This window comes from Ascaphus truei, chromosome 3 (assembly GCF_040206685.1).
Source record: "Ascaphus truei isolate aAscTru1 chromosome 3, aAscTru1.hap1, whole genome shotgun sequence".
NCBI classification, from domain to species: Eukaryota; Metazoa; Chordata; class Amphibia; order Anura; family Ascaphidae; genus Ascaphus; species Ascaphus truei.
Window position 1 is genome coordinate 438,912,589 of NC_134485.1, and position 144,179 is coordinate 439,056,767.

The window sequence follows — 144,179 nt, forward strand, 5'->3', positions numbered from 1 at the left end:
ATTGTTCTACCGATTTTGTAATCTATATCCTTCAGTGCCCCTGCGGGTTACAATATGTAGGGAAGACATCAAGACCCATTCGTACCCGCATTATCGAACATCTGAGCAATATCAGAAGGGGTATTTTAACTCACAGCGTTTCCAAACATTACGCTAAGTATCACCAATCAAATCCAGATAGTCTAAGATTTACGGCTATAGAACAGGTTAAACAACACTGGAGAGGGCGTTCAAGAGAGGTGGATTTAAGTAAAAGGGAAATGTTCTGGATTCACAAGCTTGATACATTAATCCCTCATGGCTTGAATTCAGATTTTGAAATTTTACCCTTTTTACATGATTAATAGATATATATAACTTAGTGTCTCTTTTAATATGCCCTTTTATCTGTGTAAATTATTACAGTTTTCTAATTTAGATAATCTTTTTTATATATTTTTTATTATGTTTTTACAAACATTTTATCCAATTAATATCTTAATATTTATTGTAAATCTAATTGTATTTTCTCACTTTAATATATTTTAATGTCTTTTAATGTAAATATTAGCCAAACCTCATTTTGATAATAAACTACAATATAGTGCTCCCATTGGATTAATGCTTTTATTTAAATTGACCTCTTTTGGTATGCAATCCATATTACTCTGAAAACCTCTTTTATATGTTCTTTTGCAGAAAATATCTGATATACTAACATATGTTTTTCCATGTCTCTCTTGTCTTTTTTCCCTCTCCCGTTCTATGAGTTTTCAAATACGCTTTACATATTTTAATGAAGTATATGCAATATTTGAAGTTAGCCATTAAATAGTTACCAATTGTATTATTTGTTTATATGAGCATTTTTCTTTTTTACTTTGGTTTTAAAATTATTAAAGATTGTATCACCTATTTAATATGTAATTCTTAATGTATTGATATAACAGTGATTTTATGTTTTGAACCACAGAGATGATTGTGCCTATGTAAAGGCAACCATGTGGGTTAAATTAAATAATAATGAGTTCAATCAGATAGACAACACACAGTCAATTAGACTCCAATAGTATAAGTATGTGACGCCCACACAACACGTCATGACACTCCTGACAAAGCTGTATGCGACAGCGAAACGCGTAGAGCCATCTCATCAAGCTGCAGCTGCTTTGAAGAGAAGACTCCAGATTCCAGCCGTTTGAATTCACCCGCGATTCCTCTCCCAGCGTGCCACAGCCTACTTCCTTTGGATACGATCAGCCGTTCAGAGGGACGTGACGTCACACGCCATTGCCGGCAGCAGGACTGGGGATAGAGGAGGACGGGGAGAAGCGACAGCGGGCGCACACAGCGCTAAAGATACCTTTATGTGCATTATACACATGTACAGAGTGTGAGTACATGTCTTTTAACTTGCTATCTATAAAATCCTGTTTTACAACCTACACTATCGGTCTATTTCTCTGCTCTTTGTCCACATATACCTTATGGGAATTTGAATCTTACCAACTCTGAGCTTATCCATATGAGTCAAGACCAAGTGGGGATATAAGTACAGCTTAAAGAAACCTCATCATTTCTCCACTACCTGACAGAGTCAGACAAATGCGAATTTTCTTCTATGTTGCTGTAAGTAGGTTTTCCCCAAGAGCCAAGATTCTTGAACAAGCCAAAAAATAATCACAATACTGCACAATTATTGCTTTATATGTTTTTTATTTACATGTTGTATTCCTGACGGGGTCGCTCACTTTCCACAAACAACTACGACTGTACCTGTGGGAAATCAAAGCATATTTCCCTGGAAGGTTTGAGAAGTATCCTGTTGGGTAACATTATTTATTTTCATTATATTTATTGTTTGAATTTGATCACAACACTGTGTATTTGTTAGGGAACTGTGGCGCCTAGGCAAGTCATTTAAGTACATTTTGCTAATCTGCTTCTGATTTGTGGGCTGCCTGTCTGTTTCCTTACTATATTATTACACTGTCAATTAATCAGTAATGGATATTACTTCACCTAATATTTTTGCAAAACGACACTCAAGACAGACACAATTTAATTTCCAGGATGTAGATACGTCACATACACCAGTATCTTATGATCTATTAGAGGAAGAATTTCACAAATTGGATAGGTTATTAGTTAAAGACACAAAAAAATGGCTTGATCTAAGTTTTCTAAATAAATACATCAAATGCAATAGAATACCAAGAGGTTTGAGACTTTCTAAGGATCCCTCCTCAAATTTGGAAGACGAAGAATTTGTAAAGTTATGGTATAATATCATTGACAAATGCTCAGTGGATTTGATGCTGGCATTGGTCAACCAACATAAAAAGAATATTTAAAAAAATAGATGAAGAAGTGACAATTATAGAGGAGAAATTAGCACATTTAGAGGACACTGCAGAATTCAAAATTAAAGACAGAGAATTAAAGAAAAAAATAGATAAATTAGAAAATGAAGTGTATATCAACAAAACTAATAAATTTTTAAGAGATGAGGAAGATTATAAGAGAGGTGAACAAAGGGATTGGAAAAGAAAGAGAAATTCATATCAAACTGAAAGAAAATTTGATAATAGGTATGGTAATACTGCAGCAAGAATAGATAAACCATCTTATGGAAATCCCTCTTATAGGCGAGAGACAAATTATGTCTCTGGTCCAAATAAGCCATTTACTACACATAGTGAATCTAAAGAACAGAGAAACAGAGACCCATATCCGGTAGCAGATAAAAGTGTAATTGCTAAAACAATATTTGAGGAAAGAGAAACACGCAGAGATCCTGAACATCAAAGGGAAAGAGAAAAAGCAAGGGAAAGGGACTCTAGAATGGAGGAAGAAAGACGAAGAGAAAGGGAGAGACAAAGAGAACGGGAAAGTCAGAGAGAAAGGGAACTTAAAATGAAAGAGGAAAGAGATAGAATTAACAGAGACAAAGAAAGAGAGACTAGAAGGTATAGAGAACAGCAAAGAGATAGAGATTTTGCCTATCATCAAGAACAAAGAGAGATAGAACAGAGAGAAAAAGATCAAAAAGATAAGGAATATCAAAAAGAGAAAGAGGCAAAAAGGGAAAAAGAAATGAAAAGAGAAAGGGAAGAAAGGAAAAGAGAAAGAGATAGATACCATATAGACAGACAACAAAAAACAAGTAGATCAAGATCACCCATTGGAGCCACTGGATCAAACACTTTTTTAGATATGGACAAAACATTAAGTGTTTGGGAGATACCCAACACATATACCCCTCCGAAAGAAAGGAGGGACCCAAAGCCATACCAAAAAAGAGACAACATCAGAGAGGGAAACGAGGAAAAAGAAGGAAAAGGGAAAGATTGAATAAGGAAGAAAATACAGACACAAAAAGTATTTTCAACCTAAGTAAATTAGAACTAACAATACCACAACAAAAATTAATTTCAAAGGGACTCTCATTTGCGCCCACTATAGGACCCAATAACTTTAGCCTATTTTTAGATGCTAACCGCTACCTTCGTAAACTAACGGTTAAAAGATTTTTCCAAAGCAAAAATGTAGAGTCCAGACTTCATATGGAGAAACCTAAAAGTGATTTAATGGAGAGTAAATTTAAACATACAGCATTAAAGCAGAAGTCTTTATTTTATCCAACATATTATAAAGGGAAACACCTGGAGGTGTTCTATGATTTGATTGTAAAAGACTTTGAGATTCTAACTAAGAATACTAAATCTTCAATTAGAAACAACCTGACGCTAGAGGAAAGGAAAGCATTAGAAGAAATTACTAAAAATGAGAATATTGTAATTAAACAGGCCGACAAAGGCGGAGGGACAGTCATAATGAACAAAGAGGACTATTTGAAGGAAGCCTACCGCCTTTTAGGCGATGACATTACTTATGGAATTCTAAAGAAAAACCCTACTGAAGAATTTAATAGAGAGCTCAATATCTTATTGGAAGGGGGTAAAAACTTAGGCATTCTAACTGAATCTGAATACAAATTTTTATGCAATAAAACACCTCAGATTCCTATTTTTTACATCTTGCCTAAAATTCATAAGAGCCTTCAAAATCCGCCTGGTAGGCCAATAATTTCAGGCATTAATTCACTTACGTCCAACCTGTCGGCCTACATTGATAGCTTCCTCCAGGGCTATGTTAAAGATATGCAATCATATTTAAAGGATACCTCTGATATTATTAATATACTGGATAAATTTATATGGAAGGAAAATTACCTATTAGCTACTATAGATGTTAGCTCATTATACACATCCATCGCACATCACTTAGGATTACAAGCTGTGGAGCACTTCCTTAAAAATGACCCAGAGCTACATGAATCTCAGATAAAGTTCCTTTTAGATAGTATTTCATTCATTTTACAGAAAAATTTCTTTTTGTTTAATAACACATTTTATGTTCAGAAATGTGGCACCGCCATGGGAACTAAATTTGCCCCCAGCTACGCTAATCTCTTCATGGGATATTGGGAGGACCGTACCATCTGGTCCGAGGGCGAGCTGGGGGAGAATCTCATCCTATGGCGGCGCTACATTGATGACATTATTCTTATTTGGCAGGGAGACAAAGGAGGTTTAGAGCAATTTATTTTGAATCTTAATAAAAACAATTTTAATCTTAAATTTACATATACTATAAGTGAGACTTTTATTGAATATCTAGACTTCAATATATACATAGAGGAAGGCATTATAAAAACTAAGACACATTTTAAAAATGTTGACTGCAATAATTTTATTTTGAGATCCAGCTGTCATCACCATCATTGGATGGACGGAGTCCCCTATAGTCAATATAGAAGACTCCGTAGGAATTGCACCGAAGACAGTATTTTCAAAGATCAGTGCAAAATTTTGGAGACAAGATTTGAGGAGAAAAATTATAGTAAAGACATTTTAGATAAGGCTCTGACAAAGGCTAAAAATTTAGATAGAAAGGAAACTTTACAGCCTAAAAAGAAGAACGAATCTCACAATTCAGTGAATCCTTATGATACAGCATTCCTGACGACTTTCAATAAAGAATCTAAAAATATAGAAAGGATCTTGCGGAAACATTGGCATGTTCTAAAATCTGATAATATATTAAGGGACATTTTACCAGATAATCCAAAAATAATTTTTAAGAAGGCACAGAACATAAAAAATATTATTGCACCGAGCGCTTTAAAAAACACAAGAGAGACCAAACAAGGATGGTTAAAAAACCTGACTGGATTTTATGGCTGTGCAACATGCAAGGCCTGTCAGCATAAACTGAAAGATAAAACTAGTTTTATATGTCATAGAAATAAAGAAGCTTTTAAAATCAAGCAATATATTAATTGTTCTACCGATTTTGTAATCTATATCCTTCAGTGCCCCTGCGGGTTACAATATGTAGGGAAGACATCAAGACCCATTCGTACCCGCATTATCGAACATCTGAGCAATATCAGAAGGGGTATTTTAACTCACAGCGTTTCCAAACATTACGCAAAGTATTATCAATCAAATCCAGATAGTCTAAGATTTACGGCTATAGAACAGGTTAAACAACACTGGAGAGGGCGTTCAAGAGAGGTGGATTTAAGTAAAAGGGAAATGTTCTGGATTCACAAGCTTGATACATTAATCCCTCATGGCTTGAATTCAGATTTTGAAATTTTACCCTTTTTACATGATTAATAGATATATATAACTTAGTGTCTCTTTTAATATGCCCTTTTATCTGTGTAAATTATTACAGTTTTCTAATTTAGATAATCTTTTTTATATATTTTTTATTATGTTTTTACAAACATTTTATCCAATTAATATCTTAATATTTATTGTAAATCTAATTGTATTTTCTCACTTTAATATATTTTAATGTCTTTTAATGTAAATATTAGCCAACCCTCATTTTGATAATAAACTACAATATAGTGCTCCCATTGGATTAATGCTTTTATTTAAATTGACCTCTTTTGGTATGCAATCCATATTACTCTGAAAACCTCTTTTATATGTTCTTTTGCAGAAAATATCTGATATACTAACATATGTTTTTCCATGTCTCTCTTGTCTTTTTTCCCTCTCCCGTTCTATGAGTTTTCAAATACGCTTTACATATTTTAATGAAGTATATGCAATATTTGAAGTTAGCCATTAAATAGTTACCAATTGTATTATTTGTTTATATGAGCATTTTTCTTTTTTACTTTGGTTTTAAAATTATTAAAGATTGTATCACCTATTTAATATGTAATTCTTAATGTATTGATATAACAGTGATTTTATGTTTTGAACCACAGAGATGATTGTGCCTATGTAAAGGCAACCATGTGGGTTAAATTAAATAATAATGAGTTCAATCAGATAGACAACACACAGTCAATTAGACTCCAATAGTATAAGTATGTGACGCCCACACAACACGTCATGACGCTCCTGACGAAGCTGTATGCGACAGCGAAACGCGTAGAGCCATCTCATCAAGCTGCAGCTGCTTTGAAGAGAAGACTCCAGATTCCAGCCGTTTGAATTCACCCGCGATTCCTCTCCCAGCGTGCCACAGCCTACTTCCTTTGGATACGATCAGCCGTTCAGAGGGACGTGACGTCACACGCCATTGCCGGCAGCAGGACTGGGGATAGAGGAGGACGGGGAGAAGCGACAGCGGGCGCACACAGCGCTAAAGATACCTTTATGTGCATTATACACATGTACAGAGTGTGAGTACATGTCTTTTAACTTGCTATCTATAAAATCCTGTTTTACAACCTACACTATCGGTCTATTTCTCTGCTCTTTGTCCACATATACCTTATGGGAATTTGAATCTTACCAACTCTGAGCTTATCCATATGAGTCAAGACCAAGTGGGGATATAAGTACAGCTTAAAGAAACCTCATCATTTCTCCACTACCTGACAGAGTCAGACAAATGCGAATTTTCTTCTATGTTGCTGTAAGTAGGTTTTCCCCAAGAGCCAAGATTCTTGAACAAGCCAAAAAATAATCACAATACTGCACAATTATTGCTTTATATGTTTTTTATTTACATGTTGTATTCCTGACGGGGTCGCTCACTTTCCACAAACAACTACGACTGTACCTGTGGGAAATCAAAGCATATTTCCCTGGAAGGTTTGAGAAGTATCCTGTTGGGTAACATTATTTATTTTCATTATATTTATTGTTTGAATTTGATCACAACACTGTGTATTTGTTAGGGAACTGTGGCGCCTAGGCAAGTCATTTAAGTACATTTTGCTAATCTGCTTCTGATTTGTGGGCTGCCTGTCTGTTTCCTTACTATATTATTACACTGTCAATTAATCAGTAATGGATATTACTTCACCTAATATTTTTGCAAAACGACACTCAAGACAGACACAATTTAATTTCCAGGATGTAGATACGTCACATACACCAGTATCTTATGATCTATTAGAGGAAGAATTTCACAAATTGGATAGGTTATTAGTTAAAGACACAAAAAAATGGCTTGATCTAAGTTTTCTAAATAAATACATCAAATGCAATAGAATACCAAGAGGTTTGAGACTTTCTAAGGATCCCTCCTCAAATTTGGAAGACGAAGAATTTGTAAAGTTATGGTATAATATCATTGACAAATGCTCAGTGGATTTGATGCTGGCATTGGTCAACCAACATAAAAAGAATATTTAAAAAAATAGATGAAAAAGTGACAATTATAGAGGAGAAATTAGCACATTTAGAGGACACTGCAGAATTCAAAATTAAAGACAGAGAATTAAAGAAAAAAATAGATAAATTAGAAAATGAAGTGTATATCAACAAAACTAATAAATTTTTAAGAGATGAGGAAGATTATAAGAGAGGTGAACAAAGGGATTGGAAAAGAAAGAGAAATTCATATCAAACTGAAAGAAAATTTGATAATAGGTATGGTAATACTGCAGCAAGAATAGATAAACCATCTTATGGAAATCCCTCTTATAGGCGAGAGACAAATTATGTCTCTGGTCCAAATAAGCCATTTACTACACATAGTGAATCTAAAGAACAGAGAAACAGAGACCCATATCCGGTAGCAGATAAAAGTGTAATTGCTAAAACAATATTTGAGGAAAGAGAAACACGCAGAGATCCTGAACATCAAAGGGAAAGAGAAAAAGCAAGGGAAAGGGACTCTAGAATGGAGGAAGAAAGACGAAGAGAAAGGGAGAGACAAAGAGAACGGGAAAGACAGAGAGAAAGGGAACTTAAAATGAAAGAGGAAAGAGATGGAATTAACAGAGACAAAGAAAGAGAGACTAGAAGGTATAGAGAACAGCAAAGAGATAGAGATTTTGCCTATCATCAAGAACAAAGAGAGATAGAACAGAGAGAAAAAGATCAAAAAGATAAGGAATATCAAAAAGAGAAAGAGGCAAAAAGGGAAAAAGAAATGAAAAGAGAAAGGGAAGAAAGGAAAAGAGAAAGAGATAGATACCATATAGACAGACAACAAAAAACAAGTAGATCAAGATCACCCATTGGAGCCACTGGATCAAACACTTTTTTAGATATGGACAAAACATTAAGTGTTTGGGAGATACCCAACACATATACCCCTCCGAAAGAAAGGAGGGACCCAAAGCCATACCAAAAAAGAGACAACATCAGAGAGGGAAACGAGGAAAAAGAAGGAAAAGGGAAAGATTGAATAAGGAAGAAAATACAGACACAAAAAGTATTTTCAACCTAAGTAAATTAGAACTAACAATACCACAACAAAAATTAATTTCAAAGGGACTCTCATTTGCGCCCACTATAGGACCCAATAACTTTAGCCTATTTTTAGATGCTAACCGCTACCTTCGTAAACTAACGGTTAAAAGATTTTTCCAAAGCAAAAATGTAGAGTCCAGACTTCATATGGAGAAACCTAAAAGTGATTTAATGGAGAGTAAATTTAAACATACAGCATTAAAGCAGAAGTCTTTATTTTATCCAACATATTATAAAGGGAAACACCTGGAGGTGTTCTCTGATTTGATTGTAAAAGACTTTGAGATTCTAACTAAGAATACTAAATCTTCAATTAGAAACAACCTGACGCTAGAGGAAAGGAAAGCATTAGAAGAAATTACTAAAAATGAGAATATTGTAATTAAACAGGCCGACAAAGGCGGAGGGACAGTCATAATGAACAAAGAGGACTATTTGAAGGAAGCCTACCGCCTTTTAGGCGATGACATTACTTATGGAATTCTAAAGAAAAACCCTACTGAAGAATTTAATAGAGTGCTCAATATCTTATTGGAAGGGGGTAAAAACTTAGGCATTCTAACTGAATCTGAATACAAATTTTTATGCAATAAAACACCTCAGATTCCTATTTTTTACATCTTGCCTAAAATTCATAAGAGCCTTCAAAATCCGCCTGGTAGGCCAATAATTTCAGGCATTAATTCACTTACGTCCAACCTGTCGGCCTACATTGATAGCTTCCTCCAGGGCTATGTTAAAGATATGCAATCATATTTAAAGGATACCTCTGATATTATTAATATACTGGATAAATTTATATGGAAGGAAAATTACCTATTAGCTACTATAGATGTTAGCTCATTATACACATCCATCGCACATCACTTAGGATTACAAGCTGTGGAGCACTTCCTTAAAAATGACCCAGAGCTACATGAATCTCAGATAAAGTTCCTTTTAGATAGTATTTCATTCATTTTACAGAAAAATTTCTTTTTGTTTAATAACACATTTTATGTTCAGAAATGTGGCACCGCCATGGGAACTAAATTTGCCCCCAGCTACGCTAATCTCTTCATGGGATATTGGGAGGACCGTACCATCTGGTCCGAGGGCGAGCTGGGGGAGAATCTCATCCTATGGCGGCGCTACATTGATGACATTATTCTTATTTGGCAGGGAGACAAAGGAGGTTTAGAGCAATTTATTTTGAATCTTAATAAAAACAATTTTAATCTTAAATTTACATATACTATAAGTGAGACTTTTATTGAATATCTAGACTTGAATATATACATAGAGGAAGGCATTATAAAAACTAAGACACATTTTAAAAATGTTGACTGCAATAATTTTATTTTGAGATCCAGCTGTCATCACCATCATTGGATGGACGGAGTCCCCTATAGTCAATATAGAAGACTCCGTAGGAATTGCACCGAAGACAGTATTTTCAAAGATCAGTGCAAAATTTTGGAGACAAGATTTGAGGAGAAAAATTATAGTAAAGACATTTTAGATAAGGCTCTGACAAAGGCTAAAAATTTAGATAGAAAGGAAACTTTACAGCCTAAAAAGAAGAACGAATCTCACAATTCAGTGAATCCTTATGATACAGCATTCCTGACGACTTTCAATAAAGAATCTAAAAATATAGAAAGGATCTTGCGGAAACATTGGCATGTTCTAAAATCTGATAATATATTAAGGGACATTTTACCAGATAATCCAAAAATAATTTTTAAGAAGGCACAGAACATAAAAAATATTATTGCACCGAGCGCTTTAAAAAACACAAGAGAGACCAAACAAGGATGGTTAAAAAACCTGACTGGATTTTATGGCTGTGCAACATGCAAGGCCTGTCAGCATAAACTGAAAGATAAAACTAGTTTTATATGTCATAGAAATAAAGAAGCTTTTAAAATCAAGCAATATATTAATTGTTCTACCGATTTTGTAATCTATATCCTTCAGTGCCCCTGCGGGTTACAATATGTAGGGAAGACATCAAGACCCATTCGTACCCGCATTATCGAACATATGAGCAATATCAGAAGGGGTATTTTAACTCACAGCGTTTCCAAACATTACGCTAAGTATCACCAATCTAATCCAGATAGTCTAAGATTTACGGCTATAGAACAGGTTAAACAACACTGGAGAGGGCGTTCAAGAGAGGTGGATTTAAGTAAAAGGGAAATGTTCTGGATTCACAAGCTTGATACATTAATCCCTCATGGCTTGAATTCAGATTTTGAAATTTTACCCTTTTTACATGATTAATAGATATATATAACTTAGTGTCTCTTTTAATATGCCCTTTTATCTGTGTAAATTATTACAGTTTTCTAATTTAGATAATCTTTTTTATATATTTTTTATTATGTTTTTACAAACATTTTATCCAATTAATATCTTAATATTTATTGTAAATCTAATTGTATTTTCTCACTTTAATATATTTTAATGTCTTTTAATGTAAATATTAGCCAACCCTCATTTTGATAATAAACTACAATATAGTGCTCCCATTGGATTAATGCTTTTATTTAAATTGACCTCTTTTGGTATGCAATCCATATTACTCTGAAAACCTCTTTTATATGTTCTTTTGCAGAAAATATCTGATATACTAACATATGTTTTTCCATGTCTCTCTTGTCTTTTTTCCCTCTCCCGTTCTATGAGTTTTCAAATACGCTTTACATATTTTAATGAAGTATATGCAATATTTGAAGTTAGCCATTAAATAGTTACCAATTGTATTATTTGTTTATATGAGCATTTTTCTTTTTTACTTTGGTTTTAAAATTATTAAAGATTGTATCACCTATTTAATATGTAATTCTTAATGTATTGATATAACAGTGATTTTATGTTTTGAACCACAGAGATGATTGTGCCTATGTAAAGGCAACCATGTGGGTTAAATTAAATAATAATGAGTTCAATCAGATAGACAACACACAGTCAATTAGACTCCAATAGTATAAGTATGTGACGCCCACACAACACGTCATGACACTCCTGACGAAGCTGTATGCGACAGCGAAACGCGTAGAGCCATCTCATCAAGCTGCAGCTGCTTTGAAGAGAAGACTCCAGATTCCAGCCGTTTGAATTCACCCGCGATTCCTCTCCCAGCGTGCCACAGCCTACTTCCTTTGGATACGATCAGCCGTTCAGAGGGACGTGACGTCACACGCCATTGCCGGCAGCAGGACTGGGGATAGAGGAGGACGGGGAGAAGCGACAGCGGGCGCACACAGCGCTAAAGATACCTTTATGTGCATTATACACATGTACAGAGTGTGAGTACATGTCTTTTAACTTGCTATCTATAAAATCCTGTTTTACAACCTACACTATCGGTCTATTTCTCTGCTCTTTGTCCACATATACCTTATGGGAATTTGAATCTTACCAACTCTGAGCTTATCCATATGAGTCAAGACCAAGTGGGGATATAAGTACAGCTTAAAGAAACCTCATCATTTCTCCACTACCTGACAGAGTCAGACAAATGCGAATTTTCTTCTATGTTGCTGTAAGTAGGTTTTCCCCAAGAGCCAAGATTCTTGAACAAGCCAAAAAATAATCACAATACTGCACAATTATTGCTTTATATGTTTTTTATTTACATGTTGTATTCCTGACGGGGTCGCTCACTTTCCACAAACAACTACGACTGTACCTGTGGGAAATCAAAGCATATTTCCCTGGAAGGTTTGAGAAGTATCCTGTTGGGTAACATTATTTATTTTCATTATATTTATTGTTTGAATTTGATCACAACACTGTGTATTTGTTAGGGAACTGTGGCGCCTAGGCAAGTCATTTAAGTACATTTTGCTAATCTGCTTCTGATTTGTGGGCTGCCTGTCTGTTTCCTTACTATATTATTACACTGTCAATTAATCAGTAATGGATATTACTTCACCTAATATTTTTGCAAAACGACACTCAAGACAGACACAATTTAATTTCCAGGATGTAGATACGTCACATACACCAGTATCTTATGATCTATTAGAGGAAGAATTTCACAAATTGGATAGGTTATTAGTTAAAGACACAAAAAAATGGCTTGATCTAAGTTTTCTAAATAAATACATCAAATGCAATAGAATACCAAGAGGTTTGAGACTTTCTAAGGATCCCTCCTCAAATTTGGAAGACGAAGAATTTGTAAAGTTATGGTATAATATCATTGACAAATGCTCAGTGGATTTGATGCTGGCATTGGTCAACCAACATAAAAAGAATATTTAAAAAAATAGATGAAGAAGTGACAATTATAGAGGAGAAATTAGCACATTTAGAGGACACTGCAGAATTCAAAATTAAAGACAGAGAATTAAAGAAAAAAATAGATAAATTAGAAAATGAAGTGTATATCAACAAAACTAATACATTTTTAAGAGATGAGGAAGATTATAAGAGAGGTGAACAAAGGGATTGGAAAAGAAAGAGAAATTCATATCAAACTGAAAGAAAATTTGATAATAGGTATGGTAATACTGCAGCAAGAATAGATAAACCATCTTATGGAAATCCCTCTTATAGGCGAGAGACAAATTATGTCTCTGGTCCAAATAAGCCATTTACTACACATAGTGAATCTAAAGAACAGAGAAACAGAGACCCATATCCGGTAGCAGATAAAAGTGTAATTGCTAAAACAATATTTGAGGAAAGAGAAACACGCAGAGATCCTGAACATCAAAGGGAAAGAGAAAAAGTAAGGGAAAGGGACTCTAGAATGGAGGAAGAAAGACGAAGAGAAAGGGAGAGACAAAGAGAACGGGAAAGACAGAGAGAAAGGGAACTTAAAATGAAAGAGGAAAGAGATAGAATTAACAGAGACAAAGAAAGAGAGACTAGAAGGTATAGAGAACAGCAAAGAGATAGAGATTTTGCCTATCATCAAGAACAAAGAGAGATAGAACAGAGAGAAAAAGATCAAAAAGATAAGGAATATCAAAAAGAGAAAGAGGCAAAAAGGGAAAAAGAAATGAAAAGAGAAAGGGAAGAAAGGAAAAGAGAAAGAGATAGATACCATATAGACAGACAACAAAAAACAAGTAGATCAAGATCACCCATTGGAGCCACTGGATCAAACACTTTTTTAGATATGGACAAAACATTAAGTGTTTGGGAGATACCCAACACATATACCCCTCCGAAAGAAAGGAGGGACCCAAAGCCATACCAAAAAAGAGACAACATCAGAGAGGGAAACGAGGAAAAAGAAGGAAAAGGGAAAGATTGAATAAGGAAGAAAATACAGACACAAAAAGTATTTTCAACCTAAGTAAATTAGAACTAACAATACCACAACAAAAATTAATTTCAAAGGGACTCTCATTTGCGCCCACTATAGGACCCAATAACTTTAGCCTATTTTTAGATGCTAACCGCTACCTTCGTAAACTAACGGTTAAAAGATTTTTCCAAAGCAAAAATGTAGAGTCCAGACTTCATATGGAGAAACCTAAAAGTGATTTAATGGAGAGTAAATTTAAACATACAGCATTAAAGCAGAAGTCTTTATTTTATCCAACATATTATAAAGGGAAACACCTGGAGGTGTTCTATGATTTGATTGTAAAAGACTTTGAGATTCTAACTAAGAATACTAAATCTTCAATTAGAAACAACCTGACGCTAGAGGAAAGGAAAGCATTAGAAGAAATTACTAAAAATGAGAATATTGTAATTAAACAGGCCGACAAAGGCGGAGGGACAGTCATAATGAACAAAGAGGACTATTTGAAGGAAGCCTACCGCCTTTTAGGCGATGACATTACTTATGGAATTCTAAAGAAAAACCCTACTGAAGAATTTAATAGAGAGCTCAATATCTTATTGGAAGGGGGTAAAAACTTAGGCATTCTAACTGAATCTGAATACAAATTTTTATGCAATAAAACACCTCAGATTCCTATTTTTTACATCTTGCCTAAAATTCATAAGAGCCTTCAAAATCCGCCTGGTAGGCCAATAATTTCAGGCATTAATTCACTTACGTCCAACCTGTCGGCCTACATTGATAGCTTCCTCCGGGGCTATGTTAAAGATATGCAATCATATTTAAAGGATACCTCTGATATTATTAATATACTGGATACATTTATATGGAAGGAAAATTACCTATTAGCTACTATAGATGTTAGCTCATTATACACATCCATCGCACATCACTTAGGATTACAAGCTGTGGAGCACTTCCTTAAAAATGACCCAGAGCTACATGAATCTCAGATAAAGTTCCTTTTAGATAGTATTTCATTCATTTTACAGAAAATTTTCTTTTTGTTTAATAACACATTTTATGTTCAGAAATGTGGCACCGCCATGGGAACTAAATTTGCCCCCAGCTACGCTAATCTCTTCATGGGATATTGGGAGGACCGTACCATCTGGTCCGAGGGCGAGCTGGGGGAGAATCTCATCCTATGGCGGCGCTACATTGATGACATTATTCTTATTTGGCAGGGAGACAAAGGAGGTTTAGAGCAATTTATTTTGAATCTTAATAAAAACAATTTTAATCTTAAATTTACATATACTATAAGTGAGACTTTTATTGAATATCTAGACTTGAATATATACATAGAGGAAGGCATTATAAAAACTAAGACACATTTTAAAAATGTTGACTGCAATAATTTTATTTTGAGATCCAGCTGTCATCACCATCATTGGATGGACGGAGTCCCCTATAGTCAATATAGAAGACTCCGTAGGAATTGCACCGAAGACAGTATTTTCAAAGATCAGTGCAAAATTTTGGAGACAAGATTTGAGGAGAAAAATTATAGTAAAGACATTTTAGATAAGGCTCTGACAAAGGCTAAAAATTTAGATAGAAAGGAAACTTTACAGCCTAAAAAGAAGAACGAATCTCACAATTCAGTGAATCCTTATGATACAGCATTCCTGACGACTTTCAATAAAGAATCTAAAAATATAGAAAGGATCTTGCGGAAACATTGGCATGTTCTAAAATCTGATAATATATTAAGGGACATTTTACCAGATAATCCAAAAATAATTTTTAAGAAGGCACAGAACATAAAAAATATTAGTCACCGAGCGCTTTAAAAAACACAAGAGAGACCAAACAAGGATGGTTAAAAAACCTGACTGGATTTTATGGCTGTGCAACATGCAAGGCCTGTCAGCATAAACTGAAAGATAAAACTAGTTTTATATGTCATAGAAATAAAGAAGCTTTTAAAATCAAGCAATATATTAATTGTTCTACCGATTTTGTAATCTATATCCTTCAGTGCCCCTGCGGGTTACAATATGTAGGGAAGACATCAAGACCCATTCGTACCCGCATTATCGAACATCTGAGCAATATCAGAAGGGGTATTTTAACTCACAGCGTTTCCAAACATTACGCTAAGTATCACCAATCAAATCCAGATAGTCTAAGATTTACGGCTATAGAACAGGTTAAACAACACTGGAGAGGGCGTTCAAGAGAGGTGGATTTAAGTAAAAGGGAAATGTTCTGGATTCACAAGCTTGATACATTAATCCCTCATGGCTTGAATTCAGATTTTGAAATTTTACCCTTTTTACATGATTAATAGATATATATAACTTAGTGTCTCTTTTAATATGCCCTTTTATCTGTGTAAATTATTACAGTTTTCTAATTTAGATAATCTTTTTTATATATTTTTTATTATGTTTTTACAAACATTTTATCCAATTAATATCTTAATATTTATTGTAAATCTAATTGTATTTTCTCACTTTAATATATTTTAATGTCTTTTAATGTAAATATTAACAAACCCTCATTTTGATAATAAACTACAATATAGTGCTCCCATTGGATTAATGCTTTTATTTAAATTGACCTCTTTTGGTATGCAATCCATATTACTCTGAAAACCTCTTTTATATGTTCTTTTGCAGAAAATATCTGATATACTAACATATGTTTTTCCATGTCTCTCTTGTCTTTTTTCCCTCTCCCGTTCTATGAGTTTTCAAATACGCTTTACATATTTTAATGAAGTATATGCAATATTTGAAGTTAGCCATTAAATAGTTACCAATTGTATTATTTGTTTATATGAGCATTTTTCTTTTTTACTTTGGTTTTAAAATTATTAAAGATTGTATCACCTATTTAATATGTAATTCTTAATGTATTGATATAACAGTGATTTTATGTTTTGAACCACAGAGATGATTGTGCCTATGTAAAGGCAACCATGTGGGTTAAATTAAATAATAATGAGTTCAATCAGATAGACAACACACAGTCAATTAGACTCCAATAGTATAAGTATGTGACGCCCACACAACACGTCATGACACTCCTGACGAAGCTGTATGCGACAGCGAAACGCGTAGAGCCATCTCATCAAGCTGCAGCTGCTTTGAAGAGAAGACTCCAGATTCCAGCCGTTTGAATTCACCCGCGATTCCTCTCCCAGCGTGCCACAGCCTACTTCCTTTGGATACGATCAGCCGTTCAGAGGGACGTGACATCACACGCCATTGCCGGCAGCAGGACTGGGGATAGAGGAGGACGGGGAGAAGCGACAGCGGGCGCACACAGCGCTAAAGATACCTTTATGTGCATTATACACATGTACAGAGTGTGAGTACATGTCTTTTAACTTGCTATCTATAAAATCCTGTTTTACAACCTACACTATCGGTCTATTTCTCTGCTCTTTGTCCACATATACCTTATGGGAATTTGAATCTTACCAACTCTGAGCTTATCCATATGAGTCAAGACCAAGTGGGGATATACTGTAAGTACAGCTTAAAGAAACCTCATCATTTCTCCACTACCTGACAGAGTCAGACAAATGCGAATTTTCTTCTATGTTGCTGTAAGTAGGTTTTCCCCAAGAGCCAAGATTCTTGAACAAGCCAAAAAATAATCACAATACTGCACAATTATTGCTTTATATGTTTTTTATTTACATGTTGTATTCCTGACGGGGTCGCTCACTTTCCACAAACAACTACGACTGTACCTGTGGGAAATCAAAGCATATTTCCCTGGAAGGTTTGAGAAGTATCCTGTTGGGTAACATTATTTATTTTCATTATATTTATTGTTTGAATTTGATCACAACACTGTGTATTTGTTAGGGAACTGTGGCGCCTAGGCAAGTCATTTAAGTACATTTTGCTAATCTGCTTCTGATTTGTGGGCTGCCTGTCTGTTTCCTTACTATATTATTACACTGTCAATTAATCAGTAATGGATATTACTTCACCTAATATTTTTGCAAAACGACACTCAAGACAGACACAATTTAATTTCCAGGATGTAGATACGTCACATACACCAGTATCTTATGATCTATTAGAGGAAGAATTTCACAAATTGGATAGGTTATTAGTTAAAGACACAAAAAAATGGCTTGATCTAAGTTTTCTAAATAAATACATCAAATGCAATAGAATACCAAGAGGTTTGAGACTTTCTAAGGATCCCTCCTCAAATTTGGAAGACGAAGAATTTGTAAAGTTATGGTATAATATCATTGACAAATGCTCAGTGGATTTGATGCTGGCATTGGTCAACCAACATAAAAAGAATATTTAAAAAAATAGATGAAGAAGTGACAATTATAGAGGAGAAATTAGCACATTTAGAGGACACTGCAGAATTCAAAATTAAAGACAGAGAATTAAAGAAAAAAATAGATAAATTAGAAAATGAAGTGTATATCAACAAAACTAATACATTTTTAAGAGATGAGGAAGATTATAAGAGAGGTGAACAAAGGGATTGGAAAAGAAAGAGAAATTCATATCAAACTGAAAGAAAATTTGATAATAGGTATGGTAATACTGCAGCAAGAATAGATAAACCATCTTATGGAAATCCCTCTTATAGGCGAGAGACAAATTATGTCTCTGGTCCAAATAAGCCATTTACTACACATAGTGAATCTAAAGAACAGAGAAACAGAGACCCATATCCGGTAGCAGATAAAAGTGTAATTGCTAAAACAATATTTGAGGAAAGAGAAACACGCAGAGATCCTGAACATCAAAGGGAAAGAGAAAAAGCAAGGGAAAGGGACTCTAGAATGGAGGAAGAAAGACGAAGAGAAAGGGAGAGACAAAGAGAACGGGAAAGACAGAGAGAAAGGGAACTTAAAATGAAAGAGGAAAGAGATAGAATTAACAGAGACAAAGAAAGAGAGACTAGAAGGTATAGAGAACAGCAAAGAGATAGAGATTTTGCCTATCATCAAGAACAAAGAGAGATAGAACAGAGAGAAAAAGATCAAAAAGATAAGGAATATCAAAAAGAGAAAGAGGCAAAAAGGGAAAAAGAAATGAAAAGAGAAAGGGAAGAAAGGAAAAGAGAAAGAGATAGATACCATATAGACAGACAACAAAAAACAAGTAGATCAAGATCACCCATTGGAGCCACTGGATCAAACACTTTTTTAGATATGGACAAAACATTAAGTGTTTGGGAGATACCCAACACATATACCCCTCCGAAAGAAAGGAGGGACCCAAAGCCATACCAAAAAAGAGACAACATCAGAGAGGGAAACGAGGAAAAAGAAGGAAAAGGGAAAGATTGAATAAGGAAGAAAATACAGACACAAAAAGTATTTTCAACCTAAGTAAATTAGAACTAACAATACCACAACAAAAATTAATTTCAAAGGGACTCTCATTTGCGCCCACTATAGGACCCAATAACTTTAGCCTATTTTTAGATGCTAACCGCTACCTTCGTAAACTAACGGTTAAAAGATTTTTCCAAAGCAAAAATGTAGAGTCCAGACTTCATATGGAGAAACCTAAAAGTGATTTAATGGAGAGTAAATTTAAACATACAGCATTAAAGCAGAAGTCTTTATTTTATCCAACATATTATAAAGGGAAACACCTGGAGGTGTTCTATGATTTGATTGTAAAAGACTTTGAGATTCTAACTAAGAATACTAAATCTTCAATTAGAAACAACCTGACGCTAGAGGAAAGGAAAGCATTAGAAGAAATTACTAAAAATGAGAATATTGTAATTAAACAGGCCGACAAAGGCGGAGGGACAGTCATAATGAACAAAGAGGACTATTTGAAGGAAGCCTACCGCCTTTTAGGCGATGACATTACTTATGGAATTCTAAAGAAAAACCCTACTGAAGAATTTAATAGAGAGCTCAATATCTTATTGGAAGGGGGTAAAAACTTAGGCATTCTAACTGAATCTGAATACAAATTTTTATGCAATAAAACACCTCAGATTCCTATTTTTTACATCTTGCCTAAAATTCATAAGAGCCTTCAAAATCCGCCTGGTAGGCCAATAATTTCAGGCATTAATTCACTTACGTCCAACCTGTCGGCCTACATTGATAGCTTCCTCCGGGGCTATGTTAAAGATATGCAATCATATTTAAAGGATACCTCTGATATTATTAATATACTGGATACATTTATATGGAAGGAAAATTACCTATTAGCTACTATAGATGTTAGCTCATTATACACATCCATCGCACATCACTTAGGATTACAAGCTGTGGAGCACTTCCTTAAAAATGACCCAGAGCTACATGAATCTCAGATAAAGTTCCTTTTAGATAGTATTTAATTCATTTTACAGAAAATTTTCTTTTTGTTTAATAACACATTTTATGTTCAGAAATGTGGCACCGCCATGGGAACTAAATTTGCCCCCAGCTACGCTAATCTCTTCATGGGATATTGGGAGGACCGTACCATCTGGTCCGAGGGCGAGCTGGGGGAGAATCTCATCCTATGGCGGCGCTACATTGATGACATTATTCTTATTTGGCAGGGAGACAAAGGAGGTTTAGAGCAATTTATTTTGAATCTTAATAAAAACAATTTTAATCTTAAATTTACATATACTATAAGTGAGACTTTTATTGAATATCTAGACTTGAATATATACATAGAGGAAGGCATTATAAAAACTAAGACACATTTTAAAAATGTTGACTGCAATAATTTTATTTTGAGATCCAGCTGTCATCACCATCATTGGATGGACGGAGTCCCCTATAGTCAATATAGAAGACTCCGTAGGAATTGCACCGAAGACAGTATTTTCAAAGATCAGTGCAAAATTTTGGAGACAAGATTTGAGGAGAAAAATTATAGTAAAGACATTTTAGATAAGGCTCTGACAAAGGCTAAAAATTTAGATAGAAAGGAAACTTTACAGCCTAAAAAGAAGAACGAATCTCACAATTCAGTGAATCCTTATGATACAGCATTCCTGACGACTTTCAATAAAGAATCTAAAAATATAGAAAGGATCTTGCGGAAACATTGGCATGTTCTAAAATCTGATAATATATTAAGGGACATTTTACCAGATAATCCAAAAATAATTTTTAAGAAGGCACAGAACATAAAAAATATTATTGCACCGAGCGCTTTAAAAAACACAAGAGAGACCAAACAAGGATGGTTAAAAAACCTGACTGGATTTTATGGCTGTGCAACATGCAAGGCCTGTCAGCATAAACTGAAAGATAAAACTAGTTTTATATGTCATAGAAATAAAGAAGCTTTTAAAATCAAGCAATATATTAATTGTTCTACCGATTTTGTAATCTATATCCTTCAGTGCCCCTGCGGGTTACAATATGTAGGGAAGACATCAAGACCCATTCGTACCCGCATTATCGAACATCTGAGCAATATCAGAAGGGGTATTTTAACTCACAGCGTTTCCAAACATTACGCTAAGTATCACCAATCAAATCCAGATAGTCTAAGATTTACGGCTATAGAACAGGTTAAACAACACTGGAGAGGGCGTTCAAGAGAGGTGGATTTAAGTAAAAGGGAAATGTTCTGGATTCACAAGCTTGATACATTAATCCCTCATGGCTTGAATTCAGATTTTGAAATTTTACCCTTTTTACATGATTAATAGATATATATAACTTAGTGTCTCTTTTAATATGCCCTTTTATCTGTGTAAATTATTACAGTTTTCTAATTTAGATAATCTTTTTTATATATTTTTTATTATGTTTTTACAAACATTTTATCCAATTAATATCTTAATATTTATTGTAAATCTAATTGTATTTTCTCACTTTAATATATTTTAATGTCTTTTAATGTAAATATTAGCCAACCCTCATTTTGATAATAAACTACAATATAGTGCTCCCATTGGATTAATGCTTTTATTTAAATTGACCTCTTTTGGTATGCAATCCATATTACTCTGAAAACCTCTTTTATATGTTCTTTTGCAGAAAATATCTGATATACTAACATATGTTTTTCCATGTCTCTCTTGTCTTTTTTCCCTCTCCCGTTCTATGAGTTTTCAAATACGCTTTACATATTTTAATGAAGTATATGCAATATTTGAAGTTAGCCATTAAATAGTTACCAATTGTATTATTTGTTTATATGAGCATTTTTCTTTTTTACTTTGGTTTTAAAATTATTAAAGATTGTATCACCTATTTAATATGTAATTCTTAATGTATTGATATAACAGTGATTTTATGTTTTGAACCACAGAGATGATTGTGCCTATGTAAAGGCAACCATGTGGGTTAAATTAAATAATAATGAGTTCAATCAGATAGACAACACACAGTCAATTAGACTCCAATAGTATAAGTATGTGACGCCCACACAACACGTCATGACGCTCCTGACGAAGCTGTATGCGACAGCGAAACGCGTAGAGCCATCTCATCAAGCTGCAGCTGCTTTGAAGAGAAGACTCCAGATTCCAGCCGTTTGAATTCACCCGCGATTCCTCTCCCAGCGCGCCACAGCCTACTTCCTTTGGATACGATCAGCCGTTCAGAGGGACGTGACGTCACACGCCATTGCCGGCAGCAGGACTGGGGATAGAGGAGGACGGGGAGAAGCGACAGCGGGCGCACACAGCGCTAAAGATACCTTTATGTGCATTATACACATGTACAGAGTGTGAGTACATGTCTTTTAACTTGCTATCTATAAAATCCTGTTTTACAACCTACACTATCGGTCTATTTCTCTGCTCTTTGTCCACATATACCTTATGGGAATTTGAATCTTACCAACTCTGAGCTTATCCATATGAGTCAAGACCAAGTGGGGATATAAGTACAGCTTAAAGAAACCTCATCATTTCTCCACTACCTGACAGAGTCAGACAAATGCGAATTTTCTTCTATGTTGCTGTAAGTAGGTTTTCCCCAAGAGCCAAGATTCTTGAACAAGCCAAAAAATAATCACAATACTGCACAATTATTGCTTTATATGTTTTTTATTTACATGTTGTATTCCTGACGGGGTCGCTCACTTTCCACAAACAACTACGACTGTACCTGTGGGAAATCAAAGCATATTTCCCTGGAAGGTTTGAGAAGTATCCTGTTGGGTAACATTATTTATTTTCATTATATTTATTGTTTGAATTTGATCACAACACTGTGTATTTGTTAGGGAACTGTGGCGCCTAGGCAAGTCATTTAAGTACATTTTGCTAATCTGCTTCTGATTTGTGGGCTGCCTGTCTGTTTCCTTACTATATTATTACACTGTCAATTAATCAGTAATGGATATTACTTCACCTAATATTTTTGCAAAACGACACTCAAGACAGACACAATTTAATTTCCAGGATGTAGATACGTCACATACACCAGTATCTTATGATCTATTAGAGGAAGAATTTCACAAATTGGATAGGTTATTAGTTAAAGACACAAAAAAATGGCTTGATCTAAGTTTTCTAAATAAATACATCAAATGCAATAGAATACCAAGAGGTTTGAGACTTTCTAAGGATCCCTCCTCAAATTTGGAAGACGAAGAATTTGTAAAGTTATGGTATAATATCATTGACAAATGCTCAGTGGATTTGATGCTGGCATTGGTCAACCAACATAAAAAGAATATTTAAAAAAATAGATGAAGAAGTGACAATTATAGAGGAGAAATTAGCACATTTAGAGGACACTGCAGAATTCAAAATTAAAGACAGAGAATTAAAGAAAAAAATAGATAAATTAGAAAATGAAGTGTATATCAACAAAACTAATACATTTTTAAGAGATGAGGAAGATTATAAGAGAGGTGAACAAAGGGATTGGAAAAGAAAGAGAAATTCATATCAAACTGAAAGAAAATTTGATAATAGGTATGGTAATACTGCAGCAAGAATAGATAAACCATCTTATGGAAATCCCTCTTATAGGCGAGAGACAAATTATGTCTCTGGTCCAAATAAGCCATTTACTACACATAGTGAATCTAAAGAACAGAGAAACAGAGACCCATATCCGGTAGCAGATAAAAGTGTAATTGCTAAAACAATATTTGAGGAAAGAGAAACACGCAGAGATCCTGAACATCAAAGGGAAAGAGAAAAAGCAAGGGAAAGGGACTCTAGAATGGAGGAAGAAAGACGAAGAGAAAGGGAGAGACAAAGAGAACGGGAAAGACAGAGAGAAAGGGAACTTAAAATGAAAGAGGAAAGAGATAGAATTAACAGAGACAAAGAAAGAGAGACTAGAAGGTATAGAGAACAGCAAAGAGATAGAGATTTTGCCTATCATCAAGAACAAAGAGAGATAGAACAGAGAGGAAAAGATCAAAAAGATAAGGAATATCAAAAAGAGAAAGAGGCAAAAAGGGAAAAAGAAATGAAAAGAGAAAGGGAAGAAAGGAAAAGAGAAAGAGATAGATACCATATAGACAGACAACAAAAAACAAGTAGATCAAGATCACCCATTGGAGCCACTGGATCAAACACTTTTTTAGATATGGACAAAACATTAAGTGTTTGGGAGATACCCAACACATATACCCCTCCGAAAGAAAGGAGGGACCCAAAGCCATACCAAAAAAGAGACAACATCAGAGAGGGAAACGAGGAAAAAGAAGGAAAAGGGAAAGATTGAATAAGGAAGAAAATACAGACACAAAAAGTATTTTCAACCTAAGTAAATTAGAACTAACAATACCACAACAAAAATTAATTTCAAAGGGACTCTCATTTGCGCCCACTATAGGACCCAATAACTTTAGCCTATTTTTAGATGCTAACCGCTACCTTCGTAAACTAACGGTTAAAAGATTTTTCCAAAGCAAAAATGTAGAGTCCAGACTTCATATGGAGAAACCTAAAAGTGATTTAATGGAGAGTAAATTTAAACATACAGCATTAAAGCAGAAGTCTTTATTTTATCCAACATATTATAAAGGGAAACACCTGGAGGTGTTCTATGATTTGATTGTAAAAGACTTTGAGATTCTAACTAAGAATACTAAATCTTCAATTAGAAACAACCTGACGCTAGAGGAAAGGAAAGCATTAGAAGAAATTACTAAAAATGAGAATATTGTAATTAAACAGGCCGACAAAGGCGGAGGGACAGTCATAATGAACAAAGAGGACTATTTGAAGGAAGCCTACCGCCTTTTAGGCGATGACATTACTTATGGAATTCTAAAGAAAAACCCTACTGAAGAATTTAATAGAGAGCTCAATATCTTATTGGAAGGGGGTAAAAACTTAGGCATTCTAACTGAATCTGAATACAAATTTTTATGCAATAAAACACCTCAGATTCCTATTTTTTACATCTTGCCTAAAATTCATAAGAGCCTTCAAAATCCGCCTGGTAGGCCAATAATTTCAGGCATTAATTCACTTACGTCCAACCTGTCGGCCTACATTGATAGCTTCCTCCAGGGCTATGTTAAAGATATGCAATCATATTTAAAGGATACCTCTGATATTATTAATATACTGGATAAATTTATATGGAAGGAAAATTACCTATTAGCTACTATAGATGTTAGCTCATTATACACATCCATCGCACATCACTTAGGATTACAAGCTGTGGAGCACTTCCTTAAAAATGACCCAGAGCTACATGAATCTCAGATAAAGTTCCTTTTAGATAGTATTTCATTCATTTTACAGAAAAATTTCTTTTTGTTTAATAACACATTTTATGTTCAGAAATGTGGCACCGCCATGGGAACTAAATTTGCCCCCAGCTACGCTAATCTCTTCATGGGATATTGGGAGGACCGTACCATCTGGTCCGAGGGCGAGCTGGGGGAGAATCTCATCCTATGGCGGCGCTACATTGATGACATTATTCTTATTTGGCAGGGAGACAAAGGAGGTTTAGAGCAATTTATTTTGAATCTTAATAAAAACAATTTTAATCTTAAATTTACATATACTATAAGTGAGACTTTTATTGAATATCTAGACTTGAATATATACATAGAGGAAGGCATTATAAAAACTAAGACACATTTTTAAAAATGTTGACTGCAATAATTTTATTTTGAGATCCAGCTGTCATCACCATCATTGGATGGACGGAGTCCCCTATAGTCAATATAGAAGACTCCGTAGGAATTGCACCGAAGACAGTATTTTCAAAGATCAGTGCAAAATTTTGGAGACAAGATTTGAGGAGAAAAATTATAGTAAAGACATTTTAGATAAGGCTCTGACAAAGGCTAAAAATTTAGATAGAAAGGAAACTTTACAGCCTAAAAAGAAGAACGAATCTCACAATTCAGTGAATCCTTATGATACAGCATTCCTGACGACTTTCAATAAAGAATCTAAAAATATAGAAAGGATCTTGCGGAAACATTGGCATGTTCTAAAATCTGATAATATATTAAGGGACATTTTACCAGATAATCCAAAAATAATTTTTAAGAAGGCACAGAACATAAAAAATATTATTGCACCGAGCGCTTTAAAAAACACAAGAGAGACCAAACAAGGATGGTTAAAAAACCTGACTGGATTTTATGGCTGTGCAACATGCAAGGCCTGTCAGCATAAACTGAAAGATAAAACTAGTTTTATATGTCATAGAAATAAAGAAGCTTTTAAAATCAAGCAATATATTAATTGTTCTACCGATTTTGTAATCTATATCCTTCAGTGCCCCTGCGGGTTACAATATGTAGGGAAGACATCAAGACCCATTCGTACCCGCATTATCGAACATCTGAGCAATATCAGAAGGGGTATTTTAACTCACAGCGTTTCCAAACATTACGCTAAGTATCACCAATCAAATCCAGATAGTCTAAGATTTACGGCTATAGAACAGGTTAAACAACACTGGAGAGGGCGTTCAAGAGAGGTGGATTTAAGTAAAAGGGAAATGTTCTGGATTCACAAGCTTGATACATTAATCCCTCATGGCTTGAATTCAGATTTTGAAATTTTACCCTTTTTACATGATTAATAGATATATATAACTTAGTGTCTCTTTTAATATGCCCTTTTATCTGTGTAAATTATTACAGTTTTCTAATTTAGATAATCTTTTTTATATATTTTTTATTATGTTTTTACAAACATTTTATCCAATTAATATCTTAATATTTATTGTAAATCTAATTGTATTTTCTCACTTTAATATATTTTAATGTCTTTTAATGTAAATATTAGCCAACCCTCATTTTGATAATAAACTACAATATAGTGCTCCCATTGGATTAATGCTTTTATTTAAATTGACCTCTTTTGGTATGCAATCCATATTACTCTGAAAACCTCTTTTATATGTTCTTTTGCAGAAAATATCTGATATACTAACATATGTTTTTCCATGTCTCTCTTGTCTTTTTTCCCTCTCCCGTTCTATGAGTTTTCAAATACGCTTTACATATTTTAATGAAGTATATGCAATATTTGAAGTTAGCCATTAAATAGTTACCAATTGTATTATTTGTTTATATGAGCATTTTTCTTTTTTACTTTGGTTTTAAAATTATTAAAGATTGTATCACCTATTTAATATGTAATTCTTAATGTATTGATATAACAGTGATTTTATGTTTTGAACCACAGAGATGATTGTGCCTATGTAAAGGCAACCATGTGGGTTAAATTAAATAATAATGAGTTCAATCAGATAGACAACACACAGTCAATTAGACTCCAATAGTATAAGTATGTGACGCCCACACAACACGTCATGACACTCCTGACGAAGCTGTATGCGACAGCGAAACGCGTAGAGCCATCTCATCAAGCTGCAGCTGCTTTGAAGAGAAGACTCCAGATTCCAGCCGTTTGAATTCACCCGCGATTCCTCTCCCAGCGTGCCACAGCCTACTTCCTTTGGATACGATCAGCCGTTCAGAGGGACGTGACGTCACACGCCATTGCCGGCAGCAGGACTGGGGATAGAGGAGGACGGGGAGAAGCGACAGCGGGCGCACACAGCGCTAAAGATACCTTTATGTGCATTATACACATGTACAGAGTGTGAGTACATGTCTTTTAACTTGCTATCTATAAAATCCTGTTTTACAACCTACACTATCGGTCTATTTCTCTGCTCTTTGTCCACATATACCTTATGGGAATTTGAATCTTACCAACTCTGAGCTTATCCATATGAGTCAAGACCAAGTGGGGATATAAGTACACCTTAAAGAAACCTCATCATTTCTCCACTACCTGACAGAGTCAGACAAATGCGAATTTTCTTCTATGTTGCTGTAAGTAGGTTTTCCCCAAGAGCCAAGATTCTTGAACAAGCCAAAAAATAATCACAATACTGCACAATTATTGCTTTATATGTTTTTTATTTACATGTTGTATTCCTGACGGGGTCGCTCACTTTCCACAAACAACTACGACTGTACCTGTGGGAAATCAAAGCATATTTCCCTGGAAGGTTTGAGAAGTATCCTGTTGGGTAACATTATTTATTTTCATTATATTTATTGTTTGAATTTGATCACAACACTGTGTATTTGTTAGGGAACTGTGGCGCCTAGGCAAGTCATTTAAGTACATTTTGCTAATCTGCTTCTGATTTGTGGGCTGCCTGTCTGTTTCCTTACTATATTATTACACTGTCAATTAATCAGTAATGGATATTACTTCACCTAATATTTTTGCAAAACGACACTCAAGACAGACACAATTTAATTTCCAGGATGTAGATACGTCACATACACCAGTATCTTATGATCTATTAGAGGAAGAATTTCACAAATTGGATAGGTTATTAGTTAAAGACACAAAAAAATGGCTTGATCTAAGTTTTCTAAATAAATACATCAAATGCAATAGAATACGAAGAGGTTTGAGACTTTCTAAGGATCCCTCCTCAAATTTGGAAGACGAAGAATTTGTAAAGTTATGGTATAATATCATTGACAAATGCTCAGTGGATTTGATGCTGGCATTGGTCAACCAACATAAAAAGAATATTTAAAAAAATAGATGAAGAAGTGACAATTATAGAGGAGAAATTAGCACATTTAGAGGACACTGCAGAATTCAAAATTAAAGACAGAGAATTAAAGAAAAAAATAGATAAATTAGAAAATGAAGTGTATATCAACAAAACTAATACATTTTTAAGAGATGAGGAAGATTATAAGAGAGGTGAACAAAGGGATTGGAAAAGAAAGAGAAATTCATATCAAACTGAAAGAAAATTTGATAATAGGTATGGTAATACTGCAGCAAGAATAGATAAACCATCTTATGGAAATCCCTCTTATAGGCGAGAGACAAATTATGTCTCTGGTCCAAATAAGCCATTTACTACACATAGTGAATCTAAAGAACAGAGAAACAGAGACCCATATCCGGTAGCAGATAAAAGTGTAATTGCTAAAACAATATTTGAGGAAAGAGAAACACGCAGAGATCCTGAACATCAAAGGGAAAGAGAAAAAGCAAGGGAAAGGGACTCTAGAATGGAGGAAGAAAGACGAAGAGAAAGGGAGAGACAAAGAGAACGGGAAAGACAGAGAGAAAGGGAACTTAAAATGAAAGAGGAAAGAGATAGAATTAACAGAGACAAAGAAAGAGAGACTAGAAGGTATAGAGAACAGCAAAGAGATAGAGATTTTGCCTATCATCAAGAACAAAGAGAGATAGAACAGAGAGGAAAAGATCAAAAAGATAAGGAATATCAAAAAGAGAAAGAGGCAAAAAGGGAAAAAGAAATGAAAAGAGAAAGGGAAGAAAGGAAAAGAGAAAGAGATAGATACCATATAGACAGACAACAAAAAACAAGTAGATCAAGATCACCCATTGGAGCCACTGGATCAAACACTTTTTTAGATATGGACAAAACATTAAGTGTTTGGGAGATACCCAACACATATACCCCTCCGAAAGAAAGGAGGGACCCAAAGCCATACCAAAAAAGAGACAACATCAGAGAGGGAAACGAGGAAAAAGAAGGAAAAGGGAAAGATTGAATAAGGAAGAAAATACAGACACAAAAAGTATTTTCAACCTAAGTAAATTAGAACTAACAATACCACAACAAAAATTAATTTCAAAGGGACTCTCATTTGCGCCCACTATAGGACCCAATAACTTTAGCCTATTTTTAGATGCTAACCGCTACCTTCGTAAACTAACGGTTAAAAGATTTTTCCAAAGCAAAAATGTAGAGTCCAGACTTCATATGGAGAAACCTAAAAGTGATTTAATGGAGAGTAAATTTAAACATACAGCATTAAAGCAGAAGTCTTTATTTTATCCAACATATTATAAAGGGAAACACCTGGAGGTGTTCTATGATTTGATTGTAAAAGACTTTGAGATTCTAACTAAGAATACTAAATCTTCAATTAGAAACAACCTGACGCTAGAGGAAAGGAAAGCATTAGAAGAAATTACTAAAAATGAGAATATTGTAATTAAACAGGCCGACAAAGGCGGAGGGACAGTCATAATGAACAAAGAGGACTATTTGAAGGAAGCCTACCGCCTTTTAGGCGATGACATTACTTATGGAATTCTAAAGAAAAACCCTACTGAAGAATTTAATAGAGAGCTCAATATCTTATTGGAAGGGGGTAAAAACTTAGGCATTCTAACTGAATCTGAATACAAATTTTTATGCAATAAAACACCTCAGATTCCTATTTTTTACATCTTGCCTAAAATTCATAAGAGCCTTCAAAATCCGCCTGGTAGGCCAATAATTTCAGGCATTAATTCACTTACGTCCAACCTGTCGGCCTACATTGATAGCTTCCTCCAGGGCTATGTTAAAGATATGCAATCATATTTAAAGGATACCTCTGATATTATTAATATACTGGATAAATTTATATGGAAGGAAAATTACCTATTAGCTACTATAGATGTTAGCTCATTATACACATCCATCGCACATCACTTAGGATTACAAGCTGTGGAGCACTTCCTTAAAAATGACCCAGAGCTACATGAATCTCAGATAAAGTTCCTTTTAGATAGTATTTCATTCATTTTACAGAAAAATTTCTTTTTGTTTAATAACACATTTTATGTTCAGAAATGTGGCACCGCCATGGGAACTAAATTTGCCCCCAGCTACGCTAATCTCTTCATGGGATATTGGGAGGACCGTACCATCTGGTCCGAGGGCGAGCTGGGGGAGAATCTCATCCTATGGCGGCGCTACATTGATGACATTATTCTTATTTGGCAGGGAGACAAAGGAGGTTTAGAGCAATTTATTTTGAATCTTAATAAAAACAATTTTAATCTTAAATTTACATATACTATAAGTGAGACTTTTATTGAATATCTAGACTTGAATATATACATAGAGGAAGGCATTATAAAAACTAAGACACATTTTTAAAAATGTTGACTGCAATAATTTTATTTTGAGATCCAGCTGTCATCACCATCATTGGATGGACGGAGTCCCCTATAGTCAATATAGAAGACTCCGTAGGAATTGCACCGAAGACAGTATTTTCAAAGATCAGTGCAAAATTTTGGAGACAAGATTTGAGGAGAAAAATTATAGTAAAGACATTTTAGATAAGGCTCTGACAAAGGCTAAAAATTTAGATAGAAAGGAAACTTTACAGCCTAAAAAGAAGAACGAATCTCACAATTCAGTGAATCCTTATGATACAGCATTCCTGACGACTTTCAATAAAGAATCTAAAAATATAGAAAGGATCTTGCGGAAACATTGGCATGTTCTAAAATCTGATAATATATTAAGGGACATTTTACCAGATAATCCAAAAATAATTTTTAAGAAGGCACAGAACATAAAAAATATTATTGCACCGAGCGCTTTAAAAAACACAAGAGAGACCAAACAAGGATGGTTAAAAAACCTGACTGGATTTTATGGCTGTGCAACATGCAAGGCCTGTCAGCATAAACTGAAAGATAAAACTAGTTTTATATGTCATAGAAATAAAGAAGCTTTTAAAATCAAGCAATATATTAATTGTTCTACCGATTTTGTAATCTATATCCTTCAGTGCCCCTGCGGGTTACAATATGTAGGGAAGACATCAAGACCCATTCGTACCCGCATTATCGAACATCTGAGCAATATCAGAAGGGGTATTTTAACTCACAGCGTTTCCAAACATTACGCTAAGTATCACCAATCAAATCCAGATAGTCTAAGATTTACGGCTATAGAACAGGTTAAACAACACTGGAGAGGGCGTTCAAGAGAGGTGGATTTAAGTAAAAGGGAAATGTTCTGGATTCACAAGCTTGATACATTAATCCCTCATGGCTTGAATTCAGATTTTGAAATTTTACCCTTTTTACATGATTAATAGATATATATAACTTAGTGTCTCTTTTAATATGCCCTTTTATCTGTGTAAATTATTACAGTTTTCTAATTTAGATAATCTTTTTTATATATTTTTTATTATGTTTTTACAAACATTTTATCCAATTAATATCTTAATATTTATTGTAAATCTAATTGTATTTTCTCACTTTAATATATTTTAATGTCTTTTAATGTAAATATTAGCCAACCCTCATTTTGATAATAAACTACAATATAGTGCTCCCATTGGATTAATGCTTTTATTTAAATTGACCTCTTTTGGTATGCAATCCATATTACTCTGAAAACCTCTTTTATATGTTCTTTTGCAGAAAATATCTGATATACTAACATACTGCACCGACACACTTTATTCGAGCAAATACCCAGTATGTACCTGGCAGATAGCTGGAATGCGCCGCTCCTCACCTCTGACAAGCCCCGTTGTGTTTGCCTTCCCAGCCTGGGTTCATGCCTGGCTGACGGGCGGCTGATCTGTTAAATGATAATGATTAGGATTTAATAGGCTGCAATGCTTCGCGTGTCTACCAGATGGCATAAATTCATGAATTGTAATGCAGTATATATATATATACTGTGCAGTATTGCAGCCAGCGGGAATAAAATGCTTCAATCCCTGCCTGGAAAATAACCCAATGCACTCGGGCAGAAAACAGTCACAAACCTCAATACACCCGGGTATACCCGAATTCGTGGGACTAGCCGAGCTCGAATAAAGTGTGTCGCCAGTGTATGTTTTTCCATGTCTCTCTTGTCTTTTTTCCCTCTCCCGTTCTATGAGTTTTCAAATACGCTTTACATATTTTAATGAAGTATATGCAATATTTGAAGTTAGCCATTAAATAGTAACCAATTGTATTATTTGTTTATATGAGCATTTTTCTTTTTTACTTTGGTTTTAAAATTATTAAAGATTGTATCACCTATTTAATATGTAATTCTTAATGTATTGATATAACAGTGATTTTATGTTTTGAACCACAGAGATGATTGTGCCTATGTAAAGGCAACCATGTGGGTTAAATTAAATAATAATGAGTTCAATCAGATAGACAACACACAGTCAATTAGACTCCAATAGTATAAGTATGTGACGCCCACACAACACGTCATGACGCTCCTGACGAAGCTGTATGCGACAGCGAAACGCGTAGAGCCATCTCATCAAGCTGCAGCTGCTTTGAAGAGAAGACTCCAGATTCCAGCCGTTTGAATTCACCCGCGATTCCTCTCCCAGCGTGCCACAGCCTACTTCCTTTGGATACGATCAGCCGTTCAGAGGGACGTGACGTCACACGCCATTGCCGGCAGCAGGACTGGGGATAGAGGAGGACGGGGAGAAGCGACAGCGGGCGCACACAGCGCTAAAGATACCTTTATGTGCATTATACACATGTACAGAGTGTGAGTACATGTCTTTTAACTTGCTATCTATAAAATCCTGTTTTACAACCTACACTATCGGTCTATTTCTCTGCTCTTTGTCCACATATACCTTATGGGAATTTGAATCTTACCAACTCTGAGCTTATCCATATGAGTCAAGACCAAGTGGGGATATAAGTACAGCTTAAAGAAACCTCATCATTTCTCCACTACCTGACAGAGTCAGACAAATGCGAATTTTCTTCTATGTTGCTGTAAGTAGGTTTTCCCCAAGAGCCAAGATTCTTGAACAAGCCAAAAAATAATCACAATACTGCACAATTATTGCTTTATATGTTTTTTATTTACATGTTGTATTCCTGACGGGGTCGCTCACTTTCCACAAACAACTACGACTGTACCTGTGGGAAATCAAAGCATATTTCCCTGGAAGGTTTGAGAAGTATCCTGTTGGGTAACATTATTTATTTTCATTATATTTATTGTTTGAATTTGATCACAACACTGTGTATTTGTTAGGGAACTGTGGCGCCTAGGCAAGTCATTTAAGTACATTTTGCTAATCTGCTTCTGATTTGTGGGCTGCCTGTCTGTTTCCTTACTATATTATTACACTGTCAATTAATCAGTAATGGATATTACTTCACCTAATATTTTTGCAAAACGACACTCAAGACAGACACAATTTAATTTCCAGGATGTAGATACGTCACATACACCAGTATCTTATGATCTATTAGAGGAAGAATTTCACAAATTGGATAGGTTATTAGTTAAAGACACAAAAAAATGGCTTGATCTAAGTTTTCTAAATAAATACATCAAATGCAATAGAATACCAAGAGGTTTGAGACTTTCTAAGGATCCCTCCTCAAATTTGGAAGACGAAGAATTTGTAAAGTTATGGTATAATATCATTGACAAATGCTCAGTGGATTTGATGCTGGCATTGGTCAACCAACATAAAAAGAATATTTAAAAAAATAGATGAAAAAGTGACAATTATAGAGGAGAAATTAGCACATTTAGAGGACACTGCAGAATTCAAAATTAAAGACAGAGAATTAAAGAAAAAAATAGATAAATTAGAAAATGAAGTGTATATCAACAAAACTAATAAATTTTTAAGAGATGAGGAAGATTATAAGAGAGGTGAACAAAGGGATTGGAAAAGAAAGAGAAATTCATATCAAACTGAAAGAAAATTTGATAATAGGTATGGTAATACTGCAGCAAGAATAGATAAACCATCTTATGGAAATCCCTCTTATAGGCGAGAGACAAATTATGTCTCTGGTCCAAATAAGCCATTTACTACACATAGTGAATCTAAAGAACAGAGAAACAGAGACCCATATCCGGTAGCAGATAAAAGTGTAATTGCTAAAACAATATTTGAGGAAAGAGAAACACGCAGAGATCCTGAACATCAAAGGGAAAGAGAAAAAGCAAGGGAAAGGGACTCTAGAATGGAGGAAGAAAGACGAAGAGAAAGGGAGAGACAAAGAGAACGGGAAAGACAGAGAGAAAGGGAACTTAAAATGAAAGAGGAAAGAGATAGAATTAACAGAGACAAAGAAAGAGAGACTAGAAGGTATAGAGAACAGCAAAGAGATAGAGATTTTGCCTATCATCAAGAACAAAGAGAGATAGAACAGAGAGAAAAAGATCAAAAAGATAAGGAATATCAAAAAGAGAAAGAGGCAAAAAGGGAAAAAGAAATGAAAAGAGAAAGGGAAGAAAGGAAAAGAGAAAGAGATAGATACCATATAGACAGACAACAAAAAACAAGTAGATCAAGATCACCCATTGGAGCCACTGGATCAAACACTTTTTTAGATATGGACAAAACATTAAGTGTTTGGGAGATACCCAACACATATACCCCTCCGAAAGAAAGGAGGGACCCAAAGCCATACCAAAAAAGAGACAACATCAGAGAGGGAAACGAGGAAAAAGAAGGAAAAGGGAAAGATTGAATAAGGAAGAAAATACAGACACAAAAAGTATTTTCAACCTAAGTAAATTAGAACTAACAATACCACAACAAAAATTAATTTCAAAGGGACTCTCATTTGCGCCCACTATAGGACCCAATAACTTTAGCCTATTTTTAGATGCTAACCGCTACCTTCGTAAACTAACGGTTAAAAGATTTTTCCAAAGCAAAAATGTAGAGTCCAGACTTCATATGGAGAAACCTAAAAGTGATTAAATGGAGAGTAAATTTAAACATACAGCATTAAAGCAGAAGTCTTTATTTTATCCAACATATTATAAAGGGAAACACCTGGAGGTGTTCTATGATTTGATTGTAAAAGACTTTGAGATTCTAACTAAGAATACTAAATCTTCAATTAGAAACAACCTGACGCTAGAGGAAAGGAAAGCATTAGAAGAAATTACTAAAAATGAGAATATTGTAATTAAACAGGCCGACAAAGGCGGAGGGACAGTCATAATGAACAAAGAGGACTATTTGAAGGAAGCCTACCGCCTTTTAGGCGATGACATTACTTATGGAATTCTAAAGAAAAACCCTACTGAAGAATTTAATAGAGAGCTCAATATCTTATTGGAAGGGGGTAAAAACTTAGGCATTCTAACTGAATCTGAATACAAATTTTTATTTAAAACCAGAGACAGCACATAAAACACAGACAAAGCTCAGTTTTAGCACATCCAGTGAAAATCATACACGGTACAGTGCCTAAATATATATGTATAAATATCTATTAAGTAAAATGGTCTTTTAGTTTGACATTTTTGGCCAAAATTGTTGTAAGCCCCTGAGCCAACGTCACGGCAGACCACAATTCAGGGGTCCCTAACGCTAATATAAATTCTTAATAACCTGTGTAATAACAGGAAGAATGATTTATAGTAAATCTGTCAATATTAGTTGCAAAGTTCTAAGTCTGATTGAAGCCTTTATTAACCTGTACATTACCAGGAAAGGCACTCTGTATTAGAGATGTCACAACCATCCTGCAAGCAAACAAGTTCCCCTGTGTGGAAGATGCTATGGAGTGAGCCCTTAACCATTTAAATGTGGGAGGGGGTGAGCTTAAATTAAGTAGGAGGTTGCCAACCTCCAATCAGCCAGGACTAGCTGAAACACAATTGTAAAATATACTGGGCACCTAACAAGCTCCTATTGAACCCCCAAAATAACCACAACATATATATAAGCATATGAATGTCACAGAGGAGTGCTACTGAGCATGGCAATATATATTTAAAACCAGAGACAGCACATAAAACACAGACAAAGCTCAGTTTTAGCACATCCAGTGAAAATCATACACGGTACAGTGCCTAAATATATATGTATAAATATCTATTAAGTAAAATGGTCTTTTAGTTTGACATTTTTGGCCAAAATTGTTGTAAGCCCCTGAGCCAACGTCACGGCAGACCACAATTCAGGGGTCCCTAACGCTAATATAAATTCTTAATAACCTGTGTAATAACAGGAAGAATGATTTATAGTAAATCTGTCAATATTAGTTGCAAAGTTCTAAGTCTGATTGAAGCCTTTATTAACCTGTACATTACCAGGAAAGGCACTCTGTATTAGAGATGTCACAACCATCCTGCAAGCAAACAAGTTCCCCTGTGTGGAAGATGCTATGGAGTGAGCCCTTAACCATTTAAATGTGGGAGGGGGTGAGCTTAAATTAAGTAGGAGGTTGCCAACCTCCAATCAGCCAGGACTAGCTGAAACACAATTGTAAAATATACTGGGCACCTAACAAGCTCCTATTGAACCCCCAAAATAACCACAACATATATATAAGCATATGAATGTCACAGAGGAGTGCTACTGAGCATGGCAATATATATTTAAAACCAGAGACAGCACATAAAACACAGACAAAGCTCAGTTTTAGCACATCCAGTGAAAATCATACACGGTACAGTGCCTAAATATATATGTATAAATATCTATTAAGTAAAATGGTCTTTTAGTTTGACATTTTTGGCCAAAATTGTTGTAAGTCCCTGAGCCAACGTCACGGCAGACCACAATTCAGGGGTCCCTAACGCTAATATAAATTCTTAATAACCTGTGTAATAACAGGAAGAATGATTTATAGTAAATCTGTCAATATTAGTTGCAAAGTTCTAAGTCTGATTGAAGCCTTTATTAACCTGTACATTACCAGGAAAGGCACTCTGTATTAGAGATGTCACAACCATCCTGCAAGCAAACAAGTTCCCCTGTGTGGAAGATGCTATGGAGTGAGCCCTTAACCATTTAAATGTGGGAGGGGGTGAGCTTAAATTAAGTAGGAGGTTGCCAACCTCCAATCAGCCAGGACTAGCTGAAACACAATTGTAAAATATACTGGGCACCTAACAAGCTCCTATTGAACCCCCAAAATAACCACAACATATATATAAGCATATGAATGTCACAGAGGAGTGCTACTGAGCATGGCAATATATATTTAAAACCAGAGACAGCACATAAAACACAGACAAAGCTCAGTTTTAGCACATCCAGTGAAAATCATACACGGTACAGTGCCTAAATATATATGTATAAATATCTATTAAGTAAAATGGTCTTTTAGTTTGACATTTTTGGCCAAAATTGTTGTAAGCCCCTGAGCCAACGTCACGGCAGACCACAATTCAGGGGTCCCTAACGCTAATATAAATTCTTAATAACCTGTGTAATAACAGGAAGAATGATTTATAGTAAATCTGTCAATATTAGTTGCAAAGTTCTAAGTCTGATTGAAGCCTTTATTAACCTGTACATTACCAGGAAAGGCACTCTGTATTAGAGATGTCACAACCATCCTGCAAGCAAACAAGTTCCCCTGTGTGGAAGATGCTATGGAGTGAGCCCTTAACCATTTAAATGTGGGAGGGGGTGAGCTTAAATTAAGTAGGAGGTTGCCAACCTCCAATCAGCCAGGACTAGCTGAAACACAATTGTAAAATATACTGGGCACCTAACAAGCTCCTATTGAACCCCCAAAATAACCACAACATATATATAAGCATATGAATGTCACAGAGGAGTGCTACTGAGCATGGCAATATATATTTAAAACCAGAGACAGCACATAAAACACAGACAAAGCTCAGTTTTAGCACATCCAGTGAAAATCATACACGGTACAGTGCCTAAATATATATGTATAAATATCTATTAAGTAAAATGGTCTTTTAGTTTGACATTTTTGGCCAAAATTGTTGTAAGCCCCTGAGCCAACGTCACGGCAGACCACAATTCAGGGGTCCCTAACGCTAATATAAATTCTTAATAACCTGTGTAATAACAGGAAGAATGATTTATAGTAAATCTGTCAATATTAGTTGCAAAGTTCTAAGTCTGATTGAAGCCTTTATTAACCTGTACATTACCAGGAAAGGCACTCTGTATTAGAGATGTCACAACCATCCTGCAAGCAAACAAGTTCCCCTGTGTGGAAGATGCTATGGAGTGAGCCCTTAACCATTTAAATGTGGGAGGGGGTGAGCTTAAATTAAGTAGGAGGTTGCCAACCTCCAATCAGCCAGGACTAGCTGAAACACAATTGTAAAATATACTGGGCACCTAACAAGCTCCTATTGAACCCCCAAAATAACCACAACATATATATAAGCATATGAATGTCACAGAGGAGTGCTACTGAGCATGGCAATATATATTTAAAACCAGAGACAGCACATAAAACACAGACAAAGCTCAGTTTTAGCACATCCAGTGAAAATCATACACGGTACAGTGCCTAAATATATATGTATAAATATCTATTAAGTAAAATGGTCTTTTAGTTTGACATTTTTGGCCAAAATTGTTGTAAGCCCCTGAGCCAACGTCACGGCAGACCACAATTCAGGGGTCCCTAACGCTAATATAAATTCTTAATAACCTGTGTAATAACAGGAAGAATGATTTATAGTAAATCTGTCAATATTAGTTGCAAAGTTCTAAGTCTGATTGAAGCCTTTATTAACCTGTACATTACCAGGAAAGGCACTCTGTATTAGAGATGTCACAACCATCCTGCAAGCAAACAAGTTCCCCTGTGTGGAAGATGCTATGGAGTGAGCCCTTAACCATTTAAATGTGGGAGGGGGTGAGCTTAAATTAAGTAGGAGGTTGCCAACCTCCAATCAGCCAGGACTAGCTGAAACACAATTGTAAAATATACTGGGCACCTAACAAGCTCCTATTGAACCCCCAAAATAACCACAACATATATATAAGCATATGAATGTCACAGAGGAGTGCTACTGAGCATGGCAATATATATTTAAAACCAGAGACAGCACATAAAACACAGACAAAGCTCAGTTTTAGCACATCCAGTGAAAATCATACACGGTACAGTGCCTAAATATATATGTATAAATATCTATTAAGTAAAATGGTCTTTTAGTTTGACATTTTTGGCCAAAATTGTTGTAAGCCCCTGAGCCAACGTCACGGCAGACCACAATTCAGGGGTCCCTAACGCTAATATAAATTCTTAATAACCTGTGTAATAACAGGAAGAATGATTTATAGTAAATCTGTCAATATTAGTTGCAAAGTTCTAAGTCTGATTGAAGCCTTTATTAACCTGTACATTACCAGGAAAGGCACTCTGTATTAGAGATGTCACAACCATCCTGCAAGCAAACAAGTTCCCCTGTGTGGAAGATGCTATGGAGTGAGCCCTTAACCATTTAAATGTGGGAGGGGGTGAGCTTAAATTAAGTAGGAGGTTGCCAACCTCCAATCAGCCAGGACTAGCTGAAACACAATTGTAAAATATACTGGGCACCTAACAAGCTCCTATTGAACCCCCAAAATAACCACAACATATATATAAGCATATGAATGTCACAGAGGAGTGCTACTGAGCATGGCAATATATATTTAAAACCAGAGACAGCACATAAAACACAGACAAAGCTCAGTTTTAGCACATCCAGTGAAAATCATACACGGTACAGTGCCTAAATATATATGTATAAATATCTATTAAGTAAAATGGTCTTTTAGTTTGACATTTTTGGCCAAAATTGTTGTAAGCCCCTGAGCCAACGTCACGGCAGACCACAATTCAGGGGTCCCTAACGCTAATATAAATTCTTAATAACCTGTGTAATAACAGGAAGAATGATTTATAGTAAATCTGTCAATATTAGTTGCAAAGTTCTAAGTCTGATTGAAGCCTTTATTAACCTGTACATTACCAGGAAATGCACTCTGTATTAGAGATGTCACAACCATCCTGCAAGCAAACAAGTTCCCCTGTGTGGAAGATGCTATGGAGTGAGCCCTTAACCATTTAAATGTGGGAGGGGGTGAGCTTAAATTAAGTAGGAGGTTGCCAACCTCCAATCAGCCAGGACTAGCTGAAACACAATTGTAAAATATACTGGGCACCTAACAAGCTCCTATTGAACCCCCAAAATAACCACAACATATATATAAGCATATGAATGTCACAGAGGAGTGCTACTGAGCATGGCAATATATATTTAAAACCAGAGACAGCACATAAAACACAGACAAAGCTCAGTTTTAGCACATCCAGTGAAAATCATACACGGTACAGTGCCTAAATATATATGTATAAATATCTATTAAGTAAAATGGTCTTTTAGTTTGACATTTTTGGCCAAAATTGTTGTAAGCCCCTGAGCCAACGTCACGGCAGACCACAATTCAGGGGTCCCTAACGCTAATATAAATTCTTAATAACCTGTGTAATAACAGGAAGAATGATTTATAGTAAATCTGTCAATATTAGTTGCAAAGTTCTAAGTCTGATTGAAGCCTTTATTAACCTGTACATTACCAGGAAAGGCACTCTGTATTAGAGATGTCACAACCATCCTGCAAGCAAACAAGTTCCCCTGTGTGGAAGATGCTATGGAGTGAGCCCTTAACCATTTAAATGTGGGAGGGGGTGAGCTTAAATTAAGTAGGAGGTTGCCAACCTCCAATCAGCCAGGACTAGCTGAAACACAATTGTAAAATATACTGGGCACCTAACAAGCTCCTATTGAACCCCCAAAATAACCACAACATATATATAAGCATATGAATGTCACAGAGGAGTGCTACTGAGCATGGCAATATATATTTAAAACCAGAGACAGCACATAAAACACAGACAAAGCTCAGTTTTAGCACATCCAGTGAAAATCATACACGGTACAGTGCCTAAATATATATGTATAAATATCTATTAAGTAAAATGGTCTTTTAGTTTGACATTTTTGGCCAAAATTGTTGTAAGCCCCTGAGCCAACGTCACGGCAGACCACAATTCAGGGGTCCCTAACGCTAATATAAATTCTTAATAACCTGTGTAATAACAGGAAGAATGATTTATAGTAAATCTGTCAATATTAGTTGCAAAGTTCTAAGTCTGATTGAAGCCTTTATTAACCTGTACATTACCAGGAAATGCACTCTGTATTAGAGATGTCACAACCATCCTGCAAGCAAACAAGTTCCCCTGTGTGGAAGATGCTATGGAGTGAGCCCTTAACCATTTAAATGTGGGAGGGGGTGAGCTTAAATTAAGTAGGAGGTTGCCAACCTCCAATCAGCCAGGACTAGCTGAAACACAATTGTAAAATATACTGGGCACCTAACAAGCTCCTATTGAACCCCCAAAATAACCACAACATATATATAAGCATATGAATGTCACAGAGGAGTGCTACTGAGCATGGCAATATATATTTAAAACCAGAGACAGCACATAAAACACAGACAAAGCTCAGTTTTAGCACATCCAGTGAAAATCATACACGGTACAGTGCCTAAATATATATGTATAAATATCTATTAAGTAAAATGGTCTTTTAGTTTGACATTTTTGGCCAAAATTGTTGTAAGCCCCTGAGCCAACGTCACGGCAGACCACAATTCAGGGGTCCCTAACGCTAATATAAATTCTTAATAACCTGTGTTATTACACAGGTTATTAAGAATTTATATTAGCGTTAGGGACCCCTGAATTGTGGTCTGCCGTGACGTTGGCTCAGGGGCTTACAACAATTTTGGCCAAAAATGTCAAACTAAAAGACCATTTTACTTAATAGATATTTATACATATATATTTAGGCACTGTACCGTGTATGATTTTCACTGGATGTGCTAAAACTGAGCTTTGTCTGTGTTTTATGTACAAATTTTTATGCAATAAAACACCTCAGATTCCTATTTTTTACATCTTGCCTAAAATTCATAAGAGCCTTCAAAATCCGCCTGGTAGGCCAATAATTTCAGGCATTAATTCACTTACGTCCAACCTGTCGGCCTACATTGATAGCTTCCTCCAGGGCTATGTTAAAGATATGCAATCATATTTAAAGGATACCTCTGATATTATTAATATACTGGATAAATTTATATGGAAGGAAAATTACCTATTAGCTACTATAGATGTTAGCTCATTATACACATCCATCGCACATCACTTAGGATTACAAGCTGTGGAGCACTTCCTTAAAAATGACCCAGAGCTACATGAATCTCAGATAAAGTTCCTTTTAGATAGTATTTAATTCATTTTACAGAAAAATTTCTTTTTGTTTAATAACACATTTTATGTTCAGAAATGTGGCACCGCCATGGGAACTAAATTTGCCCCCAGCTACGCTAATCTCTTCATGGGATATTGGGAGGACCGTACCATCTGGTCCGAGGGCGAGCTGGGGGAGAATCTCATCCTATGGCGGCGCTACATTGATGACATTATTCTTATTTGGCAGGGAGACAAAGGAGGTTTAGAGCAATTTATTTTGAATCTTAATAAAAACAATTTTAATCTTAAATTTACATATACTATAAGTGAGACTTTTATTGAATATCTAGACTTGAATATATACATAGAGGAAGGCATTATAAAAACTAAGACACATTTTAAAAATGTTGACTGCAATAATTTTATTTTGAGATCCAGCTGTCATCACCATCATTGGATGGACGGAGTCCCCTATAGTCAATATAGAAGACTCCGTAGGAATTGCACCGAAGACAGTATTTTCAAAGATCAGTGCAAAATTTTGGAGACAAGATTTGAGGAGAAAAATTATAGTAAAGACATTTTAGATAAGGCTCTGACAAAGGCTAAAAATTTAGATAGAAAGGAAACTTTACAGCCTAAAAAGAAGAACGAATCTCACAATTCAGTGAATCCTTATGATACAGCATTCCTGACGACTTTCAATAAAGAATCTAAAAATATAGAAAGGATCTTGCGGAAACATTGGCATGTTCTAAAATCTGATAATATATTAAGGGACATTTTACCAGATAATCCAAAAATAATTTTTAAGAAGGCACAGAACATAAAAAATATTATTGCACCGAGCGCTTTAAAAAACACAAGAGAGACCAAACAAGGGTGGTTAAAAAACCTGACTGGATTTTATGGCTGTGCAACATGCAAGGCCTGTCAGCATAAACTGAAAGATAAAACTAGTTTTATATGTCATAGAAATAAAGAAGCTTTTAAAATCAAGCAATATATTAATTGTTCTACCGATTTTGTAATCTATATCCTTCAGTGCCCCTGCGGGTTACAATATGTAGGGAAGACATCAAGACCCATTCGTACCCGCATTATCGAACATCTGAGCAATATCAGAAGGGGTATTTTAACTCACAGCGTTTCCAAACATTACGCTAAGTATCACCAATCAAATCCAGATAGTCTAAGATTTACGGCTATAGAACAGGTTAAACAACACTGGAGAGGGCGTTCAAGAGAGGTGGATTTAAGTAAAAGGGAAATGTTCTGGATTCACAAGCTTGATACATTAATCCCTCATGGCTTGAATTCAGATTTTGAAATTTTACCCTTTTTACATGATTAATAGATATATATAACTTAGTGTCTCTTTTAATATGCCCTTTTATCTGTGTAAATTATTACAGTTTTCTAATTTAGATAATCTTTTTTATATATTTTTTATTATGTTTTTACAAACATTTTATCCAATTAATATCTTAATATTTATTGTAAATCTAATTGTATTTTCTCACTTTAATATATTTTAATGTCTTTTAATGTAAATATTAGCCAACCCTCATTTTGATAATAAACTACAATATAGTGCTCCCATTGGATTAATGCTTTTATTTAAATTGACCTCTTTTGGTATGCAATCCATATTACTCTGAAAACCTCTTTTATATGTTCTTTTGCAGAAAATATCTGATATACTAACATATGTTTTTCCATGTCTCTCTTGTCTTTTTTCCCTCTCCCGTTCTATGAGTTTTCAAATACGCTTTACATATTTTAATGAAGTATATGCAATATTTGAAGTTAGCCATTAAATAGTTACCAATTGTATTATTTGTTTATATGAGCATTTTTCTTTTTTACTTTGGTTTTAAAATTATTAAAGATTGTATCACCTATTTAATATGTAATTCTTAATGTATTGATATAACAGTGATTTTATGTTTTGAACCACAGAGATGATTGTGCCTATGTAAAGGCAACCATGTGGGTTAAATTAAATAATAATGAGTTCAATCAGATAGACAACACACAGTCAATTAGACTCCAATAGTATAAGTATGTGACGCCCACACAACACGTCATGACACTCCTGACGAAGCTGTATGCGACAGCGAAACGCGTAGAGCCATCTCATCAAGCTGCAGCTGCTTTGAAGAGAAGACTCCAGATTCCAGCCGTTTGAATTCACCCGCGATTCCTCTCCCAGCGTGCCACAGCCTACTTCCTTTGGATACGATCAGCCGTTCAGAGGGACGTGACGTCACACGCCATTGCCGGCAGCAGGACTGGGGATAGAGGAGGACGGGGAGAAGCGACAGCGGGCGCACACAGCGCTAAAGATACCTTTATGTGCATTATACACATGTACAGAGTGTGAGTACATGTCTTTTAACTTGCTATCTATAAAATCCTGTTTTACAACCTACACCATCGATCTGTTTCTCTGCTCTTTGTCCACATATACCTTATGGGAATTTGAATCTTACCAACTCTGAGCTTATCCATATGAGTCAAGACCAAGTGGGGATATAAGTACAGCTTAAAGAAACCTCATCATTTCTCCACTACCTGACAGAGTCAGACAAATGCGAATTTTCTTCTATGTTGCTGTAAGTAGGTTTTCCCCAAGAGCCAAGATTCTTGAACAAGCCAAAAAATAATCACAATACTGCACAATTATTGCTTTATATGTTTTTTATTTACATGTTGTATTCCTGACGGGGTCGCTCACTTTCCACAAACAACTACGACTGTACCTGTGGGAAATCAAAGCATATTTCCCTGGAAGGTTTGAGAAGTATCCTGTTGGGTAACATTATTTATTTTCATTATATTTATTGTTTGAATTTGATCACAACACTGTGTATTTGTTAGGGAACTGTGGCGCCTAGGCAAGTCATTTAAGTACATTTTGCTAATCTGCTTCTGATTTGTGGGCTGCCTGTCTGTTTCCTTACTATATTATTACACTGTCAATTAATCAGTAATGGATATTACTTCACCTAATATTTTTGCAAAACGACACTCAAGACAGACACAATTTAATTTCCAGGATGTAGATACGTCACATACACCAGTATCTTATGATCTATTAGAGGAAGAATTTCACAAATTGGATAGGTTATTAGTTAAAGACACAAAAAAATGGCTTGATCTAAGTTTTCTAAATAAATACATCAAATGCAATAGAATACCAAGAGGTTTGAGACTTTCTAAGGATCCCTCCTCAAATTTGGAAGACGAAGAATTTGTAAAGTTATGGTATAATATCATTGACAAATGCTCAGTGGATTTGATGCTGGCATTGGTCAACCAACATAAAAAGAATATTTAAAAAAATAGATGAAAAAGTGACAATTATAGAGGAGAAATTAGCACATTTAGAGGACACTGCAGAATTCAAAATTAAAGACAGAGAATTAAAGAAAAAAATAGATAAATTAGAAAATGAAGTGTATATCAACAAAACTAATAAATTTTTAAGAGATGAGGAAGATTATAAGAGAGGTGAACAAAGGGATTGGAAAAGAAAGAGAAATTCATATCAAACTGAAAGAAAATTTGATAATAGGTATGGTAATACTGCAGCAAGAATAGATAAACCATCTTATGGAAATCCCTCTTATAGGCGAGAGACAAATTATGTCTCTGGTCCAAATAAGCCATTTACTACACATAGTGAATCTAAAGAACAGAGAAACAGAGACCCATATCCGGTAGCAGATAAAAGTGTAATTGCTAAAACAATATTTGAGGAAAGAGAAACACGCAGAGATCCTGAACATCAAAGGGAAAGAGAAAAAGCAAGGGAAAGGGACTCTAGAATGGAGGAAGAAAGACGAAGAGAAAGGGAGAGACAAAGAGAACGGGAAAGACAGAGAGAAAGGGAACTTAAAATGAAAGAGGAAAGAGATGGAATTAACAGAGACAAAGAAAGAGAGACTAGAAGGTATAGAGAACAGCAAAGAGATAGAGATTTTGCCTATCATCAAGAACAAAGAGAGATAGAACAGAGAGAAAAAGATCAAAAAGATAAGGAATATCAAAAAGAGAAAGAGGCAAAAAGGGAAAAAGAAATGAAAAGAGAAAGGGAAGAAAGGAAAAGAGAAAGAGATAGATACCATATAGACAGACAACAAAAAACAAGTAGATCAAGATCACCCATTGGAGCCACTGGATCAAACACTTTTTTAGATATGGACAAAACATTAAGTGTTTGGGAGATACCCAACACATATACCCCTCCGAAAGAAAGGAGGGACCCAAAGCCATACCAAAAAAGAGACAACATCAGAGAGGGAAACGAGGAAAAAGAAGGAAAAGGGAAAGATTGAATAAGGAAGAAAATACAGACACAAAAAGTATTTTCAACCTAAGTAAATTAGAACTAACAATACCACAACAAAAATTAATTTCAAAGGGACTCTCATTTGCGCCCACTATAGGACCCAATAACTTTAGCCTATTTTTAGATGCTAACCGCTACCTTCGTAAACTAACGGTTAAAAGATTTTTCCAAAGCAAAAATGTAGAGTCCAGACTTCATATGGAGAAACCTAAAAGTGATTTAATGGAGAGTAAATTTAAACATACAGCATTAAAGCAGAAGTCTTTATTTTATCCAACATATTATAAAGGGAAACACCTGGAGGTGTTCTCTGATTTGATTGTAAAAGACTTTGAGATTCTAACTAAGAATACTAAATCTTCAATTAGAAACAACCTGACGCTAGAGGAAAGGAAAGCATTAGAAGAAATTACTAAAAATGAGAATATTGTAATTAAACAGGCCGACAAAGGCGGAGGGACAGTCATAATGAACAAAGAGGACTATTTGAAGGAAGCCTACCGCCTTTTAGGCGATGACATTACTTATGGAATTCTAAAGAAAAACCCTACTGAAGAATTTAATAGAGAGCTCAATATCTTATTGGAAGGGGGTAAAAACTTAGGCATTCTAACTGAATCTGAATACAAATTTTTATGCAATAAAACACCTCAGATTCCTATTTTTTACATCTTGCCTAAAATTCATAAGAGCCTTCAAAATCCGCCTGGTAGGCCAATAATTTCAGGCATTAATTCACTTACGTCCAACCTGTCGGCCTACATTGATAGCTTCCTCCAGTGCTATGTTAAAGATATGCAATCATATTTAAAGGATACCTCTGATATTATTAATATACTGGATAAATTTATATGGAAGGAAAATTACCTATTAGCTACTATAGATGTTAGCTCATTATACACATCCATCGCACATCACTTAGGATTACAAGCTGTGGAGCACTTCCTTAAAAATGACCCAGAGCTACATGAATCTCAGATAAAGTTCCTTTTAGATAGTATTTAATTCATTTTACAGAAAAATTTCTTTTTGTTTAATAACACATTTTATGTTCAGAAATGTGGCACCGCCATGGGAACTAAATTTGCCCCCAGCTACGCTAATCTCTTCATGGGATATTGGGAGGACCGTACCATCTGGTCCGAGGGCGAGCTGGGGGAGAATCTCATCCTATGGCGGCGCTACATTGATGACATTATTCTTATTTGGCAGGGAGACAAAGGAGGTTTAGAGCAATTTATTTTGAATCTTAATAAAAACAATTTTAATCTTAAATTTACATATACTATAAGTGAGACTTTTATTGAATATCTAGACTTGAATATATACATAGAGGAAGGCATTATAAAAACTAAGACACATTTTAAAAATGTTGACTGCAATAATTTTATTTTGAGATCCAGCTGTCATCACCATCATTGGATGGACGGAGTCCCCTATAGTCAATATAGAAGACTCCGTAGGAATTGCACCGAAGACAGTATTTTCAAAGATCAGTGCAAAATTTTGGAGACAAGATTTGAGGAGAAAAATTATAGTAAAGACATTTTAGATAAGGCTCTGACAAAGGCTAAAAATTTAGATAGAAAGGAAACTTTACAGCCTAAAAAGAAGAACGAATCTCACAATTCAGTGAATCCTTATGATACAGCATTCCTGACGACTTTCAATAAAGAATCTAAAAATATAGAAAGGATCTTGCGGAAACATTGGCATGTTCTAAAATCTGATAATATATTAAGGGACATTTTACCAGATAATCCAAAAATAATTTTTAAGAAGGCACAGAACATAAAAAATATTATTGCACCGAGCGCTTTAAAAAACACAAGAGAGACCAAACAAGGATGGTTAAAAAACCTGACTGGATTTTATGGCTGTGCAACATGCAAGGCCTGTCAGCATAAACTGAAAGATAAAACTAGTTTTATATGTCATAGAAATAAAGAAGCTTTTAAAATCAAGCAATATATTAATTGTTCTACCGATTTTGTAATCTATATCCTTCAGTGCCCCTGCGGGTTACAATATGTAGGGAAGACATCAAGACCCATTCGTACCCGCATTATCGAACATCTGAGCAATATCAGAAGGGGTATTTTAACTCACAGCGTTTCCAAACATTACGCAAAGTATCACCAATCAAATCCAGATAGTCTAAGATTTACGGCTATAGAACAGGTTAAACAACACTGGAGAGGGCGTTCAAGAGAGGTGGATTTAAGTAAAAGGGAAATGTTCTGGATTCACAAGCTTGATACATTAATCCCTCATGGCTTGAATTCAGATTTTGAAATTTTACCCTTTTTACATGATTAATAGATATATATAACTTAGTGTCTCTTTTAATATGCCCTTTTATCTGTGTAAATTATTACAGTTTTCTAATTTAGATAATCTTTTTTATATATTTTTTATTATGTTTTTACAAACATTTTATCCAATTAATATCTTAATATTTATTGTAAATCTAATTGTATTTTCTCACTTTAATATATTTTAATGTCTTTTAATGTAAATATTAGCCAAACCTCATTTTGATAATAAACTACAATATAGTGCTCCCATTGGATTAATGCTTTTATTTAAATTGACCTCTTTTGGTATGCAATCCATATTACTCTGAAAACCTCTTTTATATGTTCTTTTGCAGAAAATATCTGATATACTAACATATGTTTTTCCATGTCTCTCTTGTCTTTTTTCCCTCTCCCGTTCTATGAGTTTTCAAATACGCTTTACATATTTTAATGAAGTATATGCAATATTTGAAGTTAGCCATTAAATAGTTACCAATTGTATTATTTGTTTATATGAGCATTTTTCTTTTTTACTTTGGTTTTAAAATTATTAAAGATTGTATCACCTATTTAATATGTAATTCTTAATGTATTGATATAACAGTGATTTTATGTTTTGAACCACAGAGATGATTGTGCCTATGTAAAGGCAACCATGTGGGTTAAATTAAATAATAATGAGTTCAATCAGATAGACAACACACAGTCAATTAGACTCCAATAGTATAAGTATGTGACGCCCACACAACACGTCATGACACTCCTGACGAAGCTGTATGCGACAGCGAAACGCGTAGAGCCATCTCATCAAGCTGCAGCTGCTTTGAAGAGAAGACTCCAGATTCCAGCCGTTTGAATTCACCCGCGATTCCTCTCCCAGCGTGCCACAGCCTACTTCCTTTGGATACGATCAGCCGTTCAGAGGGACGTGACGTCACACGCCATTGCCGGCAGCAGGACTGGGGATAGAGGAGGACGGGGAGAAGCGACAGCGGGCGCACACAGCGCTAAAGATACCTTTATGTGCATTATACACATGTACAGAGTGTGAGTACATGTCTTTTAACTTGCTATCTATAAAATCCTGTTTTACAACCTACACTATCGGTCTATTTCTCTGCTCTTTGTCCACATATACCTTATGGGAATTTGAATCTTACCAACTCTGAGCTTATCCATATGAGTCAAGACCAAGTGGGGATATAAGTACAGCTTAAAGAAACCTCATCATTTCTCCACTACCTGACAGAGTCAGACAAATGCGAATTTTCTTCTATGTTGCTGTAAGTAGGTTTTCCCCAAGAGCCAAGATTCTTGAACAAGCCAAAAAATAATCACAATACTGCACAATTATTGCTTTATATGTTTTTTATTTACATGTTGTATTCCTGACGGGGTCGCTCACTTTCCACAAACAACTACGACTGTACCTGTGGGAAATCAAAGCATATTTCCCTGGAAGGTTTGAGAAGTATCCTGTTGGGTAACATTATTTATTTTCATTATATTTATTGTTTGAATTTGATCACAACACTGTGTATTTGTTAGGGAACTGTGGCGCCTAGGCAAGTCATTTAAGTACATTTTGCTAATCTGCTTCTGATTTGTGGGCTGCCTGTCTGTTTCCTTACTATATTATTACACTGTCAATTAATCAGTAATGGATATTACTTCACCTAATATTTTTGCAAAACGACACTCAAGACAGACACAATTTAATTTCCAGGATGTAGATACGTCACATACACCAGTATCTTATGATCTATTAGAGGAAGAATTTCACAAATTGGATAGGTTATTAGTTAAAGACACAAAAAAATGGCTTGATCTAAGTTTTCTAAATAAATACATCAAATGCAATAGAATACCAAGAGGTTTGAGACTTTCTAAGGATCCCTCCTCAAATTTGGAAGACGAAGAATTTGTAAAGTTATGGTATAATATCATTGACAAATGCTCAGTGGATTTGATGCTGGCATTGGTCAACCAACATAAAAAGAATATTTAAAAAAATAGATGAAGAAGTGACAATTATAGAGGAGAAATTAGCACATTTAGAGGACACTGCAGAATTCAAAATTAAAGACAGAGAATTAAAGAAAAAAATAGATAAATTAGAAAATGAAGTGTATATCAACAAAACTAATAAATTTTTAAGAGATGAGGAAGATTATAAGAGAGGTGAACAAAGGGATTGGAAAAGAAAGAGAAATTCATATCAAACTGAAAGAAAATTTGATAATAGGTATGGTAATACTGCAGCAAGAATAGATAAACCATCTTATGGAAATCCCTCTTATAGGCGAGAGACAAATTATGTCTCTGGTCCAAATAAGCCATTTACTACACATAGTGAATCTAAAGAACAGAGAAACAGAGACCCATATCCGGTAGCAGATAAAAGTGTAATTGCTAAAACAATATTTGAGGAAAGAGAAACACGCAGAGATCCTGAACATCAAAGGGAAAGAGAAAAAGCAAGGGAAAGGGACTCTAGAATGGAGGAAGAAAGACGAAGAGAAAGGGAGAGACAAAGAGAACGGGAAAGACAGAGAGAAAGGGAACTTAAAATGAAAGAGGAAAGAGATAGAATTAACAGAGACAAAGAAAGAGAGACTAGAAGGTATAGAGAACAGCAAAGAGATAGAGATTTTGCCTATCATCAAGAACAAAGAGAGATAGAACAGAGAGAAAAAGATCAAAAAGATAAGGAATATCAAAAAGAGAAAGAGGCAAAAAGGGAAAAAGAAATGAAAAGAGAAAGGGAAGAAAGGAAAAGAGAAAGAGATAGATACCATATAGACAGACAACAAAAAACAAGTAGATCAAGATCACCCATTGGAGCCACTGGATCAAACACTTTTTTAGATATGGACAAAACATTAAGTGTTTGGGAGATACCCAACACATATACCCCTCCGAAAGAAAGGAGGGACCCAAAGCCATACCAAAAAAGAGACAACATCAGAGAGGGAAACGAGGAAAAAGAAGGAAAAGGGAAAGATTGAATAAGGAAGAAAATACAGACACAAAAAGTATTTTCAACCTAAGTAAATTAGAACTAACAATACCACAACAAAAATTAATTTCAAAGGGACTCTCATTTGCGCCCACTATAGGACCCAATAACTTTAGCCTATTTTTAGATGCTAACCGCTACCTTCGTAAACTAACGGTTAAAAGATTTTTCCAAAGCAAAAATGTAGAGTCCAGACTTCATATGGAGAAACCTAAAAGTGATTTAATGGAGAGTAAATTTAAACATACAGCATTAAAGCAGAAGTCTTTATTTTATCCAACATATTATAAAGGGAAACACCTGGAGGTGTTCTCTGATTTGATTGTAAAAGACTTTGAGATTCTAACTAAGAATACTAAATCTTCAATTAGAAACAACCTGACGCTAGAGGAAAGGAAAGCATTAGAAGAAATTACTAAAAATGAGAATATTGTAATTAAACAGGCCGACAAAGGCGGAGGGACAGTCATAATGAACAAAGAGGACTATTTGAAGGAAGCCTACCGCCTTTTAGGCGATGACATTACTTATGGAATTCTAAAGAAAAACCCTACTGAAGAATTTAATAGAGAGCTCAATATCTTATTGGAAGGGGGTAAAAACTTAGGCATTCTAACTGAATCTGAATACAAATTTTTATGCAATAAAACACCTCAGATTCCTATTTTTTACATCTTGCCTAAAATTCATAAGAGCCTTCAAAATCCGCCTGGTAGGCCAATAATTTCAGGCATTAATTCACTTACGTCCAACCTGTCGGCCTACATTGATAGCTTCCTCCAGGGATATGTTAAAGATATGCAATCATATTTAAAGGATACCTCTGATATTATTAATATACTGGATAAATTTATATGGAAGGAAAATTACCTATTAGCTACTATAGATGTTAGCTCATTATACACATCCATCGCACATCACTTAGGATTACAAGCTGTGGAGCACTTCCTTAAAAATGACCCAGAGCTACATGAATCTCAGATAAAGTTCCTTTTAGATAGTATTTCATTCATTTTACAGAAAAATTTCTTTTTGTTTAATAACACATTTTATGTTCAGAAATGTGGCACCGCCATGGGAACTAAATTTGCCCCCAGCTACGCTAATCTCTTCATGGGATATTGGGAGGACCGTACCATCTGGTCCGAGGGCGAGCTGGGGGAGAATCTCATCCTATGGCGGCGCTACATTGATGACATTATTCTTATTTGGCAGGGAGACAAAGGAGGTTTAGAGCAATTTATTTTGAATCTTAATAAAAACAATTTTAATCTTAAATTTACATATACTATAAGTGAGACTTTTATTGAATATCTAGACTTGAATATATACATAGAGGAAGGCATTATAAAAACTAAGACACATTTTAAAAATGTTGACTGCAATAATTTTATTTTGAGATCCAGCTGTCATCACCATCATTGGATGGACGGAGTCCCCTATAGTCAATATAGAAGACTCCGTAGGAATTGCACCGAAGACAGTATTTTCAAAGATCAGTGCAAAATTTTGGAGACAAGATTTGAGGAGAAAAATTATAGTAAAGACATTTTAGATAAGGCTCTGACAAAGGCTAAAAATTTAGATAGAAAGGAAACTTTACAGCCTAAAAAGAAGAACGAATCTCACAATTCAGTGAATCCTTATGATACAGCATTCCTGACGACTTTCAATAAAGAATCTAAAAATATAGAAAGGATCTTGCGGAAACATTGGCATGTTCTAAAATCTGATAATATATTAAGGGACATTTTACCAGATAATCCAAAAATAATTTTTAAGAAGGCACAGAACATAAAAAATATTATTGCACCGAGCGCTTTAAAAAACACAAGAGAGACCAAACAAGGATGGTTAAAAAACCTGACTGGATTTTATGGCTGTGCAACATGCAAGGCCTGTCAGCATAAACTGAAAGATAAAACTAGTTTTATATGTCATAGAAATAAAGAAGCTTTTAAAATCAAGCAATATATTAATTGTTCTACCGATTTTGTAATCTATATCCTTCAGTGCCCCTGCGGGTTACAATATGTAGGGAAGACATCAAGACCCATTCGTACCCGCATTATCGAACATCTGAGCAATATCAGAAGGGGTATTTTAACTCACAGCGTTTCCAAACATTACGCTAAGTATCACCAATCAAATCCAGATAGTCTAAGATTTACGGCTATAGAACAGGTTAAACAACACTGGAGAGGGCGTTCAAGAGAGGTGGATTTAAGTAAAAGGGAAATGTTCTGGATTCACAAGCTTGATACATTAATCCCTCATGGCTTGAATTCAGATTTTGAAATTTTACCCTTTTTACATGATTAATAGATATATATAACTTAGTGTCTCTTTTAATATGCCCTTTTATCTGTGTAAATTATTACAGTTTTCTAATTTAGATAATCTTTTTTATATATTTTTTATTATGTTTTTACAAACATTTTATCCAATTAATATCTTAATATTTATTGTAAATCTAATTGTATTTTCTCACTTTAATATATTTTAATGTCTTTTAATGTAAATATTAGCCAACCCTCATTTTGATAATAAACTACAATATAGTGCTCCCATTGGATTAATGCTTTTATTTAAATTGACCTCTTTTGGTATGCAATCCATATTACTCTGAAAACCTCTTTTATATGTTCTTTTGCAGAAAATATCTGATATACTAACATATGTTTTTCCATGTCTCTCTTGTCTTTTTTCCCTCTCCCGTTCTATGAGTTTTCAAATACGCTTTACATATTTTAATGAAGTATATGCAATATTTGAAGTTAGCCATTAAATAGTTACCAATTGTATTATTTGTTTATATGAGCATTTTTCTTTTTTACTTTGGTTTTAAAATTATTAAAGATTGTATCACCTATTTAATATGTAATTCTTAATGTATTGATATAACAGTGATTTTATGTTTTGAACCACAGAGATGATTGTGCCTATGTAAAGGCAACCATGTGGGTTAAATTAAATAATAATGAGTTCAATCAGATAGACAACACACAGTCAATTAGACTCCAATAGTATAAGTATGTGACGCCCACACAACACGTCATGACGCTCCTGACGAAGCTGTATGCGACAGCGAAACGCGTAGAGCCATCTCATCAAGCTGCAGCTGCTTTGAAGAGAAGACTCCAGATTCCAGCCGTTTGAATTCACCCGCGATTCCTCTCCCAGCGTGCCACAGCCTACTTCCTTTGGATACGATCAGCCGTTCAGAGGGACGTGACGTCACACGCCATTGCCGGCAGCAGGACTGGGGATAGAGGAGGACGGGGAGAAGCGACAGCGGGCGCACACAGCGCTAAAGATACCTTTATGTGCATTATACACATGTACAGAGTGTGAGTACATGTCTTTTAACTTGCTATCTATAAAATCCTGTTTTACAACCTACACTATCGGTCTATTTCTCTGCTCTTTGTCCACATATACCTTATGGGAATTTGAATCTTACCAACTCTGAGCTTATCCATATGAGTCAAGACCAAGTGGGGATATAAGTACAGCTTAAAGAAACCTCATCATTTCTCCACTACCTGACAGAGTCAGACAAATGCGAATTTTCTTCTATGTTGCTGTAAGTAGGTTTTCCCCAAGAGCCAAGATTCTTGAACAAGCCAAAAAATAATCACAATACTGCACAATTATTGCTTTATATGTTTTTTATTTACATGTTGTATTCCTGACGGGGTCGCTCACTTTCCACAAACAACTACGACTGTACCTGTGGGAAATCAAAGCATATTTCCCTGGAAGGTTTGAGAAGTATCCTGTTGGGTAACATTATTTATTTTCATTATATTTATTGTTTGAATTTGATCACAACACTGTGTATTTGTTAGGGAACTGTGGCACCTAGGCAAGTCATTTAAGTACATTTTGCTAATCTGCTTCTGATTTGTGGGCTGCCTGTCTGTTTCCTTACTATATTATTACACTGTCAATTAATCAGTAATGGATATTACTTCACCTAATATTTTTGCAAAACGACACTCAAGACAGACACAATTTAATTTCCAGGATGTAGATACGTCACATACACCAGTATCTTATGATCTATTAGAGGAAGAATTTCACAAATTGGATAGGTTATTAGTTAAAGACACAAAAAAATGGCTTGATCTAAGTTTTCTAAATAAATACATCAAATGCAATAGAATACCAAGAGGTTTGAGACTTTCTAAGGATCCCTCCTCAAATTTGGAAGACGAAGAATTTGTAAAGTTATGGTATAATATCATTGACAAATGCTCAGTGGATTTGATGCTGGCATTGGTCAACCAACATAAAAAGAATATTTAAAAAAATAGATGAAGAAGTGACAATTATAGAGGAGAAATTAGCACATTTAGAGGACACTGCAGAATTCAAAATTAAAGACAGAGAATTAAAGAAAAAAATAGATAAATTAGAAAATGAAGTGTATATCAACAAAACTAATAAATTTTTAAGAGATGAGGAAGATTATAAGAGAGGTGAACAAAGGGATTGGAAAAGAAAGAGAAATTCATATCAAACTGAAAGAAAATTTGATAATAGGTATGGTAATACTGCAGCAAGAATAGATAAACCATCTTATGGAAATCCCTCTTATAGGCGAGAGACAAATTATGTCTCTGGTCCAAATAAGCCATTTACTACACATAGTGAATCTAAAGAACAGAGAAACAGAGACCCATATCCGGTAGCAGATAAAAGTGTAATTGCTAAAACAATATTTGAGGAAAGAGAAACACGCAGAGATCCTGAACATCAAAGGGAAAGAGAAAAAGCAAGGGAAAGGGACTCTAGAATGGAGGAAGAAAGACGAAGAGAAAGGGAGAGACAAAGAGAACGGGAAAGTCAGAGAGAAAGGGAACTTAAAATGAAAGAGGAAAGAGATAGAATTAACAGAGACAAAGAAAGAGAGACTAGAAGGTATAGAGAACAGCAAAGAGATAGAGATTTTGCCTATCATCAAGAACAAAGAGAGATAGAACAGAGAGAAAAAGATCAAAAAGATAAGGAATATCAAAAAGAGAAAGAGGCAAAAAGGGAAAAAGAAATGAAAAGAGAAAGGGAAGAAAGGAAAAGAGAAAGAGATAGATACCATATAGACAGACAACAAAAAACAAGTAGATCAAGATCACCCATTGGAGCCACTGGATCAAACACTTTTTTAGATATGGACAAAACATTAAGTGTTTGGGAGATACCCAACACATATACCCCTCCGAAAGAAAGGAGGGACCCAAAGCCATACCAAAAAAGAGACAACATCAGAGAGGGAAACGAGGAAAAAGAAGGAAAAGGGAAAGATTGAATAAGGAAGAAAATACAGACACAAAAAGTATTTTCAACCTAAGTAAATTAGAACTAACAATACCACAACAAAAATTAATTTCAAAGGGACTCTCATTTGCGCCCACTATAGGACCCAATAACTTTAGCCTATTTTTAGATGCTAACCGCTACCTTCGTAAACTAACGGTTAAAAGATTTTTCCAAAGCAAAAATGTAGAGTCCAGACTTCATATGGAGAAACCTAAAAGTGATTTAATGGAGAGTAAATTTAAACATACAGCATTAAAGCAGAAGTCTTTATTTTATCCAACATATTATAAAGGGAAACACCTGGAGGTGTTCTATGATTTGATTGTAAAAGACTTTGAGATTCTAACTAAGAATACTAAATCGTCAATTAGAAACAACCTGACGCTAGAGGAAAGGAAAGCATTAGAAGAAATTACTAAAAATGAGAATATTGTAATTAAACAGGCCGACAAAGGCGGAGGGACAGTCATAATGAACAAAGAGGACTATTTGAAGGAAGCCTACCGCCTTTTAGGCGATGACATTACTTATGGAATTCTAAAGAAAAACCCTACTGAAGAATTTAATAGAGAGCTCAATATCTTATTGGAAGGGGGTAAAAACTTAGGCATTCTAACTGAATCTGAATACAAATTTTTATGCAATAAAACACCTCAGATTCCTATTTTTTACATCTTGCCTAAAATTCATAAGAGCCTTCAAAATCCGCCTGGTAGGCCAATAATTTCAGGCATTAATTCACTTACGTCCAACCTGTCGGCCTACATTGATAGCTTCCTCCAGGGCTATGTTAAAGATATGCAATCATATTTAAAGGATACCTCTGATATTATTAATATACTGGATAAATTTATATGGAAGGAAAATTACCTATTAGCTACTATAGATGTTAGCTCATTATACACATCCATCGCACATCACTTAGGATTACAAGCTGTGGAGCACTTCCTTAAAAATGACCCAGAGCTACATGAATCTCAGATAAAGTTCCTTTTAGATAGTATTTCATTCATTTTACAGAAAAATTTCTTTTTGTTTAATAACACATTTTATGTTCAGAAATGTGGCACCGCCATGGGAACTAAATTTGCCCCCAGCTACGCTAATCTCTTCATGGGATATTGGGAGGACCGTACCATCTGGTCCGAGGGCGAGCTGGGGGAGAATCTCATCCTATGGCGGCGCTACATTGATGACATTATTCTTATTTGGCAGGGAGACAAAGGAGGTTTAGAGCAATTTATTTTGAATCTTAATAAAAACAATTTTAATCTTAAATTTACATATACTATAAGTGAGACTTTTATTGAATATCTAGACTTGAATATATACATAGAGGAAGGCATTATAAAAACTAAGACACATTTTAAAAATGTTGACTGCAATAATTTTATTTTGAGATCCAGCTGTCATCACCATCATTGGATGGACGGAGTCCCCTATAGTCAATATAGAAGACTCCGTAGGAATTGCACCGAAGACAGTATTTTCAAAGATCAGTGCAAAATTTTGGAGACAAGATTTGAGGAGAAAAATTATAGTAAAGACATTTTAGATAAGGCTCTGACAAAGGCTAAAAATTTAGATAGAAAGGAAACTTTACAGCCTAAAAAGAAGAACGAATCTCACAATTCAGTGAATCCTTATGATACAGCATTCCTGACGACTTTCAATAAAGAATCTAAAAATATAGAAAGGATCTTGCGGAAACATTGGCATGTTCTAAAATCTGATAATATATTAAGGGACATTTTACCAGATAATCCAAAAATAATTTTTAAGAAGGCACAGAACATAAAAAATATTATTGCACCGAGCGCTTTAAAAAACACAAGAGAGACCAAACAAGGGTGGTTAAAAAACCTGACTGGATTTTATGGCTGTGCAACATGCAAGGCCTGTCAGCATAAACTGAAAGATAAAACTAGTTTTATATGTCATAGAAATAAAGAAGCTTTTAAAATCAAGCAATATATTAATTGTTCTACCGATTTTGTAATCTATATCCTTCAGTGCCCCTGCGGGTTACAATATGTAGGGAAGACATCAAGACCCATTCGTACCCGCATTATCGAACATCTGAGCAATATCAGAAGGGGTATTTTAACTCACAGCGTTTCCAAACATTACGCTAAGTATCACCAATCAAATCCAGATAGTCTAAGATTTACGGCTATAGAACAGGTTAAACAACACTGGAGAGGGCGTTCAAGAGAGGTGGATTTAAGTAAAAGGGAAATGTTCTGGATTCACAAGCTTGATACATTAATCCCTCATGGCTTGAATTCAGATTTTGAAATTTTACCCTTTTTACATGATTAAAAGATATATATAACTTAGTGTCTCTTTTAATATGCCCTTTTATCTGTGTAAATTATTACAGTTTTCTAATTTAGATAATCTTTTTTATATATTTTTTATTATGTTTTTACAAACATTTTATCCAATTAATATCTTAATATTTATTGTAAATCTAATTGTATTTTCTCACTTTAATATATTTTAATGTCTTTTAATGTAAATATTAGCCAACCCTCATTTTGATAATAAACTACAATATAGTGCTCCCATTGGATTAATGCTTTTATTTAAATTGACCTCTTTTGGTATGCAATCCATATTACTCTGAAAACCTCTTTTACAGTATATGTTCTTTTGCAGAAAATATCTGATATACTAACATATGTTTTTCCATGTCTCTCTTGTCTTTTTTCCCTCTCCCGTTCTATGAGTTTTCAAATACGCTTTACATATTTTAATGAAGTATATGCAATATTTGAAGTTAGCCATTAAATAGTTACCAATTGTATTATTTGTTTATATGAGCATTTTTCTTTTTTACTTTGGTTTTAAAATTATTAAAGATTGTATCACCTATTTAATATGTAATTCTTAATGTATTGATATAACAGTGATTTTATGTTTTGAACCACAGAGATGATTGTGCCTATGTAAAGGCAACCATGTGGGTTAAATTAAATAATAATGAGTTCAATCAGATAGACAACACACAGTCAATTAGACTCCAATAGTATAAGTATGTGACGCCCACACAACACGTCATGACACTCCTGACGAAGCTGTATGCGACAGCGAAACGCGTAGAGCCATCTCATCAAGCTGCAGCTGCTTTGAAGAGAAGACTCCAGATTCCAGCCGTTTGAATTCACCCGCGATTCCTCTCCCAGCGTGCCACAGCCTACTTCCTTTGGATACGATCAGCCGTTCAGAGGGACGTGACGTCACACGCCATTGCCGGCAGCAGGACTGGGGATAGAGGAGGACGGGGAGAAGCGACAGCGGGCGCACACAGCGCTAAAGATACCTTTATGTGCATTATACACATGTACAGAGTGTGAGTACATGTCTTTTAACTTGCTATCTATAAAATCCTGTTTTACAACCTACACTATCGGTCTATTTCTCTGCTCTTTGTCCACATATACCTTATGGGAATTTGAATCTTACCAACTCTGAGCTTATCCATATGAGTCAAGACCAAGTGGGGATATAAGTACAGCTTAAAGAAACCTCATCATTTCTCCACTACCTGACAGAGTCAGACAAATGCGAATTTTCTTCTATGTTGCTGTAAGTAGGTTTTCCCCAAGAGCCAAGATTCTTGAACAAGCCAAAAAATAATCACAATACTGCACAATTATTGCTTTATATGTTTTTTATTTACATGTTGTATTCCTGACGGGGTCGCTCACTTTCCACAAACAACTACGACTGTACCTGTGGGAAATCAAAGCATATTTCCCTGGAAGGTTTGAGAAGTATCCTGTTGGGTAACATTATTTATTTTCATTATATTTATTGTTTGAATTTGATCACAACACTGTGTATTTGTTAGGGAACTGTGGCGCCTAGGCAAGTCATTTAAGTACATTTTGCTAATCTGCTTCTGATTTGTGGGCTGCCTGTCTGTTTCCTTACTATATTATTACACTGTCAATTAATCAGTAATGGATATTACTTCACCTAATATTTTTGCAAAACGACACTCAAGACAGACACAATTTAATTTCCAGGATGTAGATACGTCACATACACCAGTATCTTATGATCTATTAGAGGAAGAATTTCACAAATTGGATAGGTTATTAGTTAAAGACACAAAAAAATGGCTTGATCTAAGTTTTCTAAATAAATACATCAAATGCAATAGAATACCAAGAGGTTTGAGACTTTCTAAGGATCCCTCCTCAAATTTGGAAGACGAAGAATTTGTAAAGTTATGGTATAATATCATTGACAAATGCTCAGTGGATTTGATGCTGGCATTGGTCAACCAACATAAAAAGAATATTTAAAAAAATAGATGAAGAAGTGACAATTATAGAGGAGAAATTAGCACATTTAGAGGACACTGCAGAATTCAAAATTAAAGACAGAGAATTAAAGAAAAAAATAGATAAATTAGAAAATGAAGTGTATATCAACAAAACTAATAAATTTTTAAGAGATGAGGAAGATTATAAGAGAGGTGAACAAAGGGATTGGAAAAGAAAGAGAAATTCATATCAAACTGAAAGAAAATTTGATAATAGGTATGGTAATACTGCAGCAAGAATAGATAAACCATCTTATGGAAATCCCTCTTATAGGCGAGAGACAAATTATGTCTCTGGTCCAAATAAGCCATTTACTACACATAGTGAATCTAAAGAACAGAGAAACAGAGACCCATATCCGGTAGCAGATAAAAGTGTAATTGCTAAAACAATATTTGAGGAAAGAGAAACACGCAGAGATCCTGAACATCAAAGGGAAAGAGAAAAAGCAAGGGAAAGGGACTCTAGAATGGAGGAAGAAAGATGAAGAGAAAGGGAGAGACAAAGAGAACGGGAAAGACAGAGAGAAAGGGAACTTAAAATGAAAGAGGAAAGAGATAGAATTAACAGAGACAAAGAAAGAGAGACTAGAAGGTATAGAGAACAGCAAAGAGATAGAGATTTTGCCTATCATCAAGAACAAAGAGAGATAGAACAGAGAGAAAAAGATCAAAAAGATAAGGAATATCAAAAAGAGAAAGAGGCAAAAAGGGAAAAAGAAATGAAAAGAGAAAGGGAAGAAAGGAAAAGAGAAAGAGATAGATACCATATAGACAGACAACAAAAAACAAGTAGATCAAGATCACCCATTGGAGCCACTGGATCAAACACTTTTTTAGATATGGACAAAACATTAAGTGTTTGGGAGATACCCAACACATATACCCCTCCGAAAGAAAGGAGGGACCCAAAGCCATACCAAAAAAGAGACAACATCAGAGAGGGAAACGAGGAAAAAGAAGGAAAAGGGAAAGATTGAATAAGGAAGAAAATACAGACACAAAAAGTATTTTCAACCTAAGTAAATTAGAACTAACAATACCACAACAAAAATTAATTTCAAAGGGACTCTCATTTGCGCCCACTATAGGACCCAATAACTTTAGCCTATTTTTAGATGCTAACCGCTACCTTCGTAAACTAACGGTTAAAAGATTTTTCCAAAGCAAAAATGTAGAGTCCAGACTTCATATGGAGAAACCTAAAAGTGATTTAATGGAGAGTAAATTTAAACATACAGCATTAAAGCAGAAGTCTTTATTTTATCCAACATATTATAAAGGGAAACACCTGGAGGTGTTCTATGATTTGATTGTAAAAGACTTTGAGATTCTAACTAAGAATACTAAATCTTCAATTAGAAACAACCTGACGCTAGAGGAAAGGAAAGCATTAGAAGAAATTACTAAAAATGAGAATATTGTAATTAAACAGGCCGACAAAGGCGGAGGGACAGTCATAATGAACAAAGAGGACTATTTGAAGGAAGCCTACCGCCTTTTAGGCGATGACATTACTTATGGAATTCTAAAGAAAAACCCTACTGAAGAATTTAATAGAGAGCTCAATATCTTATTGGAAGGGGGTAAAAACTTAGGCATTCTAACTGAATCTGAATACAAATTTTTATGCAATAAAACACCTCAGATTCCTATTTTTTACATCTTGCCTAAAATTCATAAGAGCCTTCAAAATCCGCCTGGTAGGCCAATAATTTCAGGCATTAATTCACTTACGTCCAACCTGTCGGCCTACATTGATAGCTTCCTCCAGGGCTATGTTAAAGATATGCAATCATATTTAAAGGATACCTCTGATATTATTAATATACTGGATAAATTTATATGGAAGGAAAATTACCTATTAGCTACTATAGATGTTAGCTCATTATACACATCCATCGCACATCACTTAGGATTACAAGCTGTGGAGCACTTCCTTAAAAATGACCCAGAGCTACATGAATCTCAGATAAAGTTCCTTTTAGATAGTATTTCATTCATTTTACAGAAAAATTTCTTTTTGTTTAATAACACATTTTATGTTCAGAAATGTGGCACCGCCATGGGAACTAAATTTGCCCCCAGCTACGCTAATCTCTTCATGGGATATTGGGAGGACCGTACCATCTGGTCCGAGGGCGAGCTGGGGGAGAATCTCATCCTATGGCGGCGCTACATTGATGACATTATTCTTATTTGGCAGGGAGACAAAGGAGGTTTAGAGCAATTTATTTTGAATCTTAATAAAAACAATTTTAATCTTAAATTTACATATACTATAAGTGAGACTTTTATTGAATATCTAGACTTGAATATATACATAGAGGAAGGCATTATAAAAACTAAGACACATTTTAAAAATGTTGACTGCAATAATTTTATTTTGAGATCCAGCTGTCATCACCATCATTGGATGGACGGAGTCCCCTATAGTCAATATAGAAGACTCCGTAGGAATTGCACCGAAGACAGTATTTTCAAAGATCAGTGCAAAATTTTGGAGACAAGATTTGAGGAGAAAAATTATAGTAAAGACATTTTAGATAAGGCTCTGACAAAGGCTAAAAATTTAGATAGAAAGGAAACTTTACAGCCTAAAAAGAAGAACGAATCTCACAATTCAGTGAATCCTTATGATACAGCATTCCTGACGACTTTCAATAAAGAATCTAAAAATATAGAAAGGATCTTGCGGAAACATTGGCATGTTCTAAAATCTGATAATATATTAAGGGACATTTTACCAGATAATCCAAAAATAATTTTTAAGAAGGCACAGAAAATAAAAAATATTATTGCACCGAGCGCTTTAAAAAACACAAGAGAGACCAAACAAGGATGGTTAAAAAACCTGACTGGATTTTATGGCTGTGCAACATGCAAGGCCTGTCAGCATAAACTGAAAGATAAAACTAGTTTTATATGTCATAGAAATAAAGAAGCTTTTAAAATCAAGCAATATATTAATTGTTCTACCGATTTTGTAATCTATATCCTTCAGTGCCCCTGCGGGTTACAATATGTAGGGAAGACATCAAGACCCATTCGTACCCGCATTATCGAACATCTGAGCAATATCAGAAGGGGTATTTTAACTCACAGCGTTTCCAAACATTACGCTAAGTATCACCAATCAAATCCAGATAGTCTAAGATTTACGGCTATAGAACAGGTTAAACAACACTGGAGAGGCCGTTCAAGAGAGGTGGATTTAAGTAAAAGGGAAATGTTCTGGATTCACAAGCTTGATACATTAATCCCTCATGGCTTGAATTCAGATTTTGAAATTTTACCCTTTTTACATGATTAATAGATATATATAACTTAGTGTCTCTTTTAATATGCCCTTTTATCTGTGTAAATTATTACAGTTTTCTAATTTAGATAATCTTTTTTATATATTTTTTATTATGTTTTTACAAACATTTTATCCAATTAATATCTTAATATTTATTGTAAATCTAATTGTATTTTCTCACTTTAATATATTTTAATGTCTTTTAATGTAAATATTAGCCAACCCTCATTTTGATAATAAACTACAATATAGTGCTCCCATTGGATTAATGCTTTTATTTAAATTGACCTCTTTTGGTATGCAATCCATATTACTCTGAAAACCTCTTTTATATGTTCTTTTGCAGAAAATATCTGATATACTAACATATGTTTTTCCATGTCTCTCTTGTCTTTTTTCCCTCTCCCGTTCTATGAGTTTTCAAATACGCTTTACATATTTTAATGAAGTATATGCAATATTTGAAGTTAGCCATTAAATAGTTACCAATTGTATTATTTGTTTATATGAGCATTTTTCTTTTTTACTTTGGTTTTAAAATTATTAAAGATTGTATCACCTATTTAATATGTAATTCTTAATGTATTGATATAACAGTGATTTTATGTTTTGAACCACAGAGATGATTGTGCCTATGTAAAGGCAACCATGTGGGTTAAATTAAATAATAATGAGTTCAATCAGATAGACAACACACAGTCAATTAGACTCCAATAGTATAAGTATGTGACGCCCACACAACACGTCATGACACTCCTGACGAAGCTGTATGCGACAGCGAAACGCGTAGAGCCATCTCATCAAGCTGCAGCTGCTTTGAAGAGAAGACTCCAGATTCCAGCCGTTTGAATTCACCCGCGATTCCTCTCCCAGCGTGCCACAGCCTACTTCCTTTGGATACGATCAGCCGTTCAGAGGGACGTGACGTCACACGCCATTGCCGGCAGCAGGACTGGGGATAGAGGAGGACGGGGAGAAGCGACAGCGGGCGCACACAGCGCTAAAGATACCTTTATGTGCATTATACACATGTACAGAGTGTGAGTACATGTCTTTTAACTTGCTATCTATAAAATCCTGTTTTACAACCTACACTATCGGTCTATTTCTCTGCTCTTTGTCCACATATACCTTATGGGAATTTGAATCTTACCAACTCTGAGCTTATCCATATGAGTCAAGACCAAGTGGGGATATAAGTACACCTTAAAGAAACCTCATCATTTCTCCACTACCTGACAGAGTCAGACAAATGCGAATTTTCTTCTATGTTGCTGTAAGTAGGTTTTCCCCAAGAGCCAAGATTCTTGAACAAGCCAAAAAATAATCACAATACTGCACAATTATTGCTTTATATGTTTTTTATTTACATGTTGTATTCCTGACGGGGTCGCTCACTTTCCACAAACAACTACGACTGTACCTGTGGGAAATCAAAGCATATTTCCCTGGAAGGTTTGAGAAGTATCCTGTTGGGTAACATTATTTATTTTCATTATATTTATTGTTTGAATTTGATCACAACACTGTGTATTTGTTAGGGAACTGTGGCGCCTAGGCAAGTCATTTAAGTACATTTTGCTAATCTGCTTCTGATTTGTGGGCTGCCTGTCTGTTTCCTTACTATATTATTACACTGTCAATTAATCAGTAATGGATATTACTTCACCTAATATTTTTGCAAAACGACACTCAAGACAGACACAATTTAATTTCCAGGATGTAGATACGTCACATACACCAGTATCTTATGATCTATTAGAGGAAGAATTTCACAAATTGGATAGGTTATTAGTTAAAGACACAAAAAAATGGCTTGATCTAAGTTTTCTAAATAAATACATCAAATGCAATAGAATACGAAGAGGTTTGAGACTTTCTAAGGATCCCTCCTCAAATTTGGAAGACGAAGAATTTGTAAAGTTATGGTATAATATCATTGACAAATGCTCAGTGGATTTGATGCTGGCATTGGTCAACCAACATAAAAAGAATATTTAAAAAAATAGATGAAAAAGTGACAATTATAGAGGAGAAATTAGCACATTTAGAGGACACTGCAGAATTCAAAATTAAAGACAGAGAATTAAAGAAAAAAATAGATAAATTAGAAAATGAAGTGTATATCAACAAAACTAATACATTTTTAAGAGATGAGGAAGATTATAAGAGAGGTGAACAAAGGGATTGGAAAAGAAAGAGAAATTCATATCAAACTGAAAGAAAATTTGATAATAGGTATGGTAATACTGCAGCAAGAATAGATAAACCATCTTATGGAAATCCCTCTTATAGGCGAGAGACAAATTATGTCTCTGGTCCAAATAAGCCATTTACTACACATAGTGAATCTAAAGAACAGAGAAACAGAGACCCATATCCGGTAGCAGATAAAAGTGTAATTGCTAAAACAATATTTGAGGAAAGAGAAACACGCAGAGATCCTGAACATCAAAGGGAAAGAGAAAAAGCAAGGGAAAGGGACTCTAGAATGGAGGAAGAAAGACGAAGAGAAAGGGAGAGACAAAGAGAACGGGAAAGACAGAGAGAAAGGGAACTTAAAATGAAAGAGGAAAGAGATAGAATTAACAGAGACAAAGAAAGAGAGACTAGAAGGTATAGAGAACAGCAAAGAGATAGAGATTTTGCCTATCATCAAGAACAAAGAGAGATAGAACAGAGAGAAAAAGATCAAAAAGATAAGGAATATCAAAAAGAGAAAGAGGCAAAAAGGGAAAAAGAAATGAAAAGAGAAAGGGAAGAAAGGAAAAGAGAAAGAGATAGATACCATATAGACAGACAACAAAAAACAAGTAGATCAAGATCACCCATTGGAGCCACTGGATCAAACACTTTTTTAGATATGGACAAAACATTAAGTGTTTGGGAGATACCCAACACATATACCCCTCCGAAAGAAAGGAGGGACCCAAAGCCATACCAAAAAAGAGACAACATCAGAGAGGGAAACGAGGAAAAAGAAGGAAAAGGGAAAGATTGAATAAGGAAGAAAATACAGACACAAAAAGTATTTTCAACCTAAGTAAATTAGAACTAACAATACCACAACAAAAATTAATTTCAAAGGGACTCTCATTTGCGCCCACTATAGGACCCAATAACTTTAGCCTATTTTTAGATGCTAACCGCTACCTTCGTAAACTAACGGTTAAAAGATTTTTCCAAAGCAAAAATGTAGAGTCCAGACTTCATATGGAGAAACCTAAAAGTGATTTAATGGAGAGTAAATTTAAACATACAGCATTAAAGCAGAAGTCTTTATTTTATCCAACATATTATAAAGGGAAACACCTGGAGGTGTTCTCTGATTTGATTGTAAAAGACTTTGAGATTCTAACTAAGAATACTAAATCTTCAATTAGAAACAACCTGACGCTAGAGGAAAGGAAAGCATTAGAAGAAATTACTAAAAATGAGAATATTGTAATTAAACAGGCCGACAAAGGCGGAGGGACAGTCATAATGAACAAAGAGGACTATTTGAAGGAAGCCTACCGCCTTTTAGGCGATGACATTACTTATGGAATTCTAAAGAAAAACCCTACTGAAGAATTTAATAGAGAGCTCAATATCTTATTGGAAGGGGGTAAAAACTTAGGCATTCTAACTGAATCTGAATACAAATTTTTATGCAATAAAACACCTCAGATTCCTATTTTTTACATCTTGCCTAAAATTCATAAGAGCCTTCAAAATCCGCCTGGTAGGCCAATAATTTCAGGCATTAATTCACTTACGTCCAACCTGTCGGCCTACATTGATAGCTTCCTCCAGGGATATGTTAAAGATATGCAATCATATTTAAAGGATACCTCTGATATTATTAATATACTGGATACATTTATATGGAAGGAAAATTACCTATTAGCTACTATAGATGTTAGCTCATTATACACATCCATCGCACATCACTTAGGATTACAAGCTGTGGAGCACTTCCTTAAAAATGACCCAGAGCTACATGAATCTCAGATAAAGTTCCTTTTAGATAGTATTTCATTCATTTTACAGAAAAATTTCTTTTTGTTTAATAACACATTTTATGTTCAGAAATGTGGCACCGCCATGGGAACTAAATTTGCCCCCAGCTACGCTAATCTCTTCATGGGATATTGGGAGGACCGTACCATCTGGTCCGAGGGCGAGCTGGGGGAGAATCTCATCCTATGGCGGCGCTACATTGATGACATTATTCTTATTTGGCAGGGAGACAAAGGAGGTTTAGAGCAATTTATTTTGAATCTTAATAAAAACAATTTTAATCTTAAATTTACATATACTATAAGTGAGACTTTTATTGAATATCTAGACTTGAATATATACATAGAGGAAGGCATTATAAAAACTAAGACACATTTTAAAAATGTTGACTGCAATAATTTTATTTTGAGATCCAGCTGTCATCACCATCATTGGATGGACGGAGTCCCCTATAGTCAATATAGAAGACTCCGTAGGAATTGCACCGAAGACAGTATTTTCAAAGATCAGTGCAAAATTTTGGAGACAAGATTTGAGGAGAAAAATTATAGTAAAGACATTTTAGATAAGGCTCTGACAAAGGCTAAAAATTTAGATAGAAAGGAAACTTTACAGCCTAAAAAGAAGAACGAATCTCACAATTCAGTGAATCCTTATGATACAGCATTCCTGACGACTTTCAATAAAGAATCTAAAAATATAGAAAGGATCTTGCGGAAACATTGGCATGTTCTAAAATCTGATAATATATTAAGGGACATTTTACCAGATAATCCAAAAATAATTTTTAAGAAGGCACAGAACATAAAAAATATTATTGCACCGAGCGCTTTAAAAAACACAAGAGAGACCAAACAAGGATGGTTAAAAAACCTGACTGGATTTTATGGCTGTGCAACATGCAAGGCCTGTCAGCATAAACTGAAAGATAAAACTAGTTTTATATGTCATAGAAATAAAGAAGCTTTTAAAATCAAGCAATATATTAATTGTTCTACCGATTTTGTAATCTATATCCTTCAGTGCCCCTGCGGGTTACAATATGTAGGGAAGACATCAAGACCCATTCGTACCCGCATTATCGAACATCTGAGCAATATCAGAAGGGGTATTTTAACTCACAGCGTTTCCAAACATTACGCTAAGTATCACCAATCAAATCCAGATAGTCTAAGATTTACGGCTATAGAACAGGTTAAACAACACTGGAGAGGGCGTTCAAGAGAGGTGGATTTAAGTAAAAGGGAAATGTTCTGGATTCACAAGCTTGATACATTAATCCCTCATGGCTTGAATTCAGATTTTGAAATTTTACCCTTTTTACATGATTAATAGATATATATAACTTAGTGTCTCTTTTAATATGCCCTTTTATCTGTGTAAATTATTACAGTTTTCTAATTTAGATAATCTTTTTTATATATTTTTTATTATGTTTTTACAAACATTTTATCCAATTAATATCTTAATATTTATTGTAAATCTAATTGTATTTTCTCACTTTAATATATTTTAATGTCTTTTAATGTAAATATTAGCCAACCCTCATTTTGATAATAAACTACAATATAGTGCTCCCATTGGATTAATGCTTTTATTTAAATTGACCTCTTTTGGTATGCAATCCATATTACTCTGAAAACCTCTTTTATATGTTCTTTTGCAGAAAATATCTGATATACTAACATATGTTTTTCCATGTCTCTCTTGTCTTTTTTCCCTCTCCCGTTCTATGAGTTTTCAAATACGCTTTACATATTTTAATGAAGTATATGCAATATTTGAAGTTAGCCATTAAATAGTTACCAATTGTATTATTTGTTTATATGAGCATTTTTCTTTTTTACTTTGGTTTTAAAATTATTAAAGATTGTATCACCTATTTAATATGTAATTCTTAATGTATTGATATAACAGTGATTTTATGTTTTGAACCACAGAGATGATTGTGCCTATGTAAAGGCAACCATGTGGGTTAAATTAAATAATAATGAGTTCAATCAGATAGACAACACACAGTCAATTAGACTCCAATAGTATAAGTATGTGACGCCCACACAACACGTCATGACACTCCTGACGAAGCTGTATGCGACAGCGAAACGCGTAGAGCCATCTCATCAAGCTGCAGCTGCTTTGAAGAGAAGACTCCAGATTCCAGCCGTTTGAATTCACCCGCGATTCCTCTCCCAGCGTGCCACAGCCTACTTCCTTTGGATACGATCAGCCGTTCAGAGGGACGTGACGTCACACGCCATTGCCGGCAGCAGGACTGGGGATAGAGGAGGACGGGGAGAAGCGACAGCGGGCGCACACAGCGCTAAAGATACCTTTATGTGCATTATACACATGTACAGAGTGTGAGTACGTGTCTTTTAACTTGCTATCTATAAAATCCTGTTTTACAACCTACACTATCGGTCTATTTCTCTGCTCTTTGTCCACATATACCTTATGGGAATTTGAATCTTACCAACTCTGAGCTTATCCATATGAGTCAAGACCAAGTGGGGATATAAGTACACCTTAAAGAAACCTCATCATTTCTCCACTACCTGACAGAGTCAGACAAATGCGAATTTTCTTCTATGTTGCTGTAAGTAGGTTTTCCCCAAGAGCCAAGATTCTTGAACAAGCCAAAAAATAATCACAATACTGCACAATTATTGCTTTATATGTTTTTTATTTACATGTTGTATTCCTGACGGGGTCGCTCACTTTCCACAAACAACTACGACTGTACCTGTGGGAAATCAAAGCATATTTCCCTGGAAGGTTTGAGAAGTATCCTGTTGGGTAACATTATTTATTTTCATTATATTTATTGTTTGAATTTGATCACAACACTGTGTATTTGTTAGGGAACTGTGGCGCCTAGGCAAGTCATTTAAGTACATTTTGCTAATCTGCTTCTGATTTGTGGGCTGCCTGTCTGTTTCCTTACTATATTATTACACTGTCAATTAATCAGTAATGGATATTACTTCACCTAATATTTTTGCAAAACGACACTCAAGACAGACACAATTTAATTTCCAGGATGTAGATACGTCACATACACCAGTATCTTATGATCTATTAGAGGAAGAATTTCACAAATTGGATAGGTTATTAGTTAAAGACACAAAAAAATGGCTTGATCTAAGTTTTCTAAATAAATACATCAAATGCAATAGAATACCAAGAGGTTTGAGACTTTCTAAGGATCCCTCCTCAAATTTGGAAGACGAAGAATTTGTAAAGTTATGGTATAATATCATTGACAAATGCTCAGTGGATTTGATGCTGGCATTGGTCAACCAACATAAAAAGAATATTTAAAAAAATAGATGAAAAAGTGACAATTATAGAGGAGAAATTAGCACATTTAGAGGACACTGCAGAATTCAAAATTAAAGACAGAGAATTAAAGAAAAAAATAGATAAATTAGAAAATGAAGTGTATATCAACAAAACTAATACATTTTTAAGAGATGAGGAAGATTATAAGAGAGGTGAACAAAGGGATTGGAAAAGAAAGAGAAATTCATATCAAACTGAAAGAAAATTTGATAATAGGTATGGTAATACTGCAGCAAGAATAGATAAACCATCTTATGGAAATCCCTCTTATAGGCGAGAGACAAATTATGTCTCTGGTCCAAATAAGCCATTTACTACACATAGTGAATCTAAAGAACAGAGAAACAGAGACCCATATCCGGTAGCAGATAAAAGTGTAATTGCTAAAACAATATTTGAGGAAAGAGAAACACGCAGAGATCCTGAACATCAAAGGGAAAGAGAAAAAGCAAGGGAAAGGGACTCTAGAATGGAGGAAGAAAGACGAAGAGAAAGGGAGAGACAAAGAGAACGGGAAAGACAGAGAGAAAGGGAACTTAAAATGAAAGAGGAAAGAGATAGAATTAACAGAGACAAAGAAAGAGAGACTAGAAGGTATAGAGAACAGCAAAGAGATAGAGATTTTGCCTATCATCAAGAACAAAGAGAGATAGAACAGAGAGAAAAAGATCAAAAAGATAAGGAATATCAAAAAGAGAAAGAGGCAAAAAGGGAAAAAGAAATGAAAAGAGAAAGGGAAGAAAGGAAAAGAGAAAGAGATAGATACCATATAGACAGACAACAAAAAACAAGTAGATCAAGATCACCCATTGGAGCCACTGGATCAAACACTTTTTTAGATATGGACAAAACATTAAGTGTTTGGGAGATACCCAACACATATACCCCTCCGAAAGAAAGGAGGGACCCAAAGCCATACCAAAAAAGAGACAACATCAGAGAGGGAAACGAGGAAAAAGAAGGAAAAGGGAAAGATTGAATAAGGAAGAAAATACAGACACAAAAAGTATTTTCAACCTAAGTAAATTAGAACTAACAATACCACAACAAAAATTAATTTCAAAGGGACTCTCATTTGCGCCCACTATAGGACCCAATAACTTTAGCCTATTTTTAGATGCTAACCGCTACCTTCGTAAACTAACGGTTAAAAGATTTTTCCAAAGCAAAAATGTAGAGTCCAGACTTCATATGGAGAAACCTAAAAGTGATTTAATGGAGAGTAAATTTAAACATACAGCATTAAAGCAGAAGTCTTTATTTTATCCAACATATTATAAAGGGAAACACCTGGAGGTGTTCTATGATTTGATTGTAAAAGACTTTGAGATTCTAACTAAGAATACTAAATCTTCAATTAGAAACAACCTGACGCTAGAGGAAAGGAAAGCATTAGAAGAAATTACTAAAAATGAGAATATTGTAATTAAACAGGCCGACAAAGGCGGAGGGACAGTCATAATGAACAAAGAGGACTATTTGAAGGAAGCCTACCGCCTTTTAGGCGATGACATTACTTATGGAATTCTAAAGAAAAACCCTACTGAAGAATTTAATAGAGAGCTCAATATCTTATTGGAAGGGGGTAAAAACTTAGGCATTCTAACTGAATCTGAATACAAATTTTTATGCAATAAAACACCTCAGATTCCTATTTTTTACATCTTGCCTAAAATTCATAAGAGCCTTCAAAATCCGCCTGGTAGGCCAATAATTTCAGGCATTAATTCACTTACGTCCAACCTGTCGGCCTACATTGATAGCTTCCTCCGGGGATATGTTAAAGATATGCAATCATATTTAAAGGATACCTCTGATATTATTAATATACTGGATACATTTATATGGAAGGAAAATTACCTATTAGCTACTATAGATGTTAGCTCATTATACACATCCATCGCACATCACTTAGGATTACAAGCTGTGGAGCACTTCCTTAAAAATGACCCAGAGCTACATGAATCTCAGATAAAGTTCCTTTTAGATAGTATTTCATTCATTTTACAGAAAAATTTCTTTTTGTTTAATAACACATTTTATGTTCAGAAATGTGGCACCGCCATGGGAACTAAATTTGCCCCCAGCTACGCTAATCTCTTCATGGGATATTGGGAGGACCGTACCATCTGGTCCGAGGGCGAGCTGGGGGAGAATCTCATCCTTTGGCGGCGCTACATTGATGACATTATTCTTATTTGGCAGGGAGACAAAGGAGGTTTAGAGCAATTTATTTTGAATCTTAATAAAAACAATTTTAATCTTAAATTTACATATACTATAAGTGAGACTTTTATTGAATATCTAGACTTGAATATATACATAGAGGAAGGCATTATAAAAACTAAGACACATTTTAAAAATGTTGACTGCAATAATTTTATTTTGAGATCCAGCTGTCATCACCATCATTGGATGGACGGAGTCCCCTATAGTCAATATAGAAGACTCCGTAGGAATTGCACCGAAGACAGTATTTTCAAAGATCAGTGCAAAATTTTGGAGACAAGATTTGAGGAGAAAAATTATAGTAAAGACATTTTAGATAAGGCTCTGACAAAGGCTAAAAATTTAGATAGAAAGGAAACTTTACAGCCTAAAAAGAAGAACGAATCTCACAATTCAGTGAATCCTTATGATACAGCATTCCTGACGACTTTCAATAAAGAATCTAAAAATATAGAAAGGATCTTGCGGAAACATTGGCATGTTCTAAAATCTGATAATATATTAAGGGACATTTTACCAGATAATCCAAAAATAATTTTTAAGAAGGCACAGAACATAAAAAATATTATTGCACCGAGCGCTTTAAAAAACACAAGAGAGACCAAACAAGGATGGTTAAAAAACCTGACTGGATTTTATGGCTGTGCAACATGCAAGGCCTGTCAGCATAAACTGAAAGATAAAACTAGTTTTATATGTCATAGAAATAAAGAAGCTTTTAAAATCAAGCAATATATTAATTGTTCTACCGATTTTGTAATCTATATCCTTCAGTGCCCCTGCGGGTTACAATATGTAGGGAAGACATCAAGACCCATTCGTACCCGCATTATCGAACATCTGAGCAATATCAGAAGGGGTGTTTTAACTCACAGCGTTTCCAAACATTACGCTAAGTATCACCAATCAAATCCAGATAGTCTAAGATTTACGGCTATAGAACAGGTTAAACAACACTGGAGAGGGCGTTCAAGAGAGGTGGATTTAAGTAAAAGGGAAATGTTCTGGATTCACAAGCTTGATACATTAATCCCTCATGGCTTGAATTCAGATTTTGAAATTTTACCCTTTTTACATGATTAATAGATATATATAACTTAGTGTCTCTTTTAATATGCCCTTTTATCTGTGTAAATTATTACAGTTTTCTAATTTAGATAATCTTTTTTATATATTTTTTATTATGTTTTTACAAACATTTTATCCAATTAATATCTTAATATTTATTGTAAATCTAATTGTATTTTCTCACTTTAATATATTTTAATGTCTTTTAATGTAAATATTAGCCAACCCTCATTTTGATAATAAACTACAATATAGTGCTCCCATTGGATTAATGCTTTTATTTAAATTGACCTCTTTTGGTATGCAATCCATATTACTCTGAAAACCTCTTTTATATGTTCTTTTGCAGAAAATATCTGATATACTAACATATGTTTTTCCATGTCTCTCTTGTCTTTTTTCCCTCTCCCGTTCTATGAGTTTTCAAATACGCTTTACATATTTTAATGAAGTATATGCAATATTTGAAGTTAGCCATTAAATAGTTACCAATTGTATTATTTGTTTATATGAGCATTTTTCTTTTTTACTTTGGTTTTAAAATTATTAAAGATTGTATCACCTATTTAATATGTAATTCTTAATGTATTGATATAACAGTGATTTTATGTTTTGAACCACAGAGATGATTGTGCCTATGTAAAGGCAACCATGTGGGTTAAATTAAATAATAATGAGTTCAATCAGATAGACAACACACAGTCAATTAGACTCCAATAGTATAAGTATGTGACGCCCACACAACACGTCATGACACTCCTGACGAAGCTGTATGCGACAGCGAAACGCGTAGAGCCATCTCATCAAGCTGCAGCTGCTTTGAAGAGAAGACTCCAGATTCCAGCCGTTTGAATTCACCCGCGATTCCTCTCCCAGCGTGCCACAGCCTACTTCCTTTGGATACGATCAGCCGTTCAGAGGGACGTGACGTCACACGCCATTGCCGGCAGCAGGACTGGGGATAGAGGAGGACGGGGAGAAGCGACAGCGGGCGCACACAGCGCTAAAGATACCTTTATGTGCATTATACACATGTACAGAGTGTGAGTACGTGTCTTTTAACTTGCTATCTATAAAATCCTGTTTTACAACCTACACTATCGGTCTATTTCTCTGCTCTTTGTCCACATATACCTTATGGGAATTTGAATCTTACCAACTCTGAGCTTATCCATATGAGTCAAGACCAAGTGGGGATATAAGTACACCTTAAAGAAACCTCATCATTTCTCCACTACCTGACAGAGTCAGACAAATGCGAATTTTCTTCTATGTTGCTGTAAGTAGGTTTTCCCCAAGAGCCAAGATTCTTGAACAAGCCAAAAAATAATCACAATACTGCACAATTATTGCTTTATATGTTTTTTATTTACATGTTGTATTCCTGACGGGGTCGCTCACTTTCCACAAACAACTACGACTGTACCTGTGGGAAATCAAAGCATATTTCCCTGGAAGGTTTGAGAAGTATCCTGTTGGGTAACATTATTTATTTTCATTATATTTATTGTTTGAATTTGATCACAACACTGTGTATTTGTTAGGGAACTGTGGCGCCTAGGCAAGTCATTTAAGTACATTTTGCTAATCTGCTTCTGATTTGTGGGCTGCCTGTCTGTTTCCTTACTATATTATTACACTGTCAATTAATCAGTAATGGATATTACTTCACCTAATATTTTTGCAAAACGACACTCAAGACAGACACAATTTAATTTCCAGGATGTAGATACGTCACATACACCAGTATCTTATGATCTATTAGAGGAAGAATTTCACAAATTGGATAGGTTATTAGTTAAAGACACAAAAAAATGGCTTGATCTAAGTTTTCTAAATAAATACATCAAATGCAATAGAATACCAAGAGGTTTGAGACTTTCTAAGGATCCCTCCTCAAATTTGGAAGACGAAGAATTTGTAAAGTTATGGTATAATATCATTGACAAATGCTCAGTGGATTTGATGCTGGCATTGGTCAACCAACATAAAAAGAATATTTAAAAAAATAGATGAAAAAGTGACAATTATAGAGGAGAAATTAGCACATTTAGAGGACACTGCAGAATTCAAAATTAAAGACAGAGAATTAAAGAAAAAAATAGATAAATTAGAAAATGAAGTGTATATCAACAAAACTAATACATTTTTAAGAGATGAGGAAGATTATAAGAGAGGTGAACAAAGGGATTGGAAAAGAAAGAGAAATTCATATCAAACTGAAAGAAAATTTGATAATAGGTATGGTAATACTGCAGCAAGAATAGATAAACCATCTTATGGAAATCCCTCTTATAGGCGAGAGACAAATTATGTCTCTGGTCCAAATAAGCCATTTACTACACATAGTGAATCTAAAGAACAGAGAAACAGAGACCCATATCCGGTAGCAGATAAAAGTGTAATTGCTAAAACAATATTTGAGGAAAGAGAAACACGCAGAGATCCTGAACATCAAAGGGAAAGAGAAAAAGCAAGGGAAAGGGACTCTAGAATGGAGGAAGAAAGACGAAGAGAAAGGGAGAGACAAAGAGAACGGGAAAGACAGAGAGAAAGGGAACTTAAAATGAAAGAGGAAAGAGATAGAATTAACAGAGACAAAGAAAGAGAGACTAGAAGGTATAGAGAACAGCAAAGAGATAGAGATTTTGCCTATCATCAAGAACAAAGAGAGATAGAACAGAGAGAAAAAGATCAAAAAGATAAGGAATATCAAAAAGAGAAAGAGGCAAAAAGGGAAAAAGAAATGAAAAGAGAAAGGGAAGAAAGGAAAAGAGAAAGAGATAGATACCATATAGACAGACAACAAAAAACAAGTAGATCAAGATCACCCATTGGAGCCACTGGATCAAACACTTTTTTAGATATGGACAAAACATTAAGTGTTTGGGAGATACCCAACACATATACCCCTCCGAAAGAAAGGAGGGACCCAAAGCCATACCAAAAAAGAGACAACATCAGAGAGGGAAACGAGGAAAAAGAAGGAAAAGGGAAAGATTGAATAAGGAAGAAAATACAGACACAAAAAGTATTTTCAACCTAAGTAAATTAGAACTAACAATACCACAACAAAAATTAATTTCAAAGGGACTCTCATTTGCGCCCACTATAGGACCCAATAACTTTAGCCTATTTTTAGATGCTAACCGCTACCTTCGTAAACTAACGGTTAAAAGATTTTTCCAAAGCAAAAATGTAGAGTCCAGACTTCATATGGAGAAACCTAAAAGTGATTTAATGGAGAGTAAATTTAAACATACAGCATTAAAGCAGAAGTCTTTATTTTATCCAACATATTATAAAGGGAAACACCTGGAGGTGTTCTATGATTTGATTGTAAAAGACTTTGAGATTCTAACTAAGAATACTAAATCTTCAATTAGAAACAACCTGACGCTAGAGGAAAGGAAAGCATTAGAAGAAATTACTAAAAATGAGAATATTGTAATTAAACAGGCCGACAAAGGCGGAGGGACAGTCATAATGAACAAAGAGGACTATTTGAAGGAAGCCTACCGCCTTTTAGGCGATGACATTACTTATGGAATTCTAAAGAAAAACCCTACTGAAGAATTTAATAGAGAGCTCAATATCTTATTGGAAGGGGGTAAAAACTTAGGCATTCTAACTGAATCTGAATACAAATTTTTATGCAATAAAACACCTCAGATTCCTATTTTTTACATCTTGCCTAAAATTCATAAGAGCCTTCAAAATCCGCCTGGTAGGCCAATAATTTCAGGCATTAATTCACTTACGTCCAACCTGTCGGCCTACATTGATAGCTTCCTCCGGGGATATGTTAAAGATATGCAATCATATTTAAAGGATACCTCTGATATTATTAATATACTGGATACATTTATATGGAAGGAAAATTACCTATTAGCTACTATAGATGTTAGCTCATTATACACATCCATCGCACATCACTTAGGATTACAAGCTGTGGAGCACTTCCTTAAAAATGACCCAGAGCTACATGAATCTCAGATAAAGTTCCTTTTAGATAGTATTTCATTCATTTTACAGAAAAATTTCTTTTTGTTTAATAACACATTTTATGTTCAGAAATGTGGCACCGCCATGGGAACTAAATTTGCCCCCAGCTACGCTAATCTCTTCATGGGATATTGGGAGGACCGTACCATCTGGTCCGAGGGCGAGCTGGGGGAGAATCTCATCCTTTGGCGGCGCTACATTGATGACATTATTCTTATTTGGCAGGGAGACAAAGGAGGTTTAGAGCAATTTATTTTGAATCTTAATAAAAACAATTTTAATCTTAAATTTACATATACTATAAGTGAGACTTTTATTGAATATCTAGACTTGAATATATACATAGAGGAAGGCATTATAAAAACTAAGACACATTTTAAAAATGTTGACTGCAATAATTTTATTTTGAGATCCAGCTGTCATCACCATCATTGGATGGACGGAGTCCCCTATAGTCAATATAGAAGACTCCGTAGGAATTGCACCGAAGACAGTATTTTCAAAGATCAGTGCAAAATTTTGGAGACAAGATTTGAGGAGAAAAATTATAGTAAAGACATTTTAGATAAGGCTCTGACAAAGGCTAAAAATTTAGATAGAAAGGAAACTTTACAGCCTAAAAAGAAGAACGAATCTCACAATTCAGTGAATCCTTATGATACAGCATTCCTGACGACTTTCAATAAAGAATCTAAAAATATAGAAAGGATCTTGCGGAAACATTGGCATGTTCTAAAATCTGATAATATATTAAGGGACATTTTACCAGATAATCCAAAAATAATTTTTAAGAAGGCACAGAACATAAAAAATATTATTGCACCGAGCGCTTTAAAAAACACAAGAGAGACCAAACAAGGATGGTTAAAAAACCTGACTGGATTTTATGGCTGTGCAACATGCAAGGCCTGTCAGCATAAACTGAAAGATAAAACTAGTTTTATATGTCATAGAAATAAAGAAGCTTTTAAAATCAAGCAATATATTAATTGTTCTACCGATTTTGTAATCTATATCCTTCAGTGCCCCTGCGGGTTACAATATGTAGGGAAGACATCAAGACCCATTCGTACCCGCATTATCGAACATCTGAGCAATATCAGAAGGGGTATTTTAACTCACAGCGTTTCCAAACATTACGCTAAGTATCACCAATCAAATCCAGATAGTCTAAGATTTACGGCTATAGAACAGGTTAAACAACACTGGAGAGGGCGTTCAAGAGAGGTGGATTTAAGTAAAAGGGAAATGTTCTGGATTCACAAGCTTGATACATTAATCCCTCATGGCTTGAATTCAGATTTTGAAATTTTACCCTTTTTACATGATTAATAGATATATATAACTTAGTGTCTCTTTTAATATGCCCTTTTATCTGTGTAAATTATTACAGTTTTCTAATTTAGATAATCTTTTTTATATATTTTTTATTATGTTTTTACAAACATTTTATCCAATTAATATCTTAATATTTATTGTAAATCTAATTGTATTTTCTCACTTTAATATATTTTAATGTCTTTTAATGTAAATATTAGCCAACCCTCATTTTGATAATAAACTACAATATAGTGCTCCCATTGGATTAATGCTTTTATTTAAATTGACCTCTTTTGGTATGCAATCCATATTACTCTGAAAACCTCTTTTATATGTTCTTTTGCAGAAAATATCTGATATACTAACATATGTTTTTCCATGTCTCTCTTGTCTTTTTTCCCTCTCCCGTTCTATGAGTTTTCAAATACGCTTTACATATTTTAATGAAGTATATGCAATATTTGAAGTTAGCCATTAAATAGTTACCAATTGTATTATTTGTTTATATGAGCATTTTTCTTTTTTACTTTGGTTTTAAAATTATTAAAGATTGTATCACCTATTTAATATGTAATTCTTAATGTATTGATATAACAGTGATTTTATGTTTTGAACCACAGAGATGATTGTGCCTATGTAAAGGCAACCATGTGGGTTAAATTAAATAATAATGAGTTCAATCAGATAGACAACACACAGTCAATTAGACTCCAATAGTATAAGTATGTGACGCCCACACAACACGTCATGACACTCCTGACGAAGCTGTATGCGACAGCGAAACGCGTAGAGCCATCTCATCAAGCTGCAGCTGCTTTGAAGAGAAGACTCCAGATTCCAGCCGTTTGAATTCACCCGCGATTCCTCTCCCAGCGTGCCACAGCCTACTTCCTTTGGATACGATCAGCCGTTCAGAGGGACGTGACGTCACACGCCATTGCCGGCAGCAGGACTGGGGATAGAGGAGGACGGGGAGAAGCGACAGCGGGCGCACACAGCGCTAAAGATACCTTTATGTGCATTATACACATGTACAGAGTGTGAGTACATGTCTTTTAACTTGCTATCTATAAAATCCTGTTTTACAACCTACACTATCGGTCTATTTCTCTGCTCTTTGTCCACATATACCTTATGGGAATTTGAATCTTACCAACTCTGAGCTTATCCATATGAGTCAAGACCAAGTGGGGATATAAGTACAGCTTAAAGAAACCTCATCATTTCTCCACTACCTGACAGAGTCAGACAAATGCGAATTTTCTTCTATGTTGCTGTAAGTAGGTTTTCCCCAAGAGCCAAGATTCTTGAACAAGCCAAAAAATAATCACAATACTGCACAATTATTGCTTTATATGTTTTTTATTTACATGTTGTATTCCTGACGGGGTCGCTCACTTTCCACAAACAACTACGACTGTACCTGTGGGAAATCAAAGCATATTTCCCTGGAAGGTTTGAGAAGTATCCTGTTGGGTAACATTATTTATTTTCATTATATTTATTGTTTGAATTTGATCACAACACTGTGTATTTGTTAGGGAACTGTGGCGCCTAGGCAAGTCATTTAAGTACATTTTGCTAATCTGCTTCTGATTTGTGGGCTGCCTGTCTGTTTCCTTACTATATTATTACACTGTCAATTAATCAGTAATGGATATTACTTCACCTAATATTTTTGCAAAACGACACTCAAGACAGACACAATTTAATTTCCAGGATGTAGATACGTCACATACACCAGTATCTTATGATCTATTAGAGGAAGAATTTCACAAATTGGATAGGTTATTAGTTAAAGACACAAAAAAATGGCTTGATCTAAGTTTTCTAAATAAATACATCAAATGCAATAGAATACCAAGAGGTTTGAGACTTTCTAAGGATCCCTCCTCAAATTTGGAAGACGAAGAATTTGTAAAGTTATGGTATAATATCATTGACAAATGCTCAGTGGATTTGATGCTGGCATTGGTCAACCAACATAAAAAGAATATTTAAAAAAATAGATGAAGAAGTGACAATTATAGAGGAGAAATTAGCACATTTAGAGGACACTGCAGAATTCAAAATTAAAGACAGAGAATTAAAGAAAAAAATAGATAAATTAGAAAATGAAGTGTATATCAACAAAACTAATACATTTTTAAGAGATGAGGAAGATTATAAGAGAGGTGAACAAAGGGATTGGAAAAGAAAGAGAAATTCATATCAAACTGAAAGAAAATTTGATAATAGGTATGGTAATACTGCAGCAAGAATAGATAAACCATCTTATGGAAATCCCTCTTATAGGCGAGAGACAAATTATGTCTCTGGTCCAAATAAGCCATTTACTACACATAGTGAATCTAAAGAACAGAGAAACAGAGACCCATATCCGGTAGCAGATAAAAGTGTAATTGCTAAAACAATATTTGAGGAAAGAGAAACACGCAGAGATCCTGAACATCAAAGGGAAAGAGAAAAAGTAAGGGAAAGGGACTCTAGAATGGAGGAAGAAAGACGAAGAGAAAGGGAGAGACAAAGAGAACGGGAAAGACAGAGAGAAAGGGAACTTAAAATGAAAGAGGAAAGAGATAGAATTAACAGAGACAAAGAAAGAGAGACTAGAAGGTATAGAGAACAGCAAAGAGATAGAGATTTTGCCTATCATCAAGAACAAAGAGAGATAGAACAGAGAGAAAAAGATCAAAAAGATAAGGAATATCAAAAAGAGAAAGAGGCAAAAAGGGAAAAAGAAATGAAAAGAGAAAGGGAAGAAAGGAAAAGAGAAAGAGATAGATACCATATAGACAGACAACAAAAAACAAGTAGATCAAGATCACCCATTGGAGCCACTGGATCAAACACTTTTTTAGATATGGACAAAACATTAAGTGTTTGGGAGATACCCAACACATATACCCCTCCGAAAGAAAGGAGGGACCCAAAGCCATACCAAAAAAGAGACAACATCAGAGAGGGAAACGAGGAAAAAGAAGGAAAAGGGAAAGATTGAATAAGGAAGAAAATACAGACACAAAAAGTATTTTCAACCTAAGTAAATTAGAACTAACAATACCACAACAAAAATTAATTTCAAAGGGACTCTCATTTGCGCCCACTATAGGACCCAATAACTTTAGCCTATTTTTAGATGCTAACCGCTACCTTCGTAAACTAACGGTTAAAAGATTTTTCCAAAGCAAAAATGTAGAGTCCAGACTTCATATGGAGAAACCTAAAAGTGATTTAATGGAGAGTAAATTTAAACATACAGCATTAAAGCAGAAGTCTTTATTTTATCCAACATATTATAAAGGGAAACACCTGGAGGTGTTCTATGATTTGATTGTAAAAGACTTTGAGATTCTAACTAAGAATACTAAATCTTCAATTACAAACAACCTGACGCTAGAGGAAAGGAAAGCATTAGAAGAAATTACTAAAAATGAGAATATTGTAATTAAACAGGCCGACAAAGGCGGAGGGACAGTCATAATGAACAAAGAGGACTATTTGAAGGAAGCCTACCGCCTTTTAGGCGATGACATTACTTATGGAATTCTAAAGAAAAACCCTACTGAAGAATTTAATAGAGAGCTCAATATCTTATTGGAAGGGGGTAAAAACTTAGGCATTCTAACTCAATCTGAATACAAATTTTTATGCAATAAAACACCTCAGATTCCTATTTTTTACATCTTGCCTAAAATTCATAAGAGCCTTCAAAATCCGCCTGGTAGGCCAATAATTTCAGGCATTAATTCACTTACGTCCAACCTGTCGGCCTACATTGATAGCTTCCTCCGGGGCTATGTTAAAGATATGCAATCATATTTAAAGGATACCTCTGATATTATTAATATACTGGATACATTTATATGGAAGGAAAATTACCTATTAGCTACTATAGATGTTAGCTCATTATACACATCCATCGCACATCACTTAGGATTACAAGCTGTGGAGCACTTCCTTAAAAATGACCCAGAGCTACATGAATCTCAGATAAAGTTCCTTTTAGATAGTATTTAATTCATTTTACAGAAAATTTTCTTTTTGTTTAATAACACATTTTATGTTCAGAAATGTGGCACCGCCATGGGAACTAAATTTGCCCCCAGCTACGCTAATCTCTTCATGGGATATTGGGAGGACCGTACCATCTGGTCCGAGGGCGAGCTGGGGGAGAATCTCATCCTATGGCGGCGCTACATTGATGACATTATTCTTATTTGGCAGGGAGACAAAGGAGGTTTAGAGCAATTTATTTTGAATCTTAATAAAAACAATTTTAATCTTAAATTTACATATACTATAAGTGAGACTTTTATTGAATATCTAGACTTGAATATATACATAGAGGAAGGCATTATAAAAACTAAGACACATTTTAAAAATGTTGACTGCAATAATTTTATTTTGAGATCCAGCTGTCATCACCATCATTGGATGGACGGAGTCCCCTATAGTCAATATAGAAGACTCCGTAGGAATTGCACCGAAGACAGTATTTTCAAAGATCAGTGCAAAATTTTGGAGACAAGATTTGAGGAGAAAAATTATAGTAAAGACATTTTAGATAAGGCTCTGACAAAGGCTAAAAATTTAGATAGAAAGGAAACTTTACAGCCTAAAAAGAAGAACGAATCTCACAATTCAGTGAATCCTTATGATACAGCATTCCTGACGACTTTCAATAAAGAATCTAAAAATATAGAAAGGATCTTGCGGAAACATTGGCATGTTCTAAAATCTGATAATATATTAAGGGACATTTTACCAGATAATCCAAAAATAATTTTTAAGAAGGCACAGAACATAAAAAATATTAGTCACCGAGCGCTTTAAAAAACACAAGAGAGACCAAACAAGGATGGTTAAAAAACCTGACTGGATTTTATGGCTGTGCAACATGCAAGGCCTGTCAGCATAAACTGAAAGATAAAACTAGTTTTATATGTCATAGAAATAAAGAAGCTTTTAAAATCAAGCAATATATTAATTGTTCTACCGATTTTGTAATCTATATCCTTCAGTGCCCCTGCGGGTTACAATATGTAGGGAAGACATCAAGACCCATTCGTACCCGCATTATCGAACATCTGAGCAATATCAGAAGGGGTATTTTAACTCACAGCGTTTCCAAACATTACGCTAAGTATCACCAATCAAATCCAGATAGTCTAAGATTTACGGCTATAGAACAGGTTAAACAACACTGGAGAGGGCGTTCAAGAGAGGTGGATTTAAGTAAAAGGGAAATGTTCTGGATTCACAAGCTTGATACATTAATCCCTCATGGCTTGAATTCAGATTTTGAAATTTTACCCTTTTTACATGATTAATAGATATATATAACTTAGTGTCTCTTTTAATATGCCCTTTTATCTGTGTAAATTATTACAGTTTTCTAATTTAGATAATCTTTTTTATATATTTTTTATTATGTTTTTACAAACATTTTATCCAATTAATATCTTAATATTTATTGTAAATCTAATTGTATTTTCTCACTTTAATATATTTTAATGTCTTTTAATGTAAATATTAGCCAAACCTCATTTTGATAATAAACTACAATATAGTGCTCCCATTGGATTAATGCTTTTATTTAAATTGACCTCTTTTGGTATGCAATCCATATTACTCTGAAAACCTCTTTTATATGTTCTTTTGCAGAAAATATCTGATATACTAACATATGTTTTTCCATTTCTCTCTTGTCTTTTTTCCCTCTCCCGTTCTATGAGTTTTCAAATACGCTTTACATATTTTAATGAAGTATATGCAATATTTGAAGTTAACCATTAAATAGTTACCAATTGTATTATTTGTTTATATGAGCATTTTTCTTTTTTACTTTGGTTTTAAAATTATTAAAGATTTTATCACCTATTTAATATGTAATTCTTAATGTATTGATATAACAGTGATTTTATGTTTTGAACCACAGAGATGATTGTGCCTATGTAAAGGCAACCATGTGGGTTAAATTAAATAATAATGAGTTCAATCAGATAGACAACACACAGTCAATTAGATTCCAATAGTATAAGTATGTGACGCCCACACAACACGTCATGACGCTCCTGACGAAGCTGTATGCGACAGCGAAACGCGTAGAGCCATCTCATCAAGCTGCAGCTGCTTTGAAGAGAAGACTCCAGATTCCAGCCGTTTGAATTCACCCGCGATTCCTCTCCCAGCGTGCCACAGCCTACTTCCTTTGGATACGATCAGCCGTTCAGAGGGACGTGACGTCACACGCCATTGCCGGCAGCAGGACTGGGGATAGAGGAGGACGGGGAGAAGCGACAGCGGGCGCACACAGCGCTAAAGATACCTTTATGTGCATTATACACATGTACAGAGTGTGAGTACATGTCTTTTAACTTGCTATCTATAAAATCCTGTTTTACAACCTACACTATCGGTCTATTTCTCTGCTCTTTGTCCACATATACCTTATGGGAATTTGAATCTTACCAACTCTGAGCTTATCCATATGAGTCAAGACCAAGTGGGGATATAAGTACAGCTTAAAGAAACCTCATCATTTCTCCACTACCTGACAGAGTCAGACAAATGCGAATTTTCTTCTATGTTGCTGTAAGTAGGTTTTCCCCAAGAGCCAAGATTCTTGAACAAGCCAAAAAATAATCACAATACTGCACAATTATTGCTTTATATGTTTTTTATTTACATGTTGTATTCCTGACGGGGTCGCTCACTTTCCACAAACAACTACGACTGTACCTGTGGGAAATCAAAGCATATTTCCCTGGAAGGTTTGAGAAGTATCCTGTTGGGTAACATTATTTATTTTCATTATATTTATTGTTTGAATTTGATCACAACACTGTGTATTTGTTAGGGAACTGTGGCGCCTAGGCAAGTCATTTAAGTACATTTTGCTAATCTGCTTCTGATTTGTGGGCTGCCTGTCTGTTTCCTTACTATATTATTACACTGTCAATTAATCAGTAATGGATATTACTTCACCTAATATTTTTGCAAAACGACACTCAAGACAGACACAATTTAATTTCCAGGATGTAGATACACTGGCGACACACTTTATTCGAGCTCGGCTAGTCCCACGAATTCGGGTATACCCGGGTGTATTGAGGTTTGTGACTGTTTTCTGCCCGAGTGCATTGAGTTATTTTCCGGCAGGGATTGAAGCATTTTATTCCCGTTGGCTGCAATACTGCACAGTACATATATATATACTGCATTACAATTCATGAATTTATGCCATCTGGTAGACACGCGAAGCATTGCAGCCTATTAAATCCTAATCATTATCATTTAACAGATCAGCCGCCCGTCAGCCAGGCATGAACCCAGGCTGGGAAGGCAAATGCAACGGGGCTTGTCAGAGGTGAGGAGCGGCGCATTCCAGGTATCTGCCAGGTACATACCGGGTATTTGCTCGAATAAAGTGTGTCGGTGCAGTACGTCACATACACCAGTATCTTATGATCTATTAGAGGAAGAATTTCACAAATTGGATAGGTTATTAGTTAAAGACACAAAAAAATGGCTTGATCTAAGTTTTCTAAATAAATACATCAAATGCAATAGAATACCAAGAGGTTTGAGACTTTCTAAGGATCCCTCCTCAAATTTGGAAGACGAAGAATTTGTAAAGTTATGGTATAATATCATTGACAAATGCTCAGTGGATTTGATGCTGGCATTGGTCAACCAACATAAAAAGAATATTTAAAAAAATAGATGAAGAAGTGACAATTATAGAGGAGAAATTAGCACATTTAGAGGACACTGCAGAATTCAAAATTAAAGACAGAGAATTAAAGAAAAAAATAGATAAATTAGAAAATGAAGTGTATATCAACAAAACTAATACATTTTTAAGAGATGAGGAAGATTATAAGAGAGGTGAACAAAGGGATTGGAAAAGAAAGAGAAATTCATATCAAACTGAAAGAAAATTTGATAATAGGTATGGTAATACTGCAGCAAGAATAGATAAACCATCTTATGGAAATCCCTCTTATAGGCGAGAGACAAATTATGTCTCTGGTCCAAATAAGCCATTTACTACACATAGTGAATCTAAAGAACAGAGAAACAGAGACCCATATCCGGTAGCAGATAAAAGTGTAATTGCTAAAACAATATTTGAGGAAAGAGAAACACGCAGAGATCCTGAACATCAAAGGGAAAGAGAAAAAGCAAGGGAAAGGGACTCTAGAATGGAGGAAGAAAGACGAAGAGAAAGGGAGAGACAAAGAGAACGGGAAAGACAGAGAGAAAGGGAACTTAAAATGAAAGAGGAAAGAGATAGAATTAACAGAGACAAAGAAAGAGAGACTAGAAGGTATAGAGAACAGCAAAGAGATAGAGATTTTGCCTATCATCAAGAACAAAGAGAGATAGAACAGAGAGAAAAAGATCAAAAAGATAAGGAATATCAAAAAGAGAAAGAGGCAAAAAGGGAAAAAGAAATGAAAAGAGAAAGGGAAGAAAGGAAAAGAGAAAGAGATAGATACCATATAGACAGACAACAAAAAACAAGTAGATCAAGATCACCCATTGGAGCCACTGGATCAAACACTTTTTTAGATATGGACAAAACATTAAGTGTTTGGGAGATACCCAACACATATACCCCTCCGAAAGAAAGGAGGGACCCAAAGCCATACCAAAAAAGAGACAACATCAGAGAGGGAAACGAGGAAAAAGAAGGAAAAGGGAAAGATTGAATAAGGAAGAAAATACAGACACAAAAAGTATTTTCAACCTAAGTAAATTAGAACTAACAATACCACAACAAAAATTAATTTCAAAGGGACTCTCATTTGCGCCCACTATAGGACCCAATAACTTTAGCCTATTTTTAGATGCTAACCGCTACCTTCGTAAACTAACGGTTAAAAGATTTTTCCAAAGCAAAAATGTAGAGTCCAGACTTCATATGGAGAAACCTAAAAGTGATTTAATGGAGAGTAAATTTAAACATACAGCATTAAAGCAGAAGTCTTTATTTTATCCAACATATTATAAAGGGAAACACCTGGAGGTGTTCTCTGATTTGATTGTAAAAGACTTTGAGATTCTAACTAAGAATACTAAATCTTCAATTAGAAACAACCTGACGCTAGAGGAAAGGAAAGCATTAGAAGAAATTACTAAAAATGAGAATATTGTAATTAAACAGGCCGACAAAGGCGGAGGGACAGTCATAATGAACAAAGAGGACTATTTGAAGGAAGCCTACCGCCTTTTAGGCGATGACATTACTTATGGAATTCTAAAGAAAAACCCTACTGAAGAATTTAATAGAGTGCTCAATATCTTATTGGAAGGGGGTAAAAACTTAGGCATTCTAACTGAATCTGAATACAAATTTTTATGCAATAAAACACCTCAGATTCCTATTTTTTACATCTTGCCTAAAATTCATAAGAGCCTTCAAAATCCGCCTGGTAGGCCAATAATTTCAGGCATTAATTCACTTACGTCCAACCTGTCGGCCTACATTGATAGCTTCCTCCAGGGCTATGTTAAAGATATGCAATCATATTTAAAGGATACCTCTGATATTATTAATATACTGGATAAATTTATATGGAAGGAAAATTACCTATTAGCTACTATAGATGTTAGCTCATTATACACATCCATCGCACATCACTTAGGATTACAAGCTGTGGAGCACTTCCTTAAAAATGACCCAGAGCTACATGAATCTCAGATAAAGTTCCTTTTAGATAGTATTTCATTCATTTTACAGAAAAATTTCTTTTTGTTTAATAACACATTTTATGTTCAGAAATGTGGCACCGCCATGGGAACTAAATTTGCCCCCAGCTACGCTAATCTCTTCATGGGATATTGGGAGGACCGTACCATCTGGTCCGAGGGCGAGCTGGGGGAGAATCTCATCCTATGGCGGCGCTACATTGATGACATTATTCTTATTTGGCAGGGAGACAAAGGAGGTTTAGAGCAATTTATTTTGAATCTTAATAAAAACAATTTTAATCTTAAATTTACATATACTATAAGTGAGACTTTTATTGAATATCTAGACTTCAATATATACATAGAGGAAGGCATTATAAAAACTAAGACACATTTTAAAAATGTTGACTGCAATAATTTTATTTTGAGATCCAGCTGTCATCACCATCATTGGATGGACGGAGTCCCCTATAGTCAATATAGAAGACTCCGTAGGAATTGCACCGAAGACAGTATTTTCAAAGATCAGTGCAAAATTTTGGAGACAAGATTTGAGGAGAAAAATTATAGTAAAGACATTTTAGATAAGGCTCTGACAAAGGCTAAAAATTTAGATAGAAAGGAAACTTTACAGCCTAAAAAGAAGAACGAATCTCACAATTCAGTGAATCCTTATGATACAGCATTCCTGACGACTTTCAATAAAGAATCTAAAAATATAGAAAGGATCTTGCGGAAACATTGGCATGTTCTAAAATCTGATAATATATTAAGGGACATTTTACCAGATAATCCAAAAATAATTTTTAAGAAGGCACAGAACATAAAAAATATTATTGCACCGAGCGCTTTAAAAAACACAAGAGAGACCAAACAAGGATGGTTAAAAAACCTGACTGGATTTTATGGCTGTGCAACATGCAAGGCCTGTCAGCATAAACTGAAAGATAAAACTAGTTTTATATGTCATAGAAATAAAGAAGCTTTTAAAATCAAGCAATATATTAATTATTCTACCGATTTTGTAATCTATATCCTTCAGTGCCCCTGCGGGTTACAATATGTAGGGAAGACATCAAGACCCATTTGTACCCGCATTATCGAACATCTGAGCAATATCAGAAGGGGTATTTTAACTCACAGCGTTTCCAAACATTACGCTAAGTATCACCAATCAAATCCAGATAGTCTAAGATTTACGGCTATAGAACAGGTTAAACAACACTGGAGAGGGCGTTCAAGAGAGGTGGATTTAAGTAAAAGGGAAATGTTCTGGATTCACAAGCTTGATACATTAATCCCTCATGGCTTGAATTCAGATTTTGAAATTTTACCCTTTTTACATGATTAATAGATATATATAACTTAGTGTCTCTTTTAATATGCCCTTTTATCTGTGTAAATTATTACAGTTTTCTAATTTAGATAATCTTTTTTATATATTTTTTATTATGTTTTTACAAACATTTTATCCAATTAATATCTTAATATTTATTGTAAATCTAATTGTATTTTCTCACTTTAATATATTTTAATGTCTTTTAATGTAAATATTAGCCAAACCTCATTTTGATAATAAACTACAATATAGTGCTCCCATTGGATTAATGCTTTTATTTAAATTGACCTCTTTTGGTATGCAATCCATATTACTCTGAAAACCTCTTTTATATGTTCTTTTGCAGAAAATATCTGATATACTAACATATGTTTTTCCATTTCTCTCTTGTCTTTTTTCCCTCTCCCGTTCTATGAGTTTTCAAATACGCTTTACATATTTTAATGAAGTATATGCAATATTTGAAGTTAGCCATTAAATAGTTACCAATTGTATTATTTGTTTATATGAGCATTTTTCTTTTTTACTTTGGTTTTAAAATTATTAAAGATTTTATCACCTATTTAATATGTAATTCTTAATGTATTGATATAACAGTGATTTTATGTTTTGAACCACAGAGATGATTGTGCCTATGTAAAGGCAACCATGTGGGTTAAATTAAATAATAATGAGTTCAATCAGATAGACAACACACAGTCAATTAGACTCCAATAGTATAAGTATGTGACGCCCACACAACACGTCATGACGCTCCTGACGAAGCTGTATGCGACAGCGAAACGCGTAGAGCCATCTCATCAAGCTGCAGCTGCTTTGAAGAGAAGACTCCAGATTCCAGCCGTTTGAATTCACCCGCGATTCCTCTCCCAGCGTGCCACAGCCTACTTCCTTTGGATACGATCAGCCGTTCAGAGGGACGTGACGTCACACGCCATTGCCGGCAGCAGGACTGGGGATAGAGGAGGACGGGGAGAAGCGACAGCGGGCGCACACAGCGCTAAAGATACCTATATGTGCATTATACACATGTACAGAGTGTGAGTACATGTCTTTTAACTTGCTATCTATAAAATCCTGTTTTACAACCTACACTATCGGTCTATTTCTCTGCTCTTTGTCCACATATACCTTATGGGAATTTGAATCTTACCAACTCTGAGCTTATCCATATGAGTCAAGACCAAGTGGGGATATAAGTACAGCTTAAAGAAACCTCATCATTTCTCCACTACCTGACAGAGTCAGACAAATGCGAATTTTCTTCTATGTTGCTGTAAGTAGGTTTTCCCCAAGAGCCAAGATTCTTGAACAAGCCAAAAAATAATCACAATACTGCACAATTATTGCTTTATATGTTTTTTATTTACATGTTGTATTCCTGACGGGGTCGCTCACTTTCCACAAACAACTACGACTGTACCTGTGGGAAATCAAAGCATATTTCCCTGGAAGGTTTGAGAAGTATCCTGTTGGGTAACATTATTTATTTTCATTATATTTATTGTTTGAATTTGATCACAACACTGTGTATTTGTTAGGGAACTGTGGCGCCTAGGCAAGTCATTTAAGTACATTTTGCTAATCTGCTTCTGATTTGTGGGCTGCCTGTCTGTTTCCTTACTATATTATTACACTGTCAATTAATCAGTAATGGATATTACTTCACCTAATATTTTTGCAAAACGACACTCAAGACAGACACAATTTAATTTCCAGGATGTAGATACGTCACATACACCAGTATCTTATGATCTATTAGAGGAAGAATTTCACAAATTGGATAGGTTATTAGTTAAAGACACAAAAAAATGGCTTGATCTAAGTTTTCTAAATAAATACATCAAATGCAATAGAATACCAAGAGGTTTGAGACTTTCTAAGGATCCCTCCTCAAATTTGGAAGACGAAGAATTTGTAAAGTTATGGTATCATATCATTGACAAATGCTCAGTGGATTTGATGCTGGCATTGGTCAACCAACATAAAAAGAATATTTAAAAAAATAGATGAAGAAGTGACAATTATAGAGGAGAAATTAGCACATTTAGAGGACACTGCAGAATTCAAAATTAAAGACAGAGAATTAAAGAAAAAAATAGATAAATTAGAAAATGAAGTGTATATCAACAAAACTAATAAATTTTTAAGAGATGAGGAAGATTATAAGAGAGGTGAACAAAGGGATTGGAAAAGAAAGAGAAATTCATATCAAACTGAAAGAAAATTTGATAATAGGTATGGTAATACTGCAGCAAGAATAGATAAACCATCTTATGGAAATCCCTCTTATAGGCGAGAGACAAATTATGTCTCTGGTCCAAATAAGCCATTTACTACACATAGTGAATCTAAAGAACAGAGAAACAGAGACCCATATCCGGTAGCAGATAAAAGTGTAATTGCTAAAACAATATTTGAGGAAAGAGAAACACGCAGAGATCCTGAACATCAAAGGGAAAGAGAAAAAGCAAGGGAAAGGGACTCTAGAATGGAGGAAGAAAGACGAAGAGAAAGGGAGAGACAAAGAGAACGGGAAAGACAGAGAGAAAGGGAACTTAAAATGAAAGAGGAAAGAGATGGAATTAACAGAGACAAAGAAAGAGAGACTAGAAGGTATAGAGAACAGCAAAGAGATAGAGATTTTGCCTATCATCAAGAACAAAGAGAGATAGAACAGAGAGAAAAAGATCAAAAAGATAAGGAATATCAAAAAGAGAAAGAGGCAAAAAGGGAAAAAGAAATGAAAAGAGAAAGGGAAGAAAGGAAAAGAGAAAGAGATAGATACCATATAGACAGACAACAAAAAACAAGTAGATCAAGATCACCCATTGGAGCCACTGGATCAAACACTTTTTTAGATATGGACAAAACATTAAGTGTTTGGGAGATACCCAACACATATACCCCTCCGAAAGAAAGGAGGGACCCAAAGCCATACCAAAAAAGAGACAACATCAGAGAGGGAAACGAGGAAAAAGAAGGAAAAGGGAAAGATTGAATAAGGAAGAAAATACAGACACAAAAAGTATTTTCAACCTAAGTAAATTAGAACTAACAATACCACAACAAAAATTAATTTCAAAGGGACTCTCATTTGCGTCCACTATAGGACCCAATAACTTTAGCCTATTTTTAGATGCTAACCGCTACCTTCGTAAACTAACGGTTAAAAGATTTTTCCAAAGCAAAAATGTAGAGTCCAGACTTCATATGGAGAAACCTAAAAGTGATTTAATGGAGAGTAAATTTAAACATACAGCATTAAAGCAGAAGTCTTTATTTTATCCAACATATTATAAAGGGAAACACCTGGAGGTGTTCTCTGATTTGATTGTAAAAGACTTTGAGATTCTAACTAAGAATACTAAATCTTCAATTAGAAACAACCTGACGCTAGAGGAAAGGAAAGCATTAGAAGAAATTACTAAAAATGAGAATATTGTAATTAAACAGGCCGACAAAGGCGGAGGGACAGTCATAATGAACAAAGAGGACTATTTGAAGGAAGCCTACCGCCTTTTAGGCGATGACATTACTTATGGAATTCTAAAGAAAAACCCTACTGAAGAATTTAATAGAGTGCTCAATATCTTATTGGAAGGGGGTAAAAACTTAGGCATTCTAACTGAATCTGAATACAAATTTTTATGCAATAAAACACCTCAGATTCCTATTTTTTACATCTTGCCTAAAATTCATAAGAGCCTTCAAAATCCGCCTGGTAGGCCAATAATTTCAGGCATTAATTCACTTACGTCCAACCTGTCGGCCTACATTGATAGCTTCCTCCAGGGCTATGTTAAAGATATGCAATCATATTTAAAGGATACCTCTGATATTATTAATATACTGGATAAATTTATATGGAAGGAAAATTACCTATTAGCTACTATAGATGTTAGCTCATTATACACATCCATCGCACATCACTTAGGATTACAAGCTGTGGAGCACTTCCTTAAAAATGACCCAGAGCTACATGAATCTCAGATAAAGTTCCTTTTAGATAGTATTTCATTCATTTTACAGAAAAATTTCTTTTTGTTTAATAACACATTTTATGTTCAGAAATGTGGCACCGCCATGGGAACTAAATTTGCCCCCAGCTACGCTAATCTCTTCATGGGATATTGGGAGGACCGTACCATCTGGTCCGAGGGCGAGCTGGGGGAGAATCTCATCCTATGGCGGCGCTACATTGATGACATTATTCTTATTTGGCAGGGAGACAAAGGAGGTTTAGAGCAATTTATTTTGAATCTTAATAAAAACAATTTTAATCTTAAATTTACATATACTATAAGTGAGACTTTTATTGAATATCTAGACTTCAATATATACATAGAGGAAGGCATTATAAAAACTAAGACACATTTTAAAAATGTTGACTGCAATAATTTTATTTTGAGATCCAGCTGTCATCACCATCATTGGATGGACGGAGTCCCCTATAGTCAATATAGAAGACTCCGTAGGAATTGCACCGAAGACAGTATTTTCAAAGATCAGTGCAAAATTTTGGAGACAAGATTTGAGGAGAAAAATTATAGTAAAGACATTTTAGATAAGGCTCTGACAAAGGCTAAAAATTTAGATAGAAAGGAAACTTTACAGCCTAAAAAGAAGAACGAATCTCACAATTCAGTGAATCCTTATGATACAGCATTCCTGACGACTTTCAATAAAGAATCTAAAAATATAGAAAGGATCTTGCGGAAACATTGGCATGTTCTAAAATCTGATAATATATTAAGGGACATTTTACCAGATAATCCAAAAATAATTTTTAAGAAGGCACAGAACATAAAAAATATTATTGCACCGAGCGCTTTAAAAAACACAAGAGAGACCAAACAAGGATGGTTAAAAAACCTGACTGGATTTTATGGCTGTGCAACATGCAAGGCCTGTCAGCATAAACTGAAAGATAAAACTAGTTTTATATGTCATAGAAATAAAGAAGCTTTTAAAATCAAGCAATATATTAATTGTTCTACCGATTTTGTAATCTATATCCTTCAGTGCCCCTGCGGGTTACAATATGTAGGGAAGACATCAAGACCCATTCGTACCCGCATTATCGAACATCTGAGCAATATCAGAAGGGGTATTTTAACTCACAGCGTTTCCAAACATTACGCTAAGTATCACCAATCAAATCCAGATAGTCTAAGATTTACGGCTATAGAACAGGTTAAACAACACTGGAGAGGGCGTTCAAGAGAGGTGGATTTAAGTAAAAGGGAAATGTTCTGGATTCACAAGCTTGATACATTAATCCCTCATGGCTTGAATTCAGATTTTGAAATTTTACCCTTTTTACATGATTAATAGATATATATAACTTAGTGTCTCTTTTAATATGCCCTTTTATCTGTGTAAATTATTACAGTTTTCTAATTTAGATAATCTTTTTTATATATTTTTTATTATGTTTTTACAAACATTTTATCCAATTAATATCTTAATATTTATTGTAAATCTAATTGTATTTTCTCACTTTAATATATTTTAATGTCTTTTAATGTAAATATTAGCCAAACCTCATTTTGATAATAAACTACAATATAGTGCTCCCATTGGATTAATGCTTTTATTTAAATTGACCTCTTTTGGTATGCAATCCATATTACTCTGAAAACCTCTTTTATATGTTCTTTTGCAGAAAATATCTGATATACTAACATATGTTTTTCCATTTCTCTCTTGTCTTTTTTCCCTCTCCCGTTCTATGAGTTTTCAAATACGCTTTACATATTTTAATGAAGTATATGCAATATTTGAAGTTAACCATTAAATAGTTACCAATTGTATTATTTGTTTATATGAGCATTTTTCTTTTTTACTTTGGTTTTAAAATTATTAAAGATTTTATCACCTATTTAATATGTAATTCTTAATGTATTGATATAACAGTGATTTTATGTTTTGAACCACAGAGATGATTGTGCCTATGTAAAGGCAACCATGTGGGTTAAATTAAATAATAATGAGTTCAATCAGATAGACAACACACAGTCAATTAGATTCCAATAGTATAAGTATGTGACGCCCACACAACACGTCATGACGCTCCTGACGAAGCTGTATGCGACAGCGAAACGCGTAGAGCCATCTCATCAAGCTGCAGCTGCTTTGAAGAGAAGACTCCAGATTCCAGCCGTTTGAATTCACCCGCGATTCCTCTCCCAGCGTGCCACAGCCTACTTCCTTTGGATACGATCAGCCGTTCAGAGGGACGTGACGTCACACGCCATTGCCGGCAGCAGGACTGGGGATAGAGGAGGACGGGGAGAAGCGACAGCGGGCGCACACAGCGCTAAAGATACCTTTATGTGCATTATACACATGTACAGAGTGTGAGTACATGTCTTTTAACTTGCTATCTATAAAATCCTGTTTTACAACCTACACTATCGGTCTATTTCTCTGCTCTTTGTCCACATATACCTTATGGGAATTTGAATCTTACCAACTCTGAGCTTATCCATATGAGTCAAGACCAAGTGGGGATATAAGTACAGCTTAAAGAAACCTCATCATTTCTCCACTACCTGACAGAGTCAGACAAATGCGAATTTTCTTCTATGTTGCTGTAAGTAGGTTTTCCCCAAGAGCCAAGATTCTTGAACAAGCCAAAAAATAATCACAATACTGCACAATTATTGCTTTATATGTTTTTTATTTACATGTTGTATTCCTGACGGGGTCGCTCACTTTCCACAAACAACTACGACTGTACCTGTGGGAAATCAAAGCATATTTCCCTGGAAGGTTTGAGAAGTATCCTGTTGGGTAACATTATTTATTTTCATTATATTTATTGTTTGAATTTGATCACAACACTGTGTATTTGTTAGGGAACTGTGGCGCCTAGGCAAGTCATTTAAGTACATTTTGCTAATCTGCTTCTGATTTGTGGGCTGCCTGTCTGTTTCCTTACTATATTATTACACTGTCAATTAATCAGTAATGGATATTACTTCACCTAATATTTTTGCAAAACGACACTCAAGACAGACACAATTTAATTTCCAGGATGTAGATACGTCACATACACCAGTATCTTATGATCTATTAGAGGAAGAATTTCACAAATTGGATAGGTTATTAGTTAAAGACACAAAAAAATGGCTTGATCTAAGTTTTCTAAATAAATACATCAAATGCAATAGAATACCAAGAGGTTTGAGACTTTCTAAGGATCCCTCCTCAAATTTGGAAGACGAAGAATTTGTAAAGTTATGGTATAATATCATTGACAAATGCTCAGTGGATTTGATGCTGGCATTGGTCAACCAACATAAAAAGAATATTTAAAAAAATAGATGAAGAAGTGACAATTATAGAGGAGAAATTAGCACATTTAGAGGACACTGCAGAATTCAAAATTAAAGACAGAGAATTAAAGAAAAAAATAGATAAATTAGAAAATGAAGTGTATATCAACAAAACTAATACATTTTTAAGAGATGAGGAAGATTATAAGAGAGGTGAACAAAGGGATTGGAAAAGAAAGAGAAATTCATATCAAACTGAAAGAAAATTTGATAATAGGTATGGTAATACTGCAGCAAGAATAGATAAACCATCTTATGGAAATCCCTCTTATAGGCGAGAGACAAATTATGTCTCTGGTCCAAATAAGCCATTTACTACACATAGTGAATCTAAAGAACAGAGAAACAGAGACCCATATCCGGTAGCAGATAAAAGTGTAATTGCTAAAACAATATTTGAGGAAAGAGAAACACGCAGAGATCCTGAACATCAAAGGGAAAGAGAAAAAGCAAGGGAAAGGGACTCTAGAATGGAGGAAGAAAGACGAAGAGAAAGGGAGAGACAAAGAGAACGGGAAAGACAGAGAGAAAGGGAACTTAAAATGAAAGAGGAAAGAGATAGAATTAACAGAGACAAAGAAAGAGAGACTAGAAGGTATAGAGAACAGCAAAGAGATAGAGATTTTGCCTATCATCAAGAACAAAGAGAGATAGAACAGAGAGAAAAAGATCAAAAAGATAAGGAATATCAAAAAGAGAAAGAGGCAAAAAGGGAAAAAGAAATGAAAAGAGAAAGGGAAGAAAGGAAAAGAGAAAGAGATAGATACCATATAGACAGACAACAAAAAACAAGTAGATCAAGATCACCCATTGGAGCCACTGGATCAAACACTTTTTTAGATATGGACAAAACATTAAGTGTTTGGGAGATACCCAACACATATACCCCTCCGAAAGAAAGGAGGGACCCAAAGCCATACCAAAAAAGAGACAACATCAGAGAGGGAAACGAGGAAAAAGAAGGAAAAGGGAAAGATTGAATAAGGAAGAAAATACAGACACAAAAAGTATTTTCAACCTAAGTAAATTAGAACTAACAATACCACAACAAAAATTAATTTCAAAGGGACTCTCATTTGCGCCCACTATAGGACCCAATAACTTTAGCCTATTTTTAGATGCTAACCGCTACCTTCGTAAACTAACGGTTAAAAGATTTTTCCAAAGCAAAAATGTAGAGTCCAGACTTCATATGGAGAAACCTAAAAGTGATTTAATGGAGAGTAAATTTAAACATACAGCATTAAAGCAGAAGTCTTTATTTTATCCAACATATTATAAAGGGAAACACCTGGAGGTGTTCTCTGATTTGATTGTAAAAGACTTTGAGATTCTAACTAAGAATACTAAATCTTCAATTAGAAACAACCTGACGCTAGAGGAAAGGAAAGCATTAGAAGAAATTACTAAAAATGAGAATATTGTAATTAAACAGGCCGACAAAGGCGGAGGGACAGTCATAATGAACAAAGAGGACTATTTGAAGGAAGCCTACCGCCTTTTAGGCGATGACATTACTTATGGAATTCTAAAGAAAAACCCTACTGAAGAATTTAATAGAGTGCTCAATATCTTATTGGAAGGGGGTAAAAACTTAGGCATTCTAACTGAATCTGAATACAAATTTTTATGCAATAAAACACCTCAGATTCCTATTTTTTACATCTTGCCTAAAATTCATAAGAGCCTTCAAAATCCGCCTGGTAGGCCAATAATTTCAGGCATTAATTCACTTACGTCCAACCTGTCGGCCTACATTGATAGCTTCCTCCAGGGCTATGTTAAAGATATGCAATCATATTTAAAGGATACCTCTGATATTATTAATATACTGGATAAATTTATATGGAAGGAAAATTACCTATTAGCTACTATAGATGTTAGCTCATTATACACATCCATCGCACATCACTTAGGATTACAAGCTGTGGAGCACTTCCTTAAAAATGACCCAGAGCTACATGAATCTCAGATAAAGTTCCTTTTAGATAGTATTTCATTCATTTTACAGAAAAATTTCTTTTTGTTTAATAACACATTTTATGTTCAGAAATGTGGCACCGCCATGGGAACTAAATTTGCCCCCAGCTACGCTAATCTCTTCATGGGATATTGGGAGGACCGTACCATCTGGTCCGAGGGCGAGCTGGGGGAGAATCTCATCCTATGGCGGCGCTACATTGATGACATTATTCTTATTTGGCAGGGAGACAAAGGAGGTTTAGAGCAATTTATTTTGAATCTTAATAAAAACAATTTTAATCTTAAATTTACATATACTATAAGTGAGACTTTTATTGAATATCTAGACTTCAATATATACATAGAGGAAGGCATTATAAAAACTAAGACACATTTTAAAAATGTTGACTGCAATAATTTTATTTTGAGATCCAGCTGTCATCACCATCATTGGATGGACGGAGTCCCCTATAGTCAATATAGAAGACTCCGTAGGAATTGCACCGAAGACAGTATTTTCAAAGATCAGTGCAAAATTTTGGAGACAAGATTTGAGGAGAAAAATTATAGTAAAGACATTTTAGATAAGGCTCTGACAAAGGCTAAAAATTTAGATAGAAAGGAAACTTTACAGCCTAAAAAGAAGAACGAATCTCACAATTCAGTGAATCCTTATGATACAGCATTCCTGACGACTTTCAATAAAGAATCTAAAAATATAGAAAGGATCTTGCGGAAACATTGGCATGTTCTAAAATCTGATAATATATTAAGGGACATTTTACCAGATAATCCAAAAATAATTTTTAAGAAGGCACAGAACATAAAAAATATTATTGCACCGAGCGCTTTAAAAAACACAAGAGAGACCAAACAAGGATGGTTAAAAAACCTGACTGGATTTTATGGCTGTGCAACATGCAAGGCCTGTCAGCATAAACTGAAAGATAAAACTAGTTTTATATGTCATAGAAATAAAGAAGCTTTTAAAATCAAGCAATATATTAATTATTCTACCGATTTTGTAATCTATATCCTTCAGTGCCCCTGCGGGTTACAATATGTAGGGAAGACATCAAGACCCATTCGTACCCGCATTATCGAACATCTGAGCAATATCAGAAGGGGTATTTTAACTCACAGCGTTTCCAAACATTACGCTAAGTATCACCAATCAAATCCAGATAGTCTAAGATTTACGGCTATAGAACAGGTTAAACAACACTGGAGAGGCCGTTCCAGAGAGGTGGATTTAAGTAAAAGGGAAATGTTCTGGATTCACAAGCTTGATACATTAATCCCTCATGGCTTGAATTCAGATTTTGAAATTTTACCCTTTTTACATGATTAATAGATATATATAACTTAGTGTCTCTTTTAATATGCCCTTTTATCTGTGTAAATTATTACAGTTTTCTAATTTAGATAATCTTTTTTATATATTTTTTATTATGTTTTTACAAACATTTTATCCAATTAATATCTTAATATTTATTGTAAATCTAATTGTATTTTCTCACTTTAATATATTTTAATGTCTTTTAATGTAAATATTAGCCAAACCTCATTTTGATAATAAACTACAATATAGTGCTCCCATTGGATTAATGCTTTTATTTAAATTGACCTCTTTTGGTATGCAATCCATATTACTCTGAAAACCTCTTTTATATGTTCTTTTGCAGAAAATATCTGATATACTAACATATGTTTTTCCATTTCTCTCTTGTCTTTTTTCCCTCTCCCGTTCTATGAGTTTTCAAATACGCTTTACATATTTTAATGAAGTATATGCAATATTTGAAGTTAGCCATTAAATAGTTACCAATTGTATTATTTGTTTATATGAGCATTTTTCTTTTTTACTTTGGTTTTAAAATTATTAAAGATTGTATCACCTATTTAATATGTAATTCTTAATGTATTGATATAACAGTGATTTTATGTTTTGAACCACAGAGATGATTGTGCCTATGTAAAGGCAACCATGTGGGTTAAATTAAATAATAATGAGTTCAATCAGATAGACAACACACAGTCAATTAGACTCCAATAGTATAAGTATGTGACGCCCACACAACACGTCATGACGCTCCTGACGAAGCTGTATGCGACAGCGAAACGCGTAGAGCCATCTCATCAAGCTGCAGCTGCTTTGAAGAGAAGACTCCAGATTCCAGCCGTTTGAATTCACCCGCGATTCCTCTCCCAGCGTGCCACAGCCTACTTCCTTTGGATACGATCAGCCGTTCAGAGGGACGTGACGTCACACGCCATTGCCGGCAGCAGGACTGGGGATAGAGGAGGACGGGGAGAAGCGACAGCGGGCGCACACAGCGCTAAAGATACCTATATGTGCATTATACACATGTACAGAGTGTGAGTACATGTCTTTTAACTTGCTATCTATAAAATCCTGTTTTACAACCTACACTATCGGTCTATTTCTCTGCTCTTTGTCCACATATACCTTATGGGAATTTGAATCTTACCAACTCTGAGCTTATCCATATGAGTCAAGACCAAGTGGGGATATAAGTACAGCTTAAAGAAACCTCATCATTTCTCCACTACCTGACAGAGTCAGACAAATGCGAATTTTCTTCTATGTTGCTGTAAGTAGGTTTTCCCCAAGAGCCAAGATTCTTGAACAAGCCAAAAAATAATCACAATACTGCACAATTATTGCTTTATATGTTTTTTATTTACATGTTGTATTCCTGACGGGGTCGCTCACTTTCCACAAACAACTACGACTGTACCTGTGGGAAATCAAAGCATATTTCCCTGGAAGGTTTGAGAAGTATCCTGTTGGGTAACATTATTTATTTTCATTATATTTATTGTTTGAATTTGATCACAACACTGTGTATTTGTTAGGGAACTGTGGCGCCTAGGCAAGTCATTTAAGTACATTTTGCTAATCTGCTTCTGATTTGTGGGCTGCCTGTCTGTTTCCTTACTATATTATTACACTGTCAATTAATCAGTAATGGATATTACTTCACCTAATATTTTTGCAAAACGACACTCAAGACAGACACAATTTAATTTCCAGGATGTAGATACGTCACATACACCAGTATCTTATGATCTATTAGAGGAAGAATTTCACAAATTGGATAGGTTATTAGTTAAAGACACAAAAAAATGGCTTGATCTAAGTTTTCTAAATAAATACATCAAATGCAATAGAATACCAAGAGGTTTGAGACTTTCTAAGGATCCCTCCTCAAATTTGGAAGACGAAGAATTTGTAAAGTTATGGTATAATATCATTGACAAATGCTCAGTGGATTTGATGCTGGCATTGGTCAACCAACATAAAAAGAATATTTAAAAAAATAGATGAAGAAGTGACAATTATAGAGGAGAAATTAGCACATTTAGAGGACACTGCAGAATTCAAAATTAAAGACAGAGAATTAAAGAAAAAAATAGATAAATTAGAAAATGAAGTGTATATCAACAAAACTAATAAATTTTTAAGAGATGAGGAAGATTATAAGAGAGGTGAACAAAGGGATTGGAAAAGAAAGAGAAATTCATATCAAACTGAAAGAAAATTTGATAATAGGTATGGTAATACTGCAGCAAGAATAGATAAACCATCTTATGGAAATCCCTTTTATAGGCGAGAGACAAATTATGTCTCTGGTCCAAATAAGCCATTTACTACACATAGTGAATCTAAAGAACAGAGAAACAGAGACCCATATCCGGTAGCAGATAAAAGTGTAATTGCTAAAACAATATTTGAGGAAAGAGAAACACGCAGAGATCCTGAACATCAAAGGGAAAGAGAAAAAGCAAGGGAAAGGGACTCTAGAATGGAGGAAGAAAGACGAAGAGAAAGGGAGAGACAAAGAGAACGGGAAAGACAGAGAGAAAGGGAACTTAAAATGAAAGAGGAAAGAGATGGAATTAACAGAGACAAAGAAAGAGAGACTAGAAGGTATAGAGAACAGCAAAGAGATAGAGATTTTGCCTATCATCAAGAACAAAGAGAGATAGAACAGAGAGAAAAAGATCAAAAAGATAAGGAATATCAAAAAGAGAAAGAGGCAAAAAGGGAAAAAGAAATGAAAAGAGAAAGGGAAGAAAGGAAAAGAGAAAGAGATAGATACCATATAGACAGACAACAAAAAACAAGTAGATCAAGATCACCCATTGGAGCCACTGGATCAAACACTTTTTTAGATATGGACAAAACATTAAGTGTTTGGGAGATACCCAACACATATACCCCTCCGAAAGAAAGGAGGGACCCAAAGCCATACCAAAAAAGAGACAACATCAGAGAGGGAAACGAGGAAAAAGAAGGAAAAGGGAAAGATTGAATAAGGAAGAAAATACAGACACAAAAAGTATTTTCAACCTAAGTAAATTAGAACTAACAATACCACAACAAAAATTAATTTCAAAGGGACTCTCATTTGCGCCCACTATAGGACCCAATAACTTTAGCCTATTTTTAGATGCTAACCGCTACCTTCGTAAACTAACGGTTAAAAGATTTTTCCAAAGCAAAAATGTAGAGTCCAGACTTCATATGGAGAAACCTAAAAGTGATTTAATGGAGAGTAAATTTAAACATACAGCATTAAAGCAGAAGTCTTTATTTTATCCAACATATTATAAAGGGAAACACCTGGAGGTGTTCTCTGATTTGATTGTAAAAGACTTTGAGATTCTAACTAAGAATACTAAATCTTCAATTAGAAACAACCTGACGCTAGAGGAAAGGAAAGCATTAGAAGAAATTACTAAAAATGAGAATATTGTAATTAAACAGGCCGACAAAGGCGGAGGGACAGTCATAATGAACAAAGAGGACTATTTGAAGGAAGCCTACCGCCTTTTAGGCGATGACATTACTTATGGAATTCTAAAGAAAAACCCTACTGAAGAATTTAATAGAGTGCTCAATATCTTATTGGAAGGGGGTAAAAACTTAGGCATTCTAACTGAATCTGAATACAAATTTTTATGCAATAAAACACCTCAGATTCCTATTTTTTACATCTTGCCTAAAATTCATAAGAGCCTTCAAAATCCGCCTGGTAGGCCAATAATTTCAGGCATTAATTCACTTACGTCCAACCTGTCGGCCTACATTGATAGCTTCCTCCAGGGCTATGTTAAAGATATGCAATCATATTTAAAGGATACCTCTGATATTATTAATATACTGGATAAATTTATATGGAAGGAAAATTACCTATTAGCTACTATAGATGTTAGCTCATTATACACATCCATCGCACATCACTTAGGATTACAAGCTGTGGAGCACTTCCTTAAAAATGACCCAGAGCTACATGAATCTCAGATAAAGTTCCTTTTAGATAGTATTTCATTCATTTTACAGAAAAATTTCTTTTTGTTTAATAACACATTTTATGTTCAGAAATGTGGCACCGCCATGGGAACTAAATTTGCCCCCAGCTACGCTAATCTCTTCATGGGATATTGGGAGGACCGTACCATCTGGTCCGAGGGCGAGCTGGGGGAGAATCTCATCCTATGGCGGCGCTACATTGATGATATTATTCTTATTTGGCAGGGAGACAAAGGAGGTTTAGAGCAATTTATTTTGAATCTTAATAAAAACAATTTTAATCTTAAATTTACATATACTATAAGTGAGACTTTTATTGAATATCTAGACTTCAATATATACATAGAGGAAGGCATTATAAAAACTAAGACACATTTTAAAAATGTTGACTGCAATAATTTTATTTTGAGATCCAGCTGTCATCACCATCATTGGATGGACGGAGTCCCCTATAGTCAATATAGAAGACTCCGTAGGAATTGCACCGAAGACAGTATTTTCAAAGATCAGTGCAAAATTTTGGAGACAAGATTTGAGGAGAAAAATTATAGTAAAGACATTTTAGATAAGGCTCTGACAAAGGCTAAAAATTTAGATAGAAAGGAAACTTTACAGCCTAAAAAGAAGAACGAATCTCACAATTCAGTGAATCCTTATGATACAGCATTCCTGACGACTTTCAATAAAGAATCTAAAAATATAGAAAGGATCTTGCGGAAACATTGGCATGTTCTAAAATCTGATAATATATTAAGGGACATTTTACCAGATAATCCAAAAATAATTTTTAAGAAGGCACAGAACATAAAAAATATTATTGCACCGAGCGCTTTAAAAAACACAAGAGAGACCAAACAAGGATGGTTAAAAAACCTGACTGGATTTTATGGCTGTGCAACATGCAAGGCCTGTCAGCATAAACTGAAAGATAAAACTAGTTTTATATGTCATAGAAATAAAGAAGCTTTTAAAATCAAGCAATATATTAATTGTTCTACCGATTTTGTAATCTATATCCTTCAGTGCCCCTGCGGGTTACAATATGTAGGGAAGACATCAAGACCCATTCGTACCCGCATTATCGAACATCTGAGCAATATCAGAAGGGGTATTTTAACTCACAGCGTTTCCAAACATTACGCTAAGTATCACCAATCAAATCCAGATAGTCTAAGATTTACGGCTATAGAACAGGTTAAACAACACTGGAGAGGGCGTTCAAGAGAGGTGGATTTAAGTAAAAGGGAAATGTTCTGGATTCACAAGCTTGATACATTAATCCCTCATGGCTTGAATTCAGATTTTGAAATTTTACCCTTTTTACATGATTAATAGATATATATAACTTAGTGTCTCTTTTAATATGCCCTTTTATCTGTGTAAATTATTACAGTTTTCTAATTTAGATAATCTTTTTTATATATTTTTTATTATGTTTTTACAAACATTTTATCCAATTAATATCTTAATATTTATTGTAAATCTAATTGTATTTTCTCACTTTAATATATTTTAATGTCTTTTAATGTAAATATTAGCCAAACCTCATTTTGATAATAAACTACAATATAGTGCTCCCATTGGATTAATGCTTTTATTTAAATTGACCTCTTTTGGTATGCAATCCATATTACTCTGAAAACCTCTTTTATATGTTCTTTTGCAGAAAATATCTGATATACTAACATATGTTTTTCCATTTCTCTCTTGTCTTTTTTCCCTCTCCCGTTCTATGAGTTTTCAAATACGCTTTACATATTTTAATGAAGTATATGCAATATTTGAAGTTAACCATTAAATAGTTACCAATTGTATTATTTGTTTATATGAGCATTTTTCTTTTTTACTTTGGTTTTAAAATTATTAAAGATTTTATCACCTATTTAATATGTAATTCTTAATGTATTGATATAACAGTGATTTTATGTTTTGAACCACAGAGATGATTGTGCCTATGTAAAGGCAACCATGTGGGTTAAATTAAATAATAATGAGTTCAATCAGATAGACAACACACAGTCAATTAGATTCCAATAGTATAAGTATGTGACGCCCACACAACACGTCATGACGCTCCTGACGAAGCTGTATGCGACAGCGAAACGCGTAGAGCCATCTCATCAAGCTGCAGCTGCTTTGAAGAGAAGACTCCAGATTCCAGCCGTTTGAATTCACCCGCGATTCCTCTCCCAGCGTGCCACAGCCTACTTCCTTTGGATACGATCAGCCGTTCAGAGGGACGTGACGTCACACGCCATTGCCGGCAGCAGGACTGGGGATAGAGGAGGACGGGGAGAAGCGACAGCGGGCGCACACAGCGCTAAAGATACCTTTATGTGCATTATACACATGTACAGAGTGTGAGTACATGTCTTTTAACTTGCTATCTATAAAATCCTGTTTTACAACCTACACTATCGGTCTATTTCTCTGCTCTTTGTCCACATATACCTTATGGGAATTTGAATCTTACCAACTCTGAGCTTATCCATATGAGTCAAGACCAAGTGGGGATATAAGTACAGCTTAAAGAAACCTCATCATTTCTCCACTACCTGACAGAGTCAGACAAATGCGAATTTTCTTCTATGTTGCTGTAAGTAGGTTTTCCCCAAGAGCCAAGATTCTTGAACAAGCCAAAAAATAATCACAATACTGCACAATTATTGCTTTATATGTTTTTTATTTACATGTTGTATTCCTGACGGGGTCGCTCACTTTCCACAAACAACTACGACTGTACCTGTGGGAAATCAAAGCATATTTCCCTGGAAGGTTTGAGAAGTATCCTGTTGGGTAACATTATTTATTTTCATTATATTTATTGTTTGAATTTGATCACAACACTGTGTATTTGTTAGGGAACTGTGGCGCCTAGGCAAGTCATTTAAGTACATTTTGCTAATCTGCTTCTGATTTGTGGGCTGCCTGTCTGTTTCCTTACTATATTATTACACTGTCAATTAATCAGTAATGGATATTACTTCACCTAATATTTTTGCAAAACGACACTCAAGACAGACACAATTTAATTTCCAGGATGTAGATACGTCACATACACCAGTATCTTATGATCTATTAGAGGAAGAATTTCACAAATTGGATAGGTTATTAGTTAAAGACACAAAAAAATGGCTTGATCTAAGTTTTCTAAATAAATACATCAAATGCAATAGAATACCAAGAGGTTTGAGACTTTCTAAGGATCCCTCCTCAAATTTGGAAGACGAAGAATTTGTAAAGTTATGGTATAATATCATTGACAAATGCTCAGTGGATTTGATGCTGGCATTGGTCAACCAACATAAAAAGAATATTTAAAAAAATAGATGAAGAAGTGACAATTATAGAGGAGAAATTAGCACATTTAGAGGACACTGCAGAATTCAAAATTAAAGACAGAGAATTAAAGAAAAAAATAGATAAATTAGAAAATGAAGTGTATATCAACAAAACTAATACATTTTTAAGAGATGAGGAAGATTATAAGAGAGGTGAACAAAGGGATTGGAAAAGAAAGAGAAATTCATATCAAACTGAAAGAAAATTTGATAATAGGTATGGTAATACTGCAGCAAGAATAGATAAACCATCTTATGGAAATCCCTCTTATAGGCGAGAGACAAATTATGTCTCTGGTCCAAATAAGCCATTTACTACACATAGTGAATCTAAAGAACAGAGAAACAGAGACCCATATCCGGTAGCAGATAAAAGTGTAATTGCTAAAACAATATTTGAGGAAAGAGAAACACGCAGAGATCCTGAACATCAAAGGGAAAGAGAAAAAGCAAGGGAAAGGGACTCTAGAATGGAGGAAGAAAGACGAAGAGAAAGGGAGAGACAAAGAGAACGGGAAAGACAGAGAGAAAGGGAACTTAAAATGAAAGAGGAAAGAGATAGAATTAACAGAGACAAAGAAAGAGAGACTAGAAGGTATAGAGAACAGCAAAGAGATAGAGATTTTGCCTATCATCAAGAACAAAGAGAGATAGAACAGAGAGAAAAAGATCAAAAAGATAAGGAATATCAAAAAGAGAAAGAGGCAAAAAGGGAAAAAGAAATGAAAAGAGAAAGGGAAGAAAGGAAAAGAGAAAGAGATAGATACCATATAGACAGACAACAAAAAACAAGTAGATCAAGATCACCCATTGGAGCCACTGGATCAAACACTTTTTTAGATATGGACAAAACATTAAGTGTTTGGGAGATACCCAACACATATACCCCTCCGAAAGAAAGGAGGGACCCAAAGCCATACCAAAAAAGAGACAACATCAGAGAGGGAAACGAGGAAAAAGAAGGAAAAGGGAAAGATTGAATAAGGAAGAAAATACAGACACAAAAAGTATTTTCAACCTAAGTAAATTAGAACTAACAATACCACAACAAAAATTAATTTCAAAGGGACTCTCATTTGCGCCCACTATAGGACCCAATAACTTTAGCCTATTTTTAGATGCTAACCGCTACCTTCGTAAACTAACGGTGAAAAGATTTTTCCAAAGCAAAAATGTAGAGTCCAGACTTCATATGGAGAAACCTAAAAGTGATTTAATGGAGAGTAAATTTAAACATACAGCATTAAAGCAGAAGTCTTTATTTTATCCAACATATTATAAAGGGAAACACCTGGAGGTGTTCTCTGATTTGATTGTAAAAGACTTTGAGATTCTAACTAAGAATACTAAATCTTCAATTAGAAACAACCTGACGCTAGAGGAAAGGAAAGCATTAGAAGAAATTACTAAAAATGAGAATATTGTAATTAAACAGGCCGACAAAGGCGGAGGGACAGTCATAATGAACAAAGAGGACTATTTGAAGGAAGCCTACCGCCTTTTAGGCGATGACATTACTTATGGAATTCTAAAGAAAAACCCTACTGAAGAATTTAATAGAGTGCTCAATATCTTATTGGAAGGGGGTAAAAACTTAGGCATTCTAACTGAATCTGAATACAAATTTTTATGCAATAAAACACCTCAGATTCCTATTTTTTACATCTTGCCTAAAATTCATAAGAGCCTTCAAAATCCGCCTGGTAGGCCAATAATTTCAGGCATTAATTCACTTACGTCCAACCTGTCGGCCTACATTGATAGCTTCCTCCAGGGCTATGTTAAAGATATGCAATCATATTTAAAGGATACCTCTGATATTATTAATATACTGGATAAATTTATATGGAAGGAAAATTACCTATTAGCTACTATAGATGTTAGCTCATTATACACATCCATCGCACATCACTTAGGATTACAAGCTGTGGAGCACTTCCTTAAAAATGACCCAGAGCTACATGAATCTCAGATAAAGTTCCTTTTAGATAGTATTTCATTCATTTTACAGAAAAATTTCTTTTTGTTTAATAACACATTTTATGTTCAGAAATGTGGCACCGCCATGGGAACTAAATTTGCCCCCAGCTACGCTAATCTCTTCATGGGATATTGGGAGGACCGTACCATCTGGTCCGAGGGCGAGCTGGGGGAGAATCTCATCCTATGGCGGCGCTACATTGATGACATTATTCTTATTTGGCAGGGAGACAAAGGAGGTTTAGAGCAATTTATTTTGAATCTTAATAAAAACAATTTTAATCTTAAATTTACATATACTATAAGTGAGACTTTTATTGAATATCTAGACTTCAATATATACATAGAGGAAGGCATTATAAAAACTAAGACACATTTTAAAAATGTTGACTGCAATAATTTTATTTTGAGATCCAGCTGTCATCACCATCATTGGATGGACGGAGTCCCCTATAGTCAATATAGAAGACTCCGTAGGAATTGCACCGAAGACAGTATTTTCAAAGATCAGTGCAAAATTTTGGAGACAAGATTTGAGGAGAAAAATTATAGTAAAGACATTTTAGATAAGGCTCTGACAAAGGCTAAAAATTTAGATAGAAAGGAAACTTTACAGCCTAAAAAGAAGAACGAATCTCACAATTCAGTGAATCCTTATGATACAGCATTCCTGACGACTTTCAATAAAGAATCTAAAAATATAGAAAGGATCTTGCGGAAACATTGGCATGTTCTAAAATCTGATAATATATTAAGGGACATTTTACCAGATAATCCAAAAATAATTTTTAAGAAGGCACAGAACATAAAAAATATTATTGCACCGAGCGCTTTAAAAAACACAAGAGAGACCAAACAAGGATGGTTAAAAAACCTGACTGGATTTTATGGCTGTGCAACATGCAAGGCCTGTCAGCATAAACTGAAAGATAAAACTAGTTTTATATGTCATAGAAATAAAGAAGCTTTTAAAATCAAGCAATATATTAATTGTTCTACCGATTTTGTAATCTATATCCTTCAGTGCCCCTGCGGGTTACAATATGTAGGGAAGACATCAAGACCCATTCGTACCCGCATTATCGAACATCTGAGCAATATCAGAAGGGGTATTTTAACTCACAGCGTTTCCAAGCATTACGCTAAGTATCACCAATCAAATCCAGATAGTCTAAGATTTACGGCTATAGAACAGGTTAAACAACACTGGAGAGGGCGTTCAAGAGAGGTGGATTTAAGTAAAAGGGAAATGTTCTGGATTCACAAGCTTGATACATTAATCCCTCATGGCTTGAATTCAGATTTTGAAATTTTACCCTTTTTACATGATTAATAGATATATATAACTTAGTGTCTCTTTTAATATGCCCTTTTATCTGTGTAAATTATTACAGTTTTCTAATTTAGATAATCTTTTTTATATATTTTTTATTATGTTTTTACAAACATTTTATCCAATTAATATCTTAATATTTATTGTAAATCTAATTGTATTTTCTCACTTTAATATATTTTAATGTCTTTTAATGTAAATATTAGCCAACCCTCATTTTGATAATAAACTACAATATAGTGCTCCCATTGGATTAATGCTTTTATTTAAATTGACCTCTTTTGGTATGCAATCCATATTACTCTGAAAACCTCTTTTATATGTTCTTTTGCAGAAAATATCTGATATACTAACATATGTTTTTCCATGTCTCTCTTGTCTTTTTTCCCTCTCCCGTTCTATGAGTTTTCAAATACGCTTTACATATTTTAATGAAGTATATGCAATATTTGAAGTTAGCCATTAAATAGTTACCAATTGTATTATTTGTTTATATGAGCATTTTTCTTTTTTACTTTGGTTTTAAAATTATTAAAGATTGTATCACCTATTTAATATGTAATTCTTAATGTATTGATATAACAGTGATTTTATGTTTTGAACCACAGAGATGATTGTGCCTATGTAAAGGCAACCATGTGGGTTAAACTAAATAATAATGAGTTCAATCAGATAGACAACACACAGTCAATTAGACTCCAATAGTATAAGTATGTGACGCCCACACAACACGTCATGACACTCCTGACGAAGCTGTATGCGACAGCGAAACGCGCAGAGCCATCTCATCAAGCTGCAGCTGCTTTGAAGAGAAGACTCCAGATTCCAGCCGTTTGAATTCACCCGCGATTCCTCTCCCAGCGCGCCACAGCCTACTTCCTTTGGATACGATCAGCCGTTCAGAGGGACGTGACGTCACACGCCATTGCCGTCAGCAGGACTGGGGATAGAGGAGGACGGGGAGAAGCGACAGCGGGCGCACACAGCGCTAAAGATACCTTTATGTGCATTATACACATGTACAGAGTGTGAGTACATGTCTTTTAACTTGCTATCTATAAAATCCTGTTTTACAACCTACACTATCGGTCTATTTCTCTGCTCTTTGTCCACATATACCTTATGGGAATTTGAATCTTACCAACTCTGAGCTTATCCATATGAGTCAAGACCAAGTGGGGATATAAGTACAGCTTAAAGAAACCTCATCATTTCTCCACTACCTGACAGAGTCAGACAAATGCGAATTTTCTTCTATGTTGCTGTAAGTAGGTTTTCCCCAAGAGCCAAGATTCTTGAACAAGCCAAAAAATAATCACAATACTGCACAATTATTGCTTTATATGTTTTTTATTTACATGTTGTATTCCTGACGGGGTCGCTCACTTTCCACAAACAACTACGACTGTACCTGTGGGAAATCAAAGCATATTTCCCTGGAAGGTTTGAGAAGTATCCTGTTGGGTAACATTATTTATTTTCATTATATTTATTGTTTGAATTTGATCACAACACTGTGTATTTGTTAGGGAACTGTGGCGCCTAGGCAAGTCATTTAAGTACATTTTGCTAATCTGCTTCTGATTTGTGGGCTGCCTGTCTGTTTCCTTACTATATTATTACACTGTCAATTAATCAGTAATGGATATTACTTCACCTAATATTTTTGCAAAACGACACTCAAGACAGACACAATTTAATTTCCAGGATGTAGATACGTCACATACACCAGTATCTTATGATCTATTAGAGGAAGAATTTCACAAATTGGATAGGTTATTAGTTAAAGACACAAAAAAATGGCTTGATCTAAGTTTTCTAAATAAATACATCAAATGCAATAGAATACCAAGAGGTTTGAGACTTTCTAAGGATCCCTCCTCAAATTTGGAAGACGAAGAATTTGTAAAGTTATGGTATAATATCATTGACAAATGCTCAGTGGATTTGATGCTGGCATTGGTCAACCAACATAAAAAGAATATTTAAAAAAATAGATGAAGAAGTGACAATTATAGAGGAGAAATTAGCACATTTAGAGGACACTGCAGAATTCAAAATTAAAGACAGAGAATTAAAGAAAAAAATAGATAAATTAGAAAATGAAGTGTATATCAACAAAACTAATACATTTTTAAGAGATGAGGAAGATTATAAGAGAGGTGAACAAAGGGATTGGAAAAGAAAGAGAAATTCATATCAAACTGAAAGAAAATTTGATAATAGGTATGGTAATACTGCAGCAAGAATAGATAAACCATCTTATGGAAATCCCTCTTATAGGCGAGAGACAAATTATGTCTCTGGTCCAAATAAGCCATTTACTACACATAGTGAATCTAAAGAACAGAGAAACAGAGACCCATATCCGGTAGCAGATAAAAGTGTAATTGCTAAAACAATATTTGAGGAAAGAGAAACACGCAGAGATCCTGAACATCAAAGGGAAAGAGAAAAAGCAAGGGAAAGGGACTCTAGAATGGAGGAAGAAAGACGAAGAGAAAGGGAGAGACAAAGAGAACGGGAAAGTCAGAGAGAAAGGGAACTTAAAATGAAAGAGGAAAGAGATAGAATTAACAGAGACAAAGAAAGAGAGACTAGAAGGTATAGAGAACAGCAAAGAGATAGAGATTTTGCCTATCATCAAGAACAAAGAGAGATAGAACAGAGAGAAAAAGATCAAAAAGATAAGGAATATCAAAAAGAGAAAGAGGCAAAAAGGGAAAAAGAAATGAAAAGAGAAAGGGAAGAAAGGAAAAGAGAAAGAGATAGATACCATATAGACAGACAACAAAAAACAAGTAGATCAAGATCACCCATTGGAGCCACTGGATCAAACACTTTTTTAGATATGGACAAAACATTAAGTGTTTGGGAGATACCCAACACATATACCCCTCCGAAAGAAAGGAGGGACCCAAAGCCATACCAAAAAAGAGACAACATCAGAGAGGGAAACGAGGAAAAAGAAGGAAAAGGGAAAGATTGAATAAGGAAGAAAATACAGACACAAAAAGTATTTTCAACCTAAGTAAATTAGAACTAACAATACCACAACAAAAATTAATTTCAAAGGGACTCTCATTTGCGCCCACTATAGGACCCAATAACTTTAGCCTATTTTTAGATGCTAACCGCTACCTTCGTAAACTAACGGTTAAAAGATTTTTCCAAAGCAAAAATGTAGAGTCCAGACTTCATATGGAGAAACCTAAAAGTGATTTAATGGAGAGTAAATTTAAACATACAGCATTAAAGCAGAAGTCTTTATTTTATCCAACATATTATAAAGGGAAACACCTGGAGGTGTTCTATGATTTGATTGTAAAAGACTTTGAGATTCTAACTAAGAATACTAAATCTTCAATTAGAAACAACCTGACGCTAGAGGAAAGGAAAGCATTAGAAGAAATTACTAAAAATGAGAATATTGTAATTAAACAGGCCGACAAAGGCGGAGGGACAGTCATAATGAACAAAGAGGACTATTTGAAGGAAGCCTACCGCCTTTTAGGCGATGACATTACTTATGGAATTCTAAAGAAAAACCCTACTGAAGAATTTAATAGAGAGCTCAATATCTTATTGGAAGGGGGTAAAAACTTAGGCATTCTAACTGAATCTGAATACAAATTTTTATGCAATAAAACACCTCAGATTCCTATTTTTTACATCTTGCCTAAAATTCATAAGAGCCTTCAAAATCCGCCTGGTAGGCCAATAATTTCAGGCATTAATTCACTTACGTCCAACCTGTCGGCCTACATTGATAGCTTCCTCCAGGGCTATGTTAAAGATATGCAATCATATTTAAAGGATACCTCTGATATTATTAATATACTGGATAAATTTATATGGAAGGAAAATTACCTATTAGCTACTATAGATGTTAGCTCATTATACACATCCATCGCACATCACTTAGGATTACAAGCTGTGGAGCACTTCCTTAAAAATGACCCAGAGCTACATGAATCTCAGATAAAGTTCCTTTTAGATAGTATTTCATTCATTTTACAGAAAAATTTCTTTTTGTTTAATAACACATTTTATGTTCAGAAATGTGGCACCGCCATGGGAACTAAATTTGCCCCCAGCTACGCTAATCTCTTCATGGGATATTGGGAGGACCGTACCATCTGGTCCGAGGGCGAGCTGGGGGAGAATCTCATCCTATGGCGGCGCTACATTGATGACATTATTCTTATTTGGCAGGGAGACAAAGGAGGTTTAGAGCAATTTATTTTGAATCTTAATAAAAACAATTTTAATCTTAAATTTACATATACTATAAGTGAGACTTTTATTGAATATCTAGACTTGAATATATACATAGAGGAAGGCATTATAAAAACTAAGACACATTTTTAAAAATGTTGACTGCAATAATTTTATTTTGAGATCCAGCTGTCATCACCATCATTGGATGGACGGAGTCCCCTATAGTCAATATAGAAGACTCCGTAGGAATTGCACCGAAGACAGTATTTTCAAAGATCAGTGCAAAATTTTGGAGACAAGATTTGAGGAGAAAAATTATAGTAAAGACATTTTAGATAAGGCTCTGACAAAGGCTAAAAATTTAGATAGAAAGGAAACTTTACAGCCTAAAAAGAAGAACGAATCTCACAATTCAGTGAATCCTTATGATACAGCATTCCTGACGACTTTCAATAAAGAATCTAAAAATATAGAAAGGATCTTGCGGAAACATTGGCATGTTCTAAAATCTGATAATATATTAAGGGACATTTTACCAGATAATCCAAAAATAATTTTTAAGAAGGCACAGAACATAAAAAATATTATTGCACCGAGCGCTTTAAAAAACACAAGAGAGACCAAACAAGGATGGTTAAAAAACCTGACTGGATTTTATGGCTGTGCAACATGCAAGGCCTGTCAGCATAAACTGAAAGATAAAACTAGTTTTATATGTCATAGAAATAAAGAAGCTTTTAAAATCAAGCAATATATTAATTATTCTACCGATTTTGTAATCTATATCCTTCAGTGCCCCTGCGGGTTACAATATGTAGGGAAGACATCAAGACCCATTCGTACCCGCATTATCGAACATCTGAGCAATATCAGAAGGGGTATTTTAACTCACAGCGTTTCCAAACATTACGCAAAGTATCACCAATCAAATCCAGATAGTCTAAGATTTACGGCTATAGAACAGGTTAAACAACACTGGAGAGGGCGTTCAAGAGAGGTGGATTTAAGTAAAAGGGAAATGTTCTGGATTCACAAGCTTGATACATTAATCCCTCATGGCTTGAATTCAGATTTTGAAATTTTACCCTTTTTACATGATTAATAGATATATATAACTTAGTGTCTCTTTTAATATGCCCTTTTATCTGTGTAAATTATTACAGTTTTCTAATTTAGATAATCTTTTTTATATATTTTTTATTATGTTTTTACAAACATTTTATCCAATTAATATCTTAATATTTATTGTAAATCTAATTGTATTTTCTCACTTTAATATATTTTAATGTCTTTTAATGTAAATATTAGCCAACCCTCATTTTGATAATAAACTACAATATAGTGCTCCCATTGGATTAATGCTTTTATTTAAATTGACCTCTTTTGGTATGCAATCCATATTACTCTGAAAACCTCTTTTATATGTTCTTTTGCAGAAAATATCTGATATACTAACATATGTTTTTCCATGTCTCTCTTGTCTTTTTTCCCTCTCCCGTTCTATGAGTTTTCAAATACGCTTTACATATTTTAATGAAGTATATGCAATATTTGAAGTTAGCCATTAAATAGTTACCAATTGTATTATTTGTTTATATGAGCATTTTTCTTTTTTACTTTGGTTTTAAAATTATTAAAGATTGTATCACCTATTTAATATGTAATTCTTAATGTATTGATATAACAGTGATTTTATGTTTTGAACCACAGAGATGATTGTGCCTATGTAAAGGCAACCATGTGGGTTAAATTAAATAATAATGAGTTCAATCAGATAGACAACACACAGTCAATTAGACTCCAATAGTATAAGTATGTGACGCCCACACAACACGTCATGACACTCCTGACGAAGCTGTATGCGACAGCGAAACGCGTAGAGCCATCTCATCAAGCTGCAGCTGCTTTGAAGAGAAGACTCCAGATTCCAGCCGTTTGAATTCACCCGCGATTCCTCTCCCAGCGTGCCACAGCCTACTTCCTTTGGATACGATCAGCCGTTCAGAGGGACGTGACGTCACACGCCATTGCCGGCAGCAGGACTGGGGATAGAGGAGGACGGGGAGAAGCGACAGCGGGCGCACACAGCGCTAAAGATACCTTTATGTGCATTATACACATGTACAGAGTGTGAGTACATGTCTTTTAACTTGCTATCTATAAAATCCTGTTTTACAACCTACACTATCGGTCTATTTCTCTGCTCTTTGTCCACATATACCTTATGGGAATTTGAATCTTACCAACTCTGAGCTTATCCATATGAGTCAAGACCAAGTGGGGATATAAGTACACCTTAAAGAAACCTCATCATTTCTCCACTACCTGACAGAGTCAGACAAATGCGAATTTTCTTCTATGTTGCTGTAAGTAGGTTTTCCCCAAGAGCCAAGATTCTTGAACAAGCCAAAAAATAATCACAATACTGCACAATTATTGCTTTATATGTTTTTTATTTACATGTTGTATTCCTGACGGGGTCGCTCACTTTCCACAAACAACTACGACTGTACCTGTGGGAAATCAAAGCATATTTCCCTGGAAGGTTTGAGAAGTATCCTGTTGGGTAACATTATTTATTTTCATTATATTTATTGTTTGAATTTGATCACAACACTGTGTATTTGTTAGGGAACTGTGGCGCCTAGGCAAGTCATTTAAGTACATTTTGCTAATCTGCTTCTGATTTGTGGGCTGCCTGTCTGTTTCCTTACTATATTATTACACTGTCAATTAATCAGTAATGGATATTACTTCACCTAATATTTTTGCAAAACGACACTCAAGACAGACACAATTTAATTTCCAGGATGTAGATACGTCACATACACCAGTATCTTATGATCTATTAGAGGAAGAATTTCACAAATTGGATAGGTTATTAGTTAAAGACACAAAAAAATGGCTTGATCTAAGTTTTCTAAATAAATACATCAAATGCAATAGAATACGAAGAGGTTTGAGACTTTCTAAGGATCCCTCCTCAAATTTGGAAGACGAAGAATTTGTAAAGTTATGGTATAATATCATTGACAAATGCTCAGTGGATTTGATGCTGGCATTGGTCAACCAACATAAAAAGAATATTTAAAAAAATAGATGAAAAAGTGACAATTATAGAGGAGAAATTAGCACATTTAGAGGACACTGCAGAATTCAAAATTAAAGACAGAGAATTAAAGAAAAAAATAGATAAATTAGAAAATGAAGTGTATATCAACAAAACTAATACATTTTTAAGAGATGAGGAAGATTATAAGAGAGGTGAACAAAGGGATTGGAAAAGAAAGAGAAATTCATATCAAACTGAAAGAAAATTTGATAATAGGTATGGTAATACTGCAGCAAGAATAGATAAACCATCTTATGGAAATCCCTCTTATAGGCGAGAGACAAATTATGTCTCTGGTCCAAATAAGCCATTTACTACACATAGTGAATCTAAAGAACAGAGAAACAGAGACCCATATCCGGTAGCAGATAAAAGTGTAATTGCTAAAACAATATTTGAGGAAAGAGAAACACGCAGAGATCCTGAACATCAAAGGGAAAGAGAAAAAGCAAGGGAAAGGGACTCTAGAATGGAGGAAGAAAGACGAAGAGAAAGGGAGAGACAAAGAGAACGGGAAAGACAGAGAGAAAGGGAACTTAAAATGAAAGAGGAAAGAGATAGAATTAACAGAGACAAAGAAAGAGAGACTAGAAGGTATAGAGAACAGCAAAGAGATAGAGATTTTGCCTATCATCAAGAACAAAGAGAGATAGAACAGAGAGAAAAAGATCAAAAAGATAAGGAATATCAAAAAGAGAAAGAGGCAAAAAGGGAAAAAGAAATGAAAAGAGAAAGGGAAGAAAGGAAAAGAGAAAGAGATAGATACCATATAGACAGACAACAAAAAACAAGTAGATCAAGATCACCCATTGGAGCCACTGGATCAAACACTTTTTTAGATATGGACAAAACATTAAGTGTTTGGGAGATACCCAACACATATACCCCTCCGAAAGAAAGGAGGGACCCAAAGCCATACCAAAAAAGAGACAACATCAGAGAGGGAAACGAGGAAAAAGAAGGAAAAGGGAAAGATTGAATAAGGAAGAAAATACAGACACAAAAAGTATTTTCAACCTAAGTAAATTAGAACTAACAATACCACAACAAAAATTAATTTCAAAGGGACTCTCATTTGCGCCCACTATAGGACCCAATAACTTTAGCCTATTTTTAGATGCTAACCGCTACCTTCGTAAACTAACGGTTAAAAGATTTTTCCAAAGCAAAAATGTAGAGTCCAGACTTCATATGGAGAAACCTAAAAGTGATTTAATGGAGAGTAAATTTAAACATACAGCATTAAAGCAGAAGTCTTTATTTTATCCAACATATTATAAAGGGAAACACCTGGAGGTGTTCTCTGATTTGATTGTAAAAGACTTTGAGATTCTAACTAAGAATACTAAATCTTCAATTAGAAACAACCTGACGCTAGAGGAAAGGAAAGCATTAGAAGAAATTACTAAAAATGAGAATATTGTAATTAAACAGGCCGACAAAGGCGGAGGGACAGTCATAATGAACAAAGAGGACTATTTGAAGGAAGCCTACCGCCTTTTAGGCGATGACATTACTTATGGAATTCTAAAGAAAAACCCTACTGAAGAATTTAATAGAGAGCTCAATATCTTATTGGAAGGGGGTAAAAACTTAGGCATTCTAACTGAATCTGAATACAAATTTTTATGCAATAAAACACCTCAGATTCCTATTTTTTACATCTTGCCTAAAATTCATAAGAGCCTTCAAAATCCGCCTGGTAGGCCAATAATTTCAGGCATTAATTCACTTACGTCCAACCTGTCGGCCTACATTGATAGCTTCCTCCAGGGATATGTTAAAGATATGCAATCATATTTAAAGGATACCTCTGATATTATTAATATACTGGATACATTTATATGGAAGGAAAATTACCTATTAGCTACTATAGATGTTAGCTCATTATACACATCCATCGCACATCACTTAGGATTACAAGCTGTGGAGCACTTCCTTAAAAATGACCCAGAGCTACATGAATCTCAGATAAAGTTCCTTTTAGATAGTATTTCATTCATTTTACAGAAAAATTTATTTTTGTTTAATAACACATTTTATGTTCAGAAATGTGGCACCGCCATGGGAACTAAATTTGCCCCCAGCTACGCTAATCTCTTCATGGGATATTGGGAGGACCGTACCATCTGGTCCGAGGGCGAGCTGGGGGAGAATCTCATCCTATGGCGGCGCTACATTGATGACATTATTCTTATTTGGCAGGGAGACAAAGGAGGTTTAGAGCAATTTATTTTGAATCTTAATAAAAACAATTTTAATCTTAAATTTACATATACTATAAGTGAGACTTTTATTGAATATCTAGACTTGAATATATACATAGAGGAAGGCATTATAAAAACTAAGACACATTTTAAAAATGTTGACTGCAATAATTTTATTTTGAGATCCAGCTGTCATCACCATCATTGGATGGACGGAGTCCCCTATAGTCAATATAGAAGACTCCGTAGGAATTGCACCGAAGACAGTATTTTCAAAGATCAGTGCAAAATTTTGGAGACAAGATTTGAGGAGAAAAATTATAGTAAAGACATTTTAGATAAGGCTCTGACAAAGGCTAAAAATTTAGATAGAAAGGAAACTTTACAGCCTAAAAAGAAGAACGAATCTCACAATTCAGTGAATCCTTATGATACAGCATTCCTGACGACTTTCAATAAAGAATCTAAAAATATAGAAAGGATCTTGCGGAAACATTGGCATGTTCTAAAATCTGATAATATATTAAGGGACATTTTACCAGATAATCCAAAAATAATTTTTAAGAAGGCACAGAACATAAAAAATATTATTGCACCGAGCGCTTTAAAAAACACAAGAGAGACCAAACAAGGATGGTTAAAAAACCTGACTGGATTTTATGGCTGTGCAACATGCAAGGCCTGTCAGCATAAACTGAAAGATAAAACTAGTTTTATATGTCATAGAAATAAAGAAGCTTTTAAAATCAAGCAATATATTAATTGTTCTACCGATTTTGTAATCTATATCCTTCAGTGCCCCTGCGGGTTACAATATGTAGGGAAGACATCAAGACCCATTCGTACCCGCATTATCGAACATCTGAGCAATATCAGAAGGGGTATTTTAACTCACAGCGTTTCCAAACATTACGCTAAGTATCACCAATCAAATCCAGATAGTCTAAGATTTACGGCTATAGAACAGGTTAAACAACACTGGAGAGGGCGTTCAAGAGAGGTGGATTTAAGTAAAAGGGAAATGTTCTGGATTCACAAGCTTGATACATTAATCCCTCATGGCTTGAATTCAGATTTTGAAATTTTACCCTTTTTACATGATTAATAGATATATATAACTTAGTGTCTCTTTTAATATGCCCTTTTATCTGTGTAAATTATTACAGTTTTCTAATTTAGATAATCTTTTTTATATATTTTTTATTATGTTTTTACAAACATTTTATCCAATTAATATCTTAATATTTATTGTAAATCTAATTGTATTTTCTCACTTTAATATATTTTAATGTCTTTTAATGTAAATATTAGCCAACCCTCATTTTGATAATAAACTACAATATAGTGCTCCCATTGGATTAATGCTTTTATTTAAATTGACCTCTTTTGGTATGCAATCCATATTACTCTGAAAACCTCTTTTATATGTTCTTTTGCAGAAAATATCTGATATACTAACATATGTTTTTCCATGTCTCTCTTGTCTTTTTTCCCTCTCCCGTTCTATGAGTTTTCAAATACGCTTTACATATTTTAATGAAGTATATGCAATATTTGAAGTTAGCCATTAAATAGTTACCAATTGTATTATTTGTTTATATGAGCATTTTTCTTTTTTACTTTGGTTTTAAAATTATTAAAGATTGTATCACCTATTTAATATGTAATTCTTAATGTATTGATATAACAGTGATTTTATGTTTTGAACCACAGAGATGATTGTGCCTATGTAAAGGCAACCATGTGGGTTAAATTAAATAATAATGAGTTCAATCAGATAGACAACACACAGTCAATTAGACTCCAATAGTATAAGTATGTGACGCCCACACAACACGTCATGACACTCCTGACGAAGCTGTATGCGACAGCGAAACGCGTAGAGCCATCTCATCAAGCTGCAGCTGCTTTGAAGAGAAGACTCCAGATTCCAGCCGTTTGAATTCACCCGCGATTCCTCTCCCAGCGTGCCACAGCCTACTTCCTTTGGATACGATCAGCCGTTCAGAGGGACGTGACGTCACACGCCATTGCCGGCAGCAGGACTGGGGATAGAGGAGGACGGGGAGAAGCGACAGCGGGCGCACACAGCGCTAAAGATACCTTTATGTGCATTATACACATGTACAGAGTGTGAGTACATGTCTTTTAACTTGCTATCTATAAAATCCTGTTTTACAACCTACACTATCGGTCTATTTCTCTGCTCTTTGTCCACATATACCTTATGGGAATTTGAATCTTACCAACTCTGAGCTTATCCATATGAGTCAAGACCAAGTGGGGATATAAGTACAGCTTAAAGAAACCTCATCATTTCTCCACTACCTGACAGAGTCAGACAAATGCGAATTTTCTTCTATGTTGCTGTAAGTAGGTTTTCCCCAAGAGCCAAGATTCTTGAACAAGCCAAAAAATAATCACAATACTGCACAATTATTGCTTTATATGTTTTTTATTTACATGTTGTATTCCTGACGGGGTCGCTCACTTTCCACAAACAACTACGACTGTACCTGTGGGAAATCAAAGCATATTTCCCTGGAAGGTTTGAGAAGTATCCTGTTGGGTAACATTATTTATTTTCATTATATTTATTGTTTGAATTTGATCACAACACTGTGTATTTGTTAGGGAACTGTGGCGCCTAGGCAAGTCATTTAAGTACATTTTGCTAATCTGCTTCTGATTTGTGGGCTGCCTGTCTGTTTCCTTACTATATTATTACACTGTCAATTAATCAGTAATGGATATTACTTCACCTAATATTTTTGCAAAACGACACTCAAGACAGACACAATTTAATTTCCAGGATGTAGATACGTCACATACACCAGTATCTTATGATCTATTAGAGGAAGAATTTCACAAATTGGATAGGTTATTAGTTAAAGACACAAAAAAATGGCTTGATCTAAGTTTTCTAAATAAATACATCAAATGCAATAGAATACCAAGAGGTTTGAGACTTTCTAAGGATCCCTCCTCAAATTTGGAAGACGAAGAATTTGTAAAGTTATGGTATAATATCATTGACAAATGCTCAGTGGATTTGATGCTGGCATTGGTCAACCAACATAAAAAGAATATTTAAAAAAATAGATGAAGAAGTGACAATTATAGAGGAGAAATTAGCACATTTAGAGGACACTGCAGAATTCAAAATTAAAGACAGAGAATTAAAGAAAAAAATAGATAAATTAGAAAATGAAGTGTATATCAACAAAACTAATAAATTTTTAAGAGATGAGGAAGATTATAAGAGAGGTGAACAAAGGGATTGGAAAAGAAAGAGAAATTCATATCAAACTGAAAGAAAATTTGATAATAGGTATGGTAATACTGCAGCAAGAATAGATAAACCATCTTATGGAAATCCCTCTTATAGGCGAGAGACAAATTATGTCTCTGGTCCAAATAAGCCATTTACTACACATAGTGAATCTAAAGAACAGAGAAACAGAGACCCATATCCGGTAGCAGATAAAAGTGTAATTGCTAAAACAATATTTGAGGAAAGAGAAACACGCAGAGATCCTGAACATCAAAGGGAAAGAGAAAAAGTAAGGGAAAGGGACTCTAGAATGGAGGAAGAAAGACGAAGAGAAAGGGAGAGACAAAGAGAACGGGAAAGACAGAGAGAAAGGGAACTTAAAATGAAAGAGGAAAGAGATAGAATTAACAGAGACAAAGAAAGAGAGACTAGAAGGTATAGAGAACAGCAAAGAGATAGAGATTTTGCCTATCATCAAGAACAAAGAGAGATAGAACAGAGAGAAAAAGATCAAAAAGATATGGAATATCAAAAAGAGAAAGAGGCAAAAAGGGAAAAAGAAATGAAAAGAGAAAGGGAAGAAAGGAAAAGAGAAAGAGATAGATACCATATAGACAGACAACAAAAAACAAGTAGATCAAGATCACCCATTGGAGCCACTGGATCAAACACTTTTTTAGATATGGACAAAACATTAAGTGTTTGGGAGATACCCAACACATATACCCCTCCGAAAGAAAGGAGGGACCCAAAGCCATACCAAAAAAGAGACAACATCAGAGAGGGAAACGAGGAAAAAGAAGGAAAAGGGAAAGATTGAATAAGGAAGAAAATACAGACACAAAAAGTATTTTCAACCTAAGTAAATTAGAACTAACAATACCACAACAAAAATTAATTTCAAAGGGACTCTCATTTGCGCCCACTATAGGACCCAATAACTTTAGCCTATTTTTAGATGCTAACCGCTACCTTCGTAAACTAACGGTTAAAAGATTTTTCCAAAGCAAAAATGTAGAGTCCAGACTTCATATGGAGAAACCTAAAAGTGATTTAATGGAGAGTAAATTTAAACATACAGCATTAAAGCAGAAGTCTTTATTTTATCCAACATATTATAAAGGGAAACACCTGGAGGTGTTCTATGATTTGATTGTAAAAGACTTTGAGATTCTAACTAAGAATACTAAATCTTCAATTAGAAACAACCTGACGCTAGAGGAAAGGAAAGCATTAGAAGAAATTACTAAAAATGAGAATATTGTAATTAAACAGGCCGACAAAGGCGGAGGGACAGTCATAATGAACAAAGAGGACTATTTGAAGGAAGCCTACCGCCTTTTAGGCGATGACATTACTTATGGAATTCTAAAGAAAAACCCTACTGAAGAATTTAATAGAGAGCTCAATATCTTATTGGAAGGGGGTAAAAACTTAGGCATTCTAACTCAATCTGAATACAAATTTTTATGCAATAAAACACCTCAGATTCCTATTTTTTACATCTTGCCTAAAATTCATAAGAGCCTTCAAAATCCGCCTGGTAGGCCAATAATTTCAGGCATTAATTCACTTACGTCCAACCTGTCGGCCTACATTGATAGCTTCCTCCGGGGCTATGTTAAAGATATGCAATCATATTTAAAGGATACCTCTGATATTATTAATATACTGGATACATTTATATGGAAGGAAAATTACCTATTAGCTACTATAGATGTTAGCTCATTATACACATCCATCGCACATCACTTAGGATTACAAGCTGTGGAGCACTTCCTTAAAAATGACCCAGAGCTACATGAATCTCAGATAAAGTTCCTTTTAGATAGTATTTAATTCATTTTACAGAAAATTTTCTTTTTGTTTAATAACACATTTTATGTTCAGAAATGTGGCACCGCCATGGGAACTAAATTTGCCCCCAGCTACGCTAATCTCTTCATGGGATATTGGGAGGACCGTACCATCTGGTCCGAGGGCGAGCTGGGGGAGAATCTCATCCTATGGCGGCGCTACATTGATGACATTATTCTTATTTGGCAGGGAGACAAAGGAGGTTTAGAGCAATTTATTTTGAATCTTAATAAAAACAATTTTAATCTTAAATTTACATATACTATAAGTGAGACTTTTATTGAATATCTAGACTTGAATATATACATAGAGGAAGGCATTATAAAAACTAAGACACATTTTAAAAATGTTGACTGCAATAATTTTATTTTGAGATCCAGCTGTCATCACCATCATTGGATGGACGGAGTCCCCTATAGTCAATATAGAAGACTCCGTAGGAATTGCACCGAAGACAGTATTTTCAAAGATCAGTGCAAAATTTTGGAGACAAGATTTGAGGAGAAAAATTATAGTAAAGACATTTTAGATAAGGCTCTGACAAAGGCTAAAAATTTAGATAGAAAGGAAACTTTACAGCCTAAAAAGAAGAACGAATCTCACAATTCAGTGAATCCTTATGATACAGCATTCCTGACGACTTTCAATAAAGAATCTAAAAATATAGAAAGGATCTTGCGGAAACATTGGCATGTTCTAAAATCTGATAATATATTAAGGGACATTTTACCAGATAATCCAAAAATAATTTTTAAGAAGGCACAGAACATAAAAAATATTATTGCACCGAGCGCTTTAAAAAACACAAGAGAGACCAAACAAGGATGGTTAAAAAACCTGACTGGATTTTATGGCTGTGCAACATGCAAGGCCTGTCAGCATAAACTGAAAGATAAAACTAGTTTTATATGTCATAGAAATAAAGAAGCTTTTAAAATCAAGCAATATATTAATTGTTCTACCGATTTTGTAATCTATATCCTTCAGTGCCCCTGCGGGTTACAATATGTAGGGAAGACATCAAGACCCATTCGTACCCGCATTATCGAACATCTGAGCAATATCAGAAGGGGTGTTTTAACTCACAGCGTTTCCAAACATTACGCTAAGTATCACCAATCAAATCCAGATAGTCTAAGATTTACGGCTATAGAACAGGTTAAACAACACTGGAGAGGGCGTTCAAGAGAGGTGGACTTAAGTAAAAGGGAAATGTTCTGGATTCACAAGCTTGATACATTAATCCCTCATGGCTTGAATTCAGATTTTGAAATTTTACCCTTTTTACATGATTAATAGATATATATAACTTAGTGTCTCTTTTAATATGCCCTTTTATCTGTGTAAATTATTACAGTTTTCTAATTTAGATAATCTTTTTTATATATTTTTTATTATGTTTTTACAAACATTTTATCCAATTAATATCTTAATATTTATTGTAAATCTAATTGTATTTTCTCACTTTAATATATTTTAATGTCTTTTAATGTAAATATTAGCCAAACCTCATTTTGATAATAAACTACAATATAGTGCTCCCATTGGATTAATGCTTTTATTTAAATTGACCTCTTTTGGTATGCAATCCATATTACTCTGAAAACCTCTTTTATATGTTCTTTTGCAGAAAATATCTGATATACTAACATATGTTTTTCCATGTCTCTCTTGTCTTTTTTCCCTCTCCCGTTCTATGAGTTTTCAAATACGCTTTACATATTTTAATGAAGTATATGCAATATTTGAAGTTAGCCATTAAATAGTTACCAATTGTATTATTTGTTTATATGAGCATTTTTCTTTTTTACTTTGGTTTTAAAATTATTAAAGATTGTATCACCTATTTAATATGTAATTCTTAATGTATTGATATAACAGTGATTTTATGTTTTGAACCACAGAGATGATTGTGCCTATGTAAAGGCAACCATGTGGGTTAAATTAAATAATAATGAGTTCAATCAGATAGACAACACACAGTCAATTAGACTCCAATAGTATAAGTATGTGACGCCCACACAACACGTCATGACACTCCTGACGAAGCTGTATGCGACAGCGAAACGCGTAGAGCCATCTCATCAAGCTGCAGCTGCTTTGAAGAGAAGACTCCAGATTCCAGCCGTTTGAATTCACCCGCGATTCCTCTCCCAGCGTGCCACAGCCTACTTCCTTTGGATACGATCAGCCGTTCAGAGGGACGTGACGTCACACGCCATTGCCGGCAGCAGGACTGGGGATAGAGGAGGACGGGGAGAAGCGACAGCGGGCGCACACAGCGCTAAAGATACCTTTATGTGCATTATACACATGTACAGAGTGTGAGTACATGTCTTTTAACTTGCTATCTATAAAATCCTGTTTTACAACCTACACTATCGGTCTATTTCTCTGCTCTTTGTCCACATATACCTTATGGGAATTTGAATCTTACCAACTCTGAGCTTATCCATATGAGTCAAGACCAAGTGGGGATATAAGTACAGCTTAAAGAAACCTCATCATTTCTCCACTACCTGACAGAGTCAGACAAATGCGAATTTTCTTCTATGTTGCTGTAAGTAGGTTTTCCCCAAGAGCCAAGATTCTTGAACAAGCCAAAAAATAATCACAATACTGCACAATTATTGCTTTATATGTTTTTTATTTACATGTTGTATTCCTGACGGGGTCGCTCACTTTCCACAAACAACTACGACTGTACCTGTGGGAAATCAAAGCATATTTCCCTGGAAGGTTTGAGAAGTATCCTGTTGGGTAACATTATTTATTTTCATTATATTTATTGTTTGAATTTGATCACAACACTGTGTATTTGTTAGGGAACTGTGGCGCCTAGGCAAGTCATTTAAGTACATTTTGCTAATCTGCTTCTGATTTGTGGGCTGCCTGTCTGTTTCCTTACTATATTATTACACTGTCAATTAATCAGTAATGGATATTACTTCACCTAATATTTTTGCAAAACGACACTCAAGACAGACACAATTTAATTTCCAGGATGTAGATACGTCACATACACCAGTATCTTATGATCTATTAGAGGAAGAATTTCACAAATTGGATAGGTTATTAGTTAAAGACACAAAAAAATGGCTTGATCTAAGTTTTCTAAATAAATACATCAAATGCAATAGAATACCAAGAGGTTTGAGACTTTCTAAGGATCCCTCCTCAAATTTGGAAGACGAAGAATTTGTAAAGTTATGGTATAATATCATTGACAAATGCTCAGTGGATTTGATGCTGGCATTGGTCAACCAACATAAAAAGAATATTTAAAAAAATAGATGAAGAAGTGACAATTATAGAGGAGAAATTAGCACATTTAGAGGACACTGCAGAATTCAAAATTAAAGACAGAGAATTAAAGAAAAAAATAGATAAATTAGAAAATGAAGTGTATATCAACAAAACTAATACATTTTTAAGAGATGAGGAAGATTATAAGAGAGGTGAACAAAGGGATTGGAAAAGAAAGAGAAATTCATATCAAACTGAAAGAAAATTTGATAATAGGTATGGTAATACTGCAGCAAGAATAGATAAACCATCTTATGGAAATCCCTCTTATAGGCGAGAGACAAATTATGTCTCTGGTCCAAATAAGCCATTTACTACACATAGTGAATCTAAAGAACAGAGAAACAGAGACCCATATCCGGTAGCAGATAAAAGTGTAATTGCTAAAACAATATTTGAGGAAAGAGAAACACGCAGAGATCCTGAACATCAAAGGGAAAGAGAAAAAGCAAGGGAAAGGGACTCTAGAATGGAGGAAGAAAGACGAAGAGAAAGGGAGAGACAAAGAGAACGGGAAAGACAGAGAGAAAGGGAACTTAAAATGAAAGAGGAAAGAGATGGAATTAACAGAGACAAAGAAAGAGAGACTAGAAGGTATAGAGAACAGCAAAGAGATAGAGATTTTGCCTATCATCAAGAACAAAGAGAGATAGAACAGAGAGAAAAAGATCAAAAAGATAAGGAATATCAAAAAGAGAAAGAGGCAAAAAGGGAAAAAGAAATGAAAAGAGAAAGGGAAGAAAGGAAAAGAGAAAGAGATAGATACCATATAGACAGACAACAAAAAACAAGTAGATCAAGATCACCCATTGGAGCCACTGGATCAAACACTTTTTTAGATATGGACAAAACATTAAGTGTTTGGGAGATACCCAACACATATACCCCTCCGAAAGAAAGGAGGGACCCAAAGCCATACCAAAAAAGAGACAACATCAGAGAGGGAAACGAGGAAAAAGAAGGAAAAGGGAAAGATTGAATAAGGAAGAAAATACAGACACAAAAAGTATTTTCAACCTAAGTAAATTAGAACTAACAATACCACAACAAAAATTAATTTCAAAGGGACTCTCATTTGCGCCCACTATAGGACCCAATAACTTTAGCCTATTTTTAGATGCTAACCGCTACCTTCGTAAACTAACGGTTAAAAGATTTTTCCAAAGCAAAAATGTAGAGTCCAGACTTCATATGGAGAAACCTAAAAGTGATTTAATGGAGAGTAAATTTAAACATACAGCATTAAAGCAGAAGTCTTTATTTTATCCAACATATTATAAAGGGAAACACCTGGAGGTGTTCTCTGATTTGATTGTAAAAGACTTTGAGATTCTAACTAAGAATACTAAATCTTCAATTAGAAACAACCTGACGCTAGAGGAAAGGAAAGCATTAGAAGAAATTACTAAAAATGAGAATATTGTAATTAAACAGGCCGACAAAGGCGGAGGGACAGTCATAATGAACAAAGAGGACTATTTGAAGGAAGCCTACCGCCTTTTAGGCGATGACATTACTTATGGAATTCTAAAGAAAAACCCTACTGAAGAATTTAATAGAGTGCTCAATATCTTATTGGAAGGGGGTAAAAACTTAGGCATTCTAACTGAATCTGAATACAAATTTTTATGCAATAAAACACCTCAGATTCCTATTTTTTACATCTTGCCTAAAATTCATAAGAGCCTTCAAAATCCGCCTGGTAGGCCAATAATTTCAGGCATTAATTCACTTACGTCCAACCTGTCGGCCTACATTGATAGCTTCCTCCAGGGCTATGTTAAAGATATGCAATCATATTTAAAGGATACCTCTGATATTATTAATATACTGGATAAATTTATATGGAAGGAAAATTACCTATTAGCTACTATAGATGTTAGCTCATTATACACATCCATCGCACATCACTTAGGATTACAAGCTGTGGAGCACTTCCTTAAAAATGACCCAGAGCTACATGAATCTCAGATAAAGTTCCTTTTAGATAGTATTTCATTCATTTTACAGAAAAATTTCTTTTTGTTTAATAACACATTTTATGTTCAGAAATGTGGCACCGCCATGGGAACTAAATTTGCCCCCAGCTACGCTAATCTCTTCATGGGATATTGGGAGGACCGTACCATCTGGTCCGAGGGCGAGCTGGGGGAGAATCTCATCCTATGGCGGCGCTACATTGATGACATTATTCTTATTTGGCAGGGAGACAAAGGAGGTTTAGAGCAATTTATTTTGAATCTTAATAAAAACAATTTTAATCTTAAATTTACATATACTATAAGTGAGACTTTTATTGAATATCTAGACTTGAATATATACATAGAGGAAGGCATTATAAAAACTAAGACACATTTTAAAAATGTTGACTGCAATAATTTTATTTTGAGATCCAGCTGTCATCACCATCATTGGATGGACGGAGTCCCCTATAGTCAATATAGAAGACTCCGTAGGAATTGCACCGAAGACAGTATTTTCAAAGATCAGTGCAAAATTTTGGAGACAAGATTTGAGGAGAAAAATTATAGTAAAGACATTTTAGATAAGGCTCTGACAAAGGCTAAAAATTTAGATAGAAAGGAAACTTTACAGCCTAAAAAGAAGAACGAATCTCACAATTCAGTGAATCCTTATGATACAGCATTCCTGACGACTTTCAATAAAGAATCTAAAAATATAGAAAGGATCTTGCGGAAACATTGGCATGTTCTAAAATCTGATAATATATTAAGGGACATTTTACCAGATAATCCAAAAATAATTTTTAAGAAGGCACAGAACATAAAAAATATTATTGCACCGAGCGCTTTAAAAAACACAAGAGAGACCAAACAAGGATGGTTAAAAAACCTGACTGGATTTTATGGCTGTGCAACATGCAAGGCCTGTCAGCATAAACTGAAAGATAAAACTAGTTTTATATGTCATAGAAATAAAGAAGCTTTTAAAATCAAGCAATATATTAATTGTTCTACCGATTTTGTAATCTATATCCTTCAGTGCCCCTGCGGGTTACAATATGTAGGGAAGACATCAAGACCCATTCGTACCCGCATTATCGAACATCTGAGCAATATCAGAAGGGGTATTTTAACTCACAGCGTTTCCAAACATTACGCTAAGTATCACCAATCAAATCCAGATAGTCTAAGATTTACGGCTATAGAACAGGTTAAACAACACTGGAGAGGGCGTTCAAGAGAGGTGGATTTAAGTAAAAGGGAAATGTTCTGGATTCACAAGCTTGATACATTAATCCCTCATGGCTTGAATTCAGATTTTGAAATTTTACCCTTTTTACATGATTAATAGATATATATAACTTAGTGTCTCTTTTAATATGCCCTTTTATCTGTGTAAATTATTACAGTTTTCTAATTTAGATAATCTTTTTTATACATTTTTTATTATGTTTTTACAAACATTTTATCCAATTAATATCTTAATATTTATTGTAAATCTAATTGTATTTTCTCACTTTAATATATTTTAATGTCTTTTAATGTAAATATTAGCCAACCCTCATTTTGATAATAAACTACAATATAGTGCTCCCATTGGATTAATGCTTTTATTTAAATTGACCTCTTTTGGTATGCAATCCATATTACTCTGAAAACCTCTTTTATATGTTCTTTTGCAGAAAATATCTGATATACTAACATATGTTTTTCCATGTCTCTCTTGTCTTTTTTCCCTCTCCCGTTCTATGAGTTTTCAAATACGCTTTACATATTTTAATGAAGTATATGCAATATTTGAAGTTAGCCATTAAATAGTTACCAATTGTATTATTTGTTTATATGAGCATTTTTCTTTTTTACTTTGGTTTTAAAATTATTAAAGATTGTATCACCTATTTAATATGTAATTCTTAATGTATTGATATAACAGTGATTTTATGTTTTGAACCACAGAGATGATTGTGCCTATGTAAAGGCAACCATGTGGGTTAAATTAAATAATAATGAGTTCAATCAGATAGACAACACACAGTCAATTAGACTCCAATAGTATAAGTATGTGACGCCCACACAACACGTCATGACGCTCCTGACGAAGCTGTATGCGACAGCGAAACGCGTAGAGCCATCTCATCAAGCTGCAGCTGCTTTGAAGAGAAGACTCCAGATTCCAGCCGTTTGAATTCACCCGCGATTCCTCTCCCAGCGTGCCACAGCCTACTTCCTTTGGATACGATCAGCCGTTCAGAGGGACGTGACGTCACACGCCATTGCCGGCAGCAGGACTGGGGATAGAGGAGGACGGGGAGAAGCGACAGCGGGCGCACACAGCGCTAAAGATACCTTTATGTGCATTATACACATGTACAGAGTGTGAGTACATGTCTTTTAACTTGCTATCTATAAAATCCTGTTTTACAACCTACACTATCGGTCTATTTCTCTGCTCTTTGTCCACATATACCTTATGGGAATTTGAATCTTACCAACTCTGAGCTTATCCATATGAGTCAAGACCAAGTGGGGATATAAGTACAGCTTAAAGAAACCTCATCATTTCTCCACTACCTGACAGAGTCAGACAAATGCGAATTTTCTTCTATGTTGCTGTAAGTAGGTTTTCCCCAAGAGCCAAGATTCTTGAACAAGCCAAAAAATAATCACAATACTGCACAATTATTGCTTTATATGTTTTTTATTTACATGTTGTATTCCTGACGGGGTCGCTCACTTTCCACAAACAACTACGACAGGTGTGTGTGCAGCAGAGAGACGTATGACACAGGTATGTATGTGCAGCAGGGAGACGTATGACACAGGTGTGTGTGCAGCAGGGAGATGTATGACACAGGTGTTTGTGCAGCAGGGAGACGTATGACACAGGTGTGTGTGCAGCAGAGAGACATATGACACAGGTGTTTGTGCAGCAGGGAGACATATGACACAGGTGTTTGTGTAGCAGGGAGACATATGACACAGGTGTTTGTGCAGCAGGGAGACGTAGGACACAGGTATGTATGTGCAGCAGGGAGGCGCATGACACAGGTGGGTGTGTGTGTGCAGCAGGGAGATGTATGACACAGGTGTTTGTGCAGCAGGGAGACGTATGACACAGGTGGGTGTGTGTGTGCAGCAGGGAGATGTATGACACAGGTGTTTGTGCAGCAGGGAGACGTATGACACAGGTGTTTGTGCAGCAGGAAGACACATGACACAGGTGCCTGTGCAGAAGGGAGACGTATGACACAGGTGTGTGTGTGTGTGTGCAGCAGGGAGACGTATGACACAGGTGTCTGTGCAGCAGGGAGACGTATGACACAGGTGTGTATATGCAGCAGGGAGACATATGACACAAGTATGTATGTGCAGCAGGGAGACGTATGACACAGGTGTGTATGTGCCGCAGGGAGACGTATGACACAGGTGTCTGTGCAGCAGTGAGACATATGACACAAGTATGTATGTGCAGCAGGGAGACGTATGGCACAGATGTGTGTGTGCAGCAAGGAGACTTATGACACAGGTGTGTGTATGCAGCAGGGAGACATAATACACAATTGTGTATGTGCAGCAGGGAGACGTATGACACAAGTGTGTGTGCAGCAGGGAGACGTATGGCACAGGTGTGTGTGTGTGCAGCAGGGAGACGTATGATCCAGTTGTGTGTGCAGCAGGGAGACGTATGATACAAGTGTGTGTGCAGCAGGGAGACGTATGACACAGGTGTGTGCAGCAAGCAGACGTATATCACAGATGCTTATGTGCATTAGGGAGACATATGACAAGTATGACACTTATGACACAGGTGTGTGTGCAGCAAGGTAGACGTATGACACGTATGACACAAGTGTGTGTGCAGCAGGGAGACGTATGACACGTATGACACAGGTGTGTGTGCAGCAGGGAAATGTATGACACAGGTGTGTATGTGCAGCAGGGAGACGTATGACACAGGTGTGTGCAGCAGGGAGACGTTTGACACAGGTGTGTGTGTGTGTGCAGCAGGGAGTCGTATGACCTAGGTGTCTGTGCAGCAGGGAGACGTATGACACAGGTGTGTATGTGCAGCAGTGAGGCATGACACAAGTATGTATGTGCAGCAGGGAGACGTATTACACAGGTGGGTGTGTGCAGCAGGGAGACATATGACACAGGTGTTTGTGCAGCAGGGAGACATATGACACAGGTGTTTGTGCAGCAGGGAGACGTAGGACACAGGTATGTATGTGCAGCAGGGAGGCGCATGACACAGGTGGGTGTGTGTGTGCAGCAGGGAGATGTATGACACAGGTGTTTGTGCAGCAGGGAGACGTATGACACAGGTGTTTGTGCAGCAGGAAGACGCATGACACAGGTGCCTGTGCAGAAGGGAGACGTATGACACAGGTGTGTGTGTGTGTGTGTGTGCAGCAGGGAGACGTATGACACAGGTGTCTGTGCAGCAGGGAGACATATGACACAGGTGTGTATGTGCAGCAGGGAGACATATGACACAAGTATGTATGTGCAGCAGGGAGACGTATGACACAGGTGTGTATGTGCCGCAGGGAGACGTATGACACAGGTGTCTGTGCAGCAGTGAGACATATGACACAAGTATGTATGTGCAGCAGGGAGACGTATGGCACAGATTTGTGTGTGCAGCAAGGAGACTTATGACACAGGTGTGTGTATGCAGCAGGGAGACATAATACACAATTGTGTATGTGCAGCAGGGAGACGTATGACACAAGTGTGTGTGCAGCAGGGAGACGTATGGCACAGGTGTGTGTGTGTGCAGCAGGGAGACGTATGATCCAGTTGTGTGTGCAGCAGGGAGACGTATGATACAAGTGTGTGTGCAGCAGGGAGACGTATGACACAGGTGTGTGCAGCAAGCAGACGTATATCACAGATGCGTATGTGCATTAGGGAGACATATGACAAGTATGACACTTATGACACAGGTGTGTGTGCAGCAAGGTAGACGTATGACACGTATGACACAAGTGTGTGTGCAGCAGGGAGACGTATGACACGTATGACACAGGTGTGTGTGCAGCAGGGAAATGTATGACACAGGTGTGTATGTGCAGCAGGGAGACGTATGACACAGGTGTGTGCAGCAGGGAGACGTTTGACACAGGTGTGTGTGTCTGTGCAGCAGGGAGACGTATGACACAGGTGTGTGTGCAGCAGGGAGATGTATGACACAGGTGTTTGTGCAGCAGGGAAACGTATGACACAGGTGTGTGTGCAGCAGGGAGACATATGACACAGGTGTGTGTGCAGCAGGGAGATGTATGACAAAGGTGGGTGTGCAGCAGGGAGACATATGACACAGGTATCTGTGCAGCAGGGAGACGTAGGACACAGGTATGTATGTGCAGCAGGGAGACGTATACAGTTGTCTGTGCAGTAGGGAAACATATGACACAGGTGTGTATGTGCAGCAGGGAGACGTATGACACAGGTGTGTATGTGCAGCAGGGAGACGTATGACAGAAGTGTGTATGTGCAGCAGGGACACGTATGACACAGGTGCGTATATGTAAAGCAGGGAGACGTATAACACGTATGACACAGGTGTGTGTGTGCAGGAAGGGAGACATATGACACAGGTGTGTGTGCAGCAGGGAGACATATGACACGTATGACACAGGTGTGTGTGCAGCAGGGAGACGTATGACACAGGTGCCTGCGCAGAAGGGAGGCGTATGACACAGGTGTTTGTGCAGCAGGGAGACGTATGACACAGGTGTGTGTGCAGCAGGGAGACGTATGACACAGGTGTGTGTGCAGCAGAGAGACGTATGACACAGGTATGTATGTGCAGCAGGGAGACGTATGACACAGGTGTGTGTGCAGCAGGGAGATGTATGACACAGGTGTTTGTGCAGCAGGGAAACGTATGACACAGGTGTGTGTGCAGCAGGGAGACATATGACACAGGTGTGTGTGCAGCAGGGAGATGTATGACAAAGGTGGGTGTGCAGCAGGGAGACATATGACACAGGTATCTGTGCAGCAGGGAGACGTAGGACACAGGTATGTATGTGCAGCAGGGAGACGTATGACACAGGTGGGTGTGTGTGTGCAGCAGGGAGATGTATGACACAGGTGTTTGTGCAGCAGGGAGACGTATGACACAGGTGTCTGTGCAGCAGGGAGACGTATGACACAGGGGTGTGTGTGTGTGCAGCAGGGAGACGTATGACACAGGTGTCTGTGCAGCAGGGAGACGTATGACACAGGGGTGTGTGTGTGTGCAGCAGGGAGACATATGACACAGGTGTGTGTGTGTGTGAATGTGCAGAAGGGAGACGTATGACACAGGTGTGTATGTGCAGCAGGGAGACGTATGACACAGGTGTGTGTGTGCAGCAGCGAGACGTATGACACAGGTACCTATGTGCAGCAGGGAGATGTATGACACAGGTGTGTGTGCAGCAGGGAGACGTATGACACAAGTGTGTATGTGCAGCAGGGAGACGTATGGCACAGGTGTGTGTGCAGCAGGGATATGTATGACACAGGTGTGTGTGCAGCAGGGAGACGTATGACACAAGTGTGTATGTGCAGCAGGGAGACATATGACACAGGTGTGTGTGCAGCAGCGAGACGTATGGCACAGGTGTGTCTGTGCAGAAGGGAGACGTATGACACAGGTGTGTGTGTGTGCAGCTGGGAGACGTATGACACAGGTGTGTATGTGCAGCAGGGAGACGTATGACACAGGTGTGTGTGCATTAGGGAGATGTATGACAAAGGTGTGTGTGGAGCAGGGAGAGGTATGACACAGGTGTGTGTGTGTGTGTGTGCATCAGGGAGACGTATGACAGAGGTGTGTGTGCAGCAAGGGAGACGTATGACACACGTGTATGTGCAGCAGGGAGACGTATGACACAGGTTTCTGTGCAGCAGTGAGACGTATGACACAGGTGTGTATACTGTTAAAGAATCATCTTTAACAAACCCGCTGTCTTGAATCTTACTTTTTGTAAGTACTGGTGTGTGTAGGTTATTCACAAGAGCCAAGTTTCACAGTTTGATTCACACTTATTTTATGTACTGCAACATGATTATTTTTGTATTTTTTTCTGGGTGTTCCTGACGATATTGCTCCTGTCCTGGATCCTAAACTGCTGTAAGGGAATCAGTGCATATTCCCTGGAAGGTTGAGAATTGTTCAGATTTTATTTAACTTTTTAACTTTTCTATTTTTTAACTTTTATATTATTTGATCATAATTATAGCTGTTAAGCGCCGTTCCAAGTCACTGGGTTTCACAGGTGTGTGTGCAGCAGGGAGACATATGACACATATGACACAGGTGTGTGTGCAGCAGGGGGACGTATGACACAGGTGCCTGTGCAGAAGGGAGACATATGACACAGGTGTCTTTCCAGCAGGGAGACGTATGACACAGGTGTGTGAGCAGCAGGGAGACGTATGACACAGGTGTGTGTGAGAAGCAGGGAGACGTATGGCACAGGTGTGTGTGTGTGCAGCAGGGTAACGTATGACACGTATGACACGTGTGTGTGTGTGTGCAGCAGGGAAACGTATGACAGTTATGACACAGGTGTTTGTGCAGCAGGGAGACGTATGACACAGGTGTGTATGTGCAGCAGGGAGACGTATGACACAGGTGTGTGTGTGAGTGTGCAGCAGGGAGACGTATGACACAGGTGTGTGTGTGTGCAGCAGGAGATGTATCCACAGGTGTATGTGCCGCAGGGAGACGCATGACACAGGTGTCTGTGCAGCAGGTAAACGTATGACACAGGTGTGTATTTGCAGCAAGAGACGTATGAAACAAGTATGTATGTGCAGCAGGGAGACGTATGAAACAGGTGTGTATGTGCAGCAGGAGATGTATGACAGAAGTGTGTATGTGCAGCAGGGAGACGTATGACAGAGGTGGGTGTGTGCAGCAGGAGATGTATGACACAGGTGTATGTGCCGCAGGGAGGCGTATGACACAGGTGTGTGCAGCAGGGAGACGTATTAGACAGGTGGGTGTGTGTGTGCAGCAGGGAGACGTATGACACAGGTGTGTGTGCAAAAGGGAGACGTATGACACAGGTGTGTGGCAGCAGGGAGACGTATGACACAGGTGTGTATGTGCAGCAGGGAGACGTATGACACAGGTGTGTGTGTGTGTGTGTGTGTGCAGCAGGGAGACGTTTCACACAGGTGTGTATGTGCAGCAGGGAGACGTTTCACACATGTGTGTATGTGCAGTAGGGAGACGTATGACACAGATGTGTGTGAGCAGCAGGGAGACGTATGGCACAGGTGTGTGTGTGCAGCAGGGAAACGTATGACAGGTATTACACAGGTGTGTGTGCAGCAGGGAGACGTATGACACAGGTGTGTATGTGCAGCAGGGAGATGTATGACACAGGTGTGTGTGTGTGTGTGTGTGTGTGTGTGCAGCAGGGAGACGAATGACACAGGTGTCTGTGCAGCAGGGAAACGTATGACACAGGTGTGTATGTGCAGCAGGGTGACGTATGAAACAAGTATGTATGTGCAGCAGGGAGACGTATGACACAGGTGTGTATGTGCAGCAGGGAGACGTATGACAGAAGTGTGTATGTGCAGCTGGGAGACGTATGACACATATGTGTCTGTGCAACAGGGAGACGTATGACATAGGTGTGTGAGTGCAGCAGGGAGACGTATGACACGTATGACACAGGTGTGTGTGTGTGTGTGCAGCAGGAGACGTATGACACAGGTGTGTGTGTGTGTATCAGGGAGACATATGACACAGGTGTGTGTGTGTGTGTGTGCAGCAGGGAGACGTATGACACAGTTGTGTATGTGCAGCAGGGAGATGTTTGACACAGGTGTGTGTGTGTGCAGCAGGGAGACATATGACACAGGTGTGCGTGTGTGTGCAGCAACGAGACGTATGACACAGGTGTGTGTGTAGCAGGGAGACGTATGACACAGGTGTGTGTGAGCAGCAGGGAGACGTATGACACAGGTATGTATGTGCAGCAAGGAAGACGTATGACACAGTTGTGTGTGTGCAGCAGGGAAAGGTATGACACGTATGACACAGGTGTGTGTGCAGCAGGGAGACTTATGACATATGTGTGTATGTGCAGCAGGGAGACGTATGACACAGATATGTGTGTGCAACAGGGAGACGTATGACACAGGTGTGTATATGCATCAGGGAGACGTATGACACAGGTGTGTATGTGTAGTATAGAGACGTATGTAACAGGTGTGTTTGCAGCAGGGAGACGTATGACATAGGTTTGTGTGTGTGCAGCAGGGAGACGTATGACACTGGGGAGACGTATGACACAGGTGTGAATGTGCTGCAGGGTGACGTACTGTATGACACAGGTGTGTGTGCAGCAGGGAGACGTAGGACACAGGTGTGTGTGTGCAGCAGGGAGACGTATGACACAGGTGTGTGTGCAGCAGTGAGACGTATGACACATGTGTGTGCGTGTATCAGGGATACGTATGACACAGGTGTGTGTGTGCAGCAGGGAGACGTATGACACGTGTGTGTGTGCAGCAGGGAGACGTATGATACAGTTGTGTGTGCAGCAGGGAGATGTATGACACAGGTGTGTATGTGCAGTTAGGAGACGTATGGCACAGGTGCGGATGTGCAGCAGGGAGACGTATGACACGTATGACACAGGTGTGTGTGTGCAGAAGGGAGACGTATGACAAAGGTGTGTATGTGCAGCAGGGACACGTATGACACAGGTGTGTGTGTGCAGAAGGGAGACGTATGACACAGGTGTGTATGTGCAGCAGGTAGACGTATGACACAGGTGTGTCTGTGCAGCAGGGAGACGTAGGACACAGCTGTGTGTGTGTGCAGCAGGGATACGTATGACACAGCTGTGTTCAGAAGGGAGACGAATGACACGTGTGTGTGTGCAGCAGGGAGATGTATGACACAGATGTGTATACGTATGGGAGACGTATGACACAGGTGTGTGTGTGCAGCAGGGAGACGTATGACACAGGTGTCTGTGAGAAGAAGGGAGACGTATGACACAGGTGTGTATGTGCAGCAGGGAGACGTATGACACAGGTGTGTGTGTGTGCAGCAGGGAAACGTATGACACAGGTGTCTGTGCAG